Source organism: Drosophila obscura, unplaced genomic scaffold (assembly GCF_018151105.1).
Source record: "Drosophila obscura isolate BZ-5 IFL unplaced genomic scaffold, ASM1815110v1 contig_150, whole genome shotgun sequence".
In the NCBI taxonomy this organism is placed as follows: Eukaryota; Metazoa; Arthropoda; class Insecta; order Diptera; family Drosophilidae; genus Drosophila; species Drosophila obscura.
Genome location: NW_024542736.1, coordinates 4,929,655 through 5,052,589, shown reverse-complemented (window position 1 = coordinate 5,052,589; position 122,935 = coordinate 4,929,655). Strand labels below are relative to the sequence as shown.

Genomic DNA, 122,935 nt, shown 5'->3' with positions numbered 1-122,935 from the left:
AACTTGTCCCTGTGTCCGTCCGGTCCGCATGTCCTGTCGCCTGTCAGTCCAACCTCCTGCAATGCCCGAATGCTGCTTCGTGCCTGTGCCTGAGCCTGTGCCATGCCCCTTGTTGTTGGTTAAATTTACATTGAAATGCGAGACTCGAAGTAATTCGAAAGTTTGATTTTAATTTGTTTTCATTTCGCATTAGGTAGGGCCCCAGCATCGCTGGGTCGGGTCTGGCTCTGGCTCTGGGTCTGGGCCTCTGTCTCTTTTTCTCCAACACTCTGCATCTCTCTTTTTCTCACTGCTCATATGTGTATCTCCGTCTCTTTTGGGCTGTGTAGTGTGTCTCTCTGTCTGTTTACACGCCCAGTTTGCATCACAAACTGTGACAAGGCAGGCACCGCATCATCCATCCCAATGCCATCTCGAAGCTGCCACAGAGCCGAGCCACACGGGATATTGCTCCATTTGCGCGCCTGGTCTGTCTCTGTCTCCGTATCCATCTCCGTCTCTCCAGCAGTGTTGGTGTTGGTAAACTTTTGCCTGATTTTGTGTGCTTTTAACAGTTTTAATCAAATAATTGCACATGTGCTAAATGTAAACATATTTGTTCGATTCCACTAACCAGACACGCCACGCCCCACACAACAGACGACGACCCCTCGCTCTCTGGCCTCTCAGATGGTGCTGCAAATTGTGCAAAAATTGTTAAGCAAGAGCTGCAAAAAGAGGCGGGGGGGCAGCTGTAGTGGGGGAGCACACTTGCAGCTCCAAATGGAAACTGAAGCTCAGCTCCGCCAGGAATATTTACGGATGCAAACGAAACAGGAGAAAGTTCAAACACACAAACAAATGAGCGTGCAAACAGCACAGAAGACACTGCAGAAAGAAAGCAAACTGCAAAGCGGCAAAGGGGCAAAGGGGCAAAGGGGCAAAGGGGCAAAGCAAATGCAACCACCACCCACCAGGACAGTGGCCAATGGTAGGACGCGTGCACAAAACAAATTTTTAATTTCCCATTAAGTTTCTCCGTGGGCAGAGTCTTCGCCTAAGCCTAAGGGATAAAAAGTTGCAGCGTGCGAGGAGAGGAAATGCCAGCACGTGCTTTTGTTTGCACGATTCAAGATTCACGATTCACGTGGCTCAGCGCCGGTCCGGGGATTAAATGCAACTTGAAAATATTAAAACATTTTGCGACAAGTTGGCAAATGAAAGCCCGCCCAATCATGTCAACAGCCAAGTGCCGCTGCCGACGAACAGCCACGAAACGTGTGGCAGGGGAATGAATGGTAGTAGTAGGACTTGGCATGGGAATGGGAATGGGTGTGGGAATGGGTGTGGGTGTGGGTATGGGTCTCAGACCCGGCACCAACGACACCAACAACAGGAAGGAATGATTTCTTGTGCCAATATTTTTCCAGAGCACACAATTTCGATTTGTCGAGTGCAACTTTGGCGCTCATCGTACTCATCATGGCTGACGCTCAGCATTTGGCTCCTGCTGCCCCTGCCCCTGCCCCTGCTGCCCTGCCCAGCCAGCTGGCTGCTGTTCCATGCTCCATGCTGCATGCTCCTCGTCCTTGACACCCAGTCGACAACAGTCCACAGAGTCCACAGAGTCAGAGTCGGAATCGGAATTCACAGTCGGCAATCGGCAGTTGATGTCTCCTACACGAATGTCAACGAAACGGAGCTGAATGGCTGGATGGCTGCCCTGCCTGGCAACTCTGGCTGCTGCTAAAAAAAATACCATCCATATACATATATATATATGTGTATGTGTGTGTGTGTGTGTATGCACAAACACAAACACACACTTACAGGAAGCAGCTACGACTACGGGCCAGAGTCTGCCCCATGCTGAAGCAAGGAGCGTAGGAGGAAGGGTGGGGCAGTGGGCTTGGGCTGGGGCTGGGGCTTCGAGTGTTCGAGGGTTTGGGGTGGCTGCTGGTGGCTGGCTGCTGGCTGCTACTCGCTTGCAAATCAAGTGAAATGTTTGCAAATAGAATTTGTCTGTGCTTGCTCGAGTGTTTGACTGAAATCTATATACATATATAGTTAGTGTATGTGTGCCAGGATGCTCTCTCTTTCGCTGGTGGCTCTCTCCCTCTCCGTGTGCCTCTTCGTGTGCCACTGTTTCTGTGTGTGTGTACATTATGATCAGTACAAATGTGAACATAACTGCACAAATATGTACATAGCAAGTCGCTCGCTCAACGCCCAGCACACCCTACACCCCACAGCCCACCCACCAACCCATCCACCCACTCGGAAAAGCCAGGCAGGCGAGCCAAAGAGTCGTCAGCTTTTTATATTTGTGCATATTTGACTCCACTCTCTCTCTGTCTCTGTCTCCACTCTTCTTTCGGGCCGCGCATCCAGCGTCAGGCATCCCATCCGCCGTACAGCCTATTTGTCTTTCCCCGGCGTAAGGATTAATTAGCGTGCAAGTGTGGCATGCAGCAAAAAACAAAAAAAAAGAGAGAAAATACAACAAGAAAATAAATAAAATCCATTCAATTGCATCATTTGCCGAATGAAACTCAATTACCATGGTACCTTTGCGAGTGCCCGCCGGCAAGGCAAGGGGTTCTTTGGCCTTTGATTAACAATTTGCAGATAATATTAAGTAAATGTTAATTCTGACTCAGCCAACGCACACAAAGCGGGCGGCGGGGAGGCTGACTTTTGGGGTTATCTCTAATGTGATATCACAGATAAAATGATAACAAAGAGAAACGAAGCGGCTACTAATATACATATGTACATATGAACATATGTATATTCATGATGTACTACTTAATTGTTTATAAATGAATAAATTACTCAGCATTGACTACCATCTATTTTTATCAGAATAAAATCCCTTTTCTTAGTCCATGCCTCAATCTAAAAATGAATTCGATAATACTCCTCCTAGTATTGCCAAGATCTTAATTCTTTAATCAAATGTAAAGTTCTGAGATAACATTTAGAACTTCCTTTGTTCTGGAAATAGAATTCACACCACAAAACAATCCCGAACATGCAACTGCGAACCGTTCAGCCAGCTAACAAACACCTCAAATAATGCTCACGATAATTAAGTCTGGATGTGACACTATTTGTATATGCGGAAATTAGTGTGCTCTCTATAGGCACGACTTTGTCTCGTTCATGCTCGTATTTGAATTCAATTAGATGTTATTGCTCTATTATCTGTTGTTCTGCTGTGGAAATTATTGTTTGTCAAGCAAATTAGTTTATTTTCCAATGTCATTGTAGGTACACACATGTTATTTAGCTATTGACCGAATCAATCAAGAACTGTAATGGAAATTTTACAGTATACAATCGTATGCATTTAATACTCTTGAAGGATGTCTGATCTGTAGATTCATCTCCATTCTCCACGCTGCAAGTAGCGTAGTAGATTGCCTGAATTATCCCTCTCCTGTCCCATATATAATGCAATTTGCATTCCACTTTATTATCACATCACATCAGAGAAGCAGAAGCCGAAGCAGAGTGTGATTATCGCCTGATTAACATTCCATTTGGAGTACATTTGCCCCATATCTGGGTGCGTATCTTGTGACGTTGCCCCATCGTCGTTCATTAGCACAGAAAATTATAATTTTTTGTCAACGCTGCTGGTGCTGGTGCTGGTGCTGCTGCTGCTGCTGATGCTGGTTAATTGTGCCTGACAATCTTGCAAAATATGCAAACGTTTGAATTTGACATGCACACACGAAACGGTTGGCAAATAGCCGTGCAGCAGTGCAGCAGCAGCATCCTCCACTGCCACATGGCTCCTCTGTCGGTCGAATGGAAATTGCAGAGCCAACGGGTAGGTAGGGGAGCAACGGCAAGTGCACCTGCATGCATGTGCAAACATAACGCAGCCCAGCCCAGCCCAGCCCCTGTCTCCATGTCTCTCTCTGTGTCCCTGTGGCCCGGTCACACGGAAAACTGCATATCACAGCAACTGCAGCAGGAACAGCAGCAACATGAGCGGCGGCAGCAGCAGCAGCAGCAGCAGCAGCAGTAGAGGCATCTGCAGCGACGGCCTCAAGATGCTGCCCCGGCTGGGTCTGCTCTGGCGAATGACTTTGAAGTGGCAACGCATATAGGGCAGGGTGTTCTTAAAAATTCATTTCATTGTCCTGCCTTGTCTGGCGCGGGGTGCGGCCAGAGCGGCGGGCAAATACAGCTTTCTGCAGCGGCCGCTGCAGCCGCCATCATTTCCGTTTTAGAGCTGGGTCCTCGGTCCTGGTGCTCGGCAAAAAGATGCAAAGACAGCTAAGCAAACATCATCAGCACAAAGATGGCAGCAGCGGCAGCGGCAACGGCGACAGGACGCAGCAGCTACAGCAGCAGCAGAAGCTCTGTTTGCACAACGTACGACGGATATTGTGCTGATGTTTAGCTCTAGCAGAAAGAGCCTTTGCCAGAGCTCTGGCTCGTAGTAGCTCCTGCAGCAGGGCAGCAAAGGCATGCAGCAAAGGCAGCCAGCAAGCAGTCAAGCATTTGGACAAACACAAGAGGAGGAGCAGAGAAACGCCGCCCGCGGCCATAATAAGCGTGACCAGGACAAGTACCAGGAGCACGACCAGCACCAGCACCAGCACCAAAGACTGATGCTAGAGAGAGAGTCCTGCAGGCCTGCAGCGCAAATCCAGACCTAGGCCTAACCCTAACACAATTTGAGGGCAGCCCTAAGAAGACAAGCAGCCCAAAAGAGTCTGTGACAAGTGCAGCAGCAAATAGCCCCAGGATGACGGGCCAAGGACTGTAGCAGAAACAGGAGCAGCTGGCCAAATCACGCCAACGAAATCCCTCACAATTACAATAAAAAAAAAATGAAGAATACGAAAAAAAAGAAAACAAAAAACTGTCAGTCGGATTCAACAATTTATAAATATTTGGCCAGCCGAAAGGCGAAAAGAAAAGCCTCAGAGGGAAGGAGCCAAAGGAAATGAGGTGCCAAGGAAAATAAAAACCAAAACGAATCTGTCATTGTTGGGCCATTTTTGGCTCATAAATTTCACCTTTTGCCATTGCCAAATGTTGTGTGTGCGGATGTATCCCTCCCCCCCGCTCCTCTAATGGGCCATGCAATGTGTCTTGATGCAATGGACATCCCATTGGGATCTCCCGCTGGGCCATACAAATCGCATTACACGACTTTTTGACTCCGCATTCAACTCTAATTACCCGGTAGTGGATTGTGTGTAGTCCTGTCTCGGTCATGTTCCTTCTGCCAGCAGACAGCAGCAGAGGCAGCACAAAGACCCCGGGATAGGGGCGTTTGTTGTCTGTTTGTTGTCCTGTGCCCGAACCCATCCTCCCTTCATACGTACATATGTAGCCAATTTGTCTGCACTTCCATGGTGGATTTGGGCGAAGAAAGCCAGGTTTCACACGCCGCAACCTCCGCACCGAGACGAAGGTCATTTGGGGTCGACGTTTAGCCCCCAGCCCTCCCTCTCTCTACTCGCTCAGCATGTATAATTAAAAGAAACGACGCATCGTTAGGAGCCTTATCACCCGACAGCAGCCCAAGATAATGCTAAATTCAATTCTATTGTCTTGCCCCGAAACAACTGTGCGGCTTGTTCAAATATCGTATTGAAAGCGTGCTAAATGAAAAATAAGTACGAGTATCTGTATCTGTGTTTCAGCTAGGCAAATAGAACGCCTCGAAATTGAATAGAAATAACGAAACGAAAAATGAAATAATCGTCGTACAAAGTTAGGGGAAGATTCGATGCTCTGAATAGGAAGGGGGGGAGTAACCCTTAAATGGGAAATTTTCACTGGCAAAAGTGACTTAATTTCTGTTAGCCTCAAACTGAACCATGCGGGTATTTATAGGTGCATCTATTCCGTTAATATTTTAATATATAAAAGAGAGAATTCCATCTCGGATATTCCTCCGAAACATGATCAATATTTCTGTTTGATCTCTTTGGATCACTTATTCTTTATACCCCCGATTAGGGTATAAAGATCTCTATATTTAATGGCGGATCCATTATGCTTGCTAACTTACCAAACAGCTTTGGATGTCGTAGTCGTAGTCGCAGTCGTTGTCGCCTGCTATTTGCACAGTTGTTGCATTGTGAGTCCCAGCAAAATTCCAAATAAATGGGAAAAATACTCGTGCAAGCCGGACAGAGAACGAGGAAAGAAGACAAAAACATCACACAACTGAACACGACACAACACTACACGACACAGAAATAACATTGTCGCGTTAGGTAAACATGATCTGGCATTCGTTCCAATTTCAAGCCTATCAATAATACACCAGACAACTTCAATGGTGTTTGCACAGGCCCCAGCATCGAGCGGTTCTGTAACGATCTTGGACAGTCAGAGCTACGAGTAGGAGTAGGAGTACGAGTATATGGGCTACGGGCTACGAGCCCTATCTTGACTCGCGTCAAAACACACGTCAAATGTTTGCACACCCCCTCGAAAAACCATCCGTGGAAAAGGCCAAAAGAAAACTGCTGCTTCCGCACATACCCAACAATGGGCCTTTATCGGTCCTTGGGCAATGCGACCTGTCAGCCCCGGCATAACAAACCGATGGGCATGAGACATTGTCACGATCCACACAAAACACATCCGGCCGAATGACAAATCTTTGTTGCCAGACTCTTTGGGCCTTGCCCAAGTAAAAAATCCCCAATTTGTCCCTCATTATTATGAAATCCATGGACAATGCGACTTCTGCTGCTCTGCTTCCGTTCGCCCATGTGGGAAGATCACTCAACAGTGCCGGGCGGAGCCAACCCAACCTCACGTCCCATCCGAAATACAGTAGCGGATGCTGTATGCTAATTTCCATTCTCCATTCAGTCCAAGTGCCGCCAAAGCGGCGTCGGCGCTTTAGCATGCACCTCAACTCGATGGCTGTGGCAGCTGGAGGCGGTGGCTGCAAAGGGGCTTGGCCAAGTGCTTCTTGGAATGGCTAATGAGGCAGCCATAAAGTTGGTCACCTAATTGGGGCCAAGTGTAGAGAGGGAGGGAGGCTGATTGAATAGCAAACATTTTGAAATTGAAACTCCGATATGTCTAGGACTTTCTGAGAGTTATGAGTTATGCCATAGAAGTAATAAAAAGTATGCAAAATAAAAGCATTAAATATTGAAAAATATTGCAAATTTATATTCGTTGTATTATTCACATTTACTGGCAATAATCCACAATTGCAGCCGTTTAAGAGCAATCCCTCATTTGGCGTATGTTTTTTTGTGGTGCTTTGACCAAAATGTTGATTCATTCTGTTGCCAAAAGTCATTGAGGCGGCTTAATGCCTCATATAACGGTTGATCGCGCGTATTGATTGCTTATGGCCCTGCCACTGCCTCTGCCACAGCCACAGCGCTGGTTCCTGTTGCTGCCACGGACACTGGCTCTGTGCATCTTTCGCTGTTCGAACGGCCTGCGGCTGATGCGGATGTTATTGGACTTGATATTTGCATTTGTAATAATTTTTAAAATTAATTACATAAATATCTGCCAAATCTGTAAAATAAATTTTATAATAATTCATTTATCGGAATGCACTTTAAAGTGTGTGCACACACACACTGACACTTGCGCTCGCACCGCACACACACAGATGCAAATATTAAACATTAAATGGCCAATGCCAACAACATTAACGGCCATTATTTGTATGCGCCTGGACAGGGTTGGAGAGGGCGGCAGGCGGAAGACCGGACAACGTGGCCGCATGAGCCTCCAATTAGCAATAACTGTAAATGTGAAATTTGCACAAGCATAAAAAGCCTTTAGCCGCCATTTTTCATTTGTCAATTGTCGGCAAATAGCAGAGCGACACATCCGCCACACCAGATGTACCAGCAACAGCACTCAAAGCCATTTGAATCTGCCTTTGACCCGCTGCAAAACGGATTTCAATTTGCATTACATTTGTGAACGCTTTAAGACGATCCCTTCAATAGTCCACAGTCCACAAATAAATGGAAACCCGTATAAAGCGTATAAAGAGAGAGGAGAGAGAGAGAGCAGAGGGGGCATTTCTATTCAGAAATACGTGTTCACATGTAAAATTCCATCAAAAATCGCGGCTTTTGCACAAATGAAAACTCACAGCGAAAATTAAGTTTGCCTTCGTGGTTTCGTTACAACGAGAATGGCAAGAGCAAAAGTGTTGAGAGTATCCGAAACGGATACGGTATACTCTACGGTAAATACGGTAAACTCATTGTGAATCCAAAGATTCCCCTCTTTTCTTTTGCGGTTTACCTTTAGGAGCAACTCGTGGTGGTTGAACATGAACATTTATTTTCCTTTGTTCTCATACCTTTGCCAAACTGCAACAAATCAATGATACGCTGGTTAGCCCAAAGATTTAAACATCACAATTTGCCTCATGAATTTCTCTCTCTTTGGCCCAACATTAATGACATTAGCCATGACGAATGGCTAATGCCCGAGAACATTTGGCAGGGAATTGGAATCCAGCAAGGGCTTTCTATTCGGGCCCACCCTATCGCGACTACCCCCTCTCTCCGGGACTTGTTGTATTGTACTTTGAGTGCAAATATTGTGCCGCTGTCGACGCCAGCTCGACGTGCTGCTTCGAAAATCAAATTCCAATTGCAGCGCTGCGTATACGCAACGCCATTTTTACCCCAGACCAGGTTGTTGGCCCGACCTAAGCCCCAGACTCCAGACTACACTCTACAGACCACGGCTTCATCTCCCGTTGTAACGCCTGCAATTCGCGTTATTTGCCTTCACAATTTCGGGTGTTTATTGTTGCCCGGGCTGAAGTTGTTGTTTGTCGTATTTATGGGGCCGGAATGGTAACGTCCTCATTTTTCAACTCAACTCGACTCCCAGCCTCTGCTTCTCCAGTGTCTCCCTCCATATTCGTGTCTATAAATGTAGATATACATTTTCATTTTCATTACCTTTGCAGCTCTTGGCTGGTGATTAGTCAATGTCCCCGGGCTCTAACTCTGTGCTCGTCTCTCCAGGACCCTGACCATCATTCTGGACCATCCTCTAGCCCTGGCCTGGTTCTCGTCCTACTTATTTATTTGTCCTGTTGCAGTAATCAGCCAGACAGGTCGTCGTTTCACATTCTTATTTGCCTTGGCACAAATCCAGCCCCAGCCATTTGACTGCTCTGATGGGCAATATTTATTTAATTTGCAAACCCCCCTTCGTTGTTCAGTTAATAAAAATGACAATGAAGCTATTTTCGTTGCAAATTTTTATTGGTTCAGAGCACCTCTCACACTCTCCTCTCTCTCTCCTTCGCACTGCACTTTGTATGTCATCAATTTTGGTTTGTGAATTTTTAAAAATGCTAAATTGCCTTGGCCATTGTTGTGTTTAGTGAGCGATAACCAGGCGGTAGTCGTTCCACTAAAACCGTAGAGGAGAGAGCCAGAAAAAAATATTGGGCAATAACTCACTACTACACACTACTCGATGTATGTATGTATGTATATGCGAGCATATTCTCGCGGATATATGCGACCCGGGCCAGTTGAGTGTGAGTTTTTTGGTTAAATATTTTATAATTAAAAAGCTAACACCGACTAACACCGTTGGAGGTGTGGAGGTGTGTGTGCAAACAATAAACAAACAAAATCCTTTTCAAATATTTACCGTTGGCATATAGCAAACGTTGACGTTGACGTTGGCAGAGACACCGACTGCGACAGCGACAGCGACGCCGAGGCCAACGGCAACGGCAACGTCGCCGTGTCCAGGCTTGCCCTCCCAGTGTCGCCGCCACGCAGTTTTAAATTTAAAATTTCTATTTAATTTTATTTTGTTGTGCAAAAGGAAAGTGACATTAACAGAATGAGAAAGAAGGAATAGCTTCGGGTGCGGAATACCCTTTCAGATGAATCGCTTAATGTAATTATCAGAATTTGATTAAGTTCCTTTGCTAAGGTTTAAGGAACTACAACTGAATTTTCAGATTTGTCTTTGAATTTCTTTCTTATGTTATGTGTTAAATACAATCGGTTTAATAATTTACATAAATACTTGTATGTTTACCCTAGAACCCCCCTCTGCCCTTGCAATCCTCTGTGAAGAATCATAATACCCTCCTGCTAGGGTATGAAAAAAGAGCCCATTGAGTTCGCGTGTATTTGCCCGCCTTTGGGTCATTTAATTTTGCATAATAATTTATTTAAGGCAGGAGGAATTTGTTTATTGCATTTATTGTGTTTTATGTTTTAATTTTTTAGCACGCCGACGCTGAAACAATGCCAATGCCCGGTAGTCTATTGGCATTTCAATTCAATTGCTTTTTGCTCCATTTCTTTGTGTTTCACTCACTCTCTTTTTGGTTGTGTGTGTGTGTGTCTATATCCTTTATTTATAACTTTTATCAGGATATAGTGCACACACACACATACACGTGCACACATGTCATCTGTACTCTTGTGAATCGGTTTCTGTGTATTAGGAAGCTGCCAACGCGGCAAAATCCTGCGCATGTGTCACATTTTATCGCAAATTTCCACTGCGTGATGAATATTAAAAAAGAAGTTTCCATCCCGAACCCAAAAGTGAAAAGCTTTCAAACGACAAGGAAAATGTTCTGTATATGTATGGCACTGAACGCCACGGGAATCAAGGCTGGCTGAAGTTCTGGTGCGCTAACACAAAGGATAATGAATGCCAAAAGGGAGGGCAACTTTTAAGAGTTTTGTGAGGAAAAGTTTTAAGCAAAACTTGTTCAGTATTAAAGAAGGAATCATTAGGTATTTCTCTTACTTATTGTCAGAATCAGAACTGTTCCTAATCGCACAAAAAGAATCGCCGAATATCCTTACTCAACAATTTCTATAGCTAATTGGAACAATCCTTCAACCATGCATTCCCACAGCTCTGCCAGCTCCATAAATTTCCCATATTTCCTACGTTTATCTGGGGACCAAACAACCCGATCTCTTTTCGTGTAGCGTACAAGGTGGTGTGTGGGGGGTGGGGGCTGGTAAAATTCTAATAATTTTTGCGCACTCCAGGCACAAACCGAATCCATCATAAATCTCGGCCCGGCTCGATGACAATGCATCATCCGTGTGCAAACAGAAGGCTAAATCTCTTATAATATCCTTTATGTCCAGGATGCGCCATATGCGTGGATAGGCCAAGGCATATACATACACACCGTACATACAGGAGTATGGGTTGGTGTGTTAGTGTGTGTGTGTGTGTCCAGGACAGAGGCAACAGAGTCCCCTTAAATTTTGAAATTAAATTCTGGCAAAAATGTGAAATGAAAAGTGCTTAAAGCGGAATAGACATACAAACTGAAGAATAAAAATGGCAAGCGGCTCGGCTCGGCTGGGCTCCTTTCTGGGTTTGGTCTGTTTTTAGCTGCATGTGTATCTACAAGATACAATAACTTGGGCCACTAGTGCCTCCTTGAAAAGTAGCCGAAAAGTACCGACAAAGTATCAGCAAACAAGAGGCCAAATAGGAGAGCAAAGGAGAGCAGAGCAGAGCGCATAAAACAAATGAAACTCTTGTAAGAGAGGCAGTGGCAGAGGCACAGGCAGAGGCAGCAGCAGAGAAAAGCACAAGAAAATTTCAAGAAAAATATTAAGACAACAACACGAACAACAGCAACAACAGAGTGTGGCACGGGGCAGGACGACTCGAGTGTCTGCTTAGAGATGGAAGCAGGAGTTGGAGCCATAGGAGAAGCTGCCAGCCATTTGTAATAGTTGCCAGGCTGCTTCCTGTTTGGCAGCCCAGCAGCCCGGCATCCTGCCATCCTCTCATCTTCCTCCTACTATTGCTACTGCCCCTGCTCTCGTACTGTGCCCTGCCTCTGTGAGCACAGCAGACGGCAATAAAATGATATAAAAGTAAAAATAAAAAGTAAAACAAAGTGAAAAGGGGCGGAGAAAGAGACAGGGATAGCGACAGGGACGGAGAAGGAGACGGCGACGGCGACGGAGTTGTAGTACAAAAAGGGAGCCAGTTCTTGATCTGGTTGCTGCTTAAACCGCTGCGGGCGATTCCACGTAGTCGAATCAATTCAAAACAACTGCGAATGCAATTTAATAAAATCCGTGCACGGGCGAATTTCTTTCCAAGGCAAAGTCGGCCATGGGATGGGATGGGATGGGGTGGCGGTGTGCCGTGTGCCCTGCCCGTTGGGTGGTGGCTTGTACGCTTGGGTTGGCCTGAGTTCTGGTTCCGTGCTCCGGCTCCGGCTCTGGCAAGGAGTAAGGACAACCCAGCGCAAAACAATAAAGCGCGCTTGTGTACACAAGGGATATGCTCTCCTGTCTTTCAGAGAGCACACACACACACACACACACACGTACATGCACGTACACATGCTCAGAGGAAAGGAGAGTCCTGTGCTGCCAGTCGCCATATTGGCAGTCGCCGGTTGCTTCTTCTGTTGTTTGCCGAGCGTTGTTAATTTGGCAATACCCGCTTTCAATTATCTTATAAATATGAAAATGCAGCAGCAAGCGCTCCAGGCCATTCCATTCGCAGCGAGCAAGCATCCAGAATCGTAATGAAAAACGTTTCATTTTTCATTAAGAATATACAAAAGGCAACTGTGCTGTGTGCCTTGCAGATCAATCAAAAAATCATGACGTTCTCCAGCTCCAACTTCATCTCCATTTGGCATTTTGCAGGACTCAATTGTAAGACGCAGTCAGGGACTCGCGTACGTGCCAGGAGTCATTTCCCCAGAATATACATACATACATATATGTATGTGCATACTCGTATGCAGTACGCCTCTGTGATGCAATTGTGGGCATTACCAGAGAGTAAAATTCCCATTGGGAAATAACCGCACACGCACCTTCTTTCTAGCCCCGGACTAGGCGAGGTCGCCGCCACTCCGTTGCGCATCTCTGGCAATGCGCAAATATTGTGTGTGCACATCCAACAGCCACCGATCGCCGATCCCCGATACCCAATCCCCGATCCCCAATCCCCGACTCTGAACACTAGTTCAATTAGCAACTGCATTGCACGCGCTAAAATATGCAAAGTGCCATTCACGTTCACGTCATGCCAGTGCGAGTATGATCGATCCCCCGAAGCACACCTCTACGAGTGATCACAGCAAGCAGCAACCAGCAAGCAGCAACCAGCACCACTTGACCCCGCAGCCAGATGCGACTCGACTTGAGGGCTGCCTCTGGATGTTAATGGTGATGTAGTTGCTGGCACACTTTGCACCGCAGATTGCTTATTGGGCGTGTACCTCGACCGGGCCATGTGTGGGCAAATATTTAACGCGAAATACCACAGCAAATGGCCAGAGTATTGAGTATTGGCCAGTTGCTCCAGTCCCCCCGGTGGAGAGCCACGGCGCTCCTGCAAAAATACTTTAACGTCTTTGGCGCATGCGCAACGGGATTGGCATCTATACTTTGTGTGGCCTGTTTGTCTGTGGCGTTGTGGGATCCAGAACTACATTCAAAGTCAATTAAGAGCCATTCAATTGGTTATTAGGCGTATTTACCTTTGCCAACAAAATAAAACCATTTGCTTGCTTCACCGAGGGACCTGTCCTGTCGAAAAAAATAACGAAAATACTCTATCCACCATTTAAAGTCAACCGAGCGCGGCTTTTTTGTAGTACTCGTTTCAAACACTCATTATGGATCGAAGATGTTGTTGCTGCTTGTGGGGCTGGGGCTGGGGCTGGGGCTGCTTGTTTGCGGTGATAATGACGCTCGAGACCGAAGCCAGAGCCCACAGCCACAGCCACAGCCATAGCCATAGCCATATCCATAGCCAGAGTCAATTCAACGTTAATCACGACTTTTACTTGTCTTTAATTTTTTTGGCAAATAGTAGCAGAGCCCAGAAGAGAGAAAAAAGAAACGAAATGAAACGAAACGAAACTCTGAAACGTCTGAGAAATGGGCGCGGACGGATCCAGCACGGCGTCAGTACAGGCTGAATCGAGTTAACATATACGACGGATACAGATACAGACATAAAGGTAGATATACTCGAATACTCGCACTCGGATGAGGCTAAGTATGGTCAAGTGGTACGAGTATGTGTAAATTTTCACTGTCGCTTGGCTATTTTTTTGGTGTTGCTTCTTTTTTGTTGTGTTTCGTTTTGTTTTGTGTTCGAATTCAATTTAAAATGCACGTAGTTATGTCTGTTGACTTAAGTTTTTGACGGATATTTTAACGATGTGAGCTCAACACAAATTCACTTTAAACGTTTTCGTGTGACGCGGGAGTAGCAGGCACATGAAGATGAAGGTGCCTCAGCTGGTATGGGATGGGATGGGATGGGATGGTAGGGTAGATGGGTATGGTGTGGCATGGCATGGAATGGGGTAACGTAACACACCGACAAGCATTCGCGATGACGAACGACAACGACAAACATGTCGAGATATTCACGTCCGAGTGATAATGAGATGCGCGCCTTTTTCCCCAGTTGCTTTCTCTCCATCTCTGTCTGTCTGTCTGTCTGTCTGTCTGTCTCTGTCTGCCTGTCTGTGTCTCTCCTCTCGTTCTGTTCATCATCTTCCTTTCCTTCCATTTGTACACATACGCGTATTTCTCCTTCTCTCTCTCTCTCTCCTCTCCTTTGTATTTTCGCTGATAAACAAGATGGAGTTACATTTTTAGGTTAATTATGTGCTAAAGTGTGGGACGGCATACGAGTAGGTAATGCTGGGAGCAGTGGCAGGGGCAGTGGCAGGGGCAGTGGCAGGGGGGGGTGCGAGGGCTCCTTGTCAAGAGAAAACGTCAGGTTTCGTTATATAAAGACTTGATATATGATATCATACACTTCATTTATACCGGCCTACCTACAAAGTCCAGATATTGGATGGATATGCATCAATGACTAGCTCTGGCTTCGACTCGGACTCGGACTCTGGCATTTGGCATTTATTTGCATAGGTCGTTATTCAAAGTCAGTCCACTCAGCAACATCCAAAACGCTCGGACACACTACATATCTACTATTTCGACTATATCCTGTTTATTTATAAATATGTGTAAATATGTTCATGCATTGCCAAAATATGGAAGACCTGTGGTTGCTTTAGGCAGGTGTATCTGTGTCTGCTTCCCGAATGTTGGCCCTGAATGGAAGATGGGAACTGTACACATAAACCTTAAGGGTGAAATGTAAAAAGAATAAATATTTTGTATGCAAGGCCTGTCTTTCTTTACTTAAATATCCCGATATTATCCTTAGTGTTTCCTGAGTCTCCAAAATTTGCCTCCCTATTAAAAGGTATCAAAACGTTGCATCCTTCCCAAAAGGGTATATTTTAGGCCCTAAATTGGCTGCTCGAAAATTTGTGCTAATTTATCAAAAATGACCAAAACCCAGACATCGTTCAGCAGGGCACAAGACGTTTGCTGATGCGGCAGGTTGTCCTGATAATAGTGCTCCCAGAAGCTGAAGCCTGGACCATTTCCCAACCGAGACCCAGTCCCGGGAACAGCCTGCTGATTCATTAAATCTGAGCTGGGAAAGTGCTTGTTGTTGCCTAGTTTATGGACATGGACGAGTCTTCAAAGCGTAGGCAAACCCACAGCACTAGGAGCAGCAGCAAAGCAACAGCAGCAGCAGCAGTAGGCAGCGTTGCACTGGCCGAAGGCTGTGCAAATATTTTATGCAAATGTCCGGGCCCCGTCATTGCATGGACCCGGTTGTACGGCTATGGCTCTGGTCAGAGCCTGCTACGGTTGGGGCCACTGAAACGAAATTAATTTGTGTTTATACATAATATGCCTGGGTCCGGGTGTGCTCTGTTTTCCGCTCTCTGCACACACTCGCACACATTGGGGCACTGTTGGGGGGTGGGGGGTGGCTGGGTGGTTGGTTGTGTGTGTGGTTGCCGCAATGAAATTTCATTATGAATATGCCGGCCAGCATCATTATCCTGAGCGGCAAAACAACGCAGTGCAACGCACACAGCACGGGATATGCACAAATATACACACACAGACACGTGCAAGGATATGGGAACGGTTTTATATGAGCTGCAATAGCTCCTCCTTCCGATCCTGCCCTTGTTTCCGCTTCCACTTCCAGTGCTGCTGTTGCTGCTGTTGCTGCTGCTGCTGCTGCTGCGGTGGCTTTGCCTCTGACTGTTTGTTGTTGGCTCTGTTGTTGCGGTCGGATAGAGAGCGTCCGCCAGATAGGCAACAATAATGCACATGTGTCTAAAATTGAGTTTAAATATACATACAAGCGAGGGTAATCGCAGGAGTTCCCACAGCGACCAGCTCTGAATTATTTGGGTGCCCAAAAGGGGAAAATTTAACTAAAAGGGAATCCATTTTAGGGGCCAACTACTCTTGAGCCTGCCCTCGACAAGTTTGTCTGTACATACGCGCATATATGTATGCCGCCTGATGACCAAAATCTGAAGTTAAATATTTCGTGTTGCAGCGAGCCAAACTTTGTGCAAGTTGTGCGGGCTGACGGTGGCGCCACCACCACCACGCAACGCACAATGGACGTAGCCCACACATTAATTTGTTGATTCTGCCACTTAAAGTCAGGAGCAAGGCAAAGGCAAGGAAAGGAAAGGCAAAGGCAAAGGCAAGGGCAATATTCCAGTTCCATTTAGAGAGCTGCAACTACAGCTCCTCCACTCTCTCTCCCAGCGTGGCTGAAGTGTGTAAATTTTTTGGAAATTATGCCGGCACAGCAGAAAATTGTTGATTCATACGGTTGACTCCGCTATGCAAACTTAACTGGCAGTAAATCGGGTAAACTGTTGATGCATGTGGCAGTCGCCGTTCTGCCACTCCGGCATGCCACGGACCACCCCACAGGAACTGGCCAAGTCATCAGCCCTGGGCCGTATGCATATGCAGGCAACTGCGATATTGCTGCAGCAGTTCCAATTCGACTTCTGGCTACTGGCAACAGACTGCGGCTGCAGTCAGCCCGTGCCACTGGTGGTGCTGCTGCTACTGCTGCTGCTACTGCTGCTGTTGCTTTTGAGCAATCAATCAGCGAGCAAAAGTCAAACATTGACTTACAATCCAATCCACGGATTTAAATTGACGTATTTACGTACCTGCGCAACGACGGGGCCGGGCAGCCCGGAACGTAGACAATGACGGCAGGTCCCCGTGCGACTGCAGTTCTCGGTCCGACTCCAGCTTCTGGCCTCTGACTTGGCCACCATTCACCATCCCCCCCAGCGGCACAGGCCCCTGTTCTGGCATTAAATTGGGCGATTCGCCAAATTATTGAGTTGTCGCCGGCAGAGTCGAGCCACAGGAGCAGGTCCAGAGCCAGGCGTATTCCTGGAAGGACTCCCACCCCCCACACAGCCCTTGGTAGAGTGTCATCGGGTGGCGGCACAAGTTTGAGGCTGGTGTGCGTGTGCGGGCACGCTGTTTGGCCATTAAAGCTTCATATTTGTCTTTTGAATAATTCAAATTACTAATATTGATTCGGGCCACGAGAAAAAATGTGAACGCATTGTTGTTGTTGCTGCTGGTGCTGCTGTTGCTGTTGCCGTTTCTCGTGCCGTTTCTGCCGCGATGTGAGCGACATTTCAGCATTTTTGGTATGCAACATACAACAGCAACAAACAGCTAGAGGAACAGCAGTAGGAACAGCAACAATAAAACAGTCAACATGACAAACGTCGCGTCGCTGACGTTGACATTTGGTTGATTGGCGCCCCAGTCGTATACGTAATCAACGGAATGTTGACCACGTCCACCACCACCATTCATACGCACCCCTACGCCCATACGTACCACCCCCACATGCATGCCAGTGCACAGCCCCACACGAGTACATACACACAGCCCCAGCAATAGCCATAGCTACAAACGATATACATATGCTTGATTGGATACGCGTGTGTACGGAAAAGCGACAGGCGGTGGCAGCGGCAGTGGCAGCGGCAGCGGAGTCGTCGGCCAACGGTCATTCAAATCGAAATGGAAATGGAAATGGCTGCTTGTCATGCGAGTGTCAGCTCCACTGGGGACCGATTCTAGTTCAAGCCGGGGCTCGGACCCAACTCTGGTGGCCAGGCCCAGGCCCGGATACGGATTCGGTATGGATCCAACTGCTTATTTCCGTTTTATTGACAACAACGGCGTGGCGGGGTGTGAGGGCTGGCGGAGTCGTAGCTTTTAACTAGTGTAAATAACGTCCTCATCAAATTGTCATAAGGACCGACCCATACATATACACCACTCACACACACACACACACATGTGGAGATAGACGACAGCTACGGGCATAATATGCATGTGCCACCAGCAATGGCAGCCAGACACGCTAAGCAGGATCTGCTCAACAATGCAATACCCTTGCGAAAGGGGTAGCAACAGCTAAGGGATTCCATTTGAAATCGGTGTCTTCAATCTATAACAGATACAAAATTAGATTTAAGAATTAATTATGCATGATACATACATATGTGTATATACAATATATTCAAAAATATATTCAGTATGGAAAAACATTCTGGAACTATATTCTGAAAGATAGTAGGAGCAGGGAGTGCTTGGAATCCTCAAATATCATAAACTAAAGTCTCCAATCATTTAACACCTAAATATTATATGCAGAAAACATTTTTAATCCATTTCTTCTGATCACATTGGAAATTCGAGCAAATTATTGAAATATTTATGAGTTAAAAGAGCATTAGATGCACCACCATAAAGGGAACCCGAGTGTGCACTCCCCACTAGGTAATCATTCCAGTTTTGGTCTGTCATTTGGGTTGCACACACTGTGTGGTCGTTGTCCTGCGGTAGGGAAAGTGCCCGCCCGCCCGATTGATAGGGCGCGATAAGCAAGGCCAACTATTTTCATTGTCTGCCATGTTTGCCAACTTGTTCTTAATTAAGCCAGGCTGAAGGGGCCTCCTACTCCTACACCCCCTCCTCCTCCTACACCTCCATCAGCGCCCCCGACTTAGCTGGGTCAACAAGCTGTTCAAATTTCCACAGCCACCAGAAACGGCAGCAGAAACCATTTTGTATTTCTTACCTTAATCAGCAGCTATACTTATAGTATGAGTATACGTATGTGTATATATGTGCCATGCCGCACGGCCGATAAGAAAGAGCGTTGGAGCAGATTGACTCTGCCCTAGACGGAGCAGACGAAGAGCACGACGAAGCGACCAAGCCTGAGCCAGAGCTCTATATATAGAGAGGCAAACACACGCTCGACCTTTTCGCCAGCGTTATCTTCCGCGCAGCCAGAAGAAAGAATTTGCTCTGTTCTTGTGATTGTTTGCTCTGTGTGTCGTTGCTGTCGTCGTCGTCGTCGTCTCCGGATGCATTCTCCTTCGGGGCTTATCGCTAGCCTCCACAACTGTCTTATTATACGGCCCAATGCCAGTACGAAGTACCAGTACCAGGCCCAGTCGCAGACCCGGCCCATGCCCATGCCCAGGCCTATAAGCAGACCTGGGGATCGTCGCAGCGATCTCTCGTTATTTGCATTTATGCAGCGTCAGATTAGATAAGTCCACCGTCTCTTATATGCCAGATACCAGAGCGCTTTGTGCGTCTTCCTGTTCTCGGGTGCTCAGGTCGTACCTGAGCAGAGTCAGCAGAGTCAGATAATGAGGTGGATTCCAGCCGGACCGCGACTTTATCGTAAACCAGAGATAAACGACAGGGTCTTAGCGTTCATTCTCTGCGATGTTTACAGAGTGCAATTTATAACTTTTCCGAGAATGTGTACAAAAAAATGTGCCGCCACATGCATATCTACATGTACATGTAGCACGTATGTATATACGTATGTACGCGGTTTAATAATCGCCGTAAAACCCACCTCTCACACACCCTTCACGTTCACTCATTTCCCGGGATCGGAGAGCGGGTGTTCAACTCCAAAGCTCCAAAGCAAAGTAATTCCCATGGAGTTGTCGATCCCGCGGTCGGGGCATTCCACTCCCTTCGCACACTCCCCTAAGGCCTTTGCAAATAGTCAACAAATATCCGGTGTACGATTTTAGACGCATTGAACGCAAATCCCAGATCCCATTAGCATGGAGCAAATAATAAGCTGAATGTTGCTGTAAACCTGCTCTCCGTCTCGACTCATCGCACATTTTTAGCGCAAAATTAAGATCACATTGGTGCCCCATTGGGAACGGGCTTTACCTTCGGCAACCACTCAAATGGACAAACAAAACAGAGCCACAAAAAAAAGGCTTGACCAGGTGCCAACTCTGAGGCGAGAGTACCTACAGTGAAAAGCAAAAGCTTAACAGTTCCAAGAAATTCCTGAACACGTACTACAGGGGATGGCCATTAAAGGCGGACTCCAGTGGGTTTGGGACACTCGACCGGAAGGCACTGTCATTCCTCGAACCAGATGTGAGAAGCTGGTAATTCTAATGGACTTTAAAAAGTAAATGGATTTTAAATTCCTTGCTCTAACGATCCATCTAAACTCTGCTCAATCTTATCTGTGACTACTTAAGATTTGTTTTGTCTTTTTTATCTTATCTTAGCTGTTAGTTTTTACTTTTAAGTGAAATGTCTGCTGATAATATTCACAGGAATCATCAAAGGATAATTAATTTATTCGCATTTTACCATTGAATAATAATCCTTTGCTTTACTCCTATCTGCCAATTATCTTAGTAGTGTTCAGCATAAATCTTAAATCTGTAGCAGGTGACGTCACTAGAACCCACATAGTTCCAACTGGATAAATCACAGTATATTCTATGAGACGGATGATCGCAGGTCTTTTCCCTATCTGTGACAGACATATCTAACTCAACCCATCTGTCTTATCTGTTATTTTTATCTATTTTTAGCAGCGTTTGCTCCCATCATCATAGTCCAAAGAACAATTTTCACCCAAGGCAGTTAAAGTGTCCTCCCAATCGAAGTGCCCCAGGACCGCATATATCCCCAGCTAATTATAATCCCCATATTTACATACATACACCTACACTCGAACTGGGGCAACTCTACTCCACCTCTCCACGCCACACTCCAGAGACCCTTCGATTGGCAGTCGTAGGCGTCATGTTTCGATTGTTTATTATCATCACCTACAGGTGTCGCTCCATAAACATTTTCCGAACATGACGACAACCAATGCTCTCCAGATCCAAGCCGGGGAGCCGCCTCGACCGAAGTCGGATACGGAGGTGCCACAGCTAGAGAGACGTAGACGTAGACGGAGCCCAGAGCGCCTCTGTATGAATTGAACAATTGCTGCGTTCGTTTGCACAAAGCAAATATTTTACAAATCAAGCGCTTTTCTGATTTTGTAAATGTGGGCTACCAATTTCCCTCAGCACACACGTATACGTAGTACGTAGTGCTCCCGCAGTACTTCTCCCTCGTGTGTACACATGAATGAAAGCGCAAGTCATTGGCAATGTGGCATGGCCTCCTTCAGAGATCTACATACACACACACACACACACAAATCATAAAAAAAAGGAGGCTCGTGCCACAGAGCGCACACTGGTTCTGCAAGTCCGCAAGAGGCATTCTACTAACAATATTTAACTGAAAAATATTTATTATTTACCAATTTGTTTGCTCGACTAATAACAATAATCGTAGCAGCCACAACCAGCAGCGGACAGCCAGAGAAGTAGGAAAAGAAAAAGTCATTCATAGAGACATAGAGCGTGAGCGAGATGGAGGGTGGGGAAGAAGTCCCCTCCTATGCACATAGCCATGCCCCAGACCCAGACCCGTTCCCATTCCCATTCCCTGCTCCAACGCTTGCCATCTCTATCTGGCAGCCAAGGACACTGCATTGGTATGAAAATCGAATACGAAACAATCACAAATATTGGCAAGCAGCCACTGCAAGCAGCCACTGGAGCAGCCGTGGAGGAGCAGGTCGCCCCCATTTCGCACTTGGCAGACATGCGCTAGACGGCGGCTTGTGTACACTCTGCCCGCCATTTGCCTGCGACTCGAGCTGGGATTCCGATTGCTGCGGCCTGGCTTCTTGTCCCCGGCATCCACATCCACATCGACATCCTTACGACCGTGGCAACACCAGCAGTAGCAGCAGCAGCAGCAGCAGGAGCATTGTTTTTGTTTGCCTTTTTGTATTTCTATTTACTCGCAAGTTTAGTTTGAGTTTAAATTTATTCCCACCTCCGCTTCCGTTCTACTTCTGCACTGAAAGAAAACAAACGGATATGCTTCGATATGCAATTGGGTGACATTCTAATAGTCAAACAAATGTTACCCTTGGTACTGGTACGCTGGTATTCATTGGAAGGTGTGAATTTGCTTAAATTTAATTACCGAAATATCTTTTAAATATTTGCTAAATATGTACAGAGTGTTCAGAGTATAATCAGTGGAAATAGAAATTATTTTTTGCAAGTGTGGCATCCTGGCATGCGTGGGCGCTTTGGTGGTGCTGGCAGCGCTTCGATTTCTTGTTGATTCCGCTTTCCAATTCGATTGGATGGCACCACGGCGGCCTTGGCCCCCTGCACGCTGCCACTGCCACTGCCGCTGCCCCTGCCGCTGCCGTGCATTAGAGCCGAAGTTGTTAAGCAGCGCTAGATAAGTGCTCGAATAAACATAAATAATAAATGACATTTACTAAATAAAAATATTTGCGTTCGCATAATATTTGAGAAGTAAACTCAAACTCGACAGCTCCAGCCGGCTCTGGGCTCTTCTGGGTCTCCTGGCCTGGCCTGGCCTGGCCCGGCCCGGAATGGCCTGGCTCTTTGGTTTCTCTGTTAGTTGTTTGTGTCTCTCTGTGTGTGTGTGTGTGGGGATAGCCAACATGGCTGACACACACACACACACACACACAAAGCACTACCACTACTATAAACACTGACTGTCGTTTGGCTTTTGGTTGATTTCGGAAGCAATTTTGGCACCAAAGCGAACGAACGACCGTCGCGCTTTTCCCTGCACTCTGCTCTCTCTCTCTCTCTCTCTCTGCTTGCTTCTCCTCGCTCTCTTCAGCCGTCTGGCCTGTCTATATGTTTTATAAAAAGAATCCTAAAAAAAGCCATTGCAAAATTTGTGCTTTCACTTTCATTTGTTTGCTGTAATAACAAGCGCAAGGTAGCGAGCGCATTTGAAGAATGTATTGTAGTTGGGTACACAGAATGTGAATCTGAAAGGGACAGGGCAAAAGACGGGCAGAGAGAGAGAGAGAGAGAGAGCGCGAAGAAAGGCATAGAGAGAGGGCGGCAGGTTCTGGTTGATGGGTGGCTCGCTTTTGTTTATTTTTGGATTTGACTGTGCATTTGTTAATGCAAATATACACAAAATTATTGCCGGCACCATATCTAACGGAAGACAGGGAGACAGAGAGAGAGAGAGACTTTCAAAGGTAAATCCAAGGAGGAAGTAATTGACATTCACACTGCGATTGAGTATAAATTTTCTACGAAGGTTTTTTGAGGGTTTATCTTTTTGGTTTATACGCTGTAAACTCTCTAGACGCGAACCCACTTCCATCACCTCGATATTGGCCTAAACAAACTGCGTTTAAGATTCCGATTTCAATTGAGCCTCAAGGACAATTACCTACGTTAATTATGCAAACCCAATTAAGAAATTTTCCAATGCTTTTCTTGCCTTGCGGCCAACTCCTTCGCCTCGGCGAAAGGAAAAAATCTTTTGCTTGAAAATTCATGCGGCATTTGAGCGCTCAATTATAATTATTTCCAGCGGTTTCCGTTCTCTTTGCTCTTTGCTCAGGGCCAGGCCAAGACGAACCCAGCCGGGCAATTAAGCGGAAACGGAAGCGAACTGGCCCAGACAACTGCAATTTCCAGGGCCAATCAAGTGGAGGAACTGGTTGGAGCCGCAGAGTGCGCTAATAGCCAAAGTTTTTATGCAGAAATGTCTGCAATTAGCCTGAAGTGTCTGTAAGCACTGGGATTGTGAAATTGGCTAATCCGCTGGCACACAAAACAAATGTCGTAATTCGAAGGCGGAATAAAAAAGCAATCAACAACTGCAACAATTTCTGGCTAAGCCGCAGCAACAAAACATTCACAACAACAGCAGCAAAAAAGGCTAAACGCAGTTTAATATTAGCCTGATGCCCAGCCCTGCCCTGCCCTCTCCTCTACGACCTCAACTATCAATTGTATTAACGCCGCAGTAATCAAATCAAGATCATCGGGCGGGTGTTTGACACCCCCCTGCTGGCTGTCCTTTCTTTCCTGCCACGGAAATCAAAGTTCAGCCGCCGTGGCAAACTATTAACTGCTAAAACGGCAATGTGCATGAGAGCCCTGAATGCCGAACATAGTTGGATTAACATCGGATCGGGTCAGGGCACCACGCACCACCCCTGCAATCAGTGCTCCGTCTACCCCGGCCCTGGGGCGGCTTCGCCCACCTCCTGCTGCTGGGACGACCTGCTCACAAATTGTTCGCCCCTTGCAGTCACACAAATGAATAATGAAACGCTTATTGTCGCAATTATTTTATTGCCCTGATATCTGTAGCCTCAAAACATACACCAAAACCGGCGAGACGATGCAGGACTGGGCAGGGGGGACAGGCCATGACGATGATGACGAGAGCCCAAGCATCGACAGCTATAACGTCCCTGGCTGAGGTGCGAGAGGAACGATATTTGAAGACATCTGTATACCCTACCCAACCAATGATGTTTGATGGGAAATACTCGCAAAATAGAAAGGAAACTACGTCGAACTCGGCAAAAACTTTGTGCTAGAAAATATATCTACATATACATATACATATGTGCATGTGCTGGTTTTAGGTCTTGGACGTAAACAATACTAAATAGGATTATTTCCATATAAAGATAAGATTATTAAATACTTTGGTTGGCTCTAGTGACCTACATATATTGGTATTATACTAGATACATTCACGATTGAATGTTCCAAGCGTCCAGAATTTATATTTCCATTACGAATTGATAGTAATTTAACGTTGTATTATTTATTGATACGTCTAAACTTAGAAAGAGCATTCCCCACTTCGACTTTCGTTTCACCACTAAACTCCGCTTGTTGTTCAATTCCACTAGGACAATGCCCTCTCTGTTTCCCTGCGTCGAAACGCAGACCCAGACCCGGACCCGGACCCAGAGCCGAGCCGAGAACCAGACCGAGAACAAACCCCAGGCCTGAGTCCTGCTGATGTATGGCATAATCCTTGCTATTATTCGGGGTTGATTGTTCGTGAATCGGGAGTGAGCGTTTTGTTGCTCTATAGTTTTAGGGGTTGTCCTGTCCTGTTCCGTTCTATCCTGCCTATCCTGCCCAAAAACAACAACAGTGCATTAGCACTTTAATGCGGCTAGTGAGCATAAAATGTAGAAACAAATGCTCTCGCGCCCATTTCAATTAAATGCTACACGGAGCCAGGGGGGAGCAGGACTTTCTACACCAAGTAGTACACCGAGGACCAAGGATGAAGGACAGCATCACCATCAGCATCAGCATCCACCCACCCACTGCCACTTTCATGTCAAGGCAATTTATTTCGAGGGTGTTGATGGGCGGTTTGTTTTCATTGGATTTCTGTTGCTGTTTTTCTAATGCCCAACAGAGAGGAAGGCAGAGCAGGACTCTGAGCAGGAACTACCACGGCAAAGTATTTCCAATCAAAAGGCGAGAGTCACCACCAATGCTAAGGCTCAGGCTGAGGCTGCGGCTGCGGCTGTAACTCTTACTGAGGAGCAGAGCCCGAGCCTGCGTGTTAAATGCCAGCATATGTGAAAATAAGCTGTGACAAATGGCTTAATTTAGTCGTCAGTTCTGGGGGAACGAGGGGCCGCGATTGCGGCGACATCGACAATTGTTTAACATGCTTTAAGCATGTAAAAATATTGGCACATTAGCCAGAGATAACAAAAAAACAACAACCTGGCCAGGCGTGGCGTGGCTTGGCGTGGGTGGCCCCCTCTGAAGGATCTTGCTATTTGACCTGCTGTTAGCATTTGGCACGGCTCCTGCCACGCACTAGCACTTGACTGGCGAGGCGTGGTGCTTAGATCTAAGTAAAAAGGTTGAGATCCTGGGGCCATGCACCTGGCTGCGTGAGGCCGAGGCCTGTCAATTGATTTGCATGTCAGTCAGGTTTAAAAGTCGAGCAAAAGGAAAAACTTTCGGGCCATAGAACATCTGCCAGCATTCGGCGGCGCTGGGGTTGGCTCTGTGGCAGAACCAGAACCCAGAACCAGAACCCGACGCTGGCGACGCTCTGTCGACGGGTTAGACATGATTGACAGTCGCCTTATGAATGGGCGCCCATTGTAAGGGCAGGTACTTAAGCGGAGCTAAACTGGCGACACTGCAGCATTGAGCAGGGCTGAGGGCACGACTGAGGGTACGGCTGCGGCGGGTATGGGATTTTTTATTAGGATTGCACCCGCGGCGACAGTCGGTAAGCTTCGCTCCATGCAGCGATCAATTACAGAGGATTTGCACCGACTTGACGTTTACATGTGTTGCGGTAAGCTTTGCAGCGGGGGTGCCACCATCGTCATCACCATCCTCTGTAGTAGTTCTGAATATGGCAGGGCTCTGTGGGGCATAGGTATTGGCATTGTTGTTTTGCTCCTACCGCTGCTCAATTGGCCAGAAAAACTGTTTGAGCACACACTCGGGCACTTACGGGCCAGGCCAGGCCCTCGAACAGATGACTAGAAAAGTGCATTTGCCATTTGTGGAATACCAAATGCTAAATGCTGAATGCCAAATGCCGATTGCTGCTCATTTGATGTGTTGTGGGGAATTCCGCCTGCTTAAATCTTTTTGACTTGCAATTCGGAAATGATGGCTTATCCTGTTTTCTTTATTGGTTAAAGATTCTTACTCCCTCTCTCTCTCTGTCTATCTGTCTCCCTGTCTCTCTGTCTCTGCGGATGAATGGTTTTTGTTTTGATGGCTTAGCTGGCTAAACAATCGAAAGGACGAAGGGATCCTACAGCCTCTGCATATTCTCATGCCAGATAGGTTCTGTTGTCCTGTCTGTCTCTACTCATGAATGGATTGGATCATGCCATGGCATGAGGCTGAGCCCTGAGCCTGGCGGGCAAAGGGATGCAATGCCAAATGCCAAATGCATTCACCTTTGAGCTGTCAATTTCTGAATCCGAATACGAATACGAAACTGAAACTGAATCTGATGGCAAACATTTGCAACAATCAAAATAAATTGAATCATTTTTAATCAGTGTAACACTAAATGCATGCACTTGGAGTTCCCCTTGGTTAAGTTTACCAAATCGGATGCTTTTGAGAGTCAGAAATAGGGAAAAAACCGTGAAATTAGGGCAGTTGGTTTGTGTGTCAGCTCTGGTTCTGGTTCTGGTTGTGGGCCCTGGGGCTGTTCCTCTACAGCACTTGAGCCATTTGAAGGACACACACATGGACCCTACAATCCGAATGGGTCATGACGGCAAAGATGCCAGCCACTGCCAGTGCCACTGCCACAGCCAGTGCCTCTGCCTCTGCCACCCCTGCTGAGCTATGCAAATCTGAAAGCCCAACATATAGAGAGGAGGTTGGGGTGTGGGGCACCCACTTGACAAATACCATTTTCGAAATTGAAAGACAAACTTTTGAACAGTCGACGTCGTCTGCTGCTGCTGCCGCTCCTGAAAATGGAAATGAGACACAATATGCACCAGCAACAGCAACAGCAGCAGCAGCAGCGAAGGCATCCGCATCCTGCTGACGAATTTGCTGAGTGTGTTGATTTGTTGATTCGTTTCGCCTAATCGCACCATCACCACCACCATCCGAGCGAGAGCCAGTGCTAGAGTCATGGCCAGAACCGGAGCCGGAGCCAGAGCAAGAGCCGGAGACGGAGCATCCGGGCAGCAGGCAAACTTGTCCAGTTTCGAGCATTGTCCCAACTTTGAAATGGTCCAGCGGACTGCTGCTGCTGCTGCTGCTCCTCCTCATTCGTACGCAAATGTGTTTGTCCTCTGCCAGGACATGTGAGTGAGTGTGAGTGAGTGGGCATGAAAAGTTTGACTCTCCTCTGTGTGTGTGTGTGCGTGTGTGTGTGTGGAAATGTGTTGAAAATTTATTGACATTATTCAATTAATTATTGTGCAAATATTTTCGCACACAAGCACAGATACACAGGCACACACACAGTGATGCTGCAGAGAGTCGTAAGTGGCAGGGAATTTGTCATTAATTGTGAATTAGATTGCATGAAAATTGTTGCCTGTGCTCCAAATTTGTTTATCCCTGTTGTGTTCTCCGTGCTCGCATTCAATCACTCACTCACTCACTCAATCACTCACTCGCCCATTCACTCACTCAAACCGTTGATGCAGTCAGGCGTTTTCCGCAAACAACGAACAGCAGGAAGGAGAATGGCGATGGCAATGGGGATGGGTATGGGGTTGCGCCATGACCATGTCCGTTTCCGCTATCCGCACCGGAAGCGGTTGCCAGCCATTCGCTCCCGATATGGATCCTGGCTGCTATTCCCACTGCTGATGATTTCACATTAATTTCGCCTGCGTATGCAAATAGATTTCCAAATAAATGAAATTAATTTAATACGAGTTTCGGATTTGATTTTTGTTAGATTTATACTCGTACTCGTATATTTTACCCCCCGTGCCAGTGTGCAGCCCAGCCGTAAATGCAACTGTTTGTGGAGGCTTTCATTAACTTAATTGCATTTAAATTGAAAATATTCTAGAGTGCATTTTGTGCGAGTTTTAATTAAAATAAAAATAAATAATCAACAGGAAATGGTTTGCATTTTACAGAGGTAGCCCTTCAATTAAATGACTTTGATCGGGTCTCGTTTGTGGTATATTCTCCCGTTTGCAGTGAAGCCTCCCAGAGAGAGACTTAAAATATCTTTGATCTGGAATATGGTGCGAGTATGGGGACTCTCTTTAGTGTGTCTTTCGCCCCTTCACATAATTCATTCATCATCTGCAGGTCCTAATGAGTCACTCACGCCACTCGAATGCCTCGCCGTTGTTGGCCTGTCAAAACACAATTTGATTATTAGCAGCTCTGCTGCTGTTGCTGCTGTTGTTGGGTTCGTCTGAAATTTCATCCAATCGAATGGGCTGCTGTTCCCCGATAAAGGTGTGTCGGAGCTGCCAATCGATAAGCCGCTGCCGCCCCCTGCTCCGCCTGCACATCAGTCACTGTCACCCCACAACCAACCACAAATGGCTGCCCACCCACTCCCAGTCCATGCCCCCATCTACTGCCACATGCCGAAACGTGATTAATGCGTTGGCGTTGCAGCTAAGCTCGCTGTTGCCGGCCATCAACATCAGATACAGATACGAGCAAGAGTACTCGCACTCGTACAGTCCAAGATATCGGCCAAAAACGTATGGCAGGATGTTTTCAGATAATGAATGCCCTGCGAAATTTCGCACCCAACCCGAAGAGATTTGTAATGTTTTGATTGCCGGCAGAAAGCTGGCCGAGAGATGGGCGGCGCGTGCCGTGGTCCATGTCTGACCAGGGAATCTTTACGGCGGACACGTGCCCGCATTTTCGAGCGTAAGGTTTCGCGGATTAATTTCAATTTGCTGCAAGAAGAGCACAGCGACGAGGAGGGTGGAGCTTTGCTGCTAATTATGTGTGGAATGTTTTAGATAAACACGGAGCACAATGCAGCAACAGTCGACGGCTGCATGGGCAACCGGCAAAAAGGACAACCGGGCTGAAGGCGGCCACTTGTCAGCTCGAACCGCTGCTCTTCCCGATGCGGCTCTAGCTCTGGCTATGTTGCTGTTGCTGTTGCTGTTCCTGCTGCTGCCGTCCTAATCCGTAAGTGTCGTTCTCAAGCACGCAGCAGCGGCAGGCGCTGATAGAGCACACACACACAGAAACCGGAGAGAATGCCAGAACACTGAGGGAAAACAGGAAACCCAGTAGCAAGTTTCCAAAACTAGTTTCAAGAATTTATCGCGACTTAATATATGAATAAAGTTAGGCACCAAAAACCAATATAAGATTTCGTCCCTTTTGTTTTTTTTTTATTCCGAAAGTAAATTTATTCTATTTTATTTTCAGTGTAAGCGAGCGACACCAAACGGAGGACAATGAGCGGGGGAACGTGGACCCACTGGCGACTGCCCGGCCCGCTCCCCCGTACATAATGATGTGGCGCTGTCGACATCGACGTGTCATCGACAACCAGCAACGGTTTTGGGTGGGGTCGTATCTGGCGTTGGCTTTGGTTCAGGCCCGGCCCGGCCCAGCCCAGCCCTGACTCGCTGTCGCTGGCTCTACGACAGGCAGGCAGCCTGTTGGTCAGAGATAACAGCAATTTATTTTCAAGTCATCATTTTAATTATCCCGTTCGCAATGTTGTGAACGGAACAACCTTGCGACTGGGCGCGGTTCGCATTAAACGTGACAACGACAACAGCAACAGCAACAACAACAACAACAACAGCAGCGGAGAGACGAGGAAGAACCACTGCGATGGCGCGTTGGTAGCCATTTTGCTCATTAAAATATAATATGTATTTTTTAATTTCAGAGAAATGTTTGCACAAAAATTTCCTCGAAACAAAGTTGAGAGCCATGCCGCCGTCTCTCCTCCCGTCCTCTACTCGCCCCACTTTCTCTTCTCTTTTCTCACTGTCTCTCTCTGTGCCGTTGTGTCTACCCCTCTCAATGGTTTTCCTTTTGGAGCACTCGCCTCCTACACTCGTACATTTCCATCTTTTATTCTATGTCTGTCTCTGGCTGCAGCTCAACCGGAGACCGAAAATCCTTTTTTTCAGAGTTTTTTCCATTTTCCATTTGCCTAGCCGAGCCGAGCCCCAGAAGCCCCCGCTCCCGCCCCCGCTCAATGCCCAACCACCGAACCACCACCTATTCTACCCCAAGCACCCAGCAACCCCTAGCGAACCCCCTTCATGCGTTTTTATAACCGGAAGCGTTCATGAGAAAGTTTCCGCTTTCATAACCGAATTTTAATTAACTTTCGAAAACCTAATTACAAAGTATTATTATAATGAAAAAGCAGTGCACAAAGCACAAAGAGTGGAGCTCCCAGAGAGAGAGAGACAGAGAGAGAGAGGGGTCCATGGGGGTCGTCCAACCATCCAACCAGTCAGCCAACCGAGCGGATGCTGCCCCTGCAGCAACAGCCACGGTGCCATGTTGCCACGTTGCCTTCCTGCCTGCCTGCCTGCGCCATTGCTACGTGCTGCTGTCTTTGACTGCCATCATGGGGGCAGGCACTGTGAAGACTGAGCAAAATGCCAGATGGGGCTGGCAATGGAGGCTACCAAAGGCACTACTACTTCCTGTGTATCCATCCGGCATAAGCCGCTGCTGCTCGGCTCCGCTCCATGCTGTTCTGTTCTGCTCTGCTCTGTTCCTGCAGCAATGGAAAAAAGGGTTGCCCAACCATTTTTCTGCTGTGTCTCGTTTTAAAATTAAATATTCCATTAGAAAATTACTACAAGATTGTGGTTCTTTATTAGCAGCAGAACAGCAGCCGTAAAACCTCAGGCCCCCGGCCGGCACGGACTGGATTTACTCGCAACTTTGCTGCCACAATCCCTGCTGAACGGAAACCAAAATTGAAATTCGGATGCATGAAATTTTGCAGCTAAAAATTCAATTTAAAACTTTTGCTTTTGACTAATTTCTATGTTGTGTAAATAATAAAATACGAGTGAGTATATGGCACACCACACACTGGAAATGGGGAGCGAAAAGGGAGAGTGCGCTGAGGTCATAGACATGCGATGATTATTCGCATTTCAATGCGAACCCTGGCTGGCCATCATCAATGTTTAATGACCAACAAAATGTCATCACAATTTTTACTCTCTGCCAATTTCCTAATGGTTTTGTTCTGGGAAGTTGTGAAAAGTTTAACCCGAACTTGTTGTTTGTTGAAAATGGAATTTTAAATCTGTCTTCGACGGAATAATTACATATTGATGGGGTCCCCCCTCGCAAGCGGCGGCCGTGTGGGTGGCGTTTATGAATAGATATGGGAGGACATGGCTGGTTCTGACTTGTCTGGAGAGCTCAACAAACTCGGAACACCACCAAACCATCCCCGCCACCTCCTCCTCCTCCTCCCCCGTGGAGCGTCTTCAGCGCGCATGTCTGGCATTAAGGCATCGATATATAAATTGTGGACAAGTGGAAATGGGGGTTGGGGGTTGGGTGGTTGGGTGGCGCGGCTGAGTGGGTGGCTTGGTTGGGTGGTCGGTTTAGCCGAACCAACCCCAAGACACAGATCTCGCAAGCCCCGCACACAGATGGGGTTGTTTGCGGGAGTAAAATGAAGAAACTCCAACAAATTGCTGACAGTCACAATGTCAAGGAAAAATCGAAATTGAAGCGACAACAAACCAAGCGCCATTTTGTTGTCGCTCCCAAACCGAGACCCAGACCCAGACCGACTCCCAGTCCCAGTCTCAGTCCCAGGGACAGACAGAACAGAATTCCCAAACCCTTGGCGAACAACAAAGCGCGCTCTTTATGGAACAGTGCCGTTCTACCCATGGCAGAGGCTATAAAAAATGTATTAAAGCAAGTTGCCCACATATAAAATTCTGTATACGAGATATACACACACACTCGTATAGATATATACATGAGCATGTACTGTATAGATATAGATTTCTGGTGACCTTCCTGCTTAATTAAAAAAGACAACAGCTTGTTAAACATTCGCGGGGTCTGCAGCGCCCAGATAAATTGAACTGTTGGTAAAATTGTAATGCCTCTGGCCCCCAGGCTGTCCGAGAACTCTGGTATCATAGATTCTTCTTTTAAATGAATCACACCGATGATAATCAACGGTGGATAGGTTGTAACTGTCGTTACCTACGCCCCAACAGGGGGGGAAATTCGTCTGATCAGGCTGTGCTTGTCGGAATATACATATACATATACCAGAGATAAGGGCCACGATAGGGATCGTATACTCCTCTCTGTATATTACTAAAGCAAACAGAACCAAAGAAGAAGAGGGATAGGTGGTGGTGACTGGAAATGGGACTGGAACTGGGGTTGGGTTGGGTTGAGATGGGTTAGTCAGGTCCGGGATGGGACGTGGCTGTTTACCTTCTTGTTCCGTTGCAATTTATGAGTGCAGGGCGATAAGAGCTGGGTTTATCAGCGGAAAACAGAACGAAACTGGGGGAAAACTGCACTCTGCATCTGAGTAGCGATAAGATAGGGATGGCACCTCTCGGAACCACTATCGGTCGTTCAATTTGCTGCATCGATACCCCGTAGATAGGACCGCGAGACGACAGAGACCAGACCAGACCAGCCCAATCAATATAGAAATGATTGTTGGAGGTCAGTTGTTTAAGTCAACAAAGGTAGGTATTGCTTTGATTGCCTGGGAAATGAAAACTAATTTATGATATTGTTTTTGTTTTGTTTTTTTTTTTACTTTTTTCATGTATTTCAAACATTAAAATAGTCGGTTTTGTGGCTGTTTTTGTTTTGTTTTTTTTGCATGATTTATAATAGTATTAATTTTAACTAGCTTTAGAGTTTGGATTTTAATTTTTGCATTGACATTTATTGAATTTCATATTGTGTTTATTTTACAATAAATTTCATTTGTTTCAGTGTGGTTGTTGGTTTTTTTCATATTTAAACTATTTGTTTTTATCAAGTTTAATTAATTAGCTTAGCTCAATGTAAAAATGTGTCTTTTTTATACGTTTGTTTGTTTTTGTTTGTTTGTTGGTTTTTTCATACTTTACGCACAATATAACTAATATTAAAAATTATTGAATAATAATTGCATTCTCATATTCTTTATCTTTTTTTATGCTTTTACCATTTTTCTGTTTTTGTTTTTGTTTTTGCTGTGTGCTGCCATCATTATTTATGCTAATTAAATGTTAAATGCTATACAATATTTATATATGTTTAATTTTATTTCATGTGTGTGTGGAGAGTGTGTGTGTGTGTGTGTGTCTGTGTGTGTGTGTGTGTATGGCATAGCATACAATTTGATTAATTCTCAAGTTAGTTTAAAATTGTTGTGGGCTGACAGTTGGGTTTTAGTGGGTTGGTGGGGGTAAAGGGGATTCTCTCTCTCTCTCTCTTAGGAATACGTACTATTTATAGATTATTTACAAAATGCCTTAGCCTAACGAATTCGTAAAACAACAGAAGACACACAATGTAAATGAAGTCTGATATACATACACACATACATATCTGCACATATCCGTGGATACATGTGTATGTATAGCATGTATTTAAATGACAATTTTTGTTTTTGTTGCATAAATTATATAGTATAAGACGTGACGTTTCCTATGCATGGCCAGATTTCTTGTTTGTATTTTGAAGATTCTTAAGGTGTTTTTTCGCTGGACTGCTGAATATATGATGATATAGGGCTTAGTTTTTTTTTTGGTTTTTTGATCATTTGCGATTCGAATTCGATTGCCTTTGGATAAAGGTTTCTTTTAGTATTTGTATTTGTGCTTCTTTTTGGGACATTTTAGTTTAGTTTTAGCGTTTCTGAAAGAACATTACACACGGTCCCGCTAAGCTCTCCCTCTCTCTCTCTCAGTAGGGATTGTACTATCCCTACCATCTCTCTCTCTCTCTATTTCTCTCACTGTGTTACATTTAAAATGTTTAAATTTGTAGTTTTAACCGCTTTGATTGTTATTGCTTGTTTCGACAACGAAAACAAATGGCACGGAATTATATTGTTTGTATGTATTAGCAAAAGAACATAAAATGTTAACAAAAGTTCTTAGAGCTCGGGGGGCAGTCGCCCCACATTGGATTGGTGGCCGTGCCCCCGATCGCTGCACTTACAACTACATCACTTTTTTCTTGTTTCTTGGATTCCCCAACAGAACGATACACCGGGTATTGGAAAGGAAAAGGAAAAGGAAAAGAAAAAACAAACATAAAGGCAAAGACTAAGACAGTGTTAGCCTAGCAGTAGGTCTATGATGGGTTCGATGGGTGTCTATGTACAAGTGTGTGTGTGTGTGGGCCCGAACCTGAACCTGAACCTGAACCTGATCTCGAACCTAGCCCTGGCTACTCACGTGCTCAAAGGATGCGCCCAGGTGCTAAAAGCCAGTGGAACTGCACTCGCTAATTGACAGGCCCATGCCCATGCCCATGGCCATGCCCTTGGGTGCCACAAAGCCGCCGCTTGTCCGGGGCCAGGGCTACAGGAGGTTCTGCAGAGCGGCGGCTCCATTGAACGTGAGGCTGTGATTCCAGTTCCGGTAGCTGGCGGCCGCCGCGTACTGCTGGTAGTTGTTGTACTGCTGCTGCGCCGCCTGGTGCTGCAGTTGCTCCTCGCTGAGGTCGCTGGTGATGTTCGAGGAGTCCTCCTGCAGCTCCGCCGAGAGCTGACTGTGCAACAGCTGCTGCTGCTGCTGTTGGTGCTGCTGCTGCTGCTGTTGTTGCTGCTGCTGTTGCTGCTGCTGCAGCTTCTGGGAGTAGTTAACCACCGACGCTGAGGCGGTGGCCAATGCTGATGCGGACACTGATCCCGAGCCTGAGCCCGATCCGGAGCCGGAGCCTGAACCCGTACCCGAACCCGATCCCGACTTGCTGCTGGCCTTGGGTGCTGTCGTTGGTGTGGTGTTTGAAGCGGATGTCAGTTGCTGCGCCGCCTGCTGCTGCTGCTGGTGGTGCTGCTGCAAGTGCTGCTGCTGCTGCGAGCGCAGCATCTGCTCCGCGCGCCCTTAAGCTAAGGGGTACTGGTGGTGTCACAAGCTCGTAGTGCCGGCGGGCGCATGGTAGCCGAGGCTCTGATAGTACGAGTCCTGGCCTAAGGCAGCGTGTGAGTTGGTCAGCGGGCTGAGGGCGTTGTAGCCGGCGTACTGGCTCATGTCGTACATCTTGATGTCCGCCTTGGACTCCGTGGGCAGCAGGCGGTTGATGGAGAACGGGTGGCTGGAGGGAGTGTAGCCGGAGGGCTCCTGTTTCAGTGGATGCATCGACGAGTGGTAGTCGCTGATCAGCGACGGGTGGCACCGGTTCGCCATCATCGCCGACAGCTCCTCCTGCTGCAGCTGGTGGTGCTGGTGGTGGTGGTGCGTCGGCACGTGCTGTGGCTGCTGTCCCAGGCAGAGCTCCGCGTTGGCATGCAGCATGGCCAGGGCCTCCGCGTCCTTGCTGTGCGCCGCGCTCAGCACATTCACCCCGGCCAGAGAGGCGCCGCCCGCTTCCTTGTGGTGCTGGTGGTGCTCCAGTCGGCTGTGGTGATGGTGGTGCATGTGGTGCGAGTCCTCGTGGTCCTTCTTGCCCGGACTGGTCGCCTCCAGGCTGCTGTGCGACGGACTCTTGTGCAGCTGCCGAATGGCCTCCTTCTTCTCGTCCTTGAAGCGCTTCTGCCGCCGCAAGTAGCATCCGTTCTCGAACATGTTCCCGGAGTCGGGATGCAGCGTCCAGAAGGATCCCTTGCCCGGCTTGTCCGGCGTCCGCGGTATCTTCACGAAGCAGTCGTTGAAGCTCAGCGAGTGGCGGATGGAGTTCTGCCAGCGCTGCTGGTTCTGCCTGTAGAAGGGGAACAGGTCCATGATGAACTGGTAGATCTCCGACAGCGTCAGCATCCGCGTCGGGTTGTTCTGTATGGCCATCGTAATCAGGGAGATGTAGCTGTACGGCGGCTTGGCGTGCGTGTAGCTGCGTCTGTAGGTCGTCGGCTTGTCCACACGCGATCTGCCCAGCGAGTTGGGGGAGCCCGTCTCCATTTCGCGCGATCCCGGCGGCATGGGCCCGTAGTTGCCGCTCAGTCCCGCCGCCGACATGCTGGCAGCCGACATGGCCATGCAGCCGCCCATGTTGCCGAGTGGGGAGCCCATGCTCGCGTAGCTCATGGAGCTGGGGGTCATGCAGTTGCCGCCCATCGAGTTCATGGCCGCCGCTCCCATGCTGCCGGTCATGCTGGCCACCGCCGCCGAGTCGAGCACGCTGGAGCCGAAGGTGGCCGCCGCCTGGGGGGACACCGAGGACATGCCGCCCACCGGGATTCCCATGCTGTTCATTGTGTAGGCGGATCTGGCCAGCGGGCTCATGCTGCCGCCGTTCGAGGTGGGGTTCGGGTTGTTGTTGATGCTGGAGGGCGGAGGGCCACCCGGCGGCGGGCCGCCCCCAGAGGACATGCTCACCGGAGCCCCGCTGCTGGGCGGCGGCTCCGCGTAGAGCTTCTGCATGATGTCAATGGTGGTCTGGTGGGGGCTACCCTTCAGAAAGCTGTTCAATAGTTGCGCCGTTATGTTGCCGGCTTTCGGACGCACTGTCCCCAGGAGAAGCGAGGGAAAGTTCGACGCGTGCAAGGGACGCGCACAAAAAACGGAAAATCAAAATAGTTCTATGGCTTCGGTCCGAATTCTCCGGATAGTCGATCTGCGATCGTTGTTTTATGTTACTCGATTAATTATCGATTCGTTTATTATCGTTTTGGTTCAGTGCACTATCACTGCATTAATTGATGTGATTATTACTATGATTTGTGGCATGTTTGATGGTGCACTGCACTCGACCTCGACACTTGCATTAAAGTTCTACTCTCTGGTTGTGGGTTGTCGGTTTTGGGTTTTGGGATTTAGCTTTTCTTTCTTTCTCGTGTTGGTTTTTATTTTGTTTTTGGATTTTGAGCACTGTTTGTTTGTGCACTAAACACTTTGATTAATTTATTTGTGTGGCCCGCCTGTGTGCGATGCCTTAAGCAAATTTGGCAATAAAATAACGTGGCAAATATGGCTCTATGTTTTGTTATAATTCTCTTGTTGTCCGCTGCTCTGAGCCCTGCGCCGCGCCGCAACAAAAACCGACGCACGAACGTGAATTGTTAGCTGGCTTTTGGCCACTGAAGCTGTGGATGATGCTGAGAACTGCTGCTGGCTGGCTGGTGGCTGGTAGCTGTATCTAGAGATGAATCTGTAGCTGTAGCTGTAGCCTGATGCTGAGGTTGAGTCTGCTGCTGCCGCTGCTGCTGGTCCGCTCGAGTGTCTCTTTGGCTTGAGCTCTTGAATGTGACTGTTTGCAGAGGGGAACGCTTGTCTACTATTTGGCTTGCGCTTGCTGCCAACAAATATTGTTCGAGCCGCGCTCAAGTGCCGTTGCCGTTGCCGATGCCGATGCCGAAGCCAGCGTCGACGTCGACAGCAGTGGCTGTGGCAGCAACAACTCTGACTCGTTCTCACCCATGGGCCCAGAGGCCAGCGCACACACACAGATGCACCCCGATACAACTACAACTACAACCACCGTCGCCTGCTGAGGCCTTGCCAATGACAGGCTCTCGCTCTCTTACGCACACGCTCGGAGCGGCGCAAGCGCATTGGCCGGAACGCTCTGGGCTCTTGGCTCTTGGATCAACAGAGCAGCCAGCAGTGGACGCGCGCGGTTGCCACGACAACTGATAGTCGGACGTGTCGGGGGCGTGGCCAAAGTAAGCAGCGAAAGAGCGAGCAACGCCCTCTCATGCGATATGGAGCAGCTGCATCGGGCACGGCACTCGCACTCACTCACTCTCACTCGCACTTGCACGCATACAAGCATACAAGCATACACATACACAGATGCACACAGATAGCGCCTAATGCCAGGGCCTGCCTGAGCGACGCCATGTTACAGTTAACGATTTTCCCTAATGCGATCAATAATCGCTCGCTCCCGCTTCCACTCGCACGCTCGTCCGCCAAGCCAAGCTAAAAAAGAAGACCTGAAAAAGTCTACAACTTCGACTGGAACTCCAACTCCAACGACGATGGAGACGTGGGGGGCGATTCCCCGTCTGGGCTTTGGTTGAGCTGAGATGAGAGACTCTCCTACTACATCGACTGCGGGACTCTGTGCCGCCTCTGAGAGCTGCGAGACGGGGCCATACGACGCTCTATGCTTTGCCAGAGAACAAAAAAAGAACGCCTTTTGGCTCCCAAAGAAGACATTAATAATATATGTGTATGTGTGTGTTTGTGTGTGTGTGTGTGTGTGCCTAGTGTTGTTGTTTTTTTTTTTTTGCTCATTCGTTCGTTTTTTAGACCCTCTGCACATTTGAGGTTAAGGTATGCCAATGTCACTCTCATTCATTCTCATTCACATTCGTGGCATGGCATTCGAGGCATCGCGAGCGGCACCAACAGCAGCAGCACAAGCAGCAGAAGTAGAAGCAGCAACAACAGCAGAGCGCATCTTTCCTTTTTGGCAAGTCATTGCGAAAGTGACCCAGTTCTGGCCTCATCCTCATTCCCAGACCCATCCCAGACTCCAGCGGATGTCTGCTACCTGGACATGGTAACTGGAGTCTGTACCATTCATTGATGTAAATGAAGAGCGCGTGGATGTGGAATACTTCCTGGTAGACAGGCTGCAGATTTCTGTTTCTGTTTTATGGCCGCGGATAAAACGCATTTTAATTTCGGTTATAAACAAGATTCGGAACGGGTTCCGCCGTACTACACCGTACACCGAACACCGCTTGACGCCTTCCATTGTGCATTCCATTCCGCTCTTAACCCTTTCATCTAGCCAAGTGTGCCAGTGTCTCTTCCTTCATGAGTGTGCGTGTGCTTGCGTGTGTGTGTATCTGTGTGTTGTGTAGGTGTGTGCGAGTGTCCATGAGTGTGTGCGAGGCTCATTATTGCAGCCATAAACGAATTGTTTGTTTTCATTTCTCAATGAAACGATGCACCCAATTGAGATCTACCTGAAGATTCAGATATTTGCGGAAATTCCTCATTTCCCATATTGACATGCAGAATTTTTCGTTTCCTGTACTTCTTGTAATAGTCTAAATTTGGGCGCCGTATTGGGATATGATTCCCCCATTTATGATACTCGATGAGGGGACGGGGACCCTTATGTTGGCATTTAAAACAAATAAGTTCCCAAACCACCATATATGGAGATGATATTAAATTATTTAACATTTATGCATCACATTCTATTAATGTTTCAATCAAATATTGACCCAAGCAATCATATTTCCGGAAGATACAAAAATCCCCTATTTTGAGTAGCGTAAAGTTTAGGTCAAAGAATTCCATGTAGATATTTATACTAAGCTTTATGATCGTTAAAAGATCTACACATATTAACATTAATTTTTCCACTCGAAGAAACATTTCCAAATAGTTATTGATGAAAATATTGACTTGAGGCATATAATGTATGTGTTTTCGTACATCTACATAATCGGTTCCAACTCTGTTTATGTGCATAGGCAGCAGAGCATTCCAACATCTATATATACTCGTATGTGTCTCATCTTGACATTATCATTAAACATCAAACATCTTGGCATTGACTTTATGTACATACTCGTATATGAATATCTTTATGTGCACTTCTAATCACCGCAATGTGCTTAAATGCTAGGTATATATTTTTATTGTATTTCACAGGCCATTCAAGTGGCTCTGGCTCATTAATGATTGTGTGTGTGTGTGTGTGCTATAGAGTGGCAGAAGCGCATCACGCTTTTATAATAATATATATCCGTACAGTACACTTTTTTTGGCGTAGACTCTTGGCAAATACTCGTAGTAATGGCAGCAGTCCAAAAATGTGTACGCGTATTTATTTACCTTTTAGTCATTTATCTATTTATTTATTTGCTTTAAAAGCGCGCCACTGGGTGGGTGGGATGGGGGTGCTCCATTCAGTTTGGTTTTACTAGGGTTGGATTGGGTTTTGCAACGACACGATTTGATACAGTGGGGGAGGTTCGGCTGCACTCGGCTGGCAAATCGGGTCTAAGCCCTGCTCAAACTTTTTAATTAGTTTCAATTGTTGGGGGCGCACACCATCCCACCCCCGCCAGCATCAACCCCTCGGTGCATATTTATGGAAAATATTGACTTTACTACTTTTTTCCCAGCGATGTTTTGATTTTGTTGTTGATATTACTTTAAAATGCTGCGCTTTTTGTTTGTTTTAAGCACTTCTGCGACGCATGCGCCATGTAGCAATGACTTTGCAGAGACCCATCCATGCAAACATATAGTACATAAATATATATATTTATATCTATAAAAGCATTTGACCAACATTTCTCAGATACGAGTAGATGACGTCTGCTGTCTGCCGGTCTGCCTGTCTGCCCGTCGCTTGGCATGTATCCGTATCTGTTTCGGTTTCTGTCTATGTATCTGTATCTGAATTTTTATTGTTATTATTTGTGATTGTTGATTTATTTGTTTGTACAATATTTTCACACAAATTAAAATACTTTGTCCACTCGTGGGCCTGTCCGCATACACATCGGAATCAGCGGACACCGGACACCGGACAGCGGACAGCGAGCATCAATGTCGGTTGAATTGTTTTTCTTTCTGCTCATTTTTTTTGGCTTAGCCCAATTATCGATGCTCATTAGTGATTATTTAATCATTTGCATCAACAACAGCAGATCGCAACATTCTAATATCTCGGGCAAACAAATCCCCAAAGATCATGAAGTTTTTTTTATGGGGTTTGCTTTCGGGCTTTGCATGTAAATCGAGGGCACGTGCTCTGCATTTGGAGGCTGCTTATGGCTGGTCCTTTGAGTGGAATCCTTTTAGTGTTTTATGCTGTTATCCCCACATTCTGTCAGGGTGGGAAATAGGGGAATATTTTTGCCTCAGTGCCCAAGTTCTAGTTAAGTATTACCCGCATCACTTTCTACAGGGACCAACAGGTTTTACCCAAATTGGGAATCTTGTTTCGGCTCTTTTCAACAAATTAGTGATTAATTTGTTTATATCGGAATTCTGATGAAAGCCTAATGGATCCGTGAGGGAGAAATTCGTACGCGTACGAGTATTATCTGCAGGGCAGTTATCCAACCTCTCGTAGTCAGTATATATCTTGTATGTGTTGGCTGTTGTCTGAACGGTTCTGTATCTTTAGTGTGTAGCTGTTTAACGCGTCTCTGTGTTGCATGTGCCGTAATGAGCGTAACCATAAAAGCGTCTTTTGTTTTACGACCGCATTGCGCGCGTGTTTACCGTAGACAACAATACAACAATGCCAATTTTATGGCTGCCCCTGCCACGCAGACAATGCCCCGGCGAACCGCAGCCCAGCATCCGCAGATACTCGCCGCACAGATACAGATACGCACACACCCGGCCAAAAGGTGACACCACCGAAACTAGAGCAGTTTCCAAAGGGTACGTACAGTACATGTACATACATATAAAGGAGAGCCCACGGAATACCGCGGTCTTGCATTAATTAGAGCACGTTGGACAGAGGGCAGCCAACCCATAAGGGTGGCAGTGGCGGACAGGGCTCCGATTACTTTCTTCGGAGCCATAAAACGGTGCTCTGGAATGCTGCGATGGGATGGCATGGAATGGGATGCTGGAATACGAGCATTTGGCGGACTGGCGGCTCTTATCTAAATTAGGATGTGGCTTGTTTGCGCCCGTGTCTACTCATCGCCTGCATTATTTGCGTAGGTGTTTCATTTCCGTTCCACAATCTATCCGCCGAATGTTTGCCGGCGTACTCATCGTACCTTTGCCCCTGAACTCATCTCGCCAGCGAGAAATTCCTTTTTCTTACTTTCACATGTGATTTCGTCTTTGTTTTCTTATCAGTTTTGGCGCGTCAGCCGTCGCCGTCGCCATGATTCACATTTTCCTTTGCCGCCTCGTCTGTTTGCTCAAAAAACTGCACTTTTACAAGGGCCAAACCTAGCCAAGCCAAGCCAAGCCAAGACTCTGGTGCTGCAGCAGTGACGCCCTTGGGTCGCTTTTGATGCGGTTCCCTTCGCCGGAATTTGGCGCATTTCGGGGTGCGTGCCTTATCGGGGTCGGTGCCACGACATTAGATACCGCATAAATCACAGCCTAGTCGCGGTTTCTGCTTGATTATTGCCACTTTTTATCTATTCCGCTGCGGCTGGCTATAAAGTCTCTGGCTTTTATCTACGAGTGCAAACACGCGAAAGCAATGATATTAAGACACTGGCGACCTTATTTCCTCTGGCTCTGTGGCTCTGGCCCCAAGGAAAACAACTACTTTTATTCATTTAATTAATTAATTAAGCACTAAAGAAGTTACGGCCGTAACAACAAGGAAATTAAATGTAGAAAGGACTAACAGAAAGGTGTAAAATTATGTGGAATGAAAATTTGAATAAATAAATAAACAATACATGGAACTTAAATGCAATTCAACATTTGAGGCTTTTATTGTTTTCCCTTAAATTCATTAATCACATTTAGCATATTGGGATGGTATTTTCCAGGCTATCCATTTCGCTTAAATCAATTGAAATGGTTTACTTGATTAGGAACCCAAGAGCCGGTTTTCTCCCACCAAACCAGTCCATCGAATAGATCTCCCAGCACTACTGAGAGCAGAGCCCCATCCACACAGAGGTTCGCCCAAATTGATCATGCGAAAGAATGTTTTCGAGATGTTTCTAGTTTCTGTTCTCTGCTCACAGAATGCTCGGACTGATCGGACTGCTTGGACTGCTCGGACTCTTGGAAGTTAGCACATGGCTGCTAATTAAGTATTCGTTGCCTGAAAAATTAACTTTCCAGCTAGGTGCCTATGTGCCTGTTGGCACTTTTGCTGTGGCAGCAGCAGTAGCTGGCGACAACGAGACTGCGGCAAGTTTTATACCAAAATAACCACCTCTTTTTTTTTATCTACGAGTATCTATCTAACAATATGCCAGGGCTCAGGTCTGCTGCGCCTTGGGCTCGGGGCCCAGAAGCCAATGACGAGCCGTAGCGGCAGCCGAAAAGCTGTCAAATTGTCGAAAAAAAATAATTGTTATCGTGCTTCATCCTCATGTTATTGAGTGGCCGGCCATGTTCACACGGAGCGAAGTTCCACATCCACTTCCAGGCACAGATACAGACACATATACAGATACAGATACAGCCGCAGAGATACATTTGTATCGAGACATGTTGGAACAAACAATTCAATTAATTGTTGTAGAGCGGAATATGTCACATTCGGGGATACGGATGGTTAAGTGCGGTGTTCCATGTAAGCTCAACTTTTCGGTAGTTTATTGATTTACAAGCTTTGGTGCGCTATCTCAGATACAATACATAGATGTATATTTACGAGTACTAGTACAAGGGGGGGAACAGACAACTGGGACTGGGACTGCGACTGCGACTGGAACTTATCGCAATGCGTTGTGATTTTTGGAGTGTCGAAACGCCAAAGCAAATATGATTGAAGTTTTATTTGCTCAGTCCGCCCGATTGGGTCTTAATTACTTCCGAAAACAATGACAATGATGATGACCGGTGGCGATACGAGCGGCCGTGCAGCTAACTCCGAAGGCATTAATCAATTTACAACGAGATTTAGGCAATGGAATCGGTAAAATATAAAATAAATACAAATACAAATAAAATTTGAATACCGGTTTGGGGTCTCTGGCGTTTTCTGGCTATCATTCATAAACTTTTGCCGGGGCTGACATGAAAATTAGCTCTTCAGCCAAGGCAGACAGCGTCGAGATCGCTGCGAGACTGGAGCTGAGGATGAAGCGGAGATGCTGATGCTGAAGAGTCTGCAGAGACTTTGGAAGAGACCTCTGAAGAGTACCAGCACCGGCACCAGCAGTCTCGTCTCATAGCTGTTGATCATGGTGATGACTATGTAAAAAGCAAACTGGCACACAGCTTTAGATGCTTGAGATGTGTTGGCCGTTTGTGTTAATCCCATCAAGACCCAGCACATTATCAAGTAGCAACAACACGGCAGCATGGCAGAAACTGGAGCTGGAATATGGAGTTGGAGATGGAGTCGCAGTCGGAGACGGAGTCAGACTTGGAGTTAGAGTTGGAGCTGCATGTGGTGAGTGCTCGAATGTGCTCCAATGGAGGCTCCATCTCTACATCAACGGCACAAGTGACATAAGTGGCGCTTACACGATGATGCGTGCGCATCCAACAAGCAGCCAGTCAGCCAGTCGGCCAGTCAGCCCCACACACGGGCCTCCAGCTCAGGGCTTAAAGGTTGTCTTCATCATTTTGTAAGAGTCATCACCATCACATCGTCTTCATGAGGGGGATCATCTGTGGGTCAGAGCTCAGCTCAGCTCAGCTCAGCTCAGGCCCCAGAGAGACTCTGTCCCTCAGCTGATAAGAATGTGTGATGTGCCATGGAGTTGTTAAAAGCAGCGCCGCATACTCACTCGTACTGTGCTGCCGCTTCGTGTGTGGTCCATCATCGATTTCGATTGATAACAGAATTTCGGATATCTCTGCTCTATGGGTCACACATCTGGTTGCGGTTCTGTCTCTCTGTCTTTGTGTCTCTCTGTCTTTGTGTCTCTCTGTCTTTGTGTCTCTGTGTCTGTCTCTGGGTGAGTCTCCTCCTGGTTGGCCATACGCATGACGTGACGTGCCGTGCCGTGCCGCTGACGTGCCAAGTGCCATTGAAAATGGCAAGTCATTGGCATTTCAACTGGACATGCGGCACCCTTGTTGGCCAGAGTCTCTCTGACGCTGACTCTGACGCTGACTCTGACTCTGTGGCAGTGACTGTAACCGTCGTAACATCCTTCGACGCATAACGGGCAGGACCGGGCACGACCGGGCAATACCAGATCCAGATTCCCTTCCTAGCCCTCAATGATGACGCAGCAAACGGCCAAAGCGTTAATTTAATAATGGCCAAAATATATATGGAAGGCAGTCAGCTAACAATAATTTGGTGCAATATAAAAGGTGCTCGTACATATGTCTGGCTGACACGGCCCTGGAGGTGTGTTTGTTTTCGTGGCTGCTGCCTAGAAGTAATCGTTACACTTGGCTGCCCCACAGTCAGAGCTGGAAAGTCAATGACATCTAGAGCAAACAACCGAAAGTCGGATTCAATCAATAGAAAAGAGAGTGAAAACCAGAAGAGAAACTTGGGCAAAGGAAGCAGCTGTAGGACACACAACAACAACGCATACATTTTCAACTGATTGACTCATCCGATTTGTGCTGCCTGTAGGCAGATTTCTGCGCTAAAAATTGGCATACAAATCAGATATTTTCACTGCTCGCCACAATAATTGGCAAGGCAAACAAAGATTCCCAGACAGTGTGGACCGCCGCAACACTTCATAAATAGTTTTCATTTGCCAGCAGCTACTGCAGCATACCACACCACACCACACCACAGCACAGCATATACCTTACACCATATAGTACCATAATACTCCGCCTCCTAATCGAAAGACGGTGTGAAGTTCTTGTGATTCACTCGCCTTTGGTCGGTGCAAAATCAAAGAGAACTCAGGCCAAGCGTCCGGCAAAAGCATCATAAAAAGGTTGTATCTTGTAGATGGCAGCCAGAAGAGTTCATTGATTTTCTGTGGGGCAACTCAATCAAAAAATAAAAAAAATCAGAAAGACATAAAACAAAAAACAAAAGACCAAAATAAAAACAGAAGAACTTGGGAAAACGCGCACGGCGGTGGCACTCTATTAGCACCTTTAAAGCACAATTTACAACAAACATTTACAACTGTCAATTGGCAACAAAGCAAGGGCCAATGGCCAGAACAGAGCGGCTAAGACCAGGCGAAGAATTAAGGATACAGGTCACACAGCAGAGCTCACAAAGGCACCGCCAGTGCCAGAGCCAGAGCCAGTGCCAGAGCCTGTGTCTGGGGATGGGATGGTGCTGATTTTTAGGGAACTGCCTGATGGAAGCTGACGAATCGCCGGCAATTTGTTAGCATTAACACACAAAAACTCTCATTGATGAGAACGAACGAACGTGTATCAAGAGCATTTAATATATATGGTTATATCTGTCACATGCTTGTGTGTGTGTGTGTGTCTGTCTCCGTGATGCAGTTTAAAAACGAAATTAATAAAAATTTCACTTGAATTGACAAAGTGGCCGAACGCCGTGACGTTCCACTGACGACAAGTGCCACTTGACAAGCTGCCGAACTTGAAATATTTTTTCCACAATAAAGACTGGCATAATAATTCATTGTTATATAGAAGTCTGACTCTGACTCTGACTCGGTCTCAGTCTCGGTCTCGGACTCCTTCTGGGGTATGGCTGGCTGATGTTACCTGTCCGCCAACCTCGTCGCACAGCCACAGAGACAGCCACAGCTGGCGATTAATCTTGACATTGGGACGATATACCGACGACATGTACTGTACGGACAATATATGCCATATTCTGGAATATATAAATTCCATTCCATTGTTGACAAATAAATAATTTAGCCAGATACACAATGACGAGTGTTTAGCCTCTGAAAAGACGCTCTCACAGTCCGTTTTGATGGCACTTGCATGTGAGATCATTATCATTATCATTGGTCAGGCCCACGTGCAGAGCACGCGGCCAGGACTTGTAAAGGGATGTACAAATAGATTCCCAGGCCACGACAAGTGCAGGTCAGCATAATCACCATTACCATCATCATCATCATCGACATCGACATCGACATTGCCATAATGAACCGCAACTACTTTAATTACACACTTAGCCTCGAGCGAAACTACACTGCTCATCACAGTATTTCCCAAGTGCTTGGGACCATGGATAAAAACGAAAACAGAGAGCAGAGAAAAGCGATGAAAATTAAAGGGGATCAATTCATTCATTAATTATTGCAGTAAAGTGGAAAATATATGCAGAAAATTCAATCAAATCTACAATTTATTTCAACACCATCTTCACGTCCGTTCAACCCTCTGCATTGCTGGCACACACTTGCCGAGCAATAAAGCAAAACATAAACCAAACCCTGCGGAGCAGTGTAAGTAGAGGTTAATAACTGTAGTTGGCCGTGGGCGCAGGTCGTGGGGGTGTGGTTCGGATGGCTCGGCAATTGTAATGCAAAGCGCGCGCGTCTGTGTGTGTGTGTGTGTGTGTGTGTGTGTGTGTGTGTGCGAGTGTGGGTGCTTCCAGCCAGGATCCCCTCGGGCGTATTGCAAAATTCAGTTTCATTCGATGCCAAAGCTGAGCCGCATCTCGACGCTCAAGTGGCGGCCCGCCGGGCTATTGACAGAAATCAAAACCGGACCGGGACCGGGAGCGGGAACGCGGCAAGGGGCAAGGGGATGGAGCACAGCTCAGTGGGATCAGCCGGCAGTCGCCCAAATGGCAAACGCTTTTCGTACTTTGTTTTTTCTTCCGTTTGGGATGATGTCGACAATAGGTTGCCGGTTGCCGGTTGCCAGTTGCCGGTTGCCGGCTTATCACGGCATCAAAACAAATTCGTTTGAAATTAATGCGGAGATTTGCTTTCATTAGTTGGCTGTAACTGTAACTGTGGGCAAGCACAATGGGTGGAAAGCAGGTCTAGGCATTGGCTCTGGCATTGGCACTGCCACAAACCACCAACCAACATTCGCATCCACGACACGCTCTGAGCTGCGGCTAATCCCTAAGCAAAACTTTTGGTTGGTGGAAGGTCCCTGCCTCTTGCATTGGGCCCAACTTTCAGTCCTGCCCGACACGTGGCCCTCAATTGTTACTCAGTTACCTCCCCTGCCCTGCTCTGCCCTTCCCTGCCCTGTCCGATTGTATTTGGAATCGCTTTTCGGGCTGCGTCATCACTTTGCATTAAGGTGAGAATCCATTGCATAGGATGGATGCGTGCCCGTTCCTCCCCCTCCCGCCCGCTCCCTGCCGCTCACTCCCGTTCCTAATGTGACAGTTTAATTGCAGGTGAGACACACTGGTCGCGTGGCCAGGGAAGCGTCGCTGATGCAATTAGACAGCCAACGACTTTCCCATTGTCCTGCGCTGACTTCTCAGCTGGTTGTGCGGGTGAGCACAAGGCTCTGGTTCTGGGCATCGGTGTCCTTGCTGGTTGCCCCCTGCTGTGCGGCTGCAGTGCGGCATGCCAGGCCAAAGCTCCTTTCTGGGCACAATTGAAAAGAGATGACTTTGTAACAGCTTTTGTGTGAGGGCTTCCCATGCTGCACCTTTGACAGAAAGGACTTGTAAAGCTCTAAGTTTGGGAGCTTGAACATTTTTGAATGATTTCTGCAGCAAAAACTCTTCGGAAATTAGCAAATTTCTTAACTTCTGGAAGTGTTCCTTCAAAAGAAACCATTAATAATGGGACTTTCGGGTTTTTAATTCCCTAAAAAAGTTTTGTAAAATTTTTAGATTATTTTCTAGATTTTATCGGTAGGAACTCTTTTACATTTTCTATTTTCATGGCTGCTCAGGCAACTCTTTATAGAAACCTTCTAAATTGGATATCGGCTGGGAACATAATTATTCTTTTTCAAGCTTTGATCCATACAATTCCATGGACTCTCCCCGAACCGAACAAAAGTCTCTAGCTGCAAACTAGATCAAAGGCGTTCGCTGGCCCCCAGCCTGCTATCCGTATCCCCTCTCCACTCCACTCCACTCCAATCCAGCGACCCTCGACCACACACTCTCACACACCCACAGTCGAAAAAGTTTCTCACATTACATCACGGGCCAGCGAGGACGACGACTAAAAACAACAGCAAGAACAAGGACACGAGGAACTGGAGCAGCGCTCTAAATGGACAGCGAGCAACATCGTTTAATATTGATGGGCATTGTTTGAGCTCTTTATGATGGGAAAGTGAGGCCTCTGCCAACGCTATTTTCCTCTCTCTCTCTTTGTTGCTGTTGCTGTTGTACTTCAAGTGAATATTTAATTAAATTGTTTTCTAATAACCACGCGCAACTTTGTTGTAGGGCCCTGCACGCGCCCGCAAGCGTCGAGCGGCGGCAGGACACGCGGCGGCAGTGGCTACCAGGCCGGGAAACGGGAACCGGGAACCGGCAACCGGCAACCAGGACCAGGACACACCTTGTTGTGCCAACAACATTAGCAAAGGCCAAAAAATAAAAATAAAACACAAAAAATGGGAGGGAAAACGGAGCAGAGCAGAGCGGAGCGGAGCCACCCCTTTGCTGCGTATCCTGGGCTGGCCTATCTGTCCTTTCCGGACGCTTCTAATTTTCCAAATTACGCACCATCAATCATCGCAAGTTGCGGCAGCAGCACCAGCCCTGACGAGCGCCTGTCGATGGCGCTGTCGATGTAGATGATGTTGATGATGACGTTAGAAACTATGCCACATCAGGCACTCCACTACCAACCAAATCCACCCACCCACCCACCAGCCAATGGTAGCAGTCCCATGGCGCAATCACTTGAAGCAAACGACGTTACGGCAGCCGCAAGAAAAAATTAAATTAAACTTCAAGTGTCCGCAATGTGATGGTGGTGGTGGGAGCAGGACGAAGCCGAAGCAGGTCCTTTTTTCCAGGCGAATGCAGCCTGGCCTGGCCATGGGAATCTTCTCTGGTGCAGGCTGTTTTCCGTCGTAATTAACGCTAATTGCGTTTGGCCATAAGCCGGACTTTTTGACTTTTCCACGTGTTTTTCGGATTGTCCCAAGGATTTTCCCACCTAATCCTAAACCCGGCCCGAACTCTCTTTTTGTTATGGCTTGACTTCGCGCAACCAAAATATTTGCATTGCATAAATAAGCAAGAGATAATGCTGATGCTGATGCTGATCGGAAGTGAGTCTCTAAAGGGGGTTCCTAGAAACTCTGCCATTCCGTGTATCCTGATCTCTGTGGGACTTTAAACTCTCGATGGTTAGCTAACTGATGGACCGACCCTCCATCTGGTAATTGAGAATGCACTCCATCTAATGAAAATGGTCATCATGATGGGAAGTGGCCAAAGGGATGGGATGGGAAGGGATGAATGGCTCAAGGATTAATATCGCAGTGCAATTAAGAGCTCAATCACAGTGACTTGACTCGGCCCTTGTTTGCTTCTCTCTGATTACATTTATGGAATTATTATTGATGTTTGGCAGTGACCACCACAGAGCAGTGTCCAAAACAATTCCCTACTTCCCACTAACCCACTGTCCACTCTCCACGGGCCAGGGATTGGGATTCAGTTGGTTAGCCCCCATCATCATCATCATCATCCAGCCCACGCCCAATGGCATTTCTAATTTCGTTGAGTAGCGCAGCCCTGACTTCCTCTTCGCTCGGACATTGGGACATTGGGCCTGGCCATTTTGATTGAAATGCAGACACAAAATGCTGGCAGGCAGCCATTATATTTAAGCTGGCCCTGATCTATGCCATCGGTATGTGGAAACAGTGATTCCTCGATTAAGTATACGTACAAATCGAAGAGATTATTCCCATCATTTATTTCTTGAGCAATTGGATTGGCTTGGAGCAATGGGAGCAATCGTTCCAAATCTTAGTGCATTCCTACATTGAATATTACTTGATATTTCATACAACTGGAACAAGCACTTTCGGTTTCGTTGAGTACAATCTAACGAGTCGTCACTGTATTTATGTGCATATAGTATATGTATGTACATGTGCATGCCATATCCTCTCCCATACTAATCTGTATTATGTACACAGTTGATTTGCCTTCCCACTCACCCAATCCTCCAACATATTCCTATTCCACACACACTCGCACAGGGATATACTCGTACATGTACGAGACGATATGATTTCATTCATATGCAGAGGAACTGAACTATACTATGCTCCTTTTCACTCTCTCTCTCGCTCTTATCATTGATTTGCAATGCCTGAAATGTTTCTGCCTGACGATGATGATGATGATGGGGTTCTGTTTGGTGCCCCCCCTTTCCTCTTATGCCTTTCCCTCGCTGATGTTGTGCTCTTCTGCTCTGCCTAACTGCCAAACATTTCCCAAATGTTCCCAAAAATTCTGTCTGTGTGCGTGCGAGTGTGTTGGAGTGCGTGCGATGGATTGGATGGATGTGTGCGTGTGTGTTTGCCATCGTTTTTGGAAATATTATATGCTCATACCTCCGTTTTCGAGTAAATTGTGTAAATATTTGCGTTCGTAAGTGGATTGGAGATGGATGAGTCTATCAACAGAGGAGTCAGCCAGCGTCGTTGCCGGCAGCGCCGCTGGCATCGCCATCATCATGTGCCCTTAGCACAGCTGCCTGATTACGGCAGCCATCCTTCCACTTCTCCCCATCCTACTATAGATGGAGGTCCACCGGGCCACCTTCAATCTATGGCCAATTGGCCAAGAGCCAACTTGGAGCTTGTTGCATTCGTCCGAGGCCACAAAAACAACCAAGGTTGGCCAGGTGAAGCCTGTTGCCATGACTGGGTACAGTCTGAATTGTGTTGATTTGACAACTGAATTTATTTCACAATTGCATTACAGGCCCAACAATTACACAGCCAAAAAACTGATTAAGTGAGTCATTAATGGGCCTTATAAAGGGGGTACAAATGCAGATCTAATCTGATCTATTAATCAGTTTTACAGATCTTATTTTGTGGTTTTCTTTTCGGCTGCATCTTTCTCCGCCTCGCTGGCGCTCGACTCCTCTTCATCATCATCATCATCCTCATCATCGTCGTCATCCTCGTAATCGTCATCAGATTCATCGGATGCGTCGTCGCCGTAACCGCCAGTGGCACCGCCACCGTAGTAGCCGCTGCCGCCGCTAGCGCCACCGCCATAGTAGCCGCCATAGCCCTCTTCGTCATCACTGCCACCTTGCTGTTGGCGGCCAAACTTGTGCGAACGCGTCGACATGCTCAGATCCTTGGTGACGGACGTGTCGTAATTGCACTTGGGACAGGGAATGGCCTTGTTCTTGTCGTACTTGAAGCCCTTGCGGCGCACATGATCCTCGCAGTAGCAGGTCTTGCAGCGCAGGCACGAGTACTGTCCCAAACGGTTGCACGACTGGCACTTGTAGTTCTCCGACTCCAGCACCTGGCAGGGCAAAAAAACACCATTCAGTTTAGTTGGTAGGAGAATGGATAAATGGACTTGCAGGTGGACTGACCTGACAACTAGCTTGGTGCTCGAACTGATCGTCCTCGCACAGGAAGCCATCGCAGAAGGAGCACTTGAAGATGCGCCCGCCGTGCTCCCAAACGCCACGTTCGCACTCCAAGCAGACGGCGTTCTGCAGTGGACACGTGCAGGCATGGCTGGTCAGGCACTTGCGGCCGTGGCACACCCAGGCCTCGCAGAAATCGCAAATGGCGCCCACCATGCCCATGCCGGTGGTGTACACGCCGGGATGCTTCACCACGCAGTCGCCCGTCTTCAGCATGCACTTGATCTTCCCACATTGGGCACAGATCGGCAGCCGCTGCAGACTTTGGCAAAAGTAGCAGAACGCCCGAGACTTTTGCTTCTTTTCGCACTTGTCGCAGTCCATCGGCGCATTGCAGGGCACATCGGCCAGCGGGGTTTCGCGGGTGCGAATCTCCTTGAGGCGCAGCTTTTGCTTTTCAGCCTTTTTGCGCTGTCCTGTCTTTTTTTTCGGCATTTTTTTAACAAATTATTATTAATTTATGCTAAATGAAACGGCTAGTGTGACCAAAATGTGACCGGCCAGAAATGCTGAAATACTTCGAACTAATTATGCTGATCTGGCAACACACTACGACACTAAAAGCTGGCTGCTGTGACAATAGTAAAATGTAGCTATCGATGTAACAAAAATGCAATTATCGATATAAATTTTTCGCTCTCTCAAAGAGAAACTTGGTTGCCCAGCAACAAAGACGTCACATCAACATTTGCGTTTTATGCTTTGGCCGATTTTGTCTAAAAGTTTTTATGTAAACAATGCAATAAAAGAACTTCTGAGAACTAACCAATCTTGTAGAAAATTGATGTATCCATCTGATAAAATTATTTGTTTACGGCTGAGAGGGCCAACTATCTAGTAATATTAAACGGAATATCAAAATGATGGAATACGATTTCAGTCAATAAAATATATCGTTAACCCTTTGTTCACCATGGGGGTATTTAATATTTCCACGAAATTTATGTAACTTTAACACAAAAACACAAAATATCGATATTATTCGCCCATTGTGAAGAGTTGCAAAATTTGCTCCAATTGGTGCAAATTTGCTCGCATTCGTGCTCTCTTTTAAGTGGAGAATAGAGTGTTTTGTGGAGACTTTCATCTCATTTTCGTGGTGTGGCAGCATGTTGGGGAAATGAACTAGCAGCATTGTTGTGCAATTTTGGCACTAAATGAGCAACAATCTGCATACCTTGGGAAAATGGATATTATGGACTTGAGATATTGTTTGTAATTTCAGGCTCCAATTAATGCAGAAACTACTCAGTTTCTGTTTTAAAGACATTAACCAAATTTTGCATCTCACGGGTTCCAAAAGGTATTAGAACCGGGATAAATGTATAAATAAAACACAAACATATGCATTTAGAGGTAAAAAAACATGTCAATCTAGGATCAAATCATAAATAATGTTTTAATGGAGCTTGGACAAAACATTTAACATCAATTAAAAGAAATAGGTATACAAAAGTCCATACGCATGAAGAAACTTGGTTGACCGCACACTGACGTCACATTTAGTCAAAATTTAAGTTTTATGCTTTGGCCGTTTTTGTTTGAACCTTAATATGAAAACAATCCAAGAAAAAGCATTCCCAAAACTAACCAATCCTGAACAAAATTTATGTATCTATCGGATAAAATTATTTGTTTATGGATTAGAGGGCCAACTATCCAGTAATATTATAGCCTTTTTACACTGGGCGCGTCTGCTATCGATATCGGAACAGCGCAATGAAGCAGAAAAGGCGTTTACACTGGAAGACGCGCCTTGAATTTTGTTTTGGGTGCTTGATGACAAGGAAAGTAAACAAATTTGAGAAATCAACAGAATTATGCGAGACGACAGAAAATGGACGAAAGAGAATTGATTCTTATATTTATTTATTATTTTCAGCATTTCTTTGTACAGCTTGTGGGAGGCCTTCTTAAAATTATGAAAACCATCGAAGTTCGTCCCAGCAGTGTCATAATGGCATCAGGGGATCACAAAAATGTCGTATGATAATAATACAATCAGTTTCAAGTATTTTATTTCATTTTATGTATATTTTCACCTTTTTGCACAACCATTCATTTTAGCGCCAAAATTTGATTATTTAACTACAAGGGTTTGTTGTTCTTAGAGGTGATAGTTGCGCTGTAGGCAGAAAAGTGCAAAAATGTGCAGTTAAGCGCAAAAGCAATCGAATATATCGAATAGACGCACATGAACCAGATCCCGAACCAAAATTTCCCCATGCTTAACCTATGTAAAATAAACTGCGTTTTCGCCGACGCAAAGAAGCATGACGCAGTCCCAATGTAAACAGCCTATTAAACTGAATATCAAAATTGACGAATTTCATATCACAAAATATCACGGTATGGCACCCCGCAGCAACTACGAATTGCACGAGTCTGGCAGCGCCACAAAACGACGACAAATTCGTTTTATGCTGTTTTTGTTTGAACCTTAATATGTAAATAATCCAATAAAAAGGACTTCTGAAAACTTGCCAATCTCTTAAAAAATGTATGTATCTATCGGATAAAATTATTTGTTTAGGGCTGAGAGTCCCAGCTAGCTGGTAATATTAAACGGAATATCAATATCGAGGAATATCAAAGTCGAATGTTTTGAAAAAAAATATCGATACTATCGTAATAGTATCGGGCTCAAATAATTATTAAACAACCACTGAAACCTTTTAGGAACTTGTCCATTGTAAAAATTAGATGCCACCTGTCGATTTTTTTTACAAATTTGTCTTCGTATTTTATAGCAGCCAATCCAAACATATCAAAAGCGCAACGACTGTAGCTCGACTAGCAGTAAAATATCGATACTATCTATAGTACCCTCTTTGGTGTGACACCTCTACCGGACTTATCGTTATCGTCACTCTGTCACGCTAGACGCTTGTGTCTGTGAATTTTCTGTGAAAAAATTTTAATATAAAGTGAAGCGAAGCATTAAGCATTGAAAATAGTTAAAATGGGCGGCCATAACGATAATCAGAACGGAAACTCCAACGGCCACGATGATGTAAGTAGATATTTGTCGGAATTATGATTTTTCCATTGCGTGTCTCAGCGGACGCCATTTTGAAAATTACGCATGTGCCTTCAAGTGAAAGCGAGGTTAGGTTTGGCTGTGAAAAAAATCAATAATTTGCTTGTGTTCTTAGGATATTACCGAGCCGGAGCATATGCGTAAACTGTTCATTGGTGGTCTGGACTACCGCACCACCGATGATAACTTGAAGGCGCACTTTGAGAAATGGGGCCAAATTGTCGATGTGGTGGTCATGAAGGATCCACGTACCAAGCGCTCGCGGGGTTTTGGCTTCATCACCTATTCGCACTCGACCATGATTGACGAGGCCCAGAAGGCCCGTCCCCACAAGATTGACGGACGCGTTGTTGAGCCTAAGCGTGCCGTGCCACGCCAGGACATTGACTCGCCGAATGCTGGGGCCACCGTCAAGAAGCTGTTTGTCGGCGCCCTCAAGGATGACCATGATGAGCAGAGTCTGCGCGACTACTTCCAGCACTTTGGAAGCATTGTGGACATCAATATTGTCATGGACAAGGAGACTGGCAAGAAGCGTGGCTTTGCCTTCGTTGAATTCGATGACTACGATCCCGTGGACAAAGTTGTGTGTAAGTAGAAAGGCATCTTCATATAGTGTATTCTAGAAGCCCGGACCATTTTCAATGGTAAGAAGAGAAAAGAAATCTACTTTTTATTAGCTATCCACCCTGTATTGCGCCACAACGGCCTCAAGCTAGAACAATCCACCCTCGTCACTGTTCTGCTCATTGTAACACGTTACAACGTCATTCAGTTACATGTTCTTCACAGTCCCAGCTCCGCATAGCAATGTTCGATGTGTCTGTGCGGCGTTTCATGACTGTAAAAAAAAATCCCAGCCAGTATTATATCATTGTTGCTGGTGCTTGCGTGCATCAGCGATGAAAGAGTATTTGGCATAGTTCCTTACAAATAAAATGTGTGACCTTACACCCTTTGAAACACCAGAACAACCCTTCACAGGTACACAGTACTGACAAACTGTCTGGTTTGATCCAAACGCCCGAGCAGTTTCTTTTTAAACGCTGTGAGATGAATGATAGCGTCGGCTAAGCTATGTTATGCGAATGTAAATCAAATCACTATTTAGTGTAACACGCAGCCTCGTTACACTTATAAATCTGTCTCCATGTACTTTAAATCAAATAAATACACAGTCCCAGCTCCGCACAGCAATGTTAGATGTGTCTGTGCGGCGTTTCATGGCTGTAAAATAAAACCCCAGCCAGTATTATATCATTGTTGCTGGTGCTTGTGTGCTTCAGCGATGAAAGAGTATTTGGCATAGTCCCTTACAAATAAAATGTGTGACCTTACACCCTTTGAAACACCAGAACAACCCCAGTACTGACAAACTGACTGGTTTGATCCCCACACCTGAACAGTTATGCTTAAAGCGCTGTAAGATGAATGATAGCGTCGGCTAAGCTATGTTATGCGAATGTATAAATCTCTATTCTGTGTAACACGCAGCCTCGTTACAATATCATCTAGTTCTATATTCCTCACAGTCCCAGCTCCGCACAGCAATGTTTGATGTGTCTGTGCGGCGTTTCATGGCTGTAAAATGAAATCCCAGCCAGTATTATATCATTGTTGCTGGTGCTTGCGTGCATCAGCGATGAAAGAGTATTTGGCACACCACTCACCATAAACACCGTGTGTCTTCATGATACAAATTACCCTTTGAAACAACAACAACAACCTTTCACATACACAGTACTGACAAACTGACTGGTTTTGATCCCCACACCTGGGCAGTTTCTTTTTAAACGCTGTGAGATGAATAATAGCGTCGGCTAAGCTATGTTATGCGAATGTATAAATCTCTATTCAGTGTAACACGCAGCCTCGTTACAATATCATCTAGTTCTATATTCTGTTTTATCAGTTCTATCATTGTTGCTGGTGCTTGTGTGCATCAGCGATGAAAAAGTATTTGGCACAGTCCCTACCATATTTTATCTCTGTTGACTAGACACCCTGTAAGTTTACATATGTATATGCTACAATTTCCACCTTGAAACTCGAGAACCATTCCCTTTTGGCTTCCACAGTACTGACAAACTGACTTGTTTGATCCCCACACCTGAGCAGTTTCTTTTTAAACGCTGTGAGATGAATGATAGCGTCGGCTAAGCTATGTTATGCGAATGTATAAATCTCTATTCAGTGTAACACGCAGCCTCGTTACACTCATAAATCTGTCTCCATGTACTTGAAATCAAATAAATACACAGTCCCAGCTCCGCACAGCAATGTTCGATGTGTCTGTGCGGCGTTTCATGGCTGTAAAATGAAACCCCAGCCAGTATTATATCATTGTTGCTGGTGCTTCTGTGCATCAGTGATGAAAGAGTATTTGGCACACTCATTCGAAGTTCTCGAGTGGAGAATGGAATGCCTAATAAAATGTTAATCAAATGTTAATTGGGGTTCACTTTCACTTGACTCTTTTCAGTGCAAAAGCAACATCAGCTGAATGGCAAAATGGTGGACGTGAAGAAGGCCCTGCCCAAGCAGAATGAAATGGGTGGCGGCGGCGGCGGTGGTGGTGGACGCGGTCAGGGTGGTCGAGGCGGTGGAAATCGAGGATCCAACATGGGCGGCGGTGGCGGCAGCTACGGCAATCAGAATGGCGGCGGTAATTGGGTAAGTGCATCGCTTCGATGAGACCCACTTTCTAATTGCATTATAAATTGACTGTCGTATGAATATTTTTTCAGAATGGCGGCGGTAATTGGGGAAATGGGGGCCGTGGGGGCAACGATAACTGGGGCGGAAACAACAACTTTGGAGGCGGCTACGGCGGCGGCGGCGGCGGCAACAATGGCTGGGGCAACAACATGGGTCCCTGGGATAATGGCAATAGCGGAAGCAACTTTGGTGGCGGTTCCAATTGGGGAAACGGTGGGGGCAATGATTTCGGCGGGTACCAACAGAGCTACAGCGGCGGTCCCCAACGCGGCGGCAACTTCAACAGCAACCGCATGCAGCCGTACCAAGGAGGCAACTTTGGCAACAAAGCAGGTGAGAAAAATCGTACCGAATGAATCATCTTAAACAGAATAGACGCATTTGAGAGATTAGCACACAGTACCCTGACACCTAACTGTTAGAACATCGATAGAGTTTGGCAGTTAGCTTTAAGAAAAACACCATACTGTGAGGATAAACGGACGCTGGCCTCCGCTATGTTATGCGTACACACACATGTATACAAACAAACAAAAAGCATCCCAATACGTCGTAACACGCAGCCTCGTTACAGTTTTAGTTGTATTTTTGTAGTCCGCCTGGCGGACTGATGAGACTGATTATAATCAGTAAAGTATTTAGTAGAGAATGCTTATATGATCTTATGTGATCTGGGTTTTCTTTTAGGCGGTGGCAACCAAGGCAACTATGGCGGCAACAATCAGGGCTTCAATAGCGGTGGCGGCAACAGCCGCAGATATTGAGGGAGAATACCAGACGAGGTGAGACACCATTATCTGTTTAATTAGTTATGGTTTACGAAAGTAAAGTAAAGTGAAGTCGGTCCATTAACAACAACTAATCCAATCCATGGCCAATCAATCCATTAACCTTTCGTTTGGCTCTACAAGCGTATATCTGTTCTTTTGTTTTCTTTATCAACATAGCGAGTAGGCCATTTCAATTATCGCCATTGCTTTGGTAGTGTTTTGTAAAAGAATTTAGGACTGAAAATGCAAACTTGAACACCTTTTGTGTTCAAAAAACTTGAAGAAACGAAACTAAGCAACTATATCTATTCAATCTACCACATACATATATGAACATTAATTAAGACTATATACCAACTATTTATTTTATTTCGTAAACGTATTTAGAAAACAAAACAAAACAAAAACCAACCCATACCAATACCAATACCAAAACCAAAACCACCAATTAAGAATTCTCTTCGTATGCAACCTGTTTTAAATAACGTTTCTCATTTATCGACATTTTATAGGTGATAAATTAGAAGTCGCTCAGTATAAACCCAAAAGTCACAGTCAAGTAAACGATACGCAATTCAATGAGTATGAAGAAGTATGAAGAAGTTTTCCGAGCACCACAAACCATACCAAAACATGACAGAGAAGAGAAGAGAGTAATCAGGATCAGTGCAGAGCAGAGAAGTGGAGAGGAAAGGAAAGGAGAGCAGAGCAGAGCAGGAGAAGAGCAGTGCAGTTCAGACAGACAAAAAAAGAATGAGATGAGAATGAGAGATCAGTGCAGCAGTGCAGCAGTACAAGTACAGAGCAGAGCAGCAGTGTGTGTGCATCGATCAGAGGGCACAGATTGAATATCAGACAAAAGCATTATTCAGAGAGAGTCGAGTCGAGTCGCACACACACAGCATGCACACACACAACAAGCAGCAGTACACGTACACAGCAGCTGGCCAGGATTCGATTCGATTCGATACGATACGATTCCCTAATGCTTATTGCACTTGATGATTGATTACCCCTTCTATGAGACGCATCAAAAACAATCCAATACCCATAGAAATATATACTTAAATTCAAACCATTTGTAGCAACAACAACCAGTATAAGTAACATTGTAAATTAGAACAAAAGCGCGCGTACAAGCGAACATTTGTATATCCAATCCACACAATTTTTACCATCTTTTTACCAACATCATTTACCTTGTTACCGACCCTATAAATGCAATCAGCCATGTAAAACTTCAGGGCGGCAGCCGAGAGGCCCTCTTTATTTGTACGATTTCGATTATGTAGCAAGCTGGCGCCCATGCAACAATTGGGCTGTGGGCGTGACAATTTCTGATAATCAGTGCGCAGAAACACACACACAAACTTATGAAAATATGTATTACATTTTACGACTTTCACTAGGCTTAAGTTGTCATAATCTTAAACGAGTAGAGTGTGCGGTGTGACGGTAATGGTAATGGCAATGGCAATGGCAATCCATCCTTCAGCTGCCTGCCTGCCTGCCGCACGCTGCCTTAGCGTTAATTTACGTGTACGACTAAGAGTACCACACAATCACACATTCAAGTTCTAAGCGAACAGCTGAGCTCTGAACCGAACCGAACCCAACCCTAACCGTGTGGAGGAGTCTTAGCTTTCTTGTACGTACATATATAAGTGACGACATGGAACTAACTTATCTCCAATGTTTAGTTTTAATCAAGCAACAATTAAATGTAATCTACCTTTTAGCAATCAGTCTGTATGCAGTTGTCGTCTGAGGTCAGCGCAATTATAATTAACGAAATTTTACACATTAATGTAGCGAAATACAAGATTCGAAAATACATAAGTATATACAGCAACAATATGATGTAAATTCGACAAAAAAAAACCAAAAAAAAAAAACAAAACTTAAAACAAAATAAGAAATCTGTTTAGCTAAAGATTTGTAGTTTTTTGTGTATCTTTGAAATGTTGACATTGTAGCAGAGAGCAGCAGCGCATCAGCAGCGAAGAGAGATCTATCTGAGCAGAAGTGTAAGTTGGAGAAGTTGGAATGAAGGAGAGATTCGATTCGAGTCGAGGAAGAAAAGGAGGCAAGCAAGCAGCCAGCAAATTGTTATCGTAGCGTTTGTTGTCGGGCGGGCCATTCATTTTAACCACTTCATTTACGCGACTTTATCACAATTTCACCATCTCTCCCTCTCTCTTCCCCTGTAACATCCATGACATTTACAACTTTGTATTATTGTAATTTTTGTTGCAAGTTGGCTGAAAAGTAATGCGAAGCTACTAAGCAGCCACGGACCCGGACCATCCACATTTTGCTTGCAATTCGATGGGGGATCCGGCCCGGCCCATGGGTAAGTCTCCTTCTGCCAAAACAGCACAAAAGTTGTAATTTTCAGATGGGGCCCTCTGGGAATGTTGAACGCGCAGCCCAAGGAGGGGGAGGAAGCTGTACGAGTTCCCCACGGTAGAGGCTAAAAATAAGACTGATTTTGTACGTATTTCAATATTATTTTTAGTTTTATTATTTGACCTTCATAAATAAAGCAATATCATACTGAAAATCAACTTGTACGGGTTTTAATTATTTGGTTTTTAATTTAATTTCAAAATGTTAGTGTGCACACGGAAAATTGCGCGTTCACGGTAGTTTTACATTTGCGCTTTACAGCACATACTGACAGTTCTCTATGTTGCACTTAATAGCACCGATTGTGCCAACATCAACAGCTGTTAGATGTCCGTATATAATGGTATTTTTCGACTTGGTCAGTATATTCGTTCGTTAACCCATTGTCGACCAGGGGGGTATTTAATATTTCCACGAAATTTATGTAACTTTAACATACATATGTTACGCATTACAGGTGATCATTTTTGTTTTGTAAGTAAAGAGGAGGATGGAGCTACAACGAGCCTTGACAGAATGTATTATTTTCCGCGGTTTAACAAAGGGTGCTCAACTTTTTAAATAGAGGGGTGTTAAGTGGGTTAAGTGTCGTTTGATCGCCGCTGACAGCTGTTGTGTTGTGATGGCTCATTTTTGCGTTAAAAAGTGAGCTCCAATTGGATTAAAAATAAAAAACAAATTTGGGCCATCCCGCAGAACCTATGGCACTTTCAGCTGCATCAAGTCGTTCGTGAGCAAGATCTCTCCCTACGATCCACGCGAAGGCTTCTCTACTACAAGACATCCCGATAAGCCCTCAATTACCGGGACAGGACTGAAGTGAGCTCAAACCCATCGCCATTAACTGCTCACTTACAACCTATTCCTTTGTACAGATTCGTGTTGCACATCAAGGAACTGCTACTGCAGCTGTTCGCCAAAGCATTCCGACATGGACTCTACTGCCACACGTACTGTTAGCTTTGTGTACAACTACAAGGACCATGAAAACAAAGACTGCGCAGTCCAGCTGGACATCAAATTCCCCTTCGACCAGGAGAACCTGGAGGAGTGTCTGACGCAGCTGCTCAACCAAATGGATCCCATGATGCGGTATCTGGACGAGAACATTAGTAGGTATTTCACGGAATGCAGGCTCAATTCGGTAAATCTGAGCAATAATTTCCGTTTCAGATTTGGAGCAGCAGCTGCAGGACTTTGTGGACACTGAGCACCAAAAGTTCCTGGACGACTACGCCGAAAAGCTGATCGCACAGGCGGCCAACGACGAGCTCGACTTGGAGGCCATTGTGCGGGATACAGAGCGGCTGTACAAGGACGAGCTGCTGCAGTTTGCAGATCGTGTGGGCCCCAGGGACGAGGATATATTTGCGCAGAGTTTCCATCGCCTGGTGCACTCCTCGTCGCTGGAGGAAATCCTCAAGCGAGAACGAGTCTACGCCAAAGTCATAGCCGGAATGACGGAGCACATGGACAGTGAGGTGGAGACGCTCAATACTAGCCAGCAGCAGGAGATGGACAGCCAGATCAATCAGCTGGACATAACCACCACCTCGGAGGACATCAACAATCTGCTGGCCCAGCAGTACACCACCCAGAACTTTGTCCGCAAGCGCTACGAGTCGGAGCTGGAGGCCAAGATGGGTCACCAGAAGAACGAGTACCGCGACTGGATCACGAGTCAAGTGAGCCAAATGTTTCAGGTCTCGCCGGTGGCCACGCCGCTGGGCAATCGCTCCTCCATGTTCGTTTCGCAACAGCCGTCGATGGAGGAGAGCTTCACCATACATCTGGGCTCCCAGCTGAAACACATGCACAACATTCGCATTCTCAGTGCCAACGTGACGGAGCTCTGCAGTCCCCTGCATGCCGAGGAGAGCTTGAATGGCCTAAACATGGCCCTGGGCCTCTACTCCAGCTCCCTGTGCGGTGTCGTGGTGCTGACGCCGTCTATTCAGGCAGAGGCCAACAAGAATATCATCAAAAATGCCAACAGGTCGACAGAGTTTCACTTTGAGCAGATCGACGTTCAGATGGAGAAGATCGAGAAGCAGATCCGCACCCTTAGCACCACCGATTCGAGCGGCACTCCGAGCACTGCCAGCAGCAACGGCAGTGCCGAGGGCAGCGTCACACCCTCGCCCACCAAAAAGCATGTGCCCCGACTGAAAACGGGAGACTTCTTCATCACCAGACACTCGAATTTGTCTCAATCCCATGTCATATTCCATCTGATCTCGGACGAGCCCATCAACAGTCCGAGTGAGATCAACTCGCGTCATCCGGTGATTTTGGGCCTGAGGAACATCCTGAAGACGGCCAGCAGACATGACATCACCACGCTGACGATTCCGGCTCTGTTGCGCCACGAGATGAGCGAGGACATGACCGTGCAGTGGTGCATCAGGCGGGCGGAGCTGGTCTTCAAATGCGCCAAAGGATTCATGATTGAATCAGCGTCCTGGGGCGGTGCAGAGCTAAGGTTTGTTTGAGCTTCTTTGTTTATGGTTGGACAGCCTGGGCATTACTATAATTGATTATATTTTTGCAGCACTTTGCAATTGCTACTGCCGGATGATATATCGGAGAGCCTGTTTACCACGCTGGCTGGTATGGTGCCCAGCGTTTTTCACGTGGCCAATCCGAAGATTCTGGTGGACACCAGCAAGTAGTAGACTGGACTGCTGGCTGCTGACTGCTGTGTGCGAGTGCATTCCTGAAAGAACGTTTGAACTTATAAGAAAGACTACTCTAATTTAATTGTATGAATATACAGTTTATTCAGATTCAGAGTTATATATGTATATATATGTATATGTATACGTATATATGCTTCGGTATTCGTCGCCACGCTCAAAAAGTTGTTTGTTTCTTTACTCGTAAATTTAACACACACCCAGAAGTTTTGTGTAAATGTTCCTGTATCAATTTTTGTCAATAATTTATCGCAACCTTTTGTTTTCGTTCCAAACTACAACACTACTGCTCGTACAATGTATAAGTACATATGCATATACTATATATAAGTATATATGTATGTAGTTATATGTTAGGTATATGTAGGTATCGTGTGTACATTACTTCCAAATGTAAATGGGTTTATCTTTGGTTTTTGAGACCCCTTCTCCACTCTCTCCACTCCTCTCTCATGCATTTACTGCCAGTGTGTGTGTGTGTGTGTGTGTGTCTGTTCGGTTATATTTAGTGATTATTATAATATTGGGGGGCGTGGGTGTTGTATTGAATAACTCTGTACTTTAACTTGTAAATATGCATTTTTGCTTGAAATATATATATGTATTTATGTATAATATTAATATCTAAACAACTGTGTTCTGCGGTATATTATGTATGTATATATATTAAGGTTCTTCTTCGTTAACAATTAATTAGGTTTCCATCCATCCATCATGTTCTGTGAGTGAGTGAGTGAGTGTGAGTGTGTTCGCTGTTTAACTTTTTATTTAATTTAATTGGTTTATTTGGTGTTTAGCCAAGTACGTTGTCTGCGGTGTGTATCGTTTGGCTGCTTTGCAGTATGTAATGGGCGTAGAGGCTCAGAAAATAGTATTCAATCAGTGTATTTCGATAATGTGTATTTCGTTTGTTCAACCGGCTTAACAGGGCATACATAAAATTAGTGACGAGTGTTTTAGGTACAGGAACGGACCGCATTGAGTGTTTTTTTCTCTCTTTTTTTGCTTTTGGTTGCGAGCGAATATAATGCATTGTATTCGCTTGGGGCGAGGGCTTCAGGGAATTGACATAAACAGCATAAATCATCAGTGTATTAAATGGTACGTATAAATAAATTACATTGCTATAGCCGCATTGGAGTAGTATGGCTCACAGAGCCCCACAATCATGGCCAGCTCTGATCTCTATCCAGCATAAATTATATTAAAGTTGAATTATAATTTATTGCTTCCGTTTTGTTAATGTTAATAAATACTACTTTAAAATTACGTCCTGGGAACAGTGCTGCTGCTGCTGCTTCTGCTCCAGCATGCACATTCGCGTCGTGTTGTGTCTGTCTGTCTGTCTGTCGTCTCTATTTGAATTTCGTTAGATTTCTTGCCTAGTACATTGAAGAACAAAGTCCACTACAAGATGCATGCCAAAAGTGTTTGGGGTTGGTTATGACGAGATATCGTATTTGTATGTATGGATCGCTAGCTTAATACTCGGCGCATGCCTTAGACTACGTTTGTATGGATAGTGTATATGCCTACATATATTTTAGTTAAATCAGCAGATACAGAATACATATTAAAATGTGTACTAAAATTGAAACTATCACAAAAGAACCAAATACTCGATCAAAAGTACGATAAGAAATAAATAAATTAATATGCTCTGATAATTGAGTATGCAAGTGGGATACAGGGATACAGTACAGGATGCGCTTTCCCTTTCGTTTTCCATTACATTTGACTCTCCTTGCGCCACTGGAAGGTGCCCGACTTGACGCCAATGCTGGAGGAGCCCTGATTGCTGCTGGAGGAGAGTATGTTGTTGGTGCGTCGAATTAGCTGGGAGGCGGCATCGAAGCGGCTGCGTATGAGCCGCATTGCCGGATTACTGGACACGCCACTGCGCTTGCTTTTGCTGTTTGTGGCCAGAAGAATATATTAGTTTATGCTCTCGAAGATTTCCTTTCTTCCTTCCCCTGACTCACCCCGAGGAACTGGGCTGGTTTTCCTTGAGATTTCCCAGTATGATGCGCATGTGCGTGTCTCGGGCAAAATGATTATCCGGCAGGGAGGCCTTGGCACCGCCACTGCTCGTGCCCGCTCTGTCATCATCCACAAATGCATTCAGTCCTGGCAGCTGGCCCGGTGAGCTCAGCTCGCTGCTCGGCGAATGCGGTGGCGTGGCATACAGCGGCGACATGCACTCCATATCGTACATGTCCGCCTCATTGGTCATGTTGGAAGCTGTGCGTCGAATAAAATACGTGATTAGTTTGGCTTTGGCTCTGAGGTGTGAGGTTTGAGTTGTGCTTACCCAGCTGATGCTCGCTGAGATCGGGCAGCATCTGGGAGTGCCGCTGGCCACCACCGCCTCCGCCCCCACTGGACTTGTGTCCCGACCCAGAGGCGTGCTTCGAATTGACCATCAGATTGTTCCGCGAGCTGAGTTTGCTCTGTCGCTGCAATTGCTGTGTGAAGGTAAGCGGCGCTTGCTGCAACGTAAACGAAAACCAAAACGAAATTAATGAGATTCGAATGCCAAGGGGGTGTCCATGCAGGGTACTCACATCATTGCTGCTGCCCGTGGACTGACTAGAGATGACGCTCTTGCGCTTGTGCAAACTGCTCGTGTCCGACTGCATGGTGTTCTGGTAGAAGTTGTTGGAGCTGTGCGTGGAACTGGAGGCATTGAGGACGTGCAGCTGGCTGCCGTTGTGCACCGTGGCCGTGGTGGCCGCCGAACAGACCGAGGAGGCGGAGGCATGGGCCGGATAGGGCGACAGGTTCTGGTGCAGGGGCAGTGCCGGCGGCTGGTCCGGGGAGCGCAGCATGCTGGCGTGCGCATGGAACTTGGGTTCGTTGGGATTACTAGCATCATCTATGGAGTGAGGGTAGGGGCAGTTGGGCAGAGGGAAAGCATTAGTAACAGAGCACAAGGATGATCCGGCGTTTGGTCTTACTTTTGGTGTAGCTCTCGAAGATCTTCAGGATGCTGGTGCGACTGGACTTGGCCGCCAGCTTGATTGGGGTGCGGCCGCAGTGGTCCGACTTGTACGGATTGGCGCCGAACTGCAGCAGAGCGATGACGCACTTCTCGTGCCCCTCCTGGGCGGAGATGCCCAGGGCGGTGGCCCCCTGCTTGCAGGCGTGATCCGCCTGGGCGCCGTAGTAGAGGAGGATGCTCATCACATCGTGGTTGCCCTGCCAGGCGCACGAGTGCAGCGGCGAGCGCGCCTCCAGGTCCATCGAGTTGACATCGGCCCCGGCCTCGATCAGGCACTTGACCATGTCCGCGTGCCCCTGCCAGGAGGCCACATGGAGGGCCGTGCGTCCCTCGCTGTCCGGAATGTTCACATCCACATTGGTCATGTCCAGCAGGTACTTGACGATCTCCAGCTTGTTCTCCAGCGCCAGGATGTACAGCGTGGTGCGCGAGTCCGCGTCCTTCGAGTTGACGTCGCAGCAGAACTTGAGCAGAAACTCCACCGTCTCCATGTGCCCCTCCAGACAGGCCAGTCGGAAGGCGGTCTTCCCGTCGTGCGCCTTCTGGTCCACGAAACTGGAGTGAATGTCCAGCAGGGCCTGGACACAGTTCAGGCGCCCCTCCTGGGCGGCCAGATGCAGGGCCGTCTTTCCCTCGTTGTCGCACTCATCGATCTTCGCTCCCGACTCGAGCAGCTGCATGCACACCTCATGGAAGCCCTCGAAGGCGGCGTAGTGCAGGGGCGTCCAGCCCGCATTGTCGCGATGCGTCTCGTCGAGGCCGCGGTCGAGCAGCTGCCGCACCGTCTCCACGTTCCCCTGGGCGGCGCCAATGCTCAGCACTGTGCGGCCCTCGGAGTCCATGCAGTCGATGCCGCATCCCCAGAAGAGCAGCAGCTTCACCACCGTCGCATGCCCCGCCGTGCAGGCTGCCCACAGTGGCGTGCGCCCCATGAAGTCGGCCAGATCCGGATCGGCGGCGTTCTCCAGCAGCAGTTCGCAGACCTCGGCGTTGCCCTCGAAGGAGCTGACCAGCAGCGGCGACATGCCATCGTTGTCCAGCTGGTCCGTGTTCGCGCCATGGTCCAGCAGCGTCGGAGATCACCTTGCTGTAGCCCGAGGAGCCGCACAGGGCAGCCACGCACAGGGCACTGCGTCCGTCCAGGTCCAGGTGGTTGACATTTGCTCCGTTCTCGAGCAGGATCTCCACGATGTCATAGTGGCCCATGTAGGAGGCGGCGATCAGCGAAGTGCGCCCCTGTCGGTCCACAGAGTTGACATCCGCGCCCGACTCGATCAGCAGCTTGAGGATGTCCTCGTGCCCGCTCCAGGCAGCCGCCCGCAGCGCTGTGCGTCCTTCCTTGTCCGCGAGATCTATTTTGCAGGCTGGCTGGGAGATCAGGAGACGCACCACATCGCTGTGGCCGCCCCAGGAGGCGGATCTCAAGGGGGTCCAGCCATCCCTGTCCGCATGATTAACGTCCACGCGCTTCATCCGGCCCGTGCCATCGTTGCAGGGCTGGGAGAAGCTCAGCAGGAGCTTCACCACCTCCAGGTGTCCGTTCCTGGCCGCAATATTGAGGGCCGTCTGGCCGTTGTAGTCCTCGATCTCCAGATCGATGGGACTCTTGCACGCGTTGAGGGCCCGCTCCAGCAGCTGGTGGTTGCCGTCGTTGGCCAAGATGTGGATCAGAGCCTTGCCCTTGTGCAGCTCGATGTGGTGCGAGTCGGAGAGCTGGTGCAGCGTGCTGGACGCATTGTCGTCCTGGCTCTCGTGCGGCGGCTCGCTGTGCTCCGAGGGGCTGCCCGCCCGCTGTGTCTCCAGCAGGCAGCTCTTCTCGCTGGAGAGCAGCAGGTCGGCCAGCTCAAAGTCAATGTTCTGCGACTTCTCCGACAGCTCGGGCGACATCAGCGACGACTCGCAGGAGTTCTGCGACTCGGCATTGTTGATGCCCGTCTCGATGAGCAGCTTCAGCATCTTGGCGTCCGTGGGCAGGCTGGGCTTGAAGAAGTCGCACAGGAACTGGGCGAAGGGCTCGCTCAGGTCGTTGGCGAGGAATCGCTCCAGCATGGAGCGGGTCTTGGGCAGGAAATTGCCATCGTACTTGAAGTCGTGCTCGCACTGGGCGCAGCAGTTAATCTGGTTCGTGTAGAAGCAGTCGCTCAGGTTGAGCCGCGACTCCAGCAGCATCAGGATGAGATCCATGTCCACGTGGCGGCTGGTCAGGTACTCGCCGGACTTGATCAGATGGTAGGCGAATCGGCGGACCGTATTGGCGCAGAGGGTGTCCGCCACCAGCAGATAGTACATCGATATCATCACATGGCCCTCGTTGACATCGCAGATGAACTTCTTGGTGGCAAACTTGACGTCCACCAGCCAGTCGGCGAACGAGTTGTGGAAGATCTTGAGGCGCTGGGCATTGGCATCGTAGGCGAGGATGTTGCGCATCAGCTGGAGTCGCTTCTCGAACTCCTGGCAGTCGATGGTGTAGTTGTGGGTGCGCAGGCAGTTGAACAGGAAGAGCTTGTCCACGTAGCCGGAGGAGGCCAGCAGGACGTTGAGCAGCGGCCGAATCTTCATGTACTGCTTCTTGTTGAAGGACTTCTGACAGATGTACAAGTACAGGCCGTTCAGGGTGCAGGGTATCAGCTTTATCTCCCGGAAGCTGAAGAAGTTATCCTTGATGCCGTGCAGTACCTTCTCCAGGTAGAGGATGCAGCCGTTCGACTTGATGTACAGCTGATGCAGCGACTCGATGATCTCCTTGGTCAGCATGATGCTGTCCTTGAAGTCCGAGTTCAGTCGATTGATGATGTACTCCTGCACGTCCTTGACCACATGCGACTTGCGCAGATCGTCCAGCGTGATCTTCTTGAAGCCCGTGAACATCCTGGTGATCTGCTTGGTTTGCTTCTTGGTGGTGCACACGAGGAACAGCCACTTGGGGAACAAATGGATGTGGTTCGACAGCAGCTCCGCCACGTTGCGGCTCTTGTGGATGGCCGCACTGCAGCGGGGGCCCTTCAGGGTGGACAGCAGATTGCCCTCGTTGATGTAGTTCTCATCGATCGAGTCGATCAGCAGCAGCAGCGCCGTCTTTGGCGGCGTCAGCTCCAGCAGCGGGAAGAGCAGAGCCTTCTTGAAGCACTCATCGGGATTCGAGTCGATGTTGTCCACGCTTAGGCACTCGAGTATCTCCGGATTGGAGAGCAGCAGCTCGTAGTAGCCATCCGCAATGATGGTGCGACAGCTCTTGGTCTTCGGCAGCGGCGGTGGCAGGGTGTTTGTGTGCTTCCGGGGCTTCTCGGCGAGCGCTGGCGGTGCCTGTCGCTCCTCCTGCTCCCGTTCCCCATTCTCCTGCCTGCCATTCTCTGTGAAATCGATGAGTGGTTCTGCCGCATCAGCCTCACCAGGTTTGGGTTCCGTCGCCGTCTCCTGCTCCTTGCTGGCTGTCAAATCCTTGTCCGCCTCGGGCTTGTCCTCCTCCTCTTCGTTGCTCTCCTTTGGCTCGCCCGCCTTGTCATCCTTGATGGCCGCCTCGATTTCGTTCATCTCCTGCTCTGTGCCCAGATCGGCTATGTCCTCGCCGCCACCTTGCTGGATCGCCTGGCTGCCACCGCCACCGCCACTGCCACTGCGGTTGCCATTGCTGATGGTCGCCAGCTTCGAGGGGGAGAGCACACCGCTGCCCGATCGGCCACGCTTGATGGGAATCTTGGACTTGGTTTTGCTGGGACTGGGACTCGATTTGGCGGGCGACTCCTTCAGCTCCTTCTCGCTGCCCGTGTCCTTGTCCTGCTCGCCCCGCTCCTTGCCGCGCTTGGGCGGATGCGTGCCATAGCTGCTGAGGGCCAGCTTCTCGTCCTGCCGGTCCGCCGGCTGATCCGGCAACGGAGCCGGCTCCGATTGCTGGCGCGTCAGGCAGCTCTTGTTGATGGTGGAAGTGCGCTGCGATTGGAAGTCCGTGTCCAGTGCCTGGGCGTCGCATTCGCTGGCCCCGCGCTTCAGCTCCTCGATGAGCAGCTCCTCGGCATTCTCGCTGAGGCTGATGTTGTTCATGGCCTCGTCCAGCTTGAACTCCTGCTGCTGGGCCTCCTCGCGCAGAAACGAGAAGCCCTCCTCGATGATCCGCTGGCTGTCGTCGCGGCTGATCAGCGAGGCGTGGCTCAGCAGCTGCAGCACGATCTTGCGCAGGAACAGCGAGAGGCTGTGGCACTCCGGGTTCTGCGACTCGATCAGGTAGCAGGCCAGCAGCTTCCTGTTGAGGATGCCCTTGGTGCCGGAGTTGCCCTTCATGATGGCCTGGCAGATGGAGGTCTTGCCGGAGCCATTCGAGCCCAGCACCAGGCAGCCATTGTAGCTCGAGCTGGAGATGGCCGCCGCCTTGGCCCGGGCCGAAACATAGCTGGCGGAGGCTGCCCCCCCACCCAGTGCTCCGCCCAATGCTGGCACGGGCTTCTTGCCCGCCGTCCGCTGCTCCAGGCACAGGGCGATCTTCTTCAGCACCCATTCGCGATGGATGTAGACGGTGCTGACGATGCGATTGTTCGACTCCAGGCCGGCGCCGACGCCGCCGCCGCTGTGCGGCACCAATCCATTGACCTCCTTGTCCGGCGAGATCTTGCGCTGCATCAACGCCTCCAGATTGCCGTCGGTGTCCTCTTTGGCGCCGCCCGCCGCCTCCTGGCCATCCTCCTCTGGCGCCGAACCGCCGCCGCCGTTTGTGTCGCCATTCGAGTGCTGGGCCACCTCCTGGGGGAAGTTCTGCTGCACCAGATTGGCGAAGTGCTCCTCGCGGGCGAGGTTCGAGAAGCTGGCATTGGGACAGTCGCGTCCGCTGATCTCCAGCTTCTTCTGCAGCTGCGTGGTGTCCTTCAGGAAGTTGAGTATCCGTCGGTCCTCCAGCTGCTGGTTGGGTGTGCCCGAGCCCAACGGCTGATTGTTGTACTTGGAGCCGCCCACCAGGGCGCTGGTCGAGGCGCAGCCATCCACACCATCGCCCTCGGCATCATCCTCGTCGGCGTCCAGATCTGTCACCTGCACAGCATTCCCATTGCGGGCACTGGCCAAGCGGTTCGAGTCGCGACAGTTGGAGAGCTTCGTCTCTGGCTGCCCGGCAGCTGCAGCTGCAGCCGTGTGGCTGCGACTCCGTTCGCCGCTCTTGTAGCGGTCCGACTTTCGCAGTGGTGTGGCATACAGCATCTCCTTGCCACCGCCGGCGGAGGCTTTGTTCGCCGGCGCGGAATTGCAGTTGCCTATGGAGTTGGCATTCGGATTGACAATGTTGGAGGCCTGCGTGGATTTCTGCTGCTGCTGCTGCTGATGATGGATTTTCCGCACGGACTCGTTGTACATCGCCTGACAGGGCAGATTTTCATAGATGTCATTGCGCAGATTATCGTTATCCGTGTGCTTAGACATTGCTGCTGCTGTTGCTGTAGAGCTGATTGGAGCTACAGCTGAAGCTGGAGCTGTGGCTGGTGCTGTATCTGTGCCTGGAGGATGCCTGTAATCCGTTTGCTGTCTGCAGCTGCGAGTTCGTTCCCCTTTTTGGCTGCTGTCTGCCTTTCACTTAAGCTCCACAAATGACTGCAAATAAAGAGAGGGAGGCGGTTAGTAATCTGTTTATGCATCATGGAAATACTATGAAAATTCAGTTAAATCGTATTCACGAAAATCGAATTATATGTGATTCAAAAAAAACGTTTTTTAAGCTGCATAAATGTGCGCGTATTTAATTGATTATATTTCACGTATTTTGATTACGATTTTCGTACGGCACTTCAATGGAAGTTTGCCAAGTGCCAACCCTAAAAGCCCAACCCTTTGAACCGTCTTTAAGCTGCTGCATCCTAACGATCTCGGATCTGTAACTCTCTTTACGATAATCAGCTGCCTCTCTAGTTGCATTATGCCTTTGAGATAACACAAATTACCTTTTCCGCTGGGGTCTGTGCTGGCTTTTAGTGGGCCATTACTCGAACTTAAATAGCACTTTCATTTTGCCATTTTTCGCCAGTGGCTTCACTTTTTCGTTTTATGCTTTTTTTTCTTTCTATTTGTTAGCATCATCCTGCAAAACAATTGACCTGATTTCTGTACATTTTTAACCCTTTGGCAGCTACCAACCAAGCAGCCATAGCCGTGGCTCCTTCTCCCAGCCATTCATTCACCCCATCAACACACGCACACACACACACACACATAAACACGTTGCACACACACACACACACACACATTGATACGCTCATGCATACGACTTGTCATCATTTTTCCTGCGCTTGTCTTTACGCGCAGTATCTTTTGTTCTCGGGTTTTGCCATATATACTCTTGCTATATCTCTAAGCTTACGAATGAATGTCCTAGAACGAGGGTACGAGCAGGGAGTAGATGCCATTTATGTGCGTCGTGCAGGAGAGGTTGACTAGGGTGTTGCAGCAGCATGGGGCACGGCTGTACGTCGGATGCACTCAGAGAAAAGTTCCTTAAGTCAAGAATATGGTTTAATTAAAGGAAGCTGCATAGTAAACCACTCTGGGGGGAGATCTTGAGCGGACATTCTTTACTTTCGTAAACTTTCATTCCAATTGTTTTAATCTATATATGTATACTCGAATTGATTGGCTCTAGAACTGACTGCCTTTTGCCGTTCCGTTTGCAAGAAACATGAAAAAGCTATTCACAATAGCGGCTATTTTGCCAATAAATTAGTCCTATTGGGTCAGGATAATATCCATAGTCTGATAATCCATGTTCTTGTCCTTTTCATATTATGTTATAATTTTGTTAGTTTAACTGCTCATAGTTGAACCTTATTAAATAAATACAAATACAAATACAATACGAGTATAAATTCCAGAAATCATATTACATTTGCTGGTTGTATTTTGTATCATAATATTGCCTATATTTCCCATCTAAATTTATCCCAAAATGCGATTCACTTGTGGCGAATATGCCCCTTCAAAATCATCAACTTCAGTTGCATATTTCCACGAATTTGTAATAGTGAAAAAATAATTTAAAAGGAAATATTCATTGAGATTGCACTCCGTGTTTGCACTTTCTGTTTACACCGACAGGAGGTACCCATCGAGAGTTGGAAATAAAAGAACCTAAACTGTTCCTTCAAACTGTTTCGCTCAGTGTAAGTGACTTGCCTCTGTGTAAATAATGTCTTTCATGCCACAAAGTTTTTTTATTTTAAACTTCAATTTAGCCGTTGAGTCTTCGTGGAAGCAATGGATGGGTGGTGGGATGTGGCACGGGTGGCACGGCGCATGGGATGTGATGTAATGGGACTTTTGTAGGTGGCAACGACCAACGACCAACTACCAACGGCAATGTAACTAATGATACATACATCCCTTCCTGCACGGCACAGCTCTCTCTGGTTGTCCAACTTTCACATAGAAATGGAGCAAATTCAGCACGTTCTGTGCACTCCAACGAGACGGGGACGGACACAAAAAACTCGGTGCCCATAAAAAATCGTAGCAAGTGAAAATGAATGATTTACGTCTGCAACCTGACGACGGACCGGATCGGACCGCAGCGGAAGGGTGATGTGACGTAAATGGGGAAACTCCACACAAAAACCCAGAGACAGAGGTGGAAAGGACTGGGGGGACTGTGTAGGCAGATTACCATAATGTTGGCAAGTCAGCTGTAAAATCCATTGATTGAGCGTGTGACAGCATCCCGGACGGGCATCCTCCATCAGCAGAAAGTCAAATGGAACGTCGCATCCATGTGGCTGTCTGCTGTCTGGTCTGGTCTGTTCTGGGGGCGACACATCAACATCCTGAGCCGCGCCACGTTGTGGCACACGTGTTGTGTGCGCTGCGTTCCGTTGCCTGTGCCATTTCCTTCGCTGTGGCCGCTTGAACGCAATTATTGGATGGATATGGGATGCACTCCAGTTTGCCCACCGCCAAGCGTCAGTCAGAGCCAACGTTTTGCGGTCGGTCCAACACAACTCCCACAACAATAGAGCACGTACACGGGGTTCTGGTTTGCATTGTGGCGGCTGCTCTGGCCACCACACGACACCACACCACACCGCACCACACACATTCAAGTATCCTGCAATTTGCACGTTTCTCTCTCAATTTCTCTCTTTTATGTAGCCAAATTGATTTGCGATTCTAATTGAAACGGTGGGGGGAATGGTACACATAGGGAATGCTTCTGGTTCTGGTTCTCTGCTCTCTTTGGGGCATTTAAAGATTGGTTGAAGGGGATAAATGGCACTCAAAATGTGCTCGCTAATTATGCAAGTTGAATGCTTTTAACTTCGGCCAGAAGTGCGTGTCTTGGACTGCCATGCTAATTGCCATTTCCACAGCAGCGCAGCAGTTTCTCCCTCCCCCTCCTCTCACTTGCAAAACTATTGCAAGAAAAGTTGACAAACTGGCAGACCGTGTGGCAGCTTCTCAATGAATTTCTCATGGCTCAGCCGATTTTCTTGTAGTTTTGTAAAGTTTAATTGGATCTCCCCCAAATGCCTCTGGGCCCTGCAGCAATTATGCTAATTAAACATGGACAGCCAATCACGCATTGTAATTAGCCAGAGCATTCGCCGCTTATTTGCATACGATTCAGCCTTGAGGCATTAAACGGGCAGAACGGGCAGGCAGAATGGGCAAATTGCATACAAAGTTTTGATTAAACAAGGAATTCGATTCACACTCCAACAAATATCCCATTTTATTTATAGGTAAATTGCATTAAAAAAGCGACAGCAATCCGCATGGGGGCCACACACACACAGACACACACACGCCTCTGCATCTGTATGTGTGTTAGTATATCAGTTTCTGTTTCTGTCTGCCACTGGCAGCTGCATGAACTTGAGCAATATGCGGCGTGGGAATATTTTGCCCAAATGCAAGGCCCCCACAGTACAAGAAAAAAGCATACAAATTTTTCGGCAGGAGAGAGAGACAGAGAGAGAGAGCTGGAGCTGTGATTTTTTGCTAGCAGGGAAGACCAGAGTGCCGGAGAGCCAGAGATCTGCCCCTGACAGGGACCACACCGCAAGTAAAAGGATGTTAGTGGTCCTCGGAAATGGCATGGGGCGGATGGGAAGTAATTGAAATGTTGCACCCACAGACAGGGGCGTTTACATCAACCGCTTTGGAGTGGCCCTTTCCTTTTTGGTTTGCTTTTATGTACCCTGTACTGGGGGAGTACAGAAAAGCCTTCTCTTTATGTTGCCAGCATCTCGCTGAGAGTACTCAAAAGAGCTACAGCAGGCACTTTCGGTGTGCAAAAATCAAGAAAAATCCTGTTGAATGTTATATTTATTCTGTTTAATATATGAAATACGCTAGTCATCGATAGCTATAGTTCTTCGAGTATAAAGAGGAATCTTTTTGAGTAACCCTTACTTGCGAGATCGGATGCACTATTTTACGGGGCACCTCCTCTTCGAATCTCCATCCTACAACATTATTTTGTGTTTATTTTTTATTGCCAAAAGGATGGCAGACAGGAAGTACTCCATTAATTTGTATTTGCATAAATATTTTGGTTTCGTTTCGCATTTTACTCTTTTTGTTGGCGTTTTTTATTCATCTTTTATGAAATTCGCTTGCGCCGTTGATTATGATGGTCTCCATGGGCGCATGGGCGGGCAGGGCAATGGCTCATGTTTAAGTAATAAGTTTTCCGACTTGTTGACTCGTTCAATTATTCACGCCATAACTTTTCGTAAACAAAATATATTCCATGCATTACAAATAGTGCGCAGACACTGACAAATACATATGTGCATATTGGGATGGGGGGTTCCGTTCCGCAGTCGCACTTTTCTACCATCCATAGATACTGCTGCATGGCTCTCGTGTAGGATTTGATTCATCAGGGGGCGACAATTGGGAGAGTACATAACAAATCAAATATTGCAGCAAATTGTTTGCTGTGGGGCAACACACCGCCAAAAGCAAAAGCTAAGGTACAAATCCAGCGAAATTCGCTGTACGTGCAGCAGAAACATGGGGAGGGAAAAAAAACAGGAGCCAAATGCAGCTTAGGGGCGACACCCGTGCAAAAAGGCAACCAAACGAACTCCAAGGAACGCTTCCTTATCGATTTTCCCCTCCCTCTGCTGCAGGCAATGACAAGCGTAGTGTAAAAAAAAAACAGCAGAAAAAACGTGGAATCAAAGTCAACTACAACAAAGTGTGAATACCCTTGAAAATACATTAAAAGATCAAAAATTGTGAATTGTTTCTTTAACTATGAAACTAAGCATCCTTAAGAAGGGACTCAATCCTTACAGTTACTCTGTTACGAGGTTTTTTTCAACGAGAAAAATCAATGGAAAATGATTAAAAATCGTTTGAAATAGAGCTCATAATAGGATGCAATCGATTCTTTTAATGGGGAAAAATATAACCTATTTATGGTTTAGTTTTTATAATTTATTGCCAGCGGTAGGGCTATCATCCATTGCCATTCACAAGTGAATACTGGAGATTGCTGATCCACATACAAATGTTGGTTAGTTTTCAAGAAACAGCTTCTATTTTCTGCAACAAAAATCAGCAAAAAGCATATCAGCATATAAGCATAAATTCATTGAGAGGGGGACACCTATAAACGACACTCAATCTTTAAACGATTCCCAAACTAAATGTAACCCGCATCCATCAAAGGGTATTGCCACATTCAAAGAAGAAATCAAAGCATTTGCTCACTGAGTTCGGCTTTCAGATGCGCTTAATTCTGTAATATAATGCCGCTGGAGGTTGGCAGGCAGCCGCTCCCCAGAGTGCCAAAACCCGGCATTGTGTTTAGCGATGCTGGCAATGCTCCTGCGGCAACAGGAACGGGAACGGGCACCGGATGCGGATTCAATGCGGGCATCCAAAAGGACAATGCCGTATGCACAGTGGCGTACAGCAAAATGGGAACAGGATGTGAGGCTGTTGGCAGGATGCGATGGCCGTTGCAGCACGTTGCACGTTGTAGGATGGCCCCAGGGTGAACGCTTAATTAAACTTACATTTTTCATGGCTACATAAATGCATTTCCAGCACATGAAAATATGAAAATTCTTCCAGAGGACGAGCAGAGCAGAGCAGGCAAAGGATCACGTATATAAATGCCAAGATTAAGCCTGACACCGCCATCATCATCATCATCATCATTCTTGGCAGGGATTTTCGTATAATATTGCATGACTGCCCGACGGCAAGCCGTATCCTTGCCCTGCTTTGCTTGCTTTGGCATTCTTCCCTCAAACGTCCTGCTTCCTGCTGCACTTTCCATGCATTTTTCAGCACTCGGCAGCGAACAGAGAACGGCACACAATTCGGGGGGGCAAATCAACATCAGAAGTGCCTTCAGAGTGCCGAAAGAGCTCTCTGCACATGTCACGGCATGCCAGGCATTCCCTTTCTTATACGAGTATCCTGCAATTTCGCGCAATTTCCCAAGTTATGATACATTTATTAACTCCAGACAGGCATTCAGCTGAGCGCTCAATGATCAACTGGAGAGCAGCCCATTTGTTTTGGGATAAGTTCTAAGGAAACTTTGGTTTTTCCTTCTGCCAGTGCCAGTGGAAATATAGCAAAGAAAAGCAAGCTATCAACCAGGATTAGTTGTGTTCCAGAGAGGTATGCCATCAGGTTAAGCAAAGCCACAAAATCTGCTCAATAAAGCGATGAGAAATCCAAGTAGATATAAGGAAACTCTTGAGTTCTCCTGCAGGAAAAACAATATTTTTTCCTTGTTTTGTTTTTTGCTTCCCAGAGTTCAAGTACTCGTATATTATTCTTTCCCGGGAGTCTCACAAACGCAATTCAATAAACATGGAAATTGAATATTTGATACGGAATTGGATTATTGCATTCCATATTCTCTGTTTCGTTTATTGAATTGCGTTGCTGATATTCCAATTTATGGGAATAGTGGGTGCGCGAGGGGAAACCACTTCCCCTGTGCTCCCTTGGTTCTTTTTTTATCATGCAGCTGCATTGTATCTCGAAAATAAAGCACAGCCACCGGCACCAGCCACAGCCACCAGCAACGCCCCTCGAGAGACGACTCCCTTCGGCCGTCTAACTATGTCAACTGCCATGTTGCCCCACACTGCTGCCCCCTGGTTCTCCCTTGTCTTTGTTGTTTGGTGTTTAGTGTTGTTCCGTGCGTACGAGCACATATTGACATCGTTTTTTTTCGTTTTGACAAAACACTACAATGACCCCGATATCACCTTTACATCTGCCCTACACACACACTTGTCACTTGTCTCCCTTTACCCCCCTACCCACCCGCTTTCCGCCTCGTGAGCCTGCCTCCTCTTGTGGCATATGCAGGCGCACGCACTTGCCTTTTGGCATTTCCGTTTCCTTCTCGACTGTCATCCCAGGTCTGCCTTCCATTTCCATTCCTCTCTCTCTCCTTTTCGCTAGCTCTGGCTCTCTCTCTCTCTCTGTCTCTGTGTGTCTTCATTCATTCCTCTGTGTCTCCAATTCTCTGCTCATATTTCTCTCTGTTTGTCTTTCAATAACTGCGTGTTTGGCCTCCTTGTTTGTTGGAGGGAGAAATGTTAACCAAAGGATGGGGGGAACCCCACAACAGAAGCGACAGAAGACATGGCCCAAAACGGAGCCGAAGAGCAGGGAGAGAATCGTTGTCAGACTTGTTATATATTTATTTGGGTTATGTTCCATGTTCCTTGCTCCCACGTGTTTGTTGAGTAACATTTAATCAAATTAATACACACACACACACACACACACACAGCGGGGGTACAGTCTGTCCTGACAGCTGTCTGACATTTTACAGCCTTGTCCTTTCATTCGTTTATTGATGAATGAGGGTGTGGGAGTGTGAGTGTGGGAGTGTGAGTGGGCGTGGGAGTGGGACTGGGCGTGGCTATGGGATAAGTGGAAAACGATGGGGCCCGGATTCAGATGGACGCATGAATATCAAATGGAAATTCATGGCCTCGTTTTCGTTTTGATGCTTTAAGCCCATATCTAATTCCCCAACTATGGCAAACTGTTTGTTTTCCCCTTTGCTATTTGCTCTCTGAGAAGTGGATCCTTTGGCATTTCTTTATTCTGCAAGGCCAATCCCTTTTGGCATTCTTTCTCCGAGCGGCCAATCCCGTATGTCATTTATTCTCTCTCCATGCAGACGAATCCTTTAACATTCCGTCTCCCAACAGACGAATCTTTTAAAATTCTTTCTCCAAACAGACGAATCCTTTTGGCATTTCAGTGTCCAAGCATTCGATTCCCTTTGCCTCTCCAGCTTCCATTTATCCGGCAATCTACTTAATTGAACTGAAAACTGAACTGTCGAAAGTTCTCTGTTTGTTTGTCTGTCTCGATGGATGATGGGCGGCCTGAATGAAAGGGCATTTCCAAGTAGCTTTTTCCGAATGGAATTAATTTTTCCGAGAGACACAAATGCCAAGGTTCAGGTCTCTGTCCTTCAGGTCAATTACGAGTAAATGCAGGAGCACGTTTTCGTTGTCGTTGTCTGGAATCCTAAGCTCCAGGTTTAATTAATGTTCGTAGTGATTACACACAAACACACACACACACACAAATAAGGGGAGACAGAGAGAGAGAGAGAAAGAGATAGAGAGAGGGAAAGACGCCACTAAAGTATGCAGTTACAAATGGCTCCCGTTTTGGCATTGATTTAGCCCTGCTGACACGTGCCGCTGCCACATACACACAAACACACACAAACACACAGCTAAGTAAATGAGGAAAAGCGCAAAAGAAAAGTGGGCGTGGCTGTGGCTTGTGCGTGCACTTTGGGTCAGCTTATTGCCGCTTAATTGCTGCATTTCCGCTGCCACTCGACGGGGAAATGGACTCCGGACATGGGGAACCGGTCAAGTGCAAGACCCGACCGGACCGACTGGCACATCAGCGGAATTCAAGTTGACATTAAGTGTGCTGCCACGTGGATTGTTGGATTAAGTTTAAGTTAAGTAACCGGCACCCAAGCACCCAGGGCAGGTTGACAGCCAAATGGCCAAGGGGGACAGCAATCCAAACGATTTACTTTACACTGGAGGAAAATCTGGAAGAATCTGGTTTCAAAAGTGATTAATATTTTAAATTCATTTATGGATTTGATTTGCTTCGAATATAAAAATAAGGGAGCATTTTAAACGTCATTCCCGATCCATATCGGTCAATAGTTTTACCCAAGAAAACAATTCTGCTTCCATTGAGATACAATTCTCATCTCGGGACAGATTGGCAAGCAGCCGGAAACTTTTTCGTACTTCTCTTGGAATTTGCTCAATATTTGTATAGTTCTAAAAACATTTACGCAATTCATTCGCTTTCTGTTGAATCATATATATATAAGGTTTTACTGCAGATAAAACATTTTTAGTTTAAATATTTATTTACCGACTCACAGCTTTTCCAACTCCTCTGGATAATGTCTTTTTGTTGCAGCTTAAATTGCAGTTTAAATTGCCTGTCACTTGCATTTGTTGGCAAGGAATACACACAAAAAGTTTTAAGCAAAATACTCGTACAAATAGAACAGCAAACCAAAAACTATTCCAATCATGGCAGAGAGAGACAGAGAGAGAGAGTAGAATTTAATATTAAATGTCTGTGTTTGAAGTGTAATTAGGCAGACAGAAATTAGGCTTATGGATTCAGAGATTTAGTTAGCCAATTAGGCAATTTAATACACTTGCCCCACCCATGACAATAATTGAATTAATTTTGGTAATAGTATCATTGCATTATGTACAGTTTACCACAGCTTAAAGTGGAGCGAAAAATCAATATGTGTAGACCCAATTTCGAGGCCCCAACGAAGCATGTAATCATGTGACGGGGATGGGGGATGGGCAACCAATTTGTGGCAACGATGTGTTAACCAGCGTCAAGCAGCAGATGCCATCGAAAGTTATGGGCTAAGTGAACTGTCGTGATGGATGGATGCTAATTCCAGTAGCAGCAGCAGCATCAGCAGGTGTAGAATGTACATACATATATGAGGATGCTAATCAAAATCAACGAGCAGCACACACAAATGAGCAACACATGCCACAAGCAGCTCCCACTACATGCCCCACATTCCACATTATGGAAAGCCTTGTGTTAAAGTTTCCAACTAACGAGAAGAAACAAGCTGAGGAGTAAAGGTAATCTGAAAGATTACACTGGAAAGCTATCCCCAGTCGATTAATTAAAAGGAAATGGAAATCAATGAAACTTAAAGCCAGCGCCAATCATTTTAATTAACTATTAAATATGAATCGTCTGAATGGGGGGACTGGAGTGCATGACAAGAGGGGGCCTCAGACACCAGAGCCATCTTCAGAGCTGCCGGATGGCATTGCAAAGTGTCTCCTTGTGCTCCTCCTGCTGTATGCATCCATGCCGGTCAAGGACTCCTTCAATCTGAGGGAGATTTTCAACAAGGAATGGCAAGCACAATTATGGCTCAATGTCAATGAAAGTGTCGATCCCTGTGAGCATTTCTATGGCTTTGCCTGCGGCTACTTTTCTGGGAATCACAGCGAAACGAGTTCCCACCTGGGCATGGCTGGATACTTGAGGAACGAGCATCTGAAGCAGATGCGAGAGGGGGAGCCTACAAGCAACTCTGGTCCTGCTATTGGGCTTCCTCAATCAACTGAATTCCGAGCTGTAGTTCAAGTGGCAATGACACGCAGTTGGGACAAATTTGGCGCCCTATGAAGTGGCGGATGTGTTTCTCAGCTATCAATTGCAACGTCGCAGGCCCTGTCCAAAGTATACACCAGACAGGAGACACCAACGCTTACTTGAGGAATACTTTGTGATCAAATCACATGCCGCTGTTCCTCGTACTCCAAGTGAATCTTCACTGCTCGGAATGTATCGCGGAAATGCGAAGGCAAAAGCTGGCGCCCAGTTTGACCTTCAGAAACACTGTGTGGCACTGCGATAAGAATAACAATAGCAACAGTAACACAAAACAAAAAGTAGCCGGGCATAAATTTCAGGCAGCGTTGCTTCATTGGCATGCAAATGCAGCGAGCGGTTCAGAGGAAGCCGCCACAGCCGGAGACCGAGCCACGCCCAAAAACCGCTCAACCCCAGAGCCAGCTGCGGTGGTGCCACAACAGATGATGGCATATGATGTCAGCGATGCCCCACGCACAGCACAGCAAGAACATGAGGTGGGGAGGTGGGGAATGGCGACACTCTCCGACAACAGTCACATTTATCTCTCTCTGCATATTGCATATTTTACTTAATTTATTGTTGTATATTGTTGCATACATTTAACTTAATGGCAAATTTGTAAGGGGACCGAGGGCACGTGTTGCATTTGCATTTGCATTGGATGCCGGCAAGAGCGCGGAAAGTTTTCTTGCTTGCAAATTGAAATTGTGTCAGTGGTGTGGCAGGGCAGCTGAATGATAGTTGGGGCATGGCCGGGGCGGGCCGAGTGGTTGGGTTGCGTTGTTCTTGATATACATTTCAAACACGAGGCAGAAAGAGCAACCACAAGCGGTCATGGCACAGTGGTGCAACATTCAATGGAAAGGGAGTATATTTGAGTGGGAAGAACTGTTTTTTTTTTTTTTTCAATTAAGAAAAATATTATCTGCCTCAGGCCTTTTCTTCTCTGGCTCTACAGCATTTAATCTTTCATTTGTCCAATAATATTCACCCACTGTTTGGCCTTAGAGTTGTGTGGTGTGTTCTTTTTTTAGGGTTTCCTTTTCCGTACATGCCATATATTTGAAAGAAATGACAGCCGCGGGAGCCATGTAAATGCACCCCCCCCACCGCCGCTCCAGGGCCCACAAATTGGTCACTTGATACACATTCAGCCAGCGGCCGTTCGACTTTCCAGTTGCAGTTTCTTCCTGGATCTGTTCCGCGTTTCACATGGCTCTGGCTTTGGCTTTGGCTTTGGCTTGGACTTTGGCTAATTAATGCGAGTGTGCGGCAGGCAAATTAAAATGCTGCTTAACCAGCGACACTTGCAGCTGTCTTGTCTCTTTGGCCGTCACCGTCATCGTCATCCTATCCTCCATTCTCCACACACGCCACGACATGTGCCGGTTGGCCCGATGGTAAGCCTACACTCCCCATCTTGGCCTCAAACTAAACTCAAAGACGAGCGACGCAGACAGCGACAGAGCCAAAGTCAGTTGGCGGCTTGGCTTAAACAACTTACGGGCAAAACTTGTGCTGGCCAGAGCGAGCACTTTGCATAATGCAAAAGCGAGGTCTCTGATGCGGTGGCTCTCTCTCTCTCTGGTCTTGGTCTTGGTCTTGGTCTCGGTGTCTGTCTCTACCCAAAGCCAAATGTGGGTTAAATGCTTTTTGTGGCTTGTGACCGCAGCAGCAGCAGCAGAGCGCCAGGAAGTCGGCTCGAGTGGAGTCCGTGGCTGGATTTTTATCCTTTTATTCCCTTTGTGTGTGTCAGTTGCAAATTTACAATTTGCCGCAAAAGTTTTTCATTTAATTTAATTGAAACACTCAACAAATTGCGAATGCAAAACATCCCCTCCCACCGCCCCGCCCTGCCACAGTTCACCAAATGAAAAAATTAAATAAATTAAAAGACAATTAAGAGCAGTTGACTCTTAAGGAGGAGGAGGCGGCGGAGTGCAGTTTGTGGGGGGGTGTAATGTGCAGTGGGGCATCATCAGTCAATGGCTGACAGCCAACAGCCAACAGCCAACGAACTGAGCTGCTGAGCCTTATCTTTATGGCCTGATATCAGTGCGAACAAAGGAAGTGCATAGCACATTACGCATGAGTCTCCCGTCTCCCTCCGCTGCTGCGTCATTCGTATTCGTGTTTGGAATCAATGACCCCCCCCCCACGCCAGCAATCATTAGACGGCTTTAAATCCGTTTTTTGTTGCCTGTCCAGGGGCCAGTGGGCGATAGCCGGCCAGCCAGCCGCCGCTGTTAGCTGCAATCAAAATGTTGGTTAAACGAGAAACAAGTTTATTGGCCGCTCGATGGATAATGAAATATCCCTACCCCCAGGACAGCGGGACGCATGCCACATGGAAGCCATTGCAATGGCAACTTGTTTAGTGCTGAAAATCGTTAATAACTACAACCGAACATCCGCCTACCGCTGCGCTGCTCTGCTCTGCTCTGCTCCGCCTCCGGGTTACTGGCTGGCTGGCGGCCAGTCGTTGACTTAACTATGTCAATTCGATAAGATTTCCCATTTCCACTGCCATTTGCAACTGCCAACTGCTGTTGCATTTCCATCACAAAGCACATACTCGTGTTCGCTTCCCTGGACAGGGGGACAGACAGGGGTCTCTCGTATCCCTCTCTCGTCTGCGGACACGGCACTTTGGCCAATCAATTATTTATGCCGTCACTTTGTTGCCACTCGATTGCGAGGGGGCAGCGGTATTGGGCGACTGACTAGATCCTAATTGGCAGAATGCACACTACGAAACCAAGTTTAGAATAGTTTTATATGCGCATATGGCTATACCCTTGCTGAGCGCTTTCCCAAAGGCGAATGGATACAGTCAGAAATTAATATTATAATAAAATTCCACTAATATATTATGCTTTCATTTGTGTAGATCCAAGATGCCGCCTTCTTCCTCTCAGCATCATAGTACCCCGCTCTAATTAAGAGTATCAGCACACACACACACACACAGCAAACAGTTGGGTGGCGTATGCGTAATGTGACGGCTGTGCCTTGTGCCTTGGGTGCATGTTAATGCGTTGGCAAACAACATTAACGCTGGGTCCCGCTTCTCGACACGACCATAGACACCACCACAGAAAGCTCCACCGCCACACCGCCCCACCACCTCCGAGCCACTCTGTCAAATTTAACGGCATCGATGATGGGCGCACTGCAGCAATTTGCCAATTTGCGGCCCGTTGCATTTAATTCTGTGGCGCGGGTCAGTGGCTGTGGCAGCGTGGGCGCTGGTGCTGGTGCTGCAGCGCCTAAATATTGTGCTAATATTTGCGATAATATAATTGAAATTCCACTACGTTGTGCATGACGAACTCTTGAGGAAACATCAACATCAGGGCAGCGATAAGCAGTTCTGATTATGAAAAGGTGCAAATAGATGGAGGATTAATCAGCAAATAAATATAAGTAAATAAAATGAGTGAATCAACAAGTAGAATACACACACACACACACACACACACGAAAATAAGATTATACGAGTCATAAAAACTTGCTCCCAGCTTCCCACTTCCGGATTTGCCCTTTGCAACTTCTGTCCCATTGTTCTGTTCTAAACTTCTTCAATGATCAAGCCAAGCTAAGTGTCGGGTCTGGTCGGTTCTGGCTGTGTGTGTGTGTGCTGCCACAGACAATTAGCCAAAAGTGTTGGCGTCAAGCGACAACAATGTCCCATCATCCCGTTGTTCCGTCCCGTGTCTGTCTTTGGGGTTACTCCCGGCCCTGCCCGCACCCCCATGTAGTCCCCTTACGAGCAAAACAAACAGTCGACTGGCGCCGTTGTGTGTTACGTTGTGGGCGTGGCATGCAACTTTTGGCTAGATTGCTGTCACGCTTCAATCGGCTTCAATACTTTTTTACTTTGTTGGTTTTTGTTTTTTAACCATGCCTCATTTGTCGGGCTTGTTCATGCCTCATTTTGGGGTGAAGTAGGACCTTGTGCCGCTGCTAATTAACAGTTGGTCGCAAATCGAAGAAACCTCATAAATTAAAGCGGTATTTTTATGGCCATAATGGCACTCCATGCGGCATGGCATGGCATGGGTTATATATAGATTATGGGCCTTGCGCCTCCCCATATAAAAAGCAAATAGAAACAAAACGAGAGAGGCACCCAGGCAGCCCCCCAATAAAGTAATGTTTAAACAATTTGAGTTTTTGTTTATTGAAGAATTAGCAGAGTGTGCGAAATGTGGGCGCCTTGTATTTGTTCGGATTTTGTTTAAACAAAAAATGTGGAATGCAGAGCCCCGGTAAACGAATCCAAGTGGTGCTCCAGCAAAGTCCTTTCCACTGCCTTTGTTTCGGGGATTAATTTCACGTTTTAATTGGACAGAAGTCTGGCTTCAGTTCTGCTTGTAAAATGAACAGCAACAAGATGTACAAAAAGGCTGGACAACTTCATTTAGCGAACGGAACACAGAAAGCAAAGCAATTACCAAAATGACAGACATATTTGGGTCAGGCTGCCACAGCTCCTGCTGCCACCAGTCGACAACGGGGAAGAGGCAACATTACAATTGCAATTGTTTGGGAAAACCCAAAGTGGCAGGCTAATGCAGGCAGGAGGCCCGAGGAGTGACCGGAAGGAAATGTTGCAACACTCGAAACTTTCCACACACACACACACTGAGGACAGGAAAATGTGGCAAAGTGTGTGGCTCTTTTCTTTGGCTGTCATTCTGCATTTTTAAAATGCAATAAACAGTTGCTTTTGCCTTTGCACTTGCAACAAAATGAGTCAGCGTCAGGGCTTACATAAGGACTTCACTTCACTTTGCTTCGTTTCGTTTCCTTTCTACTTTCTCTGCAAAAGTTATGTCGAAGAGCCAACGAAGCAGTAAATTAAAGAGCATTTGCTGTCACTTGACATCGCCATTCATTCATTCATTCCATTCCATTCATTCATTCATTAATCAGGGATCCGGGACCACGCCCAGCAGACAACAAACGGAAAAAGAAACAGAAACAGAAATTGAGAGCAGCAACAGCATTCATATACTCGTACGCGCACTCGTAATAAAACCTAAATGAAAATCCAAGAGATAGCAAGCGTTGGACATAAAGAGATTGCAACCATCCACCCCCCACCCCACCCACGGGGGGGCGGGGTACAACTTAGATAAATGGTTTAATGGGTGGCCGTGGCCAGGCGTCGCCCCTCGTTGCCTACGCCACTGTGTGGCACCCACACATGGTGGCACTTTCCATTGCGTAAATTGTCTGTGGATGCGATGCCCAGTGGGGCATGGCACGCCATTCGAGGGCTCTGCCATCGATGATAAATGTGTGCTGCACGCGTTGCACAAGAGATTATTGCATTGGGAAATCCATCGTGCGATGGAGTGACGGGAATGGGGCAACGGCAACGTGCCACAGAAGAGACACGTTTAGAGCAGCAGCAGCAGCAGCAGGTGACGCTTAAGTGCTTATCATCGTCATCGACTGGTTAATGCTGGCCACTGGTACCTCAGAGATGGGAGGGTGAAAAAGGGAATATAACCTGCTGTATTCATGAAGGAATACAACAGGCATTTCGTTCTGCTGGTCTTAAGAGTTCTAAGAAATATTCTTGATTTTTAAATGACTTATAACTTAACTTAATAGAACTTGATAATTCTTAAACTAATTCGAAGCAAGTTGGAAATCATGAAATCATCAACATCACGTGACGAATGTGCTCTAGTGGACCAGGGGACTCGGACTGCCTACAATCGTCCAGAGAGTACTTTGGACTCTCTTTATCTGCCAGACCCGACCTACAGCAGTGTACTCTTCCACGATTTCAAGGAATTTAAGCCGTTTCCTTATCCCAATGCACTCTATGACTAACCTCGTATTTATCTACAAAAGTTCTTTAAATTTCTAGGCCACATTTGTGCTGTTTAAACTCCAGTATTTTCCTCCGCTGAATGAATCACAAAATGTTCCAAGGCTGCTCTTTTGCTATTCCTAGTCCCAAGTGGCATGCCACACTGGGCCACCGCAAGCAAATTAAGCTAATTGCGTAATTTATGAATATTTAGGAAGAGCTTAACGGCAAACTGCTTTCCTCTGTTCCTCCGTTCCTCCGTTCCTCTGGGCATGGCATTGGAAGCGGCATTACAAACAAATTCGCTTTCACCTCACGCCTTTTCCGTCAGACACCAAATCCCTGACCTTTGCGGCTGCCTGCTCCATCCTCCCGAGTTAATTACAACACACGATCGTGCCCCAACCCACCCACTGTTCAGCCTCCTCTTTGCTGCCACCAGCCACCAGCGACCAGCAGCATCGCTTCCCATGCCGCACAAAAAGAGCTCATGGCATTCGCTTCGTTAGCGTAGTGACGAGGGGAAGCCCCCATGGCGGCTGTCAAATTTGGGTCATCAACTAAGTGCCAGTGCGAATGTTATGTAAATTATGGTTGGGGATGCTGATGGTGCCTTAAAAAGGACCTGCTACAAGGTCTCCTGCTCCCTGCTTCCTCTCAATGTTTAGTAGTTGCCGCTGCTGCTGTTGTTTGCATTCATCTTTGGGCAAATGGAAAACTAACTGAGGAACCAACTAAAAAAAAAACGTGAAAAACCAACACCACACCCATTTGACAAATGGACACACAGAGAGACAGACATACAGACAGACAGGCCGTTAGTTAAACTGAACGGCACTTGCCAGCGGCAGCCACACTACACTTTCTTTCGCGTACAGCTTTCAGAGGGTTTTTGGGAATTGAAGAAGATATATAGATGTAAAGATATTCCTTGGTTATTCGCTCTATTTGCCATTGTTTAGTTGTTTTTCTACTGCAAAATGGTTAAGCAACGACAGCAGCGAAAGAGGCGAAAGATAGCCAAAGAGATAACCAGCAGGTAGATAGATAGACAGAAAAGAGCCTTGAAAATGGTAATTGTGTAGATTATTGATTCCGAAAGTGTATTAAAAACTTCGACATAAAGAAAGCTTTTCTCTAGTTTTTATTTAGACGGCAGCTGACAAAAGCAACATTGAAGATACGTTAGGAGAGGAGTGTACGAGAGAGAGTGAGACAGAGGGAGTTGGGGCTTAGAGGAGACAGAGCGAAAGAGAGCGAAAGAGAGAGAGAGAGAGAGAGAGAGAGAGAGAGAGAGAGATTGAGAGTGTGGGGCAAGTAAGTGAAGAGATGAAGCACCAGCAGCAGCAAAGCTGATGAAATGCTCACATGGAATGCCTCTGAAGAAATATAATTCTTGTGTTGTTTTGGGTGCAACCGCAGATTATATCATAACATGGGGCCACCGGCACCGGCACCGGCAACAGAGCTCTCGTCATCGTCTCATCGTCCAACCGTAGTCGCTGTGGCTGCCTGCTCTCGCATGCCTCATGCCTCATGCCCCACCGGCCATTGACCATGACGGAAGAACGGCGAATGGAGAGAACGGAGCAGTGCCAAAGCGGAATGTAAATAAAGTAAAATGGAAAGAGGATCTGCGTAAAAGTTTGCTTATATTCGTAAGTACATATGTATGTATGTATGTGTGTGTGCATGTACATATAGAAATGGTATGAAACACATTCCCCCTCTTTAGCACCCCTTTGAGTGCCATACGTTCCCATGCCACCCCAACCCATCCCCAATGACAGCTCAGAGAAGAGATCGAGGAAGAGAGGGCGGCGGTGTGCACACCACAAGTCAACAATCTCATAATCAGTTCAATTACAGACAGCAAGAGGGCCAAAGTTATTGTTACGACTATAATATATCCATTGCTTTAGGTTTATTTCGGCCTGTTTTATTTACAAACGGTAATTTCCCATTCTTAGAGAGTACTTCTTCTGTCTGTAATGCGCATCGGATCTGGATGATTTTCAATATATATTTTATAAGAAAAGAGAGCCATTTATCTTTGATAATACACCTTCCACAGAATTTTTGAAACATCCTCAAAATTAAGAGGTATCTTTGGTACTTTCCACCTCCTTGGATCATTCAGATCTACAGAGGTGTTGAAATGAACTGATGGATCGACGGACTATAATATGGCCAGTGCTCCTCATTCAATGTTTCTAGTGTGCTTTAAAAAAATTGGAATGGGTAATACTAATAGTATTTTCCTAATATTTCATATAAAAATAACACGATTTCTTCTAGCTATGAAATACCTTTAGACACATTTTCTCCTCTTTTACTCTACTCATAGGAGCAAATACCATAAAATAAAAATAGCTAAGGGAACCTTAAAGACAGGGCCTCGTTTCGCCATCGATTTTCCTTAATTAACTTCGGCTGCGTGACTTCATTGAGGCCTAAAAGTCCCCTCAGGAATCGATTGGATGAATCCGATTGGATGATTGCAAGTTGCACCAATTTACACGCCACCAAAACGCAATAATCAAATTTATCTTGATTCTGGAGCAGAGGCCAAAAGGGCAAATTGACTGAGTTTATGGGTGTGTGGTGGCGTTTGTGGGGTGTGCTCCATGTGGGGGCGTCGTCGTCATAATCATGATTATCATGTTCGTCAAAAAGACAAAGGGCAGGAAACTGCCGGCCGGTTTACAATTGCTGGTTGACCCATTTCCAGGTCGAATCTGACCAAAAACAAACTCTTTTTGGCCATTGCAATGAATTAGTTATTTCCACTGACATGTGGCAGGCAGGGCTCGGGCTCGGGCTCGCTCTCCCTGCAACTCAACTCGTTCCCCTTGGGGTGCGTCCAGCCGTTCTGCTAAAAATAACAAAAACAACGAACACACTTGACTGCTGCTGCTGCTGCTGCTCTCTCTTCTATTTCTCTATTTCTCCCCGAGCAGCAGGGCCTTTGAACTATTTGTCATGGAGGTTTTTTTTTCGAAATTTTTTTGTTTTTGTCGCTGGTTGCAATGGCCACAAAAATAGCCAGCGCGCACACACAAATCTCATTTTGGGGAGTTGCCCCGCACGCCGAGTGCTCCATTTGCCGCATAGAAAAAAGCCACGTTAAAGGAGAGGCACCACCAATTAGCGAGAGTCGTATTACAGATACCCTAGGAAATACTCTTTGCATTCATTTGGAATACTTCTTCAATGGTTACAGTGTTATAGTCTTTCAATATCTGCTTTACTAATAATTTTTATTTTTTTATAATATTTCATCTATATATTTTAAACAAATCTTATTATTTTCAATATAATTTCTGCAAAACAGCCAAAACATTTTTAAAATTTAAACAAATTAATCGTAAAATATCCCAAATTTCCCGTGACGAATGGGTCGCAGCATCGAGTGTTCCCGAATGCTGGACAGGGGTACTAAATTCTACTAAATGGTAATTTTTTTGAATTTTTCTTGGTTTATTTGTCGCTGGTTGCAATGGCCACGAAAATAGCCGCGCACAAATCTCATTCGGGGAAAGAAAAGAAAGAAAAATAACGTTAAGGCAGAGCCTGAACAATGCCGAGAGTCGTGCCACAGATACTCTATCTATCTATCCATTGCAGTTCTCTTCTAACAATTTTCTCTCAGAAGAAAGCAGACATAAATTGCACCCAAACATTTTAAATCTTTCGCTCAATAAAAGATGTAAAAGAACGAAAAATAAAACGTAATTCGTAACTCAGGACTCCCTTGGGGTCCCAGCGGCACCAGTCCCTGGACTGCGATCAAACGATTGCCTGGAAACGTTCCACAAAAAAAGAAAAAAGAAGAAAATATTTAATGCGGTCACTGGCTTTTTTACATGCCGCAAACTATTTTCGAATATGTCTATCCCATTTCGTTGCATATTCGTTTCCCATATTCATTTCGTTTTTGGTCAGCATTCATTTTGGTTGTTTTTCCCATTTTTTGGATTGTTATTTTTAGCGCCGTCTAGAGTGGAGTGTGCCCAGGTCTCTCGTCTCTCATTGTGGAGCATCCTTCAGCAGCGTTTCTTATGTAAATTTTCTGTCGATTTTGACTCTGTGTTTGCCATGGAGATGATGATGATGTTGATGATGATGATGCAGATGACGATGATGATTATGTTGTTGGCTTTGGAGTGTGTACTCCTCGACGGGACTGCTTGGGGCCTCCGCTGGAAACTAATAAAACGTCAAAGCAATTTTGACAACATGCAACTTTGAGATCTGTAAAAAAAAAACGTACCATCTTGAGTTGTAGAGCCGCCGCTTGCTTGCTCTGTCATGTCTTCCCAAGTCCCCCGTCCGCCATCCTCAAGCGCAAAAGTTTGTCTGCAAGTTTTTTTCTTTCATCCTCTCAACTATTTTCTTTGGCAATGCTTTCATTTTGGCCAGGCCATATTTCTTTGCCTTGGGAAAGGGGGAGCAAAAAAGATGCAAAAGCGAGGTCTGATGGCAGGGGGCGGCAACGGGCAATGTCTGGTCAGAGTTTAAGCCTGGCTTAGACCTATCTAACTGGCATATCGCCATAAAACTAGACATTAAAGCCGTGTGAAAATTGCCAACTCAAGTGTTAAGCTGCGAGAGAGAAAGATGGAAATGCAGACAGAGACAACAGGGAGAGCGAGAAAGCAGAACACTAGATGTTTATACGACACGAAGAATTCACGTAGTTCGTGAAGTGTGGTAAAGGGGAGAAGAATTCATTGCACATTTTCCGGTGTAAACATAATTCACACAAACACTAGATCGATTTTCATGCAATTATTTTGCAACATTTTCTTCGTATAAACAGAGAAATAGGAGTGTAAAGAGTAGAGCAGAGTGGAAGAGCAGTGGGGGAGCGAGTGAGACAGCGACTCTGCGAGTGTTGAGTAGGTGTTTTGGGTGATAAGCAGCGTCTCTGTGTTTATAGAGTTGTCAAGTGCTCATAAAAATTGTTGTCTACCTGATTTAGGCGACATTTCGACACGCCCATTTCTGTCAAACATGGGTTAAGTGCGGTGTCATTAGCAGACCCACACCCACACTGTGCACCCACACTCCGGGACACACTCGAAAATTCAAGTGAAGTTGGAATCGACTCCGAGAGAGGTACCGTACCGCTATACTCCGCTACAAGGTTGTGCGACGACAATCGTTTATGGTCTGGGGGGCATACCCCGCCGCGGGGGGGGCTGCTGGTTTGGGTAAATGAAATTTTAATTGCCATGCGGTTCCCTTGAATTGCCAGTCAGTGATAATTCCTTTTGCTCTGTTGTAAATTCTGGAAAGCACAACACGAAAATTCAACCGAAAACTTGTGCCAAATGCTTGACAAAAGTGCAACGAACCGTAACTGAAGTCAGGAACTGAAAAAAAAATGTGCTGGAAAAATCGCAGCAGCCGCGCAACAAATTATGAAAAATAACCGTACACTTCGGGTACTATCGTGTGGCAAAAAGAGAAGTAATATGCGCCTCGGTCTGGACCGCAAATGCAAATTTATGAAAAGACCAAAGCAGCGAGAATTAGGAACAGGGGCCAACATCAGCTGTCGGCAGTGCTCTTGAGCTTGAAAAAAAAATGGGAGGCCAGACACAGAGAGAGAGAGCGAAAAAGAGACTCTGAATGGAAATGGAGCTGCTGCTTTGTATCTGTATCTGGAGCTGGGAGTCAGAGTCAAGGTGGGTACTGCAGCGTCAGACAGCCAGACGGTAGCGGGGGGCACTGGGAACCGGCTGATGGACAGACAGACAGTCAGACACAAACGGTTGAGTAGAGCCCCCGGTTGAGTACGAGTAGTAGTGTGTCTGGCTCAGGGTCTAACAATTACGTGAATGGCGCAAATTGTCGAAAAATGTAACGAGCGAACCCGTTAAAACACACACACACAATGCCAACGCAATTTATGACAGAAGAGAATCATCGTCAGAATCTTTGTCATAGCATTGGGGAATAATTATTTCCAGGAATTGCAGGGTAATATGCTGCACTCATGGATGTTGGATTTAAATGATTGGATATCTTTTAAGTGATATGTTCCGAACGAGATTGCAATAGAATCTGTCAAGTAATTTCTTTAAACGAAAAGTAAGGCACGAATATTCGTTGAAAGTTCACATATTTTTATTTTATTAAGTTACAGATCCAAAAGATTACCATCATAGCGTAGTGTTTTGAAGCTGGAAAGTTGCAAAGAAATATCTATTCCTTGAAATACTTTTACAAGGGCATACATTTATTTCCTTTATTTTATTGATGCACATAGAACCCGAATTTATGCAAATATGAAAAGAATTTCACTTCTTTTATCCTCCCATCTAAATGGGTGCCTTCCCTTGGTTCGCTAAAAGGGTATAAAGTCTTCATCAAAGACTGCTGCTCCTGCTAGATTTTCTTCTCTGGGTTTTCCCATCTGATTCATTGCGAATTCTAGTGAAACTTTAGTGGGGATTGTTTTTGCTGTTTGTTGTTGTTGATAGCAACCAGAATTGTGGCAGACGATGCGTCTCGTCTGCCGACTGTTGCCTTTTGGCGCTTGCCACTGCCACAGCTCTTCCTCTCTCTCCATCCCTCTCTCCCTCTGATTAACTCATTCGTACATTCAGGCTTTTCATAAAAGAAGAGAGTGGTGGGTACCGATGGGGCATTGTTGAAGGGTCCTGCTGCTTCGTCTCTTGTTCTTCTCAGCAGCAGCAGCAGCCCCCTTTATTATGATTATTTTTTATTTCAAAAGTTGGCGGCGCAGAAAAAAACGGCCGCAATCCAGAGGAGAACTTTGTTTGTAGTTGGCTGAAAATATTTAAAGTGCGGCGGCCAACACACACACACACACACACACTCCACCCACATTTTTATGCACACACGCTCATACATATTCATGAATTGCCTTTGCAATTGGTGCGTAGTTTCCCATACCCTGTATGGAGGGTATTATTAGTTTCAGAAGATGTTTGCCAACCCAAAGAAAGAAGTCAGGAATCGATACGATGGAATCCCACTATCGTACATATATCTACCAACTGCTCCAAGAACTATTTTTACCGACTAACAACCTCGTAGTTTAATCACAATATTCAGAATAAAATCTCAGACTAAATTGATGTACTCAAAATGGGAAAGACCCATAGAAGATTCCACAACATTTGGCATAAAGTATCACCGATTTTAGCAGCTGTAGGCTGCCGTAGAAACGTTATTTATTCCAGGGTATCTCTAGGTTTGAGTCCCAAAGTCTGAATGGGTCCCCTCTTTATGCCGTTTGTTGTTGCTTGTTCTTTAGCTCGTTTAACTTTTGAGCAGCGGCCGCAGCAGCAGCCGGCATATGCCGGTTTTTCTTTCAGTTGCAACTTTAATTGGAGATCGCCGAATGCAGCCGCCGCGGCAGCTGCCACTGGCTGGCGTTGGCAAACGTGTTTTTATTAAAAAAAAAAATTTTTTTTTGTTAAATTTTGGCATTCGTTTCCTACACACGACTGGCAGCAAGGGAGGTCAAACCGTCGTTTTGTTAGGTGTCTACTAACTGTTTTCACTTACCTCTTTGTGGCAATCAGTTCATGGCGTCAGCGACGGCGACCTCGGGTTATCAGTGGGCTGATAAGAAGCGGGTGGTGGCTGCTTTTCCTGTTGTTGTTGTTGTTGTTGTTGCTGCTGCTGCCGCTTAAGAGGACATCCCCTTTGTGGGCAGATTCGCACAAAAGTCACCCGCTTGTGGCAAAAGCGAAAGAAATTAAACGATAATTTGTTGTAAGGGGCGCCCTCACACACACACACACACGCACACAAAGACAAAACACTCTAACACACGGACAAGCGAGCGAGCAAGCGAGCAAACACAGCGCAGCACACACTCCCTCTCTTTCTCTCGTTTTGTTTGTTCTGCTTTTGCTTTGCTTTTACTCAGCGTTGCACTCGCCGCAACGTTGCAACATCATCCACATATTACACTTGTGATGTTGCTTCTGGATTTCTTATATCGAATACACTTTTGTTGTTGTTGTAATCCTCCTGCAGCAGTTTCGGCTTGGTTTCTCCCCCTACCGGCCACTCTTATTATTCTCCTTTTTCATCTGCTACCACTGCTTTGACGACTTCTTTTCTCTCATTTGCTTCACACAGCCATCCTGCGTGGGCAAAGGATATTTTTCTTTCTTTGCTTTGCCTCGGCTTGGCTTGGCGTCGCGCTGTCGCCGCCTCGATTGTGTTGCACGAATCAATTCGCACGCATTTAATTACAAATTCGACACTTGCACAAGGAACACGACCACGACAATTGGAGGCACAATTGTTTCGACAATTTTCTACATTTTTTATTTTAAATTTTTGCGGGACGCGACCCTTCCGTTTCAAAATACAATTTTTTCTAATTATTTTGATTAACAAAACCAGTGCTGCCGATTCCACCTTTTTCCCGTCAAATCTAGCTCTTTTTGCAAACCAAACGCAGCGAGAAACGAAGAAAATCGTTTGACAAAAAAAATACTGGAAAATACTAAACATATACGGAAAATACAAAACAAATGCAAGGTGTGTGACCTAAACAGGGTCGCGAAAAGACGGCGACACTGTGTTTCACACCAGTGTTGCCAAATCAGCTTTTTCCCGTCAGTTCTAGCTTTGATGGAAGTAAAATGACAAAAAGGCTTTTATCCATTAATTTAACTGCTAGGGTAGCCTATTTGCTTTCCCGATTAAGTTTTGCGTTTCAAGTCTGTGGCGCGCTATATTAGCTGAATATAAAAAAAATCATATACATGTAACAATGCCAATTATGTATGCAAATGATGGAGAGTCGAAAGAGAGCAATTTACGCTCTCCCTACTCATTTTTGCATTTAAAGAATGAGCACAAAACACCGCAAAAATATACCGTAAATAGACCGACTAAATACTGAGAAATGCCAACGCTTTAGTGCACGCGAACATTTAAGAATGTTTTGGTTTTAAAAGTGCCAAGCCTGGAATTTTTTTCTCTTCAGCAGTGGGCCCCGGATTTTCATGAAACATTAATGTTTCCAGCCCTTGGAGTGGTACCTTATTCGCTTTCGAGATTCAGTTTTTACATGCAATATCTACATATGTAACAATCGCAATTATGTATGAAAATATGGCGTGTAATAAATACTGAAAAATACCAATGCGGACGACGAGAGTTGGCGCGAACGTTTTAACTATACAAATTCAGATTTACCCCAAAATGGATGCGTTGTTTAGTTGAGATCCTAGGCCATATAAAAAAACCAAAGCAGATATATAAATAGTAAATACAAAAATTAAAAAAGATCACACCAATGTGTCATACTTGGTCGAGTCGATGACCCGAATATCCGAAACTATTACATAACATATGCAAAGTTGATTTTGACACTTTTCAACAGTGGGCTCGTGTTACCTGCAAAATGATCTTGCCACAACTATTGAGACTGCCATTCGGCACGATTGAATGTTCTTAGTTTCGATGTTCACTGGGAAATAGACAGACCGACACATAAATGATTTATTTGGCAGCGTTGCCCTCGTGAGCAAGCAGTGTAACGATATACATATGTAAATATGTATGTACCTACATGCCATTAATTTTACGAGCTAAAGCAACTATTTCCATTATCATTACCTATCCAAAACGTTTCATATTACCCCAATATCTCTAGTTTTTTTTTAAGTGACGTTTCCTTCTCTGCGTTGCACACATTCATTTTTACCACCAATCTAATATACCCCTTACCGCAAAAAAAAAACAGTTCTATTCAATACTTGAATACCCTTGGCGAGGGTATCAGGAAGGGCACAGCACAACTATGAGATAATGATAATTTCCTTCAATCCACCAGCTGATCATCAATCCTTGTCAGTTAGTATTGTGTGTGTGACAAGTTCGTTAGAAAAACTCTGCCAGGTTCATGAACAAGATGCTCTTCTGCAGAAAGCCTCCGTAGCAGGCTCTGATTGATAACTTTTGCCTATCGCACCGCGATAACAGCACGACGCGTGGGCGTTGCTTGATAAGACCATTGATTGGTTTGCCATTTCGTGTAATAATTGCTAATATGCACTTAATTAAGTAAAAGAACCGGAAGCCTCACGATATTCAACAGGTGGCAAAGCGTCTGCCAGTTAATGGGTATGGGTCTGGGTTGACAACGGAGATACATAGACGATTACGTACATACATACATAGTAAATACTTGAGAATAGACAAATCGCACGCTCCGTCTTCCGCTTCATGTACTCATGTACTCAGTAGGCTATCGAGCTTCTTGCTCTGCACAACATGGGGTCTCCTGCCTTCCGTTCAATACATAAATGGATCGTATTCTGTTTTCTATTTGTGATTTGTGTTGTGTTTCTGCCACAGCAGCGCAACAGCGATGCTCCATCACCCAAATTTAAAGCACCCACACTCCAGCCGGTGACAACGATCCTGGACGACTCCGAAGATCCGAATGATTCGGATTTGTATTCGCATTCCGCTTCAAGCGATGCCGATGTGAGCAAAGTGACTGCGTTGCCATTGTACTACGTGGAGAGCTCCCTATGCAAGATACCGTATGTGGATCCCTTTGGGGCGGACACAATGGCCGTGTACGAGCGCATGCAGTACGAGCCCTGCTCCAACGACACCGCCCTGGTCACCCCCATCTACGATGTGAGCCGACAGCGCTATGTGCTGCACATCAACGAGACCCTGGCCTCCCGCCTGCTCAACTCCAGCGAGATCGAGTACAACTGCTATTACCAGGAGATAAAACGCAGTCCGTCTGACGGCTACGACAGGTATGTACTACACGTGAATGGATATCTGGTCTGCCCTGGACCCTAAAGCTTGTCTCTAGCGTCGATCGCAAGTACTTCTCCCAGGACTATGTGGTTCCGGTGCATGTTCAGGGCCTCATATTGGGCTGTCATCGGACGGACAACACGTCGCACATCCTCCAGAGCGATGCCTACACGCTCGTCCAGTACCGGGCTCCGCCGCCAGGACTCTCCCTGGAGCCATCGAAGCGGAAGCCGTCCGTCATCATGTTTGGCATCGACAGTCTATCCAGAATCAATCTGAGGCGCACCATGCCCAAAGTGTACAACTTTCTCACTCGCCGGGGATGGTACGAGCTACAGGGATACAACAAGGTGAGTGCTTGGAGATCAAGCCAGCCCCAACACAGCAGCTAATTGCCACTTCCAGATAGGCGACAACACGTTTCCCAATCTGATGGCCATTCTGGCCGGCTACAGTCCCGAGTCAGCCAAGGAAAATGTCTGCGATTGGAAAACCAGTGGCTGCCTCGACGAGATTCCCTTCATCTGGAAGTATTTCAAGAACGCCAGCTACCTGACGGCATATGCCGAGGACGAGACTTGGATAAATACCTTCAGCTACTTGATGCCAGGCTTCAAGGAGCAGCCAACGGACTACTACCTCAGGCCTCTCCAGAAGGCAGTCGAGGCGGAAATGGACACCTGGAAGTGCGCCGATTGCTCGCTGAGGTATTGCATTGGTCGGCGGGAGACGAGCAGCTATGCGTACGACATGTGCAAGGAGTTCGCCAGGCGGTACGTGGACGAGCAACCCATTTGGGGGCTGTTCTGGTCGAACAGTTTCAGCCACGACAGCTACCGAATGCCATCGAAGATGGAGGACTACGTCCTGCAGTACATGCTGGACTTCGAGGCTGACGGCGTCTTCGAGCAGAGCATTGTGATATTCCTCTCCGATCACGGTTCGCGCTACGGGGACATCATGTACTTGGAAAGTGGCTTCCTGGAGTCGCGTCTGCCCGCGATGTTCATCTACCTGCCGCCCTGGTTCCGGGCCCACTATCCCGAGTACGCACGGGCCCTGGAATTGAATCGGAATCGACTGACCTCCAATTATGATCTGCACAACACTCTGAAGCACATCATCGAGTTGGGCGATGGCCGGCCGCTGCCCAAGTCCCACGATTGCCCCAAGTGCCAGTCGCTGTTCTATCCGATGGACGAGCAGCGGACATGCGAAGACGCTGGCATACCGGAGCACTATTGCACCTGTGTGCCCTACAAGCGACTCTCCGGCGACTGGCCACGTCGCATCGCATCTCGGGTCATTGACCGCATCAACGAATACCTAAGCGGCAGGAATCTCAGCGCCATTTGCGCCAATTTATCGCTGTCCTATGTGCACGAAACGGAAATTAAGATCCCCCTCCATCAGAACTTCCACGACTCGCAGCTGGCGGAGACGGCCGTGTATCGGACAATGTTCAAGGTGAAACAAAACAGCGCCGACTTCCGGGCCACAGTCGTCTTCAACAATATTACGGAAGCTGTGGAGGTAGAAGTGACATCCATCAGTCGCCTCGATTCCTATGAAGGCGATTCCACCTGCATCGACGACAAAACGGACAAATTGTACTGCATTTGTCTGAGCAATCTCAAAGAGTAGCCTCTCACAAACTTTTACGCACGAGTACTTCGTACATTCCACGTTTTTGTTGTTGTTGTTGCCGTTGTACAAGCGTTGTCTAAATGGCCCTATTAATAGATACAGTTAACTAATTAAAAATTTGATTTTATCTCATATTATTTTGACAAGACAAGGAACGTGCGAGTCGCTTCTGGGGACGCGACTCTACTTATAACCGTACTCAGTCAGTATATATGTACATATTTTAGCTTATGATTTTTTAGAATTTTAGAATTAAAAAAAAAAAATTTTACATTTAACATTTGTTTGCTACATCTGTTATATACATCTACATATATTATGTATATTCTACATCTAACATGTATATTATACATGTACCATTTAGATTCTACATCTCCTCCGCTAGGGGTTGCTCGCGCCCTGAACGCGGCGAGTGTGCGAGCGAGAAAGAGAATGTGTAGCAGGTTTGGCTCTGGCTGGTGGAGTCGGGGGAACCAACAGAAAATTAATTTCTTCATTCTGGCTATAATTATGATCCGATCTAATTCAGATTCGGCAATCTGGTAGATATGGGCATTCTCTGCGATACTGCGTTTTTAGTTTTATCGTATCTTTAAAAATGTGCCTGCCACAGATTTTCGTCCTTTGTGGGGGCGGAAGGGGGCGGGGCGAAATTTTGAAATACACTTGTAGCAGTGTGATATCACATGAACTTAGAAACCAAATTTGGTTGCCCTAGCTCTTATAGTCTCTGAGATCTAGGCGCTCAACAAGACGGACAGACAGACAGACAGACAGACAGACAGACGGACAGACAGACGGACAGATAGACATGGCTATATCGACTCGGCTATTGATGCTGATCAAGAATATATATACTTTATGGGGTCCAAAAAGTATGGGTCCAAAAGGTATGGGCAGTAGAATGTAAAGATGTATAACAGAAAAGGTGTTGCCCATTGGAATATAGATCTATTAGATCATCATGCCCACTAGGGCAATTAAATTACTCATTCCATTCCACATTCCACAGCAGCGTCATAATACAAAATCGCAAAAGAGAGACCTCAGTGCGGTATGGAAATTCCGCAACATTTGCTGTACGTATAAACTTTATAATTATAATAATTGTGCATAGGGCACACAAATGCTTCTCTGCCGCTGAGGCAAGCGAGCAGAATATGAAGCCGTTTGTGCATAGCCCGAAGCATGTTTCTCTGCCGCTACGTCAGTGAGGCAGAATTTTGTCTGCCGCTACGTCAGAAGCGCAGAATAACGAAACCACACGAAGTCTTTACACTGTACGTGTGCCGACTGCGCTGCCCGAAATTTTTTCCTATGCACAGTGCATACGACGCTGCCGGCCTCTGTACTAGAGCCTGGGCAATCTGCCGAGCGACCATCAGTTGTAGCTCCGAGCTCAAGTTGTGAAGATGAACCACGTGCGGTGTCTCTGTCTAAGTCTCAGTCTGCTTCTTTGTAAGTTATAATATAAATTAATATTTGGTGTTTAAGAGTGATCATCTTTGTAGTACTCGGAAGCGCGCAGGCTGACTGCCAGCTAAATACAAATGAACTAAAGCAGACTAATCGAGTTTTTGCCACTCGCGATGGTTCGAGTTATCAACTGCTGCGCAAGGACTTGCTTCCTAACACTGCAAGTGTGTATTCGATTTGCAATGCCGCTGACATAATACAATCAAGGTGCACTGGAAATAACTTCAGCCCACCACTGGCCACAACTGGTTGTTCTCAACCCATAAGCCCAGTGGTGGAGGCGATCGCCGATTCCAGTTGCCCTCACACCATGTATCGTGTGGGCTATAATGTCAGAAATTTAGTGTTTCTGGAGATCTATAGAAGCTGCTACGATGCTTCGAACGTTAAAGCGCATTTTACCATTTACATGGCCCACACAAGCACCTCGGGTAAGTTTTGTATTCCAGTCAGCAGGGCAGCCATTGGACGAGTAATTTCAACTAATCTACGTCTATGTTTAGAGGCGGATCGTCGAGAGTATTTCACAACTGATCGCATAATCTCTGGAGCAGCTGCGAGCTCGTTTCAGAATCCCAAGATCTATGAAAGATACCATCAACTCCTGGCACCCCAGACATATTTTGTCAAGGGCGAATCGTACGATCTGTACGATCGTAGCCATCTGGTGCCATCCCTCGACTTTGCCTTCGAGGCAAAAAATACCGCAACAAAATCATCATTTTTGCATTTCAATGCTTTATATTTCCCAGACGGTAAGCTGAAATCACAAAAGTGTTTGAGCTTCACTTCTAGATGTTTAAATTATATTTAAAAATAGCAAATTCCTTACAACCAGTCGTAAGATACTAAAGTTATGTGAAAAAAAGAAACGCTACCACTGAAAAAAGCTTTAAAAAAAAAAACAGTTTTCAAAAATTCTTCAAAAAGAAGTTCTTCCATAGAAAAAAAAAAAAAATATGGGTTGATGCCATTTGTAAGCCCCAAATCTTTAAGAAAAAGTTGGTTTTGTTCCTTGAGGAAAATAAATAATAAATAAATAAGTAAATAATTAAATTTAAATACAAGAGAAATAAAGATTAGGAACACTAGGGAATGGTAAAACTATTCCTTGGAAAGATCTTTACGCTGCCTAATCGATTAAAAATCAAAACATTTTTGCTGCTTTAATCGAGTATATTTTATCTGGGATATTTAGGAGTAACCAAAGCTACTGCTTTCATTAAAAATAAGTGGAAGCACGATCATATTAGAGATTGAAAATGGTGGCATTGCAGCAGTAGGTGAAGCCAGCGACTGCCGTGTTGACCAGGGGCATGGGGCAGGGAACGCTAGTGCAAAATGCTGGGGCATTTGGACGGCGTGGTGCGTAAATGTTGTTGTACGTGAGGAAGACGGCCAGAGGCTGGTTGGTGGAAGTTCGCACCACCTTGTACATCCACTCGGGCACGGGGTTCTTGGTGCCAGTTCCCAGGATTACGCGATGAGGGACGGGGGCCGTGCACGATTGGGCAGGATGAGATTGCCAACAGCACCCGTCTTGATCATCAGCGAGCCACCACCTCGGATGCGGTTGCGCACCCAGCGCTCGATAGTCTCCCAGTTCCGGTCGTTGATGCTCTTGAACTGCGGCACCACATTCACGTACTTGCAGGTGGCGCACATCTGATCGTCGAAGAGGAAGTCGGCCGAGGGAGTGAGGTGTCCGCGATTGATGATCTCATCCCGATTATTGCGGATATATGTCTGGGTGTTGCCGAAGATGCGCCTGAAGGCATCGTAGATACTGCGGACGGTGAAGGTCCTGGCATCCGCCTCACTCAAGGCTCCATCCGGGCTGAAGTTCGCGTAGGGCCGCGTCGGGTCTGTGGGATGAACAGAGACATCCTGTCGAGTCAAAGAAGCCGGGAGATATCACGGGAAAAATACTCACAGAAGGTTTTGCCGTACACCGTGTGTCTCGTGAAGATCGCACTTACATTGGTGCGATCGTAGCAGGCGCGATACAGCTCCAGTCGTTTGTTGTTGATCGTGTAGCCAATGGAGTACATGGTGGCCGGACAGGATGCATCAGTGACGATTGTGGCACTGGCGCCCATGGGGTTGTTGCATCGCAGCGACAGCGGTCGGGAGAATTTCGTGTTCGGCTGGCAGGTGGTCTGGACGATGTCGTCCGGCTGGCAGATCATGTGAAGCACCTCGCCAGTTTGCACTCTCTGGACCCGCCTCAGGGCGTAGTTTCCCCTGGTATCACGGTTGGCACATATGCGATTGGTGCCCTCAATCATGGCACGGGAAAGTGGGCAGTCGGCCTCCGCCTGAAGGACTATCATGCCAAGGAAATAATGCATCAAGTCGAACAGTTCCTTTCTTAATGCTACTCACCCAATCCCAGTCCAATGGCGATGCAAAGCAGCAGATATCGTACAACCTGTTGGGCTTCCATGGTGATTGTGGATTGAATACAAAAGCTCCGGGAGCCGTATAAATGCCAGTGGCTGAGCCTACACTGGCATTTATACGGCTCCCGGAGCTTTTGTATTCTTGGAATTCTGATCGCTTGGTAGATGATCTAATAGATCTATAATCAAATGGGCAACACCTTTTCTCTTTACATCTTACATTCTGCTGCCCATACCTTTTGGTTTCAAGAATCCAACAGATGACATCGTGCGTGTGGCAGCAGCTCAGAAATTGCAACTTTCATCGCCGGCCCCATTTCTCGCAGCAGAATGTGTATCCTTCCTGCCCCGCCCACCGCAGATCCATTTAGTTTGGGCATTGAACAGGTCGTCCAATCCTTTGTTTTCGGTGAGAGTCAGTGAGAGTACATCCACTTGGGAACGGGAATAATGTTGAGGGCCATGGTTGAACTGATTGCAGATTTCCACTGGTGGAGCACACCGAAGGCACCGGTGCAGACTTTAAGAACATCCCCCACAAAAACTGATGGCTTGAAAAGAGAATTGTACGACCTTTCCGATGTGGACTACACGTACAGAAATATTGTGTCATTTAATTGGCGTAGTTTTTTGACCGAACGTTCAATGTGTGTGGGTGTGGTCAGAGATTGGTAATACCCAATTCCAGTAAGGGTAGAACTCTACAATCGTACCAACCAAAAGCTTTATTTTTGAGCTTTTAGCCATGTTCCACACTTAGAAAAAAAGAAAAGGTGTTGCCCATTGGAATATAATTAATACAATTAAATTACTCATTCCATTCCACATTCCACAGCAGCGTCATAATACAAAATCGCAAAAGAGAGACCTCAGTGCGGTATGGAAATTCCGCAACATTTGCTGTACGTATAAACTTTATAATTATAATAATTGTGCATAGGGCACACAAATGCTTCTCTGCCGCTGAGGCAAGCGAGCAGAATATGAAGCCGTTTGTGCATAGCCCGAAGCATGTTTCTCTGCCGCTACGTCAGTGAGGCAGAATTTTGTCTGCCGCTACGTCAGAAGCGCAGAATAACGAAACCACACGAAGTCTTTACACTGTACGTGTGCCGACTGCGCTGCCCGAAATTTTTTCCTATGCACAGTGCATACGACGCTGCCGGCCTCTGTACTAGAGCCTGGGCAATCTGCCGAGCGACCATCAGTTGTAGCTCCGAGCTCAAGTTGTGAAGATGAACCACGTGCGGTGTCTCTGTCTAAGTCTCAGTCTGCTTCTTTGTAAGTTATAATATAAATTAATATTTGGTGTTTAAGAGTGATCATCTTTGTAGTACTCGGAAGCGCGCAGGCTGACTGCCAGCTAAATACAAATGAACTAAAGCAGACTAATCGAGTTTTTGCCACTCGCGATGGTTCGAGTTATCAACTGCTGTGCAAGGACTTGCTTCCTAACACTGCAAGTGTGTATTCGATTTGCAATGCCGCTGACATAATACAATCAAGGTGCACTGGAAATAACTTCAGCCCACCACTGGCCACAACTGGTTGTTCTCAACCCATAAGCCCAGTGGTGGAGGCGATCGCCGATTCCAGTTGCCCTCACACCATGTATCGTGTGGGCTATAATGTCAGAAATTTAGTGTTTCTGGAGATCTATAGAAGCTGCTACGATGCTTCGAACGTTAAAGCGCATTTTACCATTTACATGGCCCACACAAGCACCTCGGGTAAGTTTTGTATTCCAGTCAGCAGGGCAGCCATTGGACGAGTAATTTCAACTAATCTACGTCTATGTTTAGAGGCGGATCGTCGAGAGTATTTCACAACTGATCGCATAATCTCTGGAGCAGCTGCGAGCTCGTTTCAGAATCCCAAGATCTATGAAAGATACCATCAACTCCTGGCACCCCAGACATATTTTGTCAAGGGCGAATCGTACGATCTGTACGATCGTAGCCATCTGGTGCCATCCCTCGACTTTGCCTTCGAGGCAAAAAATACCGCAACAAAATCATCATTTTTGCATTTCAATGCTTTATATTTCCCAGACGGTAAGCTGAAATCACAAAAGTGTTTGAGCTTCACTTCTAGATGTTTAAATTATATTTAAAAATAGCAAATTCCTTACAACCAGTCGTAAGATACTAAAGTTATGTGAAAAAAAGAAACGCTACCACTGAAAAAAGCTTTAAAAAAAAAAACAGTTTTCAAAAATTCTTCAAAAAGAAGTTCTTCCATAGAAAAAAAAGAAAATATGGGTTGATGCCATTTGTAAGCCCCAAATCTTTAAGAAAAAGTTGGTTTTGTTCCTTGAGGAAAATAAATAATAAATAAATAAGTAAATAATTAAATTTAAATACAAGAGAAATAAAGATTAGGAACACTAGGGAATGGTAAAACTATTCCTTGGAAAGATCTTTACGCTGCCTAATCGATTAAAAATCAAAACATTTTTGCTGCTTTAATCGAGTATATTTTATCTGGGATATTTAGGAGTAACCAAAGCTACTGCTTTCATTAAAAATAAGTGGAAGCACGATCATATTAGAGATTGAAAATGGTGGCATTGCAGCAGTAGGTGAAGCCAGCGACTGCCGTGTTGACCAGGGGCATGGGGCAGGGAACGCTAGTGCAAAATGCTGGGGCATTTGGACGGCGTGGTGCGTAAATGTTGTTGTACGTGAGGAAGACGGCCAGAGGCTGGTTGGTGGAAGTTCGCACCACCTTGTACATCCACTCGGGCACGGGGTTCTTGGTGCCAGTTCCCAGGATTACGCGATGAGGGACGGGGGGCCGTGCACGATTGGGCAGGATGAGATTGCCAACAGCACCCGTCTTGATCATCAGCGAGCCACCACCTCGGATGCGGTTGCGCACCCAGCGCTCGATAGTCTCCCAGTTCCGGTCGTTGATGCTCTTGAACTGCGGCACCACATTCACGTACTTGCAGGTGGCGCACATCTGATCGTCGAAGAGGAAGTCGGCCGAGGGAGTGAGGTGTCCGCGATTGATGATCTCATCCCGATTATTGCGGATATATGTCTGGGTGTTGCCGAAGATGCGCCTGAAGGCATCGTAGATACTGCGGACGGTGAAGGTCCTGGCATCCGCCTCACTCAAGGCTCCATCCGGGCTGAAGTTCGCGTAGGGCCGCGTCGGGTCTGTGGGATGAACAGAGACATCCTGTCGAGTCAAAGAAGCCGGGAGATATCACGGGAAAAATACTCACAGAAGGTTTTGCCGTACACCGTGTGTCTCGTGAAGATCGCACTTACATTGGTGCGATCGTAGCAGGCGCGATACAGCTCCAGTCGTTTGTTGTTGATCGTGTAGCCAATGGAGTACATGGTGGCCGGACAGGATGCATCAGTGACGATTGTGGCACTGGCGCCCATGGGGTTGTTGCATCGCAGCGACAGCGGTCGGGAGAATTTCGTGTTCGGCTGGCAGGTGGTCTGGACGATGTCGTCCGGCTGGCAGATCATGTGAAGCACCTCGCCAGTTTGCACTCTCTGGACCCGCCTCAGGGCGTAGTTTCCCCTGGTATCACGGTTGGCACATATGCGATTGGTGCCCTCAATCATGGCACGGGAGAGTGCCTGAAGCCTCCGCCTGAAGGACTATCATGCCAAGGAAATAATGCATCAAGTCGAACAGTTCCTTTCTTAATGCTACTCACCCAATCCCAGTCCAATGGCGATGCAAAGCAGCAGATATCGTACAACCTGTTGGGCTTCCATGGTGATTGTGGATTGGTAGGCTCAGCCACTGGCATTTATACGGCTCCCGGAGCTTTTGTATTCTTGGAATTCTGATCGCTTGATAGATGATCTAATAGATCTATAATCAAATGGGCAACACCTTTTCTCTTTACATCTTACATTCTGCTGCCCATACCTTTTGGTTTCAAGAATCCAACAGATGACATCGTGCGTGTGGCAGCAGCTCAGAAATTGCAACTTTCATCGCCGGCCCCATTTCTCGCAGCAGAATGTGTATCCTTCCTGCCCCGCCCACCGCAGATCCATTTAGTTTGGGCATTGAACAGGTCGTCCAATCCTTTGTTTTCGGTGAGAGTCAGTGAGAGTACATCCACTTGGGAACGGGAATAATGTTGAGGGCCATGGTTGAACTGATTGCAGATTTCCACTGGTGGAGCACACCGAAGGCACCGGTGCAGACTTTAAGAACATCCCCCACAAAAACTGATGGCTTGAAAAGAGAATTGTACGACCTTTCCGATGTGGACTACACGTACAGAAATATTGTGTCATTTAATTGGCGTAGTTTTTTGACCGAACGTTCAATGTGTGTGGGTGTGGTCAGAGATTGGTAATACCCAATTCCAGTAAGGGTAGAACTCTACAATCGTACCAACCAAAAGCTTTATTTTTGAGCTTTTAGCCATGTTCCACACTTAGATTACAAAACGGGGGCTCCAAAAGCTTTCACATGCTAAGGTTCAGCAAACTCCCGTTAAATGTGGCAGATTTCTAGTAATAAAATCGTACGGGTCGCAGCAGAAGGTGTATCCGGCCCTCCCCTCGTCCCGTACACTGAGTCCGGAGTTTGAGCACGGCACTTCTGTGCAAACGTTTGACACGTCTTGTCCAGTCGGCCGTGTGGTTGCATGGGCGTTGTTGTAGGTGAGGAAAACAAAGTGGGCGCCTGATATGTGGCTTACAATTTTGTATATCCACTTGGGAACGGGATTCCTGTTTGGGTTGGCCAGCAGAAAAATTGGAATATCAGCGTTTCGCGAGTACAACTCGAGCACTCCCAGGACACCAGTGCAGACTTTCAGAGCATCGTAGCGTCCCTGAGAGAGCTGTCGGCGTACCCAGTTCTCGATGGTTTTCCAGTTGCCGCGATTGATTGTTTTGAACTGTGGTATCAAATTGATGTGCTTGTTGGTCTGTCCTCTGCTAACTAGTTTTGAAAAATGGGTTTTAAATTAATTTTACGAGCTAAGGCAACTATTTCCATTAACATTACCTATCCAAAACGTTTCATATTGCAACAATATCTCTATCTTTTTTTTTAGCGACGTTTCCTTCTCTGCGTTGCACACATTCATTTTTAGCACCAACCTAATATACCCCTTAATGCAAATAAGAACAGGAGTTTGGCCCATTGTGCAATGTCTAACAGTTATGTATATTCAATACTTAACAACCCTTGGCGAGGGTATCAGGAAGGGCACAGTACAACTATGAGATAATGATAATTTCCTTCAATCCACCAGCTGATCATCAATCCTTGTCAGTTAGTATTGTGTGTGTGACAAGTTCGTTAGAAAAACTCTGCCAGGTTCATGAACAAGATGCTCTTCTGCAGAAAGCCTCCGTAGCAGGCTCTGATTGATAACTTTTAATAATTTAATTGTAATAATTGCTAATATGTACTTAATTAAGTAAAAGAACCGGAAGCCTCAAGATATTCAACCGGTGGCAAAGCGTCTGCCATTTAATGGGTATGGGTCTGGGCTGACAACATACATATGTGCATTCATAGTAAATACTTGAGAATAGACAAATCGCACGCTCCGTCTTCCGCTTCATGTACTCATGTACTCAGTAGGCTATCGAGCTTCTTGCTCTGCACAACATGGGGTCTCCTGCCTTCCGTTCAATACATAAATGGATCGTATTCTGTTTTCTATTTGTGATTTGTGTTGTGTTTCTGCCACAGCAGCGCAACAGCGATGCTCCATCACCCAAATTTAAAGCACCCACACTCCAGCCGGTGACAACGATCCTGGACGACTCCGAAGATCCGAATGATTCGGATTTGTATTCGCATTCCGCTTCAAGCGATGCCGATGTGAGCAAAGTGACTGCGTTGCCATTGTACTACGTGGAGAGCTCCCTATGCAAGATACCGTATGTGGATCCCTTTGGGGCGGACACAATGGCCGTGTACGAGCGCATGCAGTACGAGCCCTGCTCCAACGACACCGCCCTGGTCACCCCCATCTACGATGTGAGCCGACAGCGCTATGTGCTGCACATCAACGAGACCCTGGCCTCCCGCCTGCTCAACTCCAGCGAGATCGAGTACAACTGCTATTACCAGGAGATAAAACGCAGTCCGTCTGACGGCTACGACAGGTATGTACTACACGTGAATGGATATCTGGTCTGCCCTGGACCCTAAAGCTTGTCTCTAGCGTCGATCGCAAGTACTTCTCCCAGGACTATGTGGTTCCGGTGCATGTTCCGGGCCTCATATTGGGCTGCCATCGGACGGACAACACGTCTCACATCCTCCAGAGCGATGCCTACACGCTCGTCCAGTACCGGGCTCCGCCGCCAGGACTCTTCCTGGAGCCATCGAAGCGGAAGCCGTCCGTCATCATGTTTGGCATCGACAGTCTATCCAGAATCAATCTGAGGCGCACCATGCCCAAAGTGTACAACTTTCTCACTCGCCGGGGATGGTACGAGCTTCAGGGATACAACAAGGTGAGTGCTTGGGGATCAAGCCAGCTTGGGGCTGCAGAATCTAATTGCCACTTCCAGATAGGCGACAACACATTTCCCAATCTGATGGCCATTCTGGCCGGCTACAGTCCCGAGTCAGCCAAGGAAAATGTCTGCGATTGGGAAACCAGTGGCTGCCTCGACGAGATTCCCTTCATCTGGAAGTATTTCAAGAACGCCAGCTACCTGACGGCATATGCCGAGGATGAGACTGGGATGAATACCTTCAACTACGTTAAGCCAGGCTTCAAGAAGCAGCCAACGGACTACTACCTCAGGCCTCTCCAGAAGGCAGTCGAGGCGGAAATGGACACCTGGAAGTGCGCCGATTGCTCGCTGAGGTATTGCATTGGTCGGCGGGAGACGAGCAGCTATGCGTACGACATGTGCAAGGAGTTCGCCAGGCGGTACGTGGACGAGCAACCCATTTGGGGGCTGTTCTGGTCGAACAGTTTCAGCCACGACAGCTACCGAATGCCATCGAAGATGGAGGACTACGTCCTGCAGTACATGCTGGACTTCGAGGCTGACGGCGTCTTCGAGCAGAGCATTATGATATTCCTCTCCGATCACGGTTCGCGCTACGGGGACATCATGTACTTGGAAAGTGGCTTCCTGGAGTCGCGTCTGCCCGCGATGTTCATCTACCTGCCGCCCTGGTTCCGGGCCCACTATCCCGAGTACGCACGGGCCCTGGAATTGAATCGGAATCGACTGACCTCCAATTATGATCTGCACAACACTCTGAAGCACATCATCGAGTTGGGCGATGGCCGGCCGCTGCCCAAGTCCCACGATTGCCCCAAGTGCCAGTCGCTGTTCTATCCGATGGACGAGCAGCGGTCATGCGAAGACGCTGGCATACCGGAGCACTATTGCACCTGTGTGCCCTACAAGCGACTCTCCGGCGACTGGCCACGTCGCATCGCATCTCGGGTCATTGACCGCATCAACGAATACCTAAGCGGCAGGAATCTCAGCGCCATTTGCGCCAATTTATCGCTGTCCTATGTGCACGAAACGGAAACTAAGATCCCCCTCCATCAGAACTTCCACGACTCGCAGCTGGCGGAGACGGCCGTGTATCGGACAATGTTCAAGGTGAAACAAAACAGCGCCGACTTCCGGGCCACAGTCGTCTTCAACAATATTACGGAAGCTGTGGAGGTAGAAGTGACATCCATCAGTCGCCTCGATTCCTATGAAGGCGATTCCACCTGCATCGACGACAAAACGGACAAATTGTACTGCATTTGTCTGAGCAATCTCAAAGAGTAGCCTCTCACAAACTTTTACGCACGAGTACTTCGTACATTCCACGTTTTTGTTGTTGTTGTTGCCGTTGTACAAGCGTTGTCTAAATGGCCCTGTTAATAGATACAGTTAACTAATTAAAAATTTGATTTTATCTCATATTATTTTGACAAGACAAGGAACGTGCGAGTCGCTTCTGGGGACGCGACTCTACTTATAACCGTACTCAGTCAGTATATACATATTTTAGCTTATGATTTTTTAGAATTTTAGAATTAAAAAAAAAAAATTTTACATTTAACATTTGTGTGCTACATCTGTTATATACATCTACATATATTATGTATACTCTACATCTAACATGTATATTATACATGTACCATTTAGACTCTACATCTCCTCCGCTAGGGGTTGCTCGCGCACTGAACGCGGCGTGTGTGCGAGCGAGAAAGAGAATGTGTAGCAGGTTTGGCTCTGGCTGGTGGAGTCGGGGGAACCAACAGAAAATTAATTTCTTCATTCTGGCTATAATTATAATCCGATCTAATTCAGATTCGGCAATCTGGTAGATATGGGCATTTTCTACGTTACTGCGTTTTTGTTTTATCGTATCATTAAAATTGTGGCTGCCACAGATTTTCGTTCTTTGTGGGGGCGGAAGGGGGCGGGGCGAAATTTTGAAATACACTTGTAGCAGTGTGATATCACATGAGCCCAGAAACCAAATTTGGTTGCCCTAGCTCTTATAGTATCTGAGATCTAGGCGCTCAACAAGACGGACAGACAGACAGACGGAGAGACAGACATGCCTATATCGACTCGGCTATTGATGCTGATCAAGAATATATATACTTTATGGGGTCGGAAAATTTTCCTTCTCTGCGTTACACACATCCACTTTTACCACAAACGCTACCACTGAAAAAAGCTTTAAAAAAAAAAACAGTTTTCAAAAATTCTTCAAAAAGAAGTTCTTAAATAGAAAAAAAAGAAAATATGGGTTGATGCCATTTGTAAACCCCAAATCTTTAAGAAAAAGTTGGTTTTGTTCCTTGAGGAAAATAAATAATAAATAAATAATTATACCCGTACTCAAAAAGGAGTTAAGGGGTATATTAGATTTGTGGTAAAAGTGGATGTGTGTAACGCAGAGAAGGAAACGTTTCCGACCCCATAAAGTATATATATTCTTGATCAGCATCAATAGCCGAGTCGATAGAGCCATGTCTGTCTGACCGTCTGTCTGTCTGTCTGTCTGTCTGTCTGTCTGTCCGTCTTGTTGAGCGCCTAGATCTCAGAGACTATATGAGCTAGGGCAACCAAATTTGGTTTCCAGACTCATGTGATATCACACTGCTACAAGTGTATTTAAAAATTTCGCCCCGCCCCCTTCCGCCCCCACAAAGAACGAAAATCTGTGGCAGCCACAATTTTAATGATACGATAAAACTAAAAACGCAGTAACGTAGAAAATGCCCATATCCACCAGATTGCCAAATCTGAATCAGATCGGATCATAATTATAGCCAGAATGAAGAAATTAGTTTTCTGTTTGTTCTTCCGCCCCCTCCTGCCAAAGACCCCCTACCTATCTCTTTCTCGCTCGCTCACTCGTTTAGTGCGCGAGCAACCCCCAGCGGAGGAGATGTAGAATCTAAATGGTACATGTACAATCTACATGTTAGATGTATAATATACATTGTATATGTAGATAACAGATGTAGCTAAAAAATGTAAAATTTTTTTTTTTTAATTCTAAAACTCTAAATAATCATATGCTCAAAAATGTATACATATACTGACTGAGTACGGGTATAAGTAGATTCGCGTCCCCAGAAGCGACTCGCACGTTCCTTCTCGTTGAATTTAAATATAAGAGAAATAAAGATTAGGAACACTAGGGAATGGTAAAACTATTCCTTGGAAAGAACTTTACGCTGCCTAATCGATTAAAAATCAACACATTTTTGCTGCTTTAATCGAGTATATTTTATCTGGGATATTTAGGAGTAACCAAAGCTACTGCTTTCATTAAAAATAAGTGGAAGCACGATCATATTAGAGATTGAAAATGGTGGCATTGCAGCAGTAGGTGAAGCCAGCGACTGCCGTGTTGACCAGTGGCATGGGGCAGGGAACGCTAGTGCAAAATGCTGGGGCATTTGGACGGCGTGGTGCGTAAATGTTGTTGTACGTGAGGAAGACGGCCAGAGGCTGGTTGGTGGAAGTTCGCACCACCTTGTACATCCACTCGGGCACGGGGTTCTTGGTGCCAGTTCCCAGGATTACGCGATGAGGGACGGGTGGCCGTGCACGATTGGGCAGGATGAGATTGCCAACAGCACCCGTCTTGATCATCAGCGAGCCACCACCTCGGATGCGGTTGCGCACCCAGCGCTCGATTGTCTCCCAGTTCCGGTCGTTGATGCTCTTGAACTGCGGCACCACATTCACGTACTTGAAGGTGGCGCACATCTGATCGCCGTAGAGGAAGTCGGCCGAGGGAGTGAGGTGTCCGCGATTGATGATCACATCCCGATTATTGCGGATATATGTCTGGGTGTTGCCGAAGATGCGCCTGAAGGCATCGTAGATACTGCGGACGGTGAAGGTCCTGGCATCCGCCTCACTCAGGGCTCCATCTCGGCTGAAGTCGGCGCAGGGACGCGTCGGGTCTGTGGGATGAACAGAGACATCCTGTCGAGTCAAAGAAGCCGGGAGATATCACGGGAAAAATACTCACAGAAGGTTTTGCCGTACACCGTGTGTCTCGTGAAGATCGCCCTTACATTGGTGCGATCGTAGCAGGCGCGATACAGCTCCAGTCGTCTGTTGTTGATCGTGTAGCCAATGGAGTACATGGTGGCCGGACAGGATGCATCAGTGACGATTGTGGCACTGGCGGCCATGGGGTTGTTGCATCGCAGCGGCAGCGGTCGGGAGAAGTTCGTGTTCCGCTGGCAGGTGGTCTGGACGATGTCGTTCGGCTGGCAGATCATGTGAAGCACCTCGCCAGTTTGCACTCTCTGGACCCGCTTCAGGGCGTAATTTCCCGTGCGATCGCGGTTGGAAAATATGCGATTGGTGCCCTCAATCATGGCACGGGAGAGTGGGCAGTCGGCCTCCGCCTGAAGGACTGTCATGCCAAGGAAATAATGCATCAAGTCGAACAGTTCCTTTCTTAATGCTACTCACCCAATCCCAGTCCAATGGCGATGCAAAGCAGCAGATATCGTACAACCTGTTGGGCTTCCATGGTGATTGTGGATTGGTAGGCTCAGCCACTGGCATTTATACGACTCCCGGAGCTATCGGGCTTTTCCCACTCCATTCTTACCGGGCCACGCGCGTTGGCACGTGTCTGCATTCTGCATTCAGCTCCAGAAGGCGAAACAACAGACTATTTTTGGCAACACATTCTGACCGCTTGCATGGGGGAGCCTAAAGCGCTGAAGCGGCATTTTATTGTTTCTCATTGTGCTCCGCACTTGAAGTGCGGCTAGCCCTAGCCTGGCTGGCCCTAAAAATATTTCACACTCGGATATGCACAGTAATTTGTACTTCCATTTTCCGGCTCTGACAGTGCCAACACTTCCCTGCCTCTCTTTCTGGGTCAACATGGAAGTGTGTGCACTTCCTTTAAGGCTTTGGTTTCCCCTCTTACTTATAGGCTCTTGCTGATGGCAGCCAAATGTAATTTTATTTTCCCGAATATTTAGCCAAAACTATTTCGCTGCATTCTGTGCTCTCACATGCAAATGCACATTGGAAAGCATATATTTTTGTGGCACAGTTGAGTGCGTTGCAAGCTCCATTCCAAGTGGGTTTCATATGCGAAAAATCTAAGGAAATAAGCCAGCAATTTGAAAAACAGATACAATTGTGGCCAAAATAATCCTAACAGTTGATTGCTTAGAATTAAATTAAAACGAGAAGGAACGTGCGAGTCGCTTCTGGGGACGCGACTCTACTTATATCCGTACTCAGTCAGTATATACATTTTTGAGCATATGATTTTTTAGAATTTTAGAATTAAAAAAAAAATATTTAATTTTACATTTTTTTGCTACATCTGATATCTACATCTACAATGTATATTCTACATCTAACATGTAGATTGTACATGTTCCATTTAGATTCTACATCTCCTCCGCTGGGGGTTGAACCAGCCAAGGAAATAATGCATCAAGTCGAACAGCGATGCAAAGCAGCAGATATCGTACAACCTGTTGGGCTTCCATGGTGATTGTGGATTGGTAGGCTCAGCCACTGGCATTTATACGGCTCCCGGAGCTTTTGTATTCTTGGAGTTCTGATCGCTTGATAGATAATCTAATAGATCTATATTCAAATGTGTTGCCAAATGTGTTCCACAGTTGATTTCCCACAGATAAATACAAGGCAGTTCCAATTTCTTCAAGGTTACAGGCTTAGGCTCTTATTCGTAGGGTTAATTGTAGTTAAATATGTATGTATATATCGCGCGCAAAAGCCGGCATGTGGAAAAACCGAAATAAAGTAGATCGGTGGGGCTAAACCTGCCGAGGGCTGTCGGCAGCGAGAGCAGGAGCGAGAGCGAGGGCAACAGCTTGCTAGCTGGATTGCTAACAGTGGTGTGGCTGGAATGCCCACAGAGCTGTTGCCCCGCCAGCGCCGTCCTCACTCTGAACAGTGCGGCATTCTGTGGCGGCAGCTCAGAAATTGCAACTTTCATCGCCAGCCCCATTTCTCGCAGCAGAATGTGTATCCTTCCTGCCCCGCCCACCGCAGATCCATTTAGTTTGGGCATTGAACAGGTCGTCCAATCCTTTGTTTTCGGTGAAAGTCAGTGAGAGTACATCCACTTGGGAACGGGAATAATGTTGAGGGCCATGGTTGAACTGATTGCAGATTTCCACTGGTGGAGCACACCGAAGGCACCGGTGCAGACTTTAAGAACATCCCCCACAAAAACTGATGGCTTGAAAAGAGAATTGTACGACCTTTCCGATGTGGACTACACGTACAGAAATATTGTGTCATTTAATTGGCGTAGTTTTTTGACCGAACGTTCAATGTGTGTGGGTGTGGTCAGAGATTGGTAATACCCAATTCCAGTAAGGGTAGAACTCTACAATCGTACCAACCAAAAGCTTTATTTTTGAGCTTTTAGCCATGTTCCACACTTAGATTACAAAACGGGGGCTCCAAAAGCTTTCACATGCTAAGGTTCAGCAAACTCCCGTTAAATGTGGCAGATTTCTAGTAATAAAATCGTACGGGTCGCAGCAGAAGGTGTATCCGGCCCTCCCCTCGTCCCGTACACTGAGTCCGGAGTTTGAGCACGGCACTTCTGTGCAAACGTTTGACACGTCTTGTCCAGTCGGCCGTGTGGTTGCATGGGCGTTGTTGTAGGTGAGGAAAACAAAGTGGGCGCCTGATATGTGGCTTACAATTTTGTATATCCACTTGGGAACGGGATTCCTGTTTGGGTTGGCCAGCAGAAAAATTGGAATATCAGCGTTTCGCGAGTACAACTCGAGCACTCCCAGGACACCAGTGCAGACTTTCAGAGCATCGTAGCGTCCCTGAGAGAGCTGTCGGCGTACCCAGTTCTCGATGGTTTTCCAGTTGCCGCGATTGATTGTTTTGAACTGTGGTATCAAATTGATGTACTTGTTGGTCTGTCCTCGGCTCGCCTCGAAGGCAAAGTCGAGGGATGGCACCAGATGGCCACGATCGTACAGAAGCTCGCCCTTCACAAAATATGTCTGGGGTGCCAGGAGTTGTTGGTATCTTTCATAGATCTTGGGATTCTGAAACGAGCTCGCAGCTGCTCCAGAGATTATGCGATCAGTTGTGAAATACTCTCGACGATCCGCCTCTAAACATAGACGTAGATTAGTTGAAATTACTCGTCCAATGGCTGCCCTGCTGACTGGAATACAAAACTTACCCGAGGTGCTTGTGTGGGCCATGTAAATGGTAAAATGCGCTTTAACGTTCGAAGCATCGTAGCAGCTTCTATAGATCTCCAGAAACACTAAATTTCTGACATTATAGCCCACACGATACATGGTGTGAGGGCAACTGGAATCGGCGATCGCCTCCACCACTGGGCTTATGGGTTGAGAACAACCAGTTGTGGCCAGTGGTGGGCTGAAGTTATTTCCAGTGCACCTTGATTGTATTATGTCAGCGGCATTGCAAATCGAATACACACTTGCAGTGTTAGGAAGCAAGTCCTTGCGCAGCAGTTGATAACTCGAACCATCGCGAGTGGCAAAAACTCGATTAGTCTGCTTTAGTTCATTTGTATTTAGCTGGCAGTCAGCCTGCGCGCTTCCGAGTACTACAAAGATGATCACTCTTAAACACCAAATATTAATTTATATTATAACTTACAAAGAAGCAGACTGAGACTTAGACAGAGACACCGCACGTGGTTCATCTTCACAACTTGAGCTCGGAGCTACAACTGATGGTCGCTCGGCAGATTGCCCAGACTTTAGTAGCTTTATACGTACAGTAGATGTTGGGGAATTTCCTTATCGCACCTTTCCTTATCGCATTGCGAATACTTGTTTGTATTATTTTAAGAATGAAGCTGCTGATTACGCGTTAAGTGGAAGTGAGTAATTTCATTGCCCTACTAGTGGGAAATTCTATACTTGGCATTCTGATCGCTTGATAGATGATCTAATAGATCTATATTCAAATGGGCAACACCTTTTCTCTATTACATCTTACATTCTGCTGCCCATACCTTTTGGTTTCAAGAATCCAACAGATGACATCGTGCGTGTGGCGGCCGCTCAGAAATTGCAACTTTCATCGCCCGCCCCATTTCTCAGGTCATCGCTGATAGCTGTGCACATGCGGTTCAAGACAGTCCTTGCCCCGGGCCGAGTGGGCGGGCGGTACTGAGGCTCTTCCTACCCTCCCTTATCTGCGGTTATTATCAGGCATCGCCAAGTGGTTTTCCGGCTGTGGTGTTTACTTTGCCGGAGCACGTATAATAACAAAGGGCTTGTCTTTTCATTCTTTTCAAGCTGCCTTGCATCCAATGAACTTTATGTGGCTTGCATTTTGTCATCAGCACTCATAAAAACCTATCTAAAATTAAATCTAAGGTGCAGCAGCAAAAATCAAATAAAAAGTCGCACTTGAAACCACTCGTCTATTCGTCGGAACATTCATTAGTGGGGGGGGGGGAAGGACTACACAGACGCACAGTATCCTGGCGAAAGGGTTGCAGTCACTTTCAGGGGGGGCTGCACGGCAACACGATACAGTAGAAGGTAATCTTCGGTGGCCCTGTTGGCTCGTCTATGCTTTGGACATACTACATAGAGAGCATCGTTGCTGGCATTGGTACGGGGCTCGTCATCGAGTTTTGGGACATCCGTCATCTGTTTTTTTTTTAATTTAGTCGAGCGAACGAAAGTCCCTCTATCCATACAAATTCTTATCAGCCTTTTAATTTTCAGCTAAATATATTATTACTAAAGTTCATGTCAAATTGCCTATTCGTTCATAGTACTGTGAAAATGAATTCATTTTTTTCATCTCTGATTAGACAAATTGTATGGCCTACAAATTATTAATCAACTCAATGACTAAATAATTAAATTTAAATACAAGAGAAATAAAGATTAGGAACACTAGGGAATGGTAAAACTATTCCTTGGAAAGAACTTTACGCTGCCTAATCGATTAAAAATCAAAACATTTTTGCTGCTTTAATCGAGTATATTTTATCTGGGATATTTAGGAGGAACCAAAGCTACTGCTTTCATTCAAAATAAGTGGAAGCACGATCATATTAGAGATTGAAAATGGTGGCATTGCAGCAGTAGGTGAAGCCAGCGACTGCCGTGTTGACCAGGGGCATGGGGCAGGGAACGCTAGTGCAAAATGCTGGGGCATTTGGACGGCGTGGTGCGTAAATGTTGTTGTACGTGAGGAAGACGGCCAGAGGCTGGTTGGTGGAAGTTCGCACCACCTTGTACATCCACTCGGGCACGGGGTTCTTGGTGCCAGTTCCCAGGATTACGCGATGAGGGACGGGTGGCCGTGCACGATTGGGCAGGATGAGATTGTCAACAGGACCCGTCTTGATCATCAGCGAGCCACCACCTCGGATGCGGTTGCGCACCCAGCGCTCGATGGTCTCCCAGTTCCGCTCGTTGATGCTCTTTAACTGCGGCACCACATTCACGTACTTGAAGGTGGCGAACATCTGATCGCCGTAGAGGAAGTCGGCCGAGGGAGTGAGGTGTCCGCGATTGATGATCACATCCCGATTATTGCTGATATATGTCTGGGTGTTGCCGAAGATGCGCCTGAATGCATAGTAGATACTGCGGACGGTGAAGGTCCTGGCATCCGCCTTACTCAAGGCTCCATCTAGGCTGAAGTCCGCGTAGGGACGCTTCGGGTCTGTGGGATGAACAGAGACATCCTGTCGAGTCAAAGAAGCCGGGAGATATCACGGGAAAAATACTCACAGAAGGTTTTGCCGTACACCGTGTGTCTCGTAAAGATCGCCCTTACATTGGTGCGATCGTAGCAGGCGCGATACAGCTCCAGTCGTCTGTTGTTGATCGTGTAGCCAATGGAGTACATGGTGGCCGGACAGGATGCATCGGTGACGATTGTGGCACTGGCGGCCATGGGGTTGTTGCATCGCAGCGGCAGCGGTCGGGAGAATTTCGTGTTCGGCTGGCAGGTGGTCTGGACGATGTCGTCTGGCTGGCAGATCATGTGAAGCACCTCGCCAGTTTGCACTCTCTGGACCCGCTTCAGGGCGTAATTTCCCTTGCGATCGCGGTTGGAAAATATGCGATTGGTGCCCTCAATCATGGCACGGGAGAGTGGGCAGTCGGCCTCCGCCTGAAGGACTGTCATGCCAAGGAAATAATGCATCAAGTCGAACAGTTCCTTTCTTGAGGCTACTCACCCAATCCCAGTCCAATGGCGATGCAAAGCAGGAGATATCGTACAACCTGCTGGGCTTCCATGGTGATTGAGGATCGGTAGGCTCAGCCACTGGCATTTATACGGCTCCCGGAGCTATCGGGCTTTTCCCACTCCATTCTTACCAAGCCATTCTTGAAAGGGTTTGAAGTGCAATGTACATACAGTGACATATTAAGATAAGATAAATATAAAGATATCTGTTTAAGGATTATGTACGCCCCATCAGGGGTCCCACAGTGCAGAAGCAGTATTCAGTGTGTATTCGGTGTTTATTCGATCGCGTGCATGGCTTTTTTTGGGTGTGGAAGCGAAGCAAGCTGCCGGCGGCTGTGGGCAGCGAGAGCGGGAGCGTGAGCGTGGCTCCCGCTCGGGAGCCGTGTCGATCATTGGAGCGCTGTCAGAGAGCGCTAGCAGAATTCTCGACAGCTACAGACTGTTAGCCGAGAGTGGACACAGGCTGTTATTTTGGGCTGTAAACAGCGCTGCTCTCTTACTTTGGAATGTAACTTAAAGCTTCGCTATTGATTTGACCACATGTGTATGGTGCACATATCAATTTATTCAAGTACATATTTTATCGATGTGGCCACTGCACTTAATGGGCATGTAAATTCACAATGGCATCCTGTCGCTGTGGTTGACTTAACCCGAACTCAACTGACTATGATGTACCTGTTCGAGAGGTCTGTTTCAAGATCACATAATGACACAATTATGCCAGAATCAGAATCACAATCACAATCAAAGGCAGAGCCAGACAGTGACTGAATGATTGCCTTCTAATGTCGGCTGGCCATTGTCATTGTCATTGTCTGGCCATTGTCGTTGGATTTGTCGTTGGATCTAAGTGGCCACTGGCCATGTATTTTAATGTGCATTTTGTGGAATGCTTAATGCGCGGCAAAGTATGCTAGGCTTTTGTCTGCCTTCCGCTTGTAAGCTGGTCCTGGACTGATGGAGGCGTAACGCAATTTCCGCAACTTACGAGCAATTTTGCGCTATTTGGGCACTTTTAATGTACGCTCACAG

General features: G+C 46.7%; 13 protein-coding genes and 1 pseudogene across 15 annotated transcripts; 6 read left to right on the top strand and 8 right to left on the bottom strand.

Moving 5' to 3' along the window:
* Positions 1-34,943: 34,943 nt before the first annotated feature.
* Positions 34,944-37,958, bottom strand: LOC111069057 (protein fork head). Its single transcript, XM_022358946.2, is given in 1 exon segment — positions 34,944-37,958. A coding segment is annotated over 1 exon segment (1,998 nt). The 5' UTR covers positions 37,105-37,958; the 3' UTR covers positions 34,944-35,106.
* A 14,083-nt stretch (positions 37,959-52,041) lies between these two features.
* On the bottom strand, positions 52,042-53,280 carry LOC111069040 (zinc finger protein 330 homolog). The gene is made up of 2 exons (XM_022358922.2): positions 52,716-53,280; positions 52,042-52,642 (listed from the first exon to the last, which is right to left on the bottom strand). The coding sequence occupies exons 1-2, from the start codon at positions 53,205-53,207 to the stop codon at positions 52,190-52,192; spliced, it is 945 nt and encodes a 314-aa protein (XP_022214614.1). The 5' UTR covers positions 53,208-53,280; the 3' UTR covers positions 52,042-52,189.
* Positions 53,281-55,628: 2,348 nt separating this feature from the next.
* On the top strand, positions 55,629-60,158 carry LOC111068818 (heterogeneous nuclear ribonucleoprotein A1). 2 transcript variants are annotated; one of them, XM_022358569.2, is made up of 6 exons: positions 55,630-55,785; positions 55,928-56,402; positions 58,295-58,485; positions 58,560-58,863; positions 59,218-59,312; positions 59,813-59,901. In XM_022358569.2, exons 1-5 carry the CDS (start codon positions 55,735-55,737, stop codon positions 59,292-59,294), a joined length of 1,098 nt encoding a protein of 365 aa, XP_022214261.1. In that variant the 5' UTR covers positions 55,630-55,734; the 3' UTR covers positions 59,295-59,312; positions 59,813-59,901. The 2 variants fall into 2 exon arrangements, with proteins under 2 accessions (XP_022214255.1, XP_022214261.1); XM_022358563.2 differs by lacking the exon at positions 59,218-59,312 and having other exon boundaries at positions 55,629-55,785; positions 59,813-60,158.
* Positions 60,159-62,307: 2,149 nt separating this feature from the next.
* Positions 62,308-64,980, top strand: LOC111067158 (protein C12orf4 homolog). Its single transcript, XM_022356212.2, has 4 exons — positions 62,308-62,528; positions 62,585-62,821; positions 62,883-64,191; positions 64,261-64,980. The coding sequence occupies exons 2-4, from the start codon at positions 62,641-62,643 to the stop codon at positions 64,379-64,381; spliced, it is 1,611 nt and encodes a 536-aa protein (XP_022211904.2). The 5' UTR covers positions 62,308-62,528; positions 62,585-62,640; the 3' UTR covers positions 64,382-64,980.
* LOC111067152 (ankyrin repeat domain-containing protein 50) lies at positions 64,503-97,281 on the bottom strand. The gene is given in 7 exon segments (XM_022356204.2): positions 64,503-66,317; positions 66,388-66,646; positions 66,717-66,894; positions 66,970-67,280; positions 67,363-68,479; positions 68,481-72,977; positions 96,442-97,281. Coding segments are annotated over 6 exon segments (6,378 nt in total). The 5' UTR covers positions 72,810-72,977; positions 96,442-97,281; the 3' UTR covers positions 64,503-66,133.
* Positions 97,282-99,158: 1,877 nt separating this feature from the next.
* LOC111068599 lies at positions 99,159-101,409 on the top strand. The gene is made up of 3 exons (XM_022358193.2): positions 99,159-99,677; positions 99,737-100,031; positions 100,087-101,409. The coding sequence occupies exons 1-3, from the start codon at positions 99,175-99,177 to the stop codon at positions 101,323-101,325; spliced, it is 2,037 nt and encodes a 678-aa protein (XP_022213885.2). The 5' UTR covers positions 99,159-99,174; the 3' UTR covers positions 101,326-101,409.
* Positions 101,410-102,702: 1,293 nt separating this feature from the next.
* On the top strand, positions 102,703-103,568 carry LOC121403838. The gene is made up of 4 exons (XM_041591760.1): positions 102,703-102,786; positions 102,840-103,235; positions 103,308-103,471; positions 103,557-103,568. Exons 1-4 carry the CDS (start codon positions 102,741-102,743, stop codon positions 103,566-103,568), a joined length of 618 nt encoding a protein of 205 aa, XP_041447694.1. The 5' UTR covers positions 102,703-102,740.
* A 406-nt stretch (positions 103,569-103,974) lies between these two features.
* On the bottom strand, positions 103,975-105,250 carry LOC121403837 (annotated as a pseudogene).
* A 1,153-nt stretch (positions 105,251-106,403) lies between these two features.
* On the top strand, positions 106,404-107,269 carry LOC121403836. Its single transcript, XM_041591759.1, has 4 exons — positions 106,404-106,487; positions 106,541-106,936; positions 107,009-107,172; positions 107,258-107,269. Exons 1-4 carry the CDS (start codon positions 106,442-106,444, stop codon positions 107,267-107,269), a joined length of 618 nt encoding a protein of 205 aa, XP_041447693.1. The 5' UTR covers positions 106,404-106,441.
* Positions 107,270-107,674: 405 nt separating this feature from the next.
* On the bottom strand, positions 107,675-108,984 carry LOC121403835. Its single transcript, XM_041591758.1, has 3 exons — positions 108,889-108,984; positions 108,439-108,829; positions 107,675-108,370 (listed from the first exon to the last, which is right to left on the bottom strand). Exons 1-3 carry the CDS (start codon positions 108,982-108,984, stop codon positions 107,754-107,756), a joined length of 1,104 nt encoding a protein of 367 aa, XP_041447692.1. The 3' UTR covers positions 107,675-107,753.
* A 596-nt stretch (positions 108,985-109,580) lies between these two features.
* On the bottom strand, positions 109,581-119,413 carry LOC111082034. 2 transcript variants are annotated; one of them, XM_041591609.1, is made up of 4 exons: positions 119,330-119,413; positions 118,881-119,276; positions 118,597-118,808; positions 109,581-110,112 (listed from the first exon to the last, which is right to left on the bottom strand). In XM_041591609.1, exons 1-4 carry the CDS (start codon positions 119,373-119,375, stop codon positions 109,672-109,674), a joined length of 1,095 nt encoding a protein of 364 aa, XP_041447543.1. In that variant the 5' UTR covers positions 119,376-119,413; the 3' UTR covers positions 109,581-109,671. The 2 variants fall into 2 exon arrangements, with proteins under 2 accessions (XP_041447543.1, XP_041447542.1); XM_041591608.1 differs by lacking the exon at positions 109,581-110,112 and having other exon boundaries at positions 118,065-118,808.
* Positions 110,801-113,166, top strand: LOC111068592. The gene is made up of 3 exons (XM_022358179.2): positions 110,801-111,319; positions 111,379-111,673; positions 111,731-113,166. Exons 1-3 carry the CDS (start codon positions 110,817-110,819, stop codon positions 112,967-112,969), a joined length of 2,037 nt encoding a protein of 678 aa, XP_022213871.2. The 5' UTR covers positions 110,801-110,816; the 3' UTR covers positions 112,970-113,166.
* LOC111082035 lies at positions 114,922-117,973 on the bottom strand. The gene is made up of 4 exons (XM_022378210.2): positions 117,222-117,973; positions 116,141-116,236; positions 115,689-116,081; positions 114,922-115,620 (listed from the first exon to the last, which is right to left on the bottom strand). The coding sequence occupies exons 2-4, from the start codon at positions 116,199-116,201 to the stop codon at positions 115,004-115,006; spliced, it is 1,071 nt and encodes a 356-aa protein (XP_022233902.2). The 5' UTR covers positions 116,202-116,236; positions 117,222-117,973; the 3' UTR covers positions 114,922-115,003.
* A 1,327-nt stretch (positions 119,414-120,740) lies between the features above and the next one.
* Positions 120,741-121,947, bottom strand: LOC111069345. The gene is made up of 3 exons (XM_022359369.2): positions 121,887-121,947; positions 121,435-121,827; positions 120,741-121,366 (listed from the first exon to the last, which is right to left on the bottom strand). Exons 1-3 carry the CDS (start codon positions 121,945-121,947, stop codon positions 120,750-120,752), a joined length of 1,071 nt encoding a protein of 356 aa, XP_022215061.2. The 3' UTR covers positions 120,741-120,749.
* Positions 121,948-122,935: the final 988 nt, after the last annotated feature.

What these genes read in the sequence shown, in the direction of transcription:
- LOC111082034 (XM_041591609.1), bottom strand. Translation starts at nt 119,375, where the DNA reads ATGAACCACGTGCGGTGTCTCTGTCTAAGTCTCAGTCTGCTTCTTT. An exon ending in GGCCCACACAAGCACCTCGG is followed by an intron (nt 118,809 to 118,880) that starts GTAAGTTTTGTA and finishes GTCTATGTTTAG; the next exon opens with AGGCGGATCGTCGAGAGTAT. An exon ending in GAGGACAGACCAACAAGTAC is followed by an intron (nt 110,113 to 118,596) that starts ATCAATTTGATA and finishes ACCAACAAGCAC; the next exon opens with ATCAATTTGATACCACAGTT.
- LOC111082035 (XM_022378210.2), bottom strand. Translation starts at nt 116,201, where the DNA reads ATGGAAGCCCAACAGGTTGTACGATATCTGCTGCTTTGCATCGCCATT. An exon ending in CGCCATTGGACTGGGATTGG is followed by an intron (nt 116,082 to 116,140) that starts GTGAGTAGCATT and finishes TTGGCATGACAG; the next exon opens with TCCTTCAGGCGGAGGCCGAC. An exon ending in GGTGTACGGCAAAACCTTCT is followed by an intron (nt 115,621 to 115,688) that starts GTGAGTATTTTT and finishes TTCATCCCACAG; the next exon opens with ACCCGACGCGTCCCTGCGCC.
- LOC111068599 (XM_022358193.2), top strand. Translation starts at nt 99,175, where the DNA reads ATGGGGTCTCCTGCCTTCCGTTCAATACATAAATGGATCGTATTCTGT. An exon ending in CCGTCTGACGGCTACGACAG is followed by an intron (nt 99,678 to 99,736) that starts GTATGTACTACA and finishes GCTTGTCTCTAG; the next exon opens with CGTCGATCGCAAGTACTTCT. An exon ending in AGCTACAGGGATACAACAAG is followed by an intron (nt 100,032 to 100,086) that starts GTGAGTGCTTGG and finishes TGCCACTTCCAG; the next exon opens with ATAGGCGACAACACGTTTCC.
- LOC111069040 (XM_022358922.2), bottom strand. Translation starts at nt 53,207, where the DNA reads ATGCCGAAAAAAAAGACAGGACAGCGCAAAAAGGCTGAAAAGCAAAAG. An exon ending in AGCACCAAGCTAGTTGTCAG is followed by an intron (nt 52,643 to 52,715) that starts GTCAGTCCACCT and finishes TTGCCCTGCCAG; the next exon opens with GTGCTGGAGTCGGAGAACTA.
- LOC121403835 (XM_041591758.1), bottom strand. Translation starts at nt 108,984, where the DNA reads ATGCCAGTGGCTGAGCCTACCAATCCACAATCACCATGGAAGCCCAAC. An exon ending in CGCCATTGGACTGGGATTGG is followed by an intron (nt 108,830 to 108,888) that starts GTGAGTAGCATT and finishes TTGGCATGATAG; the next exon opens with TCCTTCAGGCGGAGGCTTCA. An exon ending in GGTGTACGGCAAAACCTTCT is followed by an intron (nt 108,371 to 108,438) that starts GTGAGTATTTTT and finishes TTCATCCCACAG; the next exon opens with ACCCGACGCGGCCCTACGCG.
- LOC111068818 (XM_022358563.2), top strand. Translation starts at nt 55,735, where the DNA reads ATGGGCGGCCATAACGATAATCAGAACGGAAACTCCAACGGCCACGAT. An exon ending in ACTCCAACGGCCACGATGAT is followed by an intron (nt 55,786 to 55,927) that starts GTAAGTAGATAT and finishes TTGTGTTCTTAG; the next exon opens with GATATTACCGAGCCGGAGCA. An exon ending in TCCCGTGGACAAAGTTGTGT is followed by an intron (nt 56,403 to 58,294) that starts GTAAGTAGAAAG and finishes GACTCTTTTCAG; the next exon opens with TGCAAAAGCAACATCAGCTG.
- LOC111069345 (XM_022359369.2), bottom strand. Translation starts at nt 121,947, where the DNA reads ATGGAAGCCCAGCAGGTTGTACGATATCTCCTGCTTTGCATCGCCATT. An exon ending in CGCCATTGGACTGGGATTGG is followed by an intron (nt 121,828 to 121,886) that starts GTGAGTAGCCTC and finishes TTGGCATGACAG; the next exon opens with TCCTTCAGGCGGAGGCCGAC. An exon ending in GGTGTACGGCAAAACCTTCT is followed by an intron (nt 121,367 to 121,434) that starts GTGAGTATTTTT and finishes TTCATCCCACAG; the next exon opens with ACCCGAAGCGTCCCTACGCG.
- LOC111068592 (XM_022358179.2), top strand. Translation starts at nt 110,817, where the DNA reads ATGGGGTCTCCTGCCTTCCGTTCAATACATAAATGGATCGTATTCTGT. An exon ending in CCGTCTGACGGCTACGACAG is followed by an intron (nt 111,320 to 111,378) that starts GTATGTACTACA and finishes GCTTGTCTCTAG; the next exon opens with CGTCGATCGCAAGTACTTCT. An exon ending in AGCTTCAGGGATACAACAAG is followed by an intron (nt 111,674 to 111,730) that starts GTGAGTGCTTGG and finishes TGCCACTTCCAG; the next exon opens with ATAGGCGACAACACATTTCC.
- LOC111067158 (XM_022356212.2), top strand. Translation starts at nt 62,641, where the DNA reads ATGGACTCTACTGCCACACGTACTGTTAGCTTTGTGTACAACTACAAG. An exon ending in GTATCTGGACGAGAACATTA is followed by an intron (nt 62,822 to 62,882) that starts GTAGGTATTTCA and finishes TTTCCGTTTCAG; the next exon opens with ATTTGGAGCAGCAGCTGCAG. An exon ending in TGGGGCGGTGCAGAGCTAAG is followed by an intron (nt 64,192 to 64,260) that starts GTTTGTTTGAGC and finishes ATATTTTTGCAG; the next exon opens with CACTTTGCAATTGCTACTGC.
- LOC121403836 (XM_041591759.1), top strand. Translation starts at nt 106,442, where the DNA reads ATGAACCACGTGCGGTGTCTCTGTCTAAGTCTCAGTCTGCTTCTTT. An exon ending in AAGTCTCAGTCTGCTTCTTT is followed by an intron (nt 106,488 to 106,540) that starts GTAAGTTATAAT and finishes TCATCTTTGTAG; the next exon opens with TACTCGGAAGCGCGCAGGCT. An exon ending in GGCCCACACAAGCACCTCGG is followed by an intron (nt 106,937 to 107,008) that starts GTAAGTTTTGTA and finishes GTCTATGTTTAG; the next exon opens with AGGCGGATCGTCGAGAGTAT.
- LOC121403838 (XM_041591760.1), top strand. Translation starts at nt 102,741, where the DNA reads ATGAACCACGTGCGGTGTCTCTGTCTAAGTCTCAGTCTGCTTCTTT. An exon ending in AAGTCTCAGTCTGCTTCTTT is followed by an intron (nt 102,787 to 102,839) that starts GTAAGTTATAAT and finishes TCATCTTTGTAG; the next exon opens with TACTCGGAAGCGCGCAGGCT. An exon ending in GGCCCACACAAGCACCTCGG is followed by an intron (nt 103,236 to 103,307) that starts GTAAGTTTTGTA and finishes GTCTATGTTTAG; the next exon opens with AGGCGGATCGTCGAGAGTAT.